The sequence below is a fragment of the Pongo abelii genome, chromosome 18, assembly GCF_028885655.2.
Source record: "Pongo abelii isolate AG06213 chromosome 18, NHGRI_mPonAbe1-v2.0_pri, whole genome shotgun sequence".
NCBI classification, from domain to species: domain Eukaryota; kingdom Metazoa; phylum Chordata; class Mammalia; order Primates; family Hominidae; genus Pongo; species Pongo abelii.
Genome location: NC_072003.2, coordinates 81439459 through 81553495, shown reverse-complemented (window position 1 = coordinate 81553495; position 114037 = coordinate 81439459). Strand labels below are relative to the sequence as shown.

General features: G+C 41.4%; 1 protein-coding gene across 1 annotated transcript; it reads right to left on the bottom strand.

Moving 5' to 3' along the window:
• Window positions 1–49879: 49879 nt before the first annotated feature.
• HSD17B2 (hydroxysteroid 17-beta dehydrogenase 2) lies at window positions 49880–113273 on the bottom strand. The gene is made up of 5 exons (XM_002826689.3): window positions 112794–113273; window positions 80453–80665; window positions 77717–77902; window positions 57881–58018; window positions 49880–50331 (listed from the first exon to the last, which is right to left on the bottom strand). The coding sequence occupies exons 1-5, from the start codon at window positions 113053–113055 to the stop codon at window positions 49970–49972; spliced, it is 1161 nt and encodes a 386-aa protein (XP_002826735.2). The 5' UTR covers window positions 113056–113273; the 3' UTR covers window positions 49880–49969.
• Between the last annotated feature and the right edge of the window lie 764 nt (window positions 113274–114037).

Below are 114037 nucleotides of genomic sequence, written 5' to 3'. Positions count from 1 at the left end.
TGGAATACAACTCCATCTGACAAATGTAACGTGTGCTTTGATTGAGTGACCACTCCATGGGACTGTTCTTGGTCAGAATGCACGGTCTGGAATCAAGCTGAAGTAGATGGAGTGGTCCCACTCATGGGTGATTTGTTTCCTGCTTCTCTTGATGAGTTCCCAAGGGAGGAGTGCTCCCACTAGGGGATACAACAGTGGCTCCATTGAGACAGGAATTGAGACTATCCAGTCATTTCAGCACTGAACCAACAGGCTGGAGTTTACTGTTTTGGCTGGTGCAAGTGATGCTGGCAACAAAGGGGCATTTATGTCATTCCTACACAATGGATGGTGAGAAAGGCATCAGGAACCCAAGGATTCTCTAGGGCATTTTTAGCACCTCCCATGTATGCCACTAACTTCTAAGGCACAGCTATAACAGTCTCAAAGAGGGGAATGATTGAGGTCCTTTAGGCAATGAAGTTTTGGTACACCTCACCCCATATAAACTCTGAGAAGCTGAGCTACTGGCTGAGGGAAGAGGAACCATGGGATGTGTAAGGAAAGAAGGAAATTTATTATTTCAGCCTTATGACTAGCCAGTTACAGAAACAAGTTACTGCAGCTGTTACATGTAGGGTTGGCACTCCATATCAGTGGGTTCCAAATATGGACTTGACTAACCACAGAAAGTACTCAAAAAATAAAAATACAAGAAAAAATAATATAAAGTACAATACAGTATGACAACTATATAGCATTGACATTGTATTAGGCATCATAGATCATCTAGAGGTAGTCTAAGGGATGCAGGAGGATGCACGTAAGTTATATGCAAACATGCTGTCTTAGGTAAGGGATTTGAGCATCTGTGGATTTTGGTATCTGCAGGAGGTCCTGGAACCAGTCCTTGGATACCCAGGGATGACTGTTTTCTTCTGCGTACGTGTGTGTGTGTGTGTACTAATTTCTTCTCCTCCTTATTTTCTTAGGGCGTTAATTTCGCTATTTAGTCGTAGGGTAAGAATATTAGGTGGGTTTGTGATTAATTTTAGGTGTAATTAACTGATAGAATGTCTGCTGGGACTTTGTGTCTCCTCATTTTGGAGAAAGGGTGAGGCTATCTTGTACAAAGGACGTTTGCAATGTATTCGGTAGAAACAGTTGTTTTCCTTGTTGCAGGAAGTTTAGGTTAGAAGTGTGTGGATGCTAAATGGCCGAAAGGGCAGGTTGTGGCAGATTCAAAGCTGTTGCTTCACAGAATCAAACTCACCCTCTGTATTCAGCTTTTAGTGCCAGGCTGGGACTGAGCAAACCCCATGTCTCCTATGCAGCTGACTTAATTAGAATCGGCCAGTGGAGGCCCAGCTGGAGATGGTGAGGCTAGAGGAAGAAGACAGGATGTGTCCCTTCTCTCTGCTTTCTCTTCTTTTCCTATTTCTTCGTCACCCTCAAAACACCTGCACCCCAGCAGAGGCTAGTATTCCAGGAAGAGTTGTTAATATGAGTTTAGTCTTCCCAACACTTGCTGCAACAGCCTCATAGCAACTCCTCAGAGACATCACCAGCACCAACCACCCTGTACTCATTCAGACATCTGTCCAGCGCCTTGGCCACAGGGCTCCCCCACCCAACCCAGAGACACTGATATCAACAGAATAACAACTTATTGTCAGAGGTCTGAGTTTTGGCTCTTTGGGGCCCCTCCAAAGTTTCAAAAGTTGAACAATTTCCCTCTCTTCCCTAGGAGTGGCAGCTTCCTGCATGATACCTCAGTGTTTTCCTTTTGCCTCGTTTAGTTCTTTAATACCCAATTAACAATTCTTAATATTTAATTTCCTATGTTAAAATAAGGGTGGCTTTTAATCTCCTGACTAGATTTTAACTGTTACCGACATCCTAAAGTAATAATATCTGAAATCATGGGTTTGCTGAGCTTAAAATGCTTATTTTTCTAATCTGCATTCAAGCGTATAATGATTACAGTTGAAATGTTTATCTATCTACAACTTCCTGGAAGTTGTCTCATGAATCCAGGAATTAGTATGCACTTTTTAAAAAACACTGCCTCTGTATTTTAATACCCTTTTACTTGGTTGCCAAGTCATCCCGTTCATCCCCTTAGTTGCCAAGTTACTGTCCTCTAGGGTAGGGCCCGTATCTTATTTCATTTGCCCCTGTGCCTAGCAAGGAATATGGCCTATATTGAAGCTTTTAGTAAATATTTCTTCAGTAAGTGAATGAATGGCAGTTAGAATGATTTAGAAACCAACTGGCTCACAAAGCCTATTTAAACCATAGTACTGAACAAAGACCAAAGGAGAAAAGCAAAGGCTATCGATTCTGAGCTTCCTATAGCAAAGGAGTCAGCCACCATCACTAGCGTTTGCGCAGAGACTCAAAGGCAGGCAGAGGAATGCAAAAGCTTTAAGACCCGCGGAAGAGAAGGCTCAGGTGTGCTCTGATTGGATTGTTGGCGTGAAGAAGCTGGAGGTAAGCTAACTACGTGCAGGGCCCCCTGTGTGATAGGTAAGAGGTACATGTTTGACTTTCTGTAGTTGGTCCTAAGTTGAAAGCAAGGGCAAAATTAGGGAAGCTGTCATTTATTAAGTCCTGGCCATCTGGGGCCGATTGTTAAGGAAATTATTTACCTTCCAAGATAGCAATCTGGCTTCCTGCAAGTGTGATTTATATAGCAGGCTGGATTCCTGGGTTGCTTACTGTAAATAGGAGTTGGTTTCTTGGGCAGGTTGCTGCAGGTGACGGGTCAACATTCTATTTTCATATATGGTCTGGTCATTGTATATTCGGTTTCTCAGTCCTCAGGTTTATTTCTAATCATAACATGCAATGTTTGATCGTGTCTCTATGGAAATGTGCACCCAACTTAATAGGAAAACGCCACCAATGGGATCAGGAATGTTTGTGGCTCTAGCCATGAGCAGAGGTGCCTATTCTGGAGCCAAGTACTTCAGCAGTTAGCACCACAAAGACAAAGCTCACAAATCAAGGGAACTTTCACTATCCCAGATCTTGGGGAAAAAAACTGAATACCACATGGATATAAAATTCAGTTTAACAGATAACCATTGTTTCACGCCGACATACAACCATCCAATCACTGACATTCCCATTGGTTGATGAGCTTAATCCAAGTGGGCTTTCTGAGGAAAGAGAGATGATGTAGCTTTAGTGGTAGTTTCAAGAAAATCGCTAGAGAACTCTCACTTTTTAATATGTCTTTTATAAAGGTATCAGTTTTCCCCCCTTGCCTGCTGAGACACATTTTCCCAGTCTTGGCCTCAGAGAATACACAGATGCCTTATCATCTGAGTCCAGGGTGTCTTGGCAGCCTCTTAAAGAGAGACTGGAGTCTGACTTCCCATAGAAATATCCTTGCATAAGGAGTTTATTAAAATTATTTGATGGTTCTGTAAGTTCCTGCAGGGCTGTAAGCTCTACTACAGAAGGTTTACATTTTAATTTTAATCGTTATGGAAGCCATTAACCCAGAATCTTACCTTGTTCAGCTCTGTTTGGGAAAAAAAAATCATTTGCACAGAGAGGTCACTGCTTTTCAAACCAGCAGCTCAATGTTATATACCAGAGTTTCCTTCCAATATATTTTGCTTGTTTTTTTGGGGTGGCTTTGTGTTTTCATTTTCCCCAGGGAAAAGATGCACTGGGTTTCAGGATACTTATGAAGTAAGAGTCCTGGACTCATTCGTGCAAGTTGCACTGATCTCTGTAAGATATATTTGATGTGGATGGTATCTCTTGCTAATATCTCTTTCATCAGCATTGTCTGGATGGGGAGAGCAGGGATGACCCTACATAATTGCACAATTGCGGCAGGAACTAACAAGACCATTGAGGTCATGAAGATGACAATCTGCCAAATATTAGCAGACTGCATGTTACTGTGACATCCCTCCCTCCTCTCTCGATCATGGCAGGTTCTCACCTCCACCACTCTTCTCTGACTTGTGCTCTGATTCCTGTCCCTGATGGATAGGATAGTTCATCATGTGTAACACCTGTATCAAACAAACACTCTCCCTGAACCGAATCCTTCCTGCTTTCACCTCAGAGCTTCATTTAACCTCACTAGGATGGCCACAAGTCAAACACAGAGAATGACGCACGAACAGGTCTGCAGTTCAAACCCTAGAGCAGGTTCTGGGGTCCATAGGAACAGAAAACGAGCTATGTCAGAAGGGTGAGGCACAAAGCCACACTTGGCTATCTGAGCTCCTATCAGTCATTCAGTCAAGAAGTTAGCAGATAATGATGGGAACAGGACATTACCTGCAGGAAAATAAAGCAAGGTAGAAGCAGCTGCTCCGATGGGTGCTTCCCAAAAGAGTAACCATTGTGACAGCCATGCGGTGGAGACCTGTCTGTAAATGCCAGGAACATTTGGGACATCATTCATCTTAAAGATAATAATAATAACAACTCAATAATAAATATTGCGTTCTGACACTGGGCCGGGCACCGAATTATGGGCGGGGGATGTAAAGTATTACCATCATTTTACCCATGAAGAAACAGAGGCACAGAGACATTTGGTACACCCAATGTCACACAGCTTTTAAGTGATAGAATCAGGATTTGAACGCAGATCAACTGACTACAAAGCCGGTGCTCTCTCTCTCTTTTTATTATTATTATTATTATTATTATTATTATTATTATTATTATACTTTAGGTTTTATGGTACATGTGCGCAACGTGCAGGTAAGTTACATATGTATACATGTGCCATGCTGGTGCGCTGCACCCACCAACTCGTCATCTAGCATTAGGTATATCTCCCAATGCTATCCCTCCCCCCTCCCCCCACCCCACAACAGTCCCCGAAGTGTGATGTTCCCCTTCCTGTGTCCACGTGTTCTCATTGTTCAATTCCCACCTATGAGTGAGAATATGCGGTGTTTGGTTTTTTGTTCTTGGGATAGTTTACTGAGAATGATGATTTCCAATTTCATCCATGTCCCTACAAAGGACATGAACTCATCATTTTTTATGGCTGCATAGTATTCCATGGTGTATATGTGCCACATTTTCTTAATCCAGTCTATCATTGTTGGACATTTGGGTTGGTTCCAAGTCTTTGTTATTGTGAATAATGCCGCAATAAACATACGTGTGCATGTGTCTTTATAGCAGCATGATTTATAGTCCTTTGGGTATATACCCAGCAATGGGATGGCTGGGTCGAATGGAATTTCTAGTTCTAGATCCCTGAGGAATCGCCACACTGACTTCCACAAGGGTTGAACTAGTTTACAGTCCCACCAACAGTGTAAAAGTGTTCCTATTTCTCCACATCCTCTCCAGCACCTGTTGTTTCCTGACTTTTTAATGATTGCCATTCTAACTGGTATGAGATGGTATCTCATTGTGGTTTTGATTTGCATTTCTCTGATGGCCAGTGATGGTGAGCATTTTTTCATGTGTTTTTTGGCTGCATAAATGTCTTCTTTTGAGAAGTGTCTGTTCATGTCCTTTGCCCACTTTTTGATGGGGTTGTTTGTTTTTTTCTTGTAAATTTGTTTGAGTTCATTGTAGATTCTGGATATTAGCCCTTTGTCAGATGAGTAGGTTGCGAAAATTTTCTCCCATTTTGTAGGTTGCCTGTTCACTCTGATGGTAGTTTCTTTTGCTGTGCAGAAGCTCTTTAGTTTAATTAGATCCCATTTGTCAATTTTGGCTTTTGTTGCCATTGCTTTTGGTGTTTGCATGCTGTTCCCGACCAAACTGTGGGTCGGGCTACTTATTCTCGCAGCCCAATAACGAGATGCAGATGAACTGGGAGAGAGTTGAGTTTTCATTTCTGTAACCAGTTACAGGGAGAAGGCCTTGAAATTATCCCCAGACCAATTCAAAACTACAAAGTTTTCCAGAGCTTATATACCTTCTAAGCTATATGTCTACATGTAAGTATGCATTCCTCTAAAGACGTAAGTGATTAACTTCTTTTAATCTATAACTAAGGTCTGAGTCCTGAAGCTCTTCCTCTGGAACCTCAGTAAATTTACTTAATCTAAATGGGTCCAGGTGCTGGGGTCAATACCCTTGTCTTGTCTCCTGCTAAATCATGGAGGTTTGGGGAGTTTCTTTAGTCCCCAGTAAAGCTTGTTTGTGGAGGCCTGGAGAGTTTCTTTGGACCCCCCAATAAAACTTATTTACTCCTAAACGGGTCCCGTTAAGAATTCCTTCATTATCCTGTCATGATTCAAGGCCCAGGAAAGGCCCAGGCAAAGGTGAAAAAAGCAAAAGAAAATAGCGGAAACAGGTATAAAACCTAGCCCCATAAAACTGTTTTTTTGTTTGTTTGTTTGTTTTTTCCAAACAGAATCTTTCAGAATCCTATTGTTCTGGCAGGTATTTTTTAATATTTCCTTCTTACAAATTTCCTTTTTATAGATGATATGCATTAAATTGACATTAACAATCAATCTTAGACGCAAGTGATTGTTTTTATAAATAGGATCTCCTCAATATTAGTGATCCCATATTAAGAAAGATAGTACATGTGAACCAATGGTAACCAAAAAGAATTTGAAAAGCAATAATTTAGTGAGACCTCCCTTGGAATATAACTGTATGTCATCATGTATTTATTTAAGTCATATTCTATGAAATATCCTATTTGAAGGCATGGACACCCTTGAGTTCCAACCCCAAGTTACTCATGCAGTACTTTGTAAAAAGGAGGTGTTGGCTGGGCATGGCGCCTGTAATCCCAACACTTTGGGAGGCCGAGGCAGGCAGATCACTTGAGATCAGGAGTTCGAGATCAGACTGGCCAACATGGCGAAACCCTGTCTCTACTAAAAATGCGAAAATTAGCCAGAGCAAGATTCCGTCGCAAAAAAAAAAAAAAAAAAAAGAAGTATGTGTTTAATAGATAATAGTGAATTGAATGAAAATACCATTCTATTTACCCAACCTCACATAAATGTTTCCAGTGAGTCTCTTCTGTAAATTCATTTAACAAATATTGGACTCCTCAGAGGTTTTGCATGTTTCACTGTTTTCCAAGGTAATCCTGTCTGACAGCATATATTCACAAATTCAACCTCTTCAGTTCAAGGCTCAAGAGTAATGGGGTAGAATTTCAGTATTTTCCCCGGAGACCAGCGTTAAGAAATTTATGGTTTGGGATGTACTGCTCCCTTCTCGTTGAATCCTGGCACCAGACTCCATTCCCTTCTGTCACACAGAAGGTGCGAGGAAGTTGAGGTGGTTTCTTCCCAGAAATTAACTCTACCGTTCATTTGATCTGGTAAGATCTAGCTAGGGAAATTTCCAGGCAGAATGTTAAACATGACAGATAGCTTTCTCTGGCTTCCTATGGTAAAATACAAGATAGAAAGGAATTGTTTCATTTTTTAGCAGAATTTCAAGAAACATTGAGGCCCCACGGTGGTCTTTCTATACTAGCAATCAGAAAGTTCTCAAAGTCAGAAAATTCAAACATCAAATCCAGCATGTTGTCAGCAAAATTTTGTCTAAGGATATATATCGAGGTAAATCCTCAAATGAAGATGCAGCTGTTAAACCATTTTTTGAGATGTCAGAAAGATTTAAGAATGTGTCTCCTAGACGCTCCTTGCTATGTAAAAGAGATTTCATGAATCTTAAAGGCATTGTCATTAATTTGGGGGATAGTTTGTTATGCAGCAATACATAACTAAAACACCAACTTTTAAACGTTTGCCAATCTTATGTGCACAAGGTGTAGCATCTCAGTGTTACTTCATTTGCATTTATCTGACAGTAATAAGCTTGAGAAGCTTTACATGAATCCCTGTGAATTCCCCCCACCGCCAGAATTGAATGACAAAGTTTGGAGGGGAAAAAAGTTTCTCTGAATTAGCTAAGATAATTCAGAGAAATAACAATAAATCAACAACAGGGGATAAACTATAGTGCAGTTACTGCTGGAGAGAAATTTCAAGGGAAGAAAATAATTCCAGAATGTTAGGTTGCCCTCTGGCACTGGTGCACTTTATCCAAGATAGTGGTAACATTGTACCTGCTTTCAAGAGAACACTTGTTCAACGGATTATGGCTTCTATCCCCTTGATTCTAGGAAAATTGGTCTCTGGATTGTTTGAAAGTACAGCTCAAAATGGCCAAATGCACAAGTCTGAGGTTGCTTCTGTCACCACCAGCAAAAGTGGCAGCAGTACCTGAGAGTACCCAGCAGGAATCTAACAGGAAACCACAGGATCTTAAATTTCGCTGGTGAAAGGAAGTGAGGTTGAAATCTAGCCTCATGATGAGGGAGTGAAACCTGGGGTGGTAAGGCTGGGGATGGCAGAGGGCTTAAAAACACCTTTCTCCAGCCTGGGCAACATGGTGAAACCCCATCTCTACAAAAAATACCAAAAAGTTAGCTAGGCGTGGTGGTGCGCACCTGTAGTCCCAGCTACCCAGGAGGCTGAGGTGAGCCTGGGAAGGTCGAGGCTGCAGTGAGCTGTGATTGAGCCACTGCACTCCAACCTGGACAAGAGTGAGACCCTGTGTCAAAACAAAAAACCAAACAAAACAACATAACAAACAAACAAATAAAAAACATCCTCCAGCACTCATGGATTAGCAGCTAATCATTTTTAAATCTGAAATTCAGTATTTCCAATATTTATTCCTTGGAGCAGTAGAGCTAAACTAAGAAATGCCTGTGCTGGGGCCAGGCGCGGTGGCTCCTGCCTGTAATCCCAGCACTTTGGGAGGCCGAGGCGGGTGGATCACGAGCTCAGGAGGTCGAGACCATCCTGGCTAACACGGGGAAACCCTGTCTCTACTAAAAATACAAAAAAAAATTAGCCGGGCGTGGTGGTGGGCCCCTGTAGTCCCAGCTACCGGGGAGGCTGAAGCAGCAGAATGGCGTGAACCCGGGAGGCGGAGCTTGCAGTGAGCCCAGATTGTGCCACTGCACTCCAGCCTGGGCGACAGAGCGAGACTCTGTCTCAAAAAAAAAAGAAAGAAAGAAATGCTTGTGCTTACTTCACTTCCCAGATAAAGAGATTACAAAAAAAAAAAAACGAGAAAGCCACTACATATATACCGATAATTTCAAATGTGGGAGGAAGTAATAATTATGAAACCAGTAAGAGCTCTCTCTCAAATATGAATTATGCATATTGGAAACTCATTGATTTTAATACATAAAGAGCCAGAATTAGTAGTCTTATTCCAAAAATGTTAATTCATATTAAATTAATTCTTAGAATAAAAATTCAAATACAAACTAACTCATTTTCCATTTCCTTGATGAAGTGTATTTCTATTCTTAAAAAGAAAAAGGAGAAGAAGAGAAAGAAAAGGAAAAGAGGAGGAAGTATGAAAAGATTTTACTTCATTGAAAAGGAGCCAAGGAAGAAATGGGCTTCAAGTTGAAGATTTTAACAGTACCCCTTTTAAAAATATCAGAAGCCGGGGGCGGTGGCTCACGCCTGTAATCCCAGAGCTTTGGGAGGCCGAGGCGGGTGGATCGCCTGAGCTTGGGAGTTTGAGACCAGCCTGACCAACATGGAGAAACCCCATCTCTACTAAAAATACAAAATTAGCCAGGCATGGTGGCACATGCCTGTAATCCCAGCTACTCGAGAGGCTGAGGCAGGAGAATCGCTTGAACCTGGGAGGCGGAGGTTGTGGTGAGCCGAGATCACGCCATTGCACTACAGCCTGGGCAACAAGAGCAAAACTCCGTCTCAAAAAAAAAAAAATAAATAAATAAAATAAAAATATCGGGACCAAATCTTTACCTTATAGGTCTCTTTTATCTTAAAGCTCTGTCAACTGGCAAAACTAATTAATGTTTTTAGTCAGCGTTGAAGTATTTATTTGCATGCAATAAGATGCACCCATTTTAAGTCCCAGGTTTTATGAGTTTTGACAAATGCATTCACCTGTGTAGCTATTCCCATAATCAAGACATAGAATGTTTCCACAATCCCTGGATTTCCCTCTTGCCCCTCTGTTGCCAATCCTAGGCACTCACTGATCTGCTTCTATCATATTATGTTAGCTTTGCCTATTCTAAAATTTCATATAAATGAAATCTTACAGTATGTAGTTTTTCTACCTGGCTTCTTTAACTCAGCGTGATGTTTTCCTATTTATCCATGTTGTTGCATGTTTCTGGAATTTTACTCTTTTTATTGCTGATTAGTATTCTATACCACCACTGTACAAAATGTATTTTGTCCCTTTATCAGTTGATAGTCATTTGGTTGTTCCCAGTTTCCTTCTGTTATAAGTAAAATGGTATAGACATCTGTATATAAGTGCTTGTGAAAATATATTTTCATTTATCTTAGATTGGGATCTAGAAGTGCAATTGTTGGATCTTACGATGTGTACTTATTTGTATAAGAAACAAACTTTTCCAAAGCAAGTATGCCCTTCTAGACTCCCATCCTCAATATATGAGAGTTCTGCTTGCTCCTCATCCTCATCAGCATTTGGTTTTGTCAGTTATATTTGATATTAGCTATTCCAGTTGTACTTCATAGTGGTTTAATTTGCATTTCCCTGGTGAACAATACTGTTGAATGATCATCTTATCCTACACTCATTGACTATTCTGTATCTTCTGTTGTAAAGTGTCTGTTCAAATATTTGCCAATTTTAAAAAATCCAATTGTCTGCCTTCTTGTTAATTTTCAAGTATTATTTAAATATTTTGGATAGTTAAGTCTTGTCAGACACGTATTTCTAAAATTTTTTTCCCTAGATCATAGCTTGCATTTTCATAATTGCAATGCTATCTCTCCAAAGGCAGAAAGTTTTAATTTGATGAAGGCTGATTTGTCAGAATTTTTTATGATGTATATTTTGTTTCTTATCTTTGCCCACCTCAAGGTTAGGACAATTTTCTTCTAAAAAGTGTATAGGTTTAACTTTTACATTTATGTCCATACTTTATTTAGAGTTTATTTATGTTTATGATATAAGTAAAGGGCTGAGATTCCTGGTTTTGTTTTGTTTTGTTTTCACACAAATGTTCAGTTGCTCTAGTGCTACTGGTTAAAACACCATACTTTTCCCTACTGATTATCCTTTGTACTGATTATACTGCATGGATTTATTTCTGGACACTCTGTTCTGCTCCATTTATCCATATGTCCATTCTTACACTAATATTTACCTATCTTGATGACTGCAGCTTTATATTGTCTTGAACTACAGTAGTGTATTTATCCAACTTTGTCCTTTCTTTTCAAAATTGTTTTGAGTGCTCTAGGTAATTTACAATTTCATATATGCGTGTGTGTATGTGTATATACACACACATATATACACACATACATACACACATATATTCACACGTATGTATATATACGCACATATATACACGCGTGTGTATATATAGCACATATATACACGCGTGTGTATATATAGCACATATATACACGCGTGTGTATATATAGCACATATATACACGCGTGTGTATATACACGCACATATATACATGCGTGTGTATATACACGCACATATATACACGCGTGTGTATACGCACCTATATACACGCGTGTGTATATATACGCACCTATATACACGCGTGTGTATATATACGCACCTATATACACGCGTGTGTATATATACGCACATGTATTTGTATAAATAAAGTATAGAAGATATACTCTAAATATATACTCTATACTCTAAATAAAGTATAGAAGATTGCAATTGCACTTCTAGATCCCAATCTAAGATAAAGTATATATGTGTGTATACACATATATACACAGGGTGATAACTTCTCGTTATCACAAGGACAGCACCAAGCTGTTCGTGAGAGAATCCACCTCCATGACCCAAACACCCCCCACTAGGCCCAATCTCAAACACTGGAAATTACACATCAACATGAGATTTGGAGGGGACAAATATCCAAACTATATCAGTGGCTGGGATCCACAAAAGTGTTAATCAATGGAGTATGGTTTTTTTCCCTTGATTCAGGGAAATTGACACCTAGATTTTTAGAAATTAACAAATTTACAAGATTACTTCTATCTAATGTGACACTGGCCCCTGAGAATCTTTGGCACTGAAATCAGAAGTATTGTTGGTTAGAAGTGAGGTTGAATTCTTCTGCTGTGGTGGTAGAGGCCACAGGGATCAATAACAAGAATGATACCAGTCTGGGATTAGATACGCAATTGCTGAGCAGATGTCCTCACAGAAGTATTTTTGTGTAAGGTTTGATGGTCTTTGTGCAAAATCGTGGTTTTTGCAGAGTGTTTCTGATAGTTTTTTTTTTTTTTTAAACAGGCAAGAGTATTTGTGATAGTCTTATCAGGCCCTTAGTCATTGAAAACCCTCCCTTCATGACCTTTCCCAGTTCTGTCAGGATTTTCTTTTTTTTATTTTTGAGACAGAGTCTCGTTCTGTTGCCCAGACTGGAGTGTAGTGGCATGATCTTGGCTCACTGCAACCTCCGCCTCCTGGGTTCAAGCAATTCTCCTGGCTCAGCCTCCAGAGTAGCTGGGATTACAGGTGTGTGCCCCCAGGCCTGGCTAATTTTTGTATTTTTAGTAGAGATGGGGTTTCACCATGTTGGTCAGGCTGGTCTCGAACTCCTGACCTCATGATCTGCCTGTCTCAGCCTCCCAAAGTGCTGGTAATACAGCGTGAACCACTGCGCCCGGCAGGATTTTCTTCACACAAGTGACTCCAATGATTCTGACAACTTTCACACTCTCCCCTTTTTATTAAGATATTTCTTTAAGAGCATCACTGATCAATCATCCTGTGGTTAGATTTTGATTGTCTCTTGGTGTTGGGATGGACCTCTCCTGGGTTGTTGGTATGGTCCCACATTGGAGGGAGTGATTGGCAGTTAGGGGTCAGTGTCAAAACCCTTTAACCACATTTGAGCAACAAGAAAGGTTTGAAGGAAGTGGTTCTCAGGCTAAGTCTATCTGGAGCCCACTATTAAGTTTATTTTTCTCTGTTCCATAGTCTTTTGCAATCACCTCAAAGTGCTGGGCCAGCAGTATTTTTTTAAGGAGGTGTACTTACACAAAAGTTTAACATGTAACAAATGCAAAGTTTAAAAAGAGAAAATACAAAATTAATAGTAATATGTACATGTTGGAGTGCAGTGGCACAATCACAGCTCACTGCAGCCTCCACCTTTCTGGGCTCACCTCAGCCTTCCAGGTGGTTGGGACTACAGGTGAACACCACCAGGCCCAGCTAACTTTTTTGTATTTTTTGTAGAGACAGGGTTTCACCATGTTATCCAGGCTGGAGAAGGGTGTTTTTAAGCCCTCTGCCATCCCCAGCCTTAATACCCCAGCTTTCTCTGCCTCATGATGAGGCTAGAAGATTTCAACCTCACCTTCTTTACCAGCAAGACTTAAGATCCAGTGGTTTCCTGTTAGATTCCTGCTGGGTACTCTCAGGTGCTGCTGCCACTTTTGCTGGTGGTGACAGAAGCAACCTCAGACTTGTGCATTTGGCCATTTTGAGCTGTACTTTCAAAAAATCCAGAGGCCAAGTTTTCTAGAATCAAGGAGATAGAGGCCATAATCTGTTGAACAAGTCTTCTCTTGAAAGCAGGTACAATGTTGCCACTATTTTGTGTAAGGTGCACCAGTGCCAGCAGGCAACCTAACATTGTGGGATTATTTTCTTCCCTTGAAATTTCTTTCCAGCAGTATCTGCACTGTAGTTTATCCCCTGTTGCTGATTTCCTATTATTTCCCTGAATTATCCTGGCTAATTCAGAGAAACATTTTTCCCCTCTAAACTTTGTCATTCAGTTATAGGAGGTGAGGGGAATTCACAGGGATTCATGGAAAGCTTCTTAAATTCATTAGCAGTCAGATAAAAGCAGATGAAGAAACATTGAGATCCCACACCTTGTACACATAAAATTGCAAACATTTAAAAGTTGGTATTTTGGTTATATATTGCTGCATAACAAACTACCCCCAAATTAATGACAACATCAGGTATTCACCTAAGTAAATACCTTAAAATTAAATATATGGGTATTTTATCAATAACTCAGAAGATTTATTCAACCAACAATATTAAATTAGCCATATGTATGAGTTACACAAACAAATACCCTTCTATCTTTCAGAGGGGCTTATAGTTTTATTTTATTTTATTTTTTGAGATGGGGTCTCTCTCTGTCACCCAGGCTGGAATGCAGTGGCATGACCTTGGCTCACTGCAGCCTCCACTTCCTGGGTTTAAGTGATTCTCCTGCCTCAGCCTCCTGAATACCTGGGATTACAGGTATACACTACCACACCCGGCTAATTTTTGTATTTTTAGTAGAGACAGGGTTTCACCATGTTGGCCAGGCTGGTTTCAAACTCCTGACCTGAGGTGATCTGCCCACCTTGGCCTCCCAAAGTGCTGGGATTACAGGCGTGAGCCACTGCATCCCGCCAGGGGCTTATAGTTTTATAACCTTAAGACAGCTAGCAGAGACAAATATAAAACTATCTGACCAGTAAATCCAGGCAAAAATGTATGTGGACAATTTTAAAGACATTTCTGTTTTTTTAATCAATAATTTTAAAACTGGCTTATTCGTTAAAGATGTACTTCAGCCACATGAACTGAAAGCTATTTGGGTTAATTACTATATATTTTTAAAATTTTTAGGAACACTCATTTATTTGAACCTATCTGAATAGAATTCCTTAAGGGATTTCTGGCCAACTACACCAGATTTTACCATGTAAACACACATACAGCATAATAAATGTATATATGCATAAACACACCTAAGTGTATGTAGGTACACACACACACACAAGGATCTTAGAGCTCTTTAATTTTATAATTTTAGTCATGAAATAGTAATATAAATGCACTAGTTTGTAAAAGATAATTGAATCAAAATTATATTTCTGACAAAATGGGACAAGTTTATATGGCCAAATTTTCATTGCCCTGGATACGTAATCTAATGAAGGCTGTGGACCAAATTTCTGAGTAAAGCAGCTTCCATAGCAGTTTGACTTCTTAAAAAGACATTTTTTTTACCCTTGTATTCCTTCTTCTCAGTTTCAAATGAGTTTATCGTTAAATTATTAATGTTTATATTAATATTTTAAGTAGGACTGCCTGAATTCTATAAAAAATAAAATTTCCCTGTGGCCTTGAATTTTTAGTCACAAATCTATCTTGTTTGCTCCTCTGGTTTTTTTTGACTAGTCATTGCAGGTGAGGATGCAATTAAGCAGGATGTTTTGCTTTTTCTGGCTCCTGTACAGCACACAAAGCAACTTTTATATCAAACAGCAATACCATGTATTATTACTCCAAGCTCAAGATTTTGACCAGTCTGATATGAGAGCCTTTTATGAACATTTATCCGGTTCTTTTTCTCTTAGATTATCAATCCTTCAATTAACAGTTCCATCACCCTAAGCAATGGTTAGTAAGGCAAACCCAAATTTACATTTCCAAAAGGTATCTAGGTTGTTGGTTGCCATGGAGCTGTTAGAATTTGCAAAGGCATTAATATGGAATCCCTTTAAGACTTTTTAACAAAAATCGTGGCTGAAGTGCCATAAGCAGCGAGTTTTATCTCAACACCAGCAGAAAAGTCAACAGTTTCAAAGTAGGAGGGGGGGAAAAAAAAGAAAGAACTTGGAAGGCTGAGGCAAGTGGATGGTTTGAGCTCAGGAGTTCAAGACAAGGCAGGGAATATGGTGAAATCCCATCTCCACAAAAAGTACAAAAATTAGCCAGGCATGGCTGCACACACCTGTAGTCCTCTCTACTGGGGAGACTGAGGTGGGAGGATTGCTTGAGCCTGGGAGGTCAAGGCTGCAGTGATGTATGTTCATCACACCACTGTACTCCAACCTGGGTGACAAAGTGAGACCTTGTCTCAAAAAAACAAAAACAAACAAAAAAACAAAAACTTAGAACATTCTACATGTTAAATGTATAGTCAGTTTCTTTTTCCTCAGAGTTTATGATTTGTGTGTGATGGGGGTTACATAATAGGCATATATATGTATAGGCTACATAAGATATTTTGATACAGACATACAATGCATGGTAATCACAGCAGGGTAAATAGAGTATCCTACACCTCAAATATTTATCCTTTCTTTGTGTTACAAACAATCTGATTATACTCTTTTAGTTATTTTTAAATGTACAATAAATTATTCTTGACTATAGATATCCTGTTGTACCATCAAATACTAGATCTCATTCATTCAAACTATATTCTTGCTGGCATTGACTATCCCCCTCCCACCACCACGTTACACTTACCAGACTCTGATAACCATCATTGTACTCTCTATCTCCATGAGTTCAATTGTTTTGTTTAGCAGCCACAAATAAGTGAGAACATGTAAAGTCTGCCTTTCTGTGCCTGGCTTATTTCACCTAACATAATGACCTTCCAATTCCATCCATGTTGTTGCAAATGACAGAATCTGATTCTTTTCTATTTTGATTCTTTTCTATGGCTGAATAGTACTCCACTGTGTACATGTATCATATTTTCTTTACCCATTTGTCTGTTGATGGACACTTAGGTTGCTTCCAAATCTTAGCTATTCTGACTCGTGCTTCAATAGATATGGGATTGCAGATATCTCTTTGATATACTGATTTCATTTCTTTTGCATATATACCTAGTAGCTCTATTTTTAGTTTTTTTGAGGAATCTCCAAACTGTTCTCCATAGCGGTTGTACTAATTTACATTTCCAGCAACAGTGTACAATGGTTCCCTTTTCTCCAAACCCTCACCAACATTTGTTATTGCCTGTCTTTTGGATAAAAATAATTTTAACTGGGATGAAATGATATCTCAATGTAGTTTTGATTTGCGCTTCTCTGATGATCAATGAGGTTGAGTGCCTCTTTATATGCCTGTTTGCCATTTCTATAACTTCTTTTGAGAAATTTCTATTCAGATCTTTTCCCCATTTTTAATCAAATTATCAGATTTTCTTCTATTCAGTTGTTTCAGCTCCTTATAAATTCTGGTTATTAATTCCTTGTCAAATGCATAGTTTGCAAATATTTTTTTCATTCTGTGGGTTGTCTTTTCACTTGTTCATTGTATTCTTTGCTGTGCAGAAACTTTTTCACTTGATGTGATTTGTCCATTTTTCTTTGATTTCCTGTGCTTATGGGGTATTGCTCAAGAAATCGTTGCCCAGTCCAATGTCTTGAAAAGTTTTTGCAAAGTTTTCTTGTAGTAGTTTTATAGTTTGAGGTCATGGTTTTAAGTCTTTAATCCATTTTATTTGATTTTTGTATATGTGGGAGACAGGAGCCTAGTTTCATTCTTCTGCATATAGATATCCAGTTTTCCTGGCACTGTTTATTGAAGAGATTGTTTTTTCTCCAATGTATGTTATTGGCATCTTTGTCAAAAATGAGCTCACTATAGATGTACAGATTTATTTCTGGGTTCTCTAACCTGTTCCACTGGTCTATGTGTCTGTTTTGATGCCAGTACCATGTTGTTTTGGTTACTGTAGCTCTATAGTATAATTTGAAGAGAGATAGTACGATTACTCCAGTATGGTTCTTTTTACTCAGAATAGCTTTGGCTATACTGAGTCTTGTGGTTCCATATACATTTTAGGATTTTTTTCTGTTTCTGTGAAGAATGTCTTTGGTATTTAGATAGAGATTGCATTGAATCTGTAGATTGCTCTGAGTAGTATGAACTTTTTGACAACATTTATTCTTGCAATCCATGAACATGGAATAACTTTCTTTTTTTATCCTCTTTAATTTCTTTAATTGATGTTTTATAATTTGAATTGTAGATATCTTTCACTTCTTTGATTAAATTTATTCCTAGGTATTTAATTTTATTTGTGGCTATTATAAATGAGATTACTTTCTTGATTTCCTTTTCAGATCATTTGTTCTTCACATATAGAAATACTACTAATTTTTTATGCAGATTTTTCATCCTGTACTTCTACTGAATTTATCACTTCCAATAGTTTTTGCGTGGAATCTTTAGGGTTTTTCCAAACATAAGATTATATCATCTGTAAACAAGAATAATATTTTTTCCAATTTGGATCCCCTTTATTTCTTTCTCCTATCTGATTGCTCCAGCTGAAACCTCCAGTATTACGTTGAACAACGGTGATCCTTGCCTTGTTCCAGATCTTAAAGGAAAGGCTTTCAGTTTTTCCCCATTCGGTATGATACTAGCGGTGGATCTGTGGTATATGGTTTTTATTGAGTTGAGGTATGTTTCTTCTGTATCCAGTTTTTTTGAGGGTTTTTATCAGAAAAGATGTTGAATTTTATCAAGTACTTTTTCAGCATCAATTGTAATAGTCATATGATTTTTGTCCTTCATTCTGTTGATATAATGTATCATATTGATTGATTTGCATATGTTAAACAATCCTTGCCTCCCTGGGATAAATCCGACTTGGTCATGATGAATGAACTTTTTAATGTGTTGTCGAATTTGGTTTGCTAGTAGTTAGTCTAGAACTTTTGTATCAATGTTCATCAGGGATATATTAGCTTGTAGTCTCTTTCTTTTTTTTTTGATATGTCTTTGTCTGGTTTTGGTATTACGGTAATACTGGCCCCACAGAAGGAGTTTGGAAGCATTCCCTGCTACTCTATTTTTCACAATAATTTGAGTAGGATTGGTAATAGTTCTTCTTTAAATATTTGGTAAAATTCTGGAGTGAAACCATCAGTTTCTGGGCTTTTTTTTTTTTTTTTTTTTTGCTGAAGACTTTTTATTACATCTTCAGTCTCATTAGTTGTTAGGTTTGTTCAGGTTAAGGATTTCTTCATGGTTCAATCTCAGTAGGTTGTATGTGTCTAGGAATTTATCCATTTCTTCTATGTTTTCTAATTTATTGACATACAGTTGCTCATAGTAGCCTTTAATGTTGCTTAGAGTCTCTGTGGTATCAGTTGTAACATCTCCATTTTCATCTCCGATTTTATTTATTTGGATCTACTCTCTTTTTCCTTAGGTAATCAGGATAAAGTTTTGTCTATTTTGTTTATCTTTTCCAAAAACCAACTTTTTATTTCATTGATCTTTTGTAGTTTTTTTTCCTGCTTCAATTTTGTTTATTTCTACTCTGATCTTTATTATTTCTTTTTTTCTACTAATTTTGGGTTTAATTTGCTCTTGCTTTTCTAATTCTTTAAAAGGTTGTTTATTTGAAGTTTTTCTAGTTTTTTGATGTAGCCACTTATCAAAAGAAGCTATCACCTTCCCACTTAGTACTGCTTTCACTGTATCCGATAGGTTTTGGCATGTTGTTTCCATTTTAATTTGTTTCACCTTGGGCCTCTTACTAGCAATGGAACTCAACCTTAAAACCAATAACCTTAAACTAAAATACTCACTACAGACATTCAACTTCTCCAGTATACTAGGTTTTTGTTTGTTTGCTTGTTTGTTTGTTCGTTTGTTTTTTTTGAGACGGAATCTCGCTCTGTCCCCCAGGCTGGAGTGCAGTGGCTCGATCTCGACTCACTGCAAGCTCCGCCTCCCAGGTTCACACCATTCTCCTGCCTCAGCCTCCCGATTAGCTGGAACTACAGGCGCCGCCACCACACCTGGGTAATTTTTTGTATTTTTAGTAGAGGCGGGGTTTCACCGTGTTAGCTAGGATGGTCTCGATCTCCTGACCTCATGATCCACCCGCCTTGGCCTCCCAAAGTGCTGGGATTACAGGCGTGAGCCACCACGCCCGGCCCAATATACTAGGTTTTTATTCAATCACAATTCACAGTACAATTCACCCACTCAAGCCTATTCACAAGCCAAAATATGGGCTTACTTCTTCTAGACCTAATTTGACTAGAAAAGTCTCTACCAAAGATCATTTCACAAACCGAAGTTTCAGCCTCCATTACCTTATCTACTCAAAAAGTCCTAATTAAACTCTTTCTCTCTTTTTTTATCCCATCCCTTCTAACCTACTCTTAATTAATCTATTACCCTAAGTAATTTCAACTGCAACATAAATACTAACAAATAATGATCAACCAGCAACTACCACCAATCAATACCCATAACTGTACAAGGCAGCCACACCCACAGAATCCTCATGCAACAACCCCACTCCCTCACCCTCAAAAATCATTCAACTCTCTATGCTATTAAAATCAGTCATAATTACCACCCCATCATACTCAACTATTCACCAAACCAACACCAACTCTATTAATAACCCTAATAATAAAGCCCCTCAAATGTCAATATTTGACTCTCATGTTTCAGGGTATTCCCCAATAGCCATCACCGCAGTATAACCAAAAACAACCATCATACTGCCCAAATAAATAAATACATAAAAACTATTAACCCCATGAAACCTCCGCCAAAATTCAACACAATATCACAACCCACAGCACCACTAATAATTAACCCTAGACCTCCATAAATACGAGAAGGTTTTGAAGAAAAATCTACTAACCCTGTAACCAAAAGAACACTCAATAAAAATAATGCATATGCCATTATTCCGACATGGACTATAACCGTTACTAATGACATGAAAAATCATCATTGTACTTCAACTGTAAGAACACTAATGACCAATACCAGCAAAACACACCGCTAACAAAAATTATTAATTACTCATTTATTGATCTTCCCACACCATCTAACATTTCTACATGATGAAACTTTGGCTTGCTTCTTGGTACCTGCCTAATTCTCCAGATCATTATGGGATTACTTTTGGCCATGCACTATACATCAGACACATTAACTTCCTTCGCTTCAGTTGCCCATATCAGTCGAGATGTAAACTACAGCTGAATTGTCCGCTATTTTCATGCTAACGGTGCTTCAATATTTTTCATCTGCCTCTTCTTACACATTGGCCGAGGCTTATACTATGGATCATTTATATTCCTAGAAACCTGAAATATTGGCATTATCCTCCTATCCACAACTATAGCAACAGCATTTATAGGCTATGTTCTCACATGAGGCCAAATATTATTCTGAGGCGCTGCAGTAATTACAAATCTACCATCAGCCATCCCATATATTGGAACTGACCTTATACAATGAATCTGAGGCAGATTCTCAGTTGACCAAGCCACCCTTACACGATTTTTGCCTTCCATTTCATCTTACCCTTCATCATTACAGCTCTAGCAACTATTCGCCTTTTATTTTTACATAAAACAGGATCTAATAATCTTTCAGGAGTTTCATCAGACCCTGACAAAATCAGTTTCCATCCCTACTATACAACCAAAGATAATCTAGTTTTCATTTTTCTCTTCCTCCTTCTAATAACTCTAGCACTATTTTTGCCTGACCTTCTGAGCGACCCGGATAATTACACTTTATCCAACCCCCTCAACACCCCACCACACATTAAGCCAGAGTGATAATTTGTGTTTGTATGCGCAGTCTTATGATCCATCCCTAACAAACTAGGAGGTGTACTGGCCCTTGTATTCTCCATTCTCATTCTAGCAGTTATTCCCGTACTTCACATGTCTAAACAACAAAGCATAGTATTCAGCCATTCAGTCAATGCCAATTCTTAATGTTAGTCGCTGACCTGTTTGCACTCACATGAATCAGAGGGCAGCCAGTCGAATGCCCTTTTATTGCCATCAGAAACACAGCATCTATTATGTACTTCTCTACCATCCTCACCCTCATACCACTTGCTACCCTAATTGAAAATAAATTACTTAAATGAAAATGTCCTTGTAGTATAAGTCAATACTCTGGTCTTGTAAACCAGAAATGGAGAATTCCCTCCCCAGGACAACTCAGGGAAAAAGCATTCCCGCTTCACTGTCCACATCCAAAGCTGAAATTCTGATTAAACTATTCCCTGAACTTTTCTCAGCACACACTTCAACTACCATGCCAGTCCTAATCAACTAGCACTAATACATTAGTGCTTTTATGTACTTCATGCATTACTGTTAGTCCCCATGGATAATATATAGTACTATAATGGCTTATTTGTACACAGTACATTCATATATGAGAGTACATTATAAATCTAGTCCACATACATATAAGCACATGTTAACAATCCCTTAGCCAATTATTGCACATCTACTATTTTGAACCGTACAACAAAACCTAATCCATACGAATATTGACCCGTACTAAAAATCCTTAATATTACATAGTACATACATTCGTTTATCGGACATAGCACAATTCAGTCAAGAAATCCCTCACCAACATGGATATCCCTTACCAAATTTTGGTCTCTTAATCTACCAACCTCCAAGAAATCATCATCCCACTCAGGAGTACTACTCCTTGCTCCAGGCCTATAACACTTGTGAGGTGACTGTTCTGAAACTATACCTGGCATCTGGTTCTTATTTCAGAGCCATAACATTAAGATCGCCCATATGTTCCCCTTAAATAAGACATCTTGATGGATTGGTGACTACCACTCTGTTAACCAATCACAGGAGCACCGTCATGCATTTGGTATTTTTAACTTTGGGAGATGCTGTCACTCAGCATCACGGAAAGCCTGTTCCCCTCCGAATCCGCTGTAGACGAACTCAGATTTGATTCCTGCCGAATCAATTGTAGAAGCTCTTCCCCTAGTCCTGGGTAGGTCCAGAAATTCTGTTCAAGAGCCAGGGCCTGGAGTCAAGAACCTTAGGAATCTACCTGATGCTCTATTCTAGTGTAGCTGAGCTGTCACCCAAGCCTCTAGACAAAGCGCTTCCCACTCTTCCCTCCCCTTTCTTTAAGCAGAGAGAGTGCCTCCCCATTGCCAGCACTACCCCAGGCCTGCAGCAAGTACTTACTGGCTACAGCTGATGTCCACTCAAGGCCCAAGCACCCTTTAGGAACATAAAAATAACCAAAAGTAAATTTACCACAGAAGACATGCCTTGCAGACAAATTCTACAGAAACCAGAGTACTCAAACCAGAAGGGCACTTAATCTTTATTCCAGAAAAGACAAAAAATCTTTTATCATCCCAGGAGTGTTTTAAGGTCCTTTATTAAGGCAGCCTTATCACCAAAGCAAATCCAAAATGAAGCCAAACACCTCTACCAAAAAGAGGGAGGCTTGGTATGAAAGAAGACTCACCAGGGCAGAAAAGGCCAGCCATGAAAGCCAAACCATGGAAGTGGAGCTCCAAGGACTCACGTGACTACTGAACACTAACTCCACAAATCGCCAATTCCTCCTGATAGTGATATTTCTTCAGGTTCCCCTTCCAACACCATTTATGTCAACCTAAATCACTAACAGAGAGAGCCTCTCTAAAATAAAATTATATTTATTTGGAAACAGGGCATTACAATGGGAATGTATATGCCATAGTAAACTATTAAATTGGTACAAAACTAATGAAAAGCAGTGGCAAAAACTACAATTACTTTTGCACCAACCTAATATGTGCATATTCAGGGAGGAAAAGGAAGATAGACGTTTTTAAAGGAAAAATCAAGAGGATTACATAATTCTTTTGAGATAATAATCCTTGGCTAAAAGGATCAATAACAAGGGTAGTGCCAGTTCAGGACTGGACAGGCAGTTGCTGGGCAGATGTCCTCACAGCAGGTTTTGGTTTTTTTGTTGTTGTTGTTGTTTTGGTTTTGTTGTTGTTGTAAGGTTGCAATGGCCTTTGTGAAAGATTGTGGCTTTTGCAAAGTGTTTTGTGATTGTTTTTATCAGGCATTTATCCATGAGAACCTCCCTTCATGGCCTTTTAAGGCTCCATTTGTCAGTTTTTTTGTTTTTTAACACAAGTGACTTTATGTTTATTAATTTATTTTGTTTTGTTTATTTTTTGAGACAGGGTCTTGCTCTGTCACTCAGGCTTGAGTTCAGTGGCCCAATCTTGGCTCACTGCAACCCTCCGCTCCCCCGGTTCAAGTGATTCTCCCACTTTAGCCTCCAGAGTAGCTAGAATTACAGGCGCACACTACCACGCCCAGATAAGTTTTGTATTTTTAGTAGAGATAGGTTTTCACCATATTGACCAGGCTGGCCTGGAACTCCTGAGTTTGAACAATCCTGCTGCCTCACCCTCCCAAAGTGCTAGGATTACAGGCGTGAGCGGCAGCACCTGGCCACATGACTTTATTTTTATACTGACAACTTCAACAGTACTATCTTTCTTGTGAAATTCTAATTTATCTATCTTCAATTACTCTTGAAGAATCCAATGTTGCCTAGTTTACTCTTTATTTTCTTACTGAAGACCAAACAGAAAAATAAAGAAACGAATGGAAAAGGAAGAAGACAGGAAGAAAGAAACGAAGAAAGGGAGGGAGAGAGAGGTAATAACAGAAAGAAAGAAAGGAGGAAAGAGCCATCAGAAGGAACAAAGAGGTTCTCATCCCTATTGTACACTCTCTGAATATCTGATCCACCAACTCATAGGTGGCCAGAGACTTAACTTTTTCTGGGAATAGCCTTTAAGCAATTACCAACCTAACTGATATCAAAACACCCCATCAGGTGGAGAAATTTGGAGATGTGTGTTTAACACCATTTCGTAGGATTTTCCTAGCAATTAAGCTGCAGTTGCCCTCAGTGCTGGCCTGCTTGATAAGACAACTTGTAAGACTGCTTTCTCTTCTCTTTACTCCCTTCCAAATTTTTCTTACACCTCCAAATGAACTGCTGGCACATGAATCCTCATCTCAAGGTCTACTTCTGGGGGATCTCAAATCAAGACAGCAACTCTGAACCAGACATTTGAATAATAGTTATTGATAATGTAAGAATGGATAAACAGGCAGATTAATAGATAGATAATAGCATGGACATACGGATGAAATAAATGGATAGATAGATGGGGATAGATGATTAATACATAAATCAAGAAGAGAATCATTGGAAAGGAGAAATATTACAGACATTTTTATCTGGAAGTTCATATTAATTAAATTCATATTTTCTTACTGAATGCTTCAAAATTGCTTTCATTTTTTTAAATTATTTTTGAAAATTTTAACTCTATACAATAGTAGAAAAACTACTAGTATCATAAATTTCCATATATCCATCATCTAGGCTTCAAAAATTATCTATTCATAATCATCTTGTTACATTTCTGCCTCCACCCACATATCCCACTCTATATTATTTTAAATAAAATCCCAGATGTCATACGGTTTTATCTGAAAATATTTCACCATATACGTATAAAAGATAAGGACTCTTAAATAATAATCACGATATTATTATCACATCTCAAGTAATTAACAATTTCTTAATATCATAAAATATCCAATAAGTATTCAATTTTCAAATTGTCCAATTTATTTATCTTTTTTTTTTTTACAGTTTTTAAAAATCATGATCCAAACAAGTTCTCTACATTGCGGCTGGTTGATGTTTCTTTTAATTCTCTTTTAATCTGTGTATCTCTGCTCCATCTCTCTTTTTTTTTCTTGTAATACATTTCTTGAATAATTACTTGATACATTTTAATTTAACAAAAACTTGGCCAAATCGAATGCAAATTACATTTTTGCTTCCTATGAGTCATGCAATTTATAACCCAGGTTGAAGCCAGTGCTTTGACTTTATTTCTTACTGTCTGAAGACTAATAGTGGAAGCTGTTATTTATATTGTGGAAAGCATTCTTGAAATGTAAAGGCTTGGAGGCTGTGGAAACAGACATATGTATATGAAAGTAAAATTAGGAATTCTCAGAAGCCGGATAATTAAAGAGAATGAGAAAGCCAGCAGTAAATGCCAAATTACTGTGCTTTATAAATCTGCAAATTGATCATGCCATTTCCCTGCTTAAAATATTTCTATGGGTTTCCATTACATTGAAAAGACGCTCCAAACTCCTTATCCCGACCCTGTGTGATCCTGGCCTGTCTCCCCATCTACAAGCTCTCCCTCTCCCTCACTACACTACAGTCACATGGCCTTCTCTCTAAACCTTTGATCACATTATGCACTTGTATTATAGGCCTGGATAGCGTTGTTTCTATTTTTTTATTTTTATTTTTTTGTTTTTCCTCATTTTTTTTAATTATTATTACTATTATTATTATTATTATACTTTAGGCTCTATGGTACATGTGCGCAATGTGCAGGTAAGTTACATATGTATACATGTGCCATGCTGGTGCGCTGCACCCACCAACTCGTCATCTAGCATTAGGTATATCTCCCAATGCTATCCCTCCCCCCTCCCCCCACTCCACAACAGTCCCCGAAGTGTGATGTTCCCCTTCCTGTGTCCACGTGTTCTCATTGTTCAATTCCCACCTATGAGTGAGAATATGCGGTGTTTGGTTTTTTGTTCTTGGGATAGTTTACTGAGAATGATGATTTCCAATTTCATCCATGTCCCTACAAAGGACGTGAGCTCATCATTTTTTATGGCTGCATAGTATTCCATGGTGTATATGTGCCACATTTTCTTAATCCAGTCTATCATTGTTGGACATTTGGGTTGGTTCCAAGTCTTTGCTATTGTGAATAATGCCGCAATAAACATACGTGTGCATGTGTCTTTATAGCAGCATGATTTATAGTCCTTTGGGTATATACCCAGTAATGGGATGGTTGGGTCAAATGGAATTTCTAGTTCTAGATCCCTGAGGAATCGCCACACTGACTTCCACAAGGGTTGAACTAGTTTACAGTCCCACCAACAGTGTAAAAGTGTTCGTATTTCTCCACATCCTCTCCAGCACCTGTTGTTTCCTGACTTTTTAATGATCGCCATTCTAACTGGTGTGAGATGGTATCTCATTGTGGTTTTGATTTGCATTTCTCTGATGGCCAGTGATGGTGAGCATTTTTTCATGTGTTTTTTGGCTGCATAAATGTCTTCTTTTGAGAAGTGTCTGTTCATGTCCTTTGCCCACTTTTTGATGGGGTTGTTTGTTTTTTTCTTGTAAATTTGTTGGAGTTCATTGTAGATTCTGGATATTAGCCCTTTGTCAGATGAGCAGATTGCAAAAATTTTCTCCCATTTTGTAGGTTGCCTGTTCACTCTGATGGTAGTTTCCTTTGCTGTGCAGAAGCTCTTTAGTTTAATTAGATCCCATTTGTCAATTTTGGCTTTTGTTGCCATTGCTTTTGGTGTTTTAGACATGAAGTCCTTGCCCATGCCTATGTCCTGAATGGTAACGCCTAGGTTTTCTTCTAGGGTTTTTATGGTTTTAGGTCTAACATTTAAGTCTTTAATCCATCTCGAATTGATTTTTGTATAAGGTGTAAGGAAGGGATCCAGTTTCAGCTTTCTACATATGGCTAGCCAGTTTTCCCAGCACCATTTATTAAATAGGGAATCCTTTCCCCATTTCTTGTTTTTGTCAGGTTTGTCAAAGATCAGATAGTTGTAGATATGTGGCATTATTTCTGACGGCTCTGTTCTGTTCCATTGATCTATATCTCTGTTTTGGTACCAGTACCATGCTGTTTTGGTTACTGTAGCCTTGTAGTATAGGTTGAAGTCAGGTAGCGTGATGCCTCCAGCTTTGTTCTTTTGGCTTAGGATTGACTTGGCGATGCGGGCTCTTTTTTGGTTCCATATGAACTTTAAAGTAGTTTTTTCCAATTCTGTGAAGAAAGTCATTGGTAACTTGATGGGGATGGCATTGAATCTGTAAATTACCTTGGGAAGGATGGCCATTTTCATGATATTGATTCTTCCTACCCATGAGCATGGAATGTTCTTCCATTTGTTTGTATCCTCTCTTATTTCCTTCAGCAGTGGTTTGTAGTTCTCCTTGAAGAGGTCCTTCACATCCCTTGTAAGTTGGATTCCTAGGTATTTGATTCTCTTTGAAGCAATTGTGAATGGGAGTTCACTCATGATTTGGCTCTCTGTTTGTCTGTTATTGATGTATAAGAATGTTTGTGATTTTTGTACATTGATTTTGTATCCTGAGACTTTGCTGAAGTTGCTTATCAGCTTAAGGAGATTTTGGGCTGAGACAATGGGGTTTTCTAGATATACTATCATGTCATCTGCAAACAGGGACAATTTGACTTCCTCTTTTCCTAATTGAATACCCTTGATTTCCTTCTCTTGCCTAATTGCCCTGGCCAGAACTTCCAACACTATGTTGAATAGAAGTGGTGAGAGAGGGCATCCCTGTCTTGTGCCACTTTTCAAAGGGAATGCTTCCAGTTTTTGCCCATTCAGTATGATATTGGCTGTGGGTTTGTCATAAATAGCTCTTATTATTTTGAGATATGATGCATCAATACCTAATTTATTGAGAGTTTTTAGCATGAAGGGTTGTTGAATTTTGTCAAAGGCCTTTTCTGCATCTATTGAGATAATCATGTGGTTTTTGACTTTGGTTCTGTTTATATGCTGGATTACATTTATTGATTTGCGTATATTGAACCAGCCTTGCATCCCAGGGATGAAGCCCACTTGATCATGGTGGATAAGCTTTTTGATGTGCTGCTGGATTCTGTTTGCCAGTATTTTATTGAGGATTTTTGCATCAATGTTCATCAAGGATATTGGTCTAAAATTCTCTTTTTTTGTTGTGTCTCTGCCAGGCTTTGGTATCAGGATGATGCTGGCCTCATAAAATGAGTTAGGGAGGATTCCCTCTTTTTCTATTGATTGGAATAGTTTCAGAAGGAATGGTACCAGCTCCTCCTTGTACCTCTGGTAGAATTCGGCTGTGAACCCATCTGGTCCTGGACTTTTTTTGGTTGGTAAGCTATTGATTATTGCCACAATTTCAGCTCCTGTTATTGGTCTATTCAGAGATTCAACTTCTTCCTGGTTTAGTCTTGGGAGGGTGTATGTGTTCAGGAATTTATCCATTTCTTCTAGATTTTCTAGTTTATTTGCGTAGAGGTGTTTGTAATATTCTCTGATGGTAGTTTGTATTTCTGTGGGATCGGTGGTGATATCCCCTTTATCGTTTTTTATTGCATCTATTTGATTCTTCTCTCTTTTTTTCTTTATTAATCTTGCTAGCGGTCTATCAATTTTGTTGATCCTTTCAAAAAACCAGCTCCTGGATTTATTGATTTTTTGAAGGGTTTTTTGTGTCTCTATTTCCTTCAGTTCTGCTCTGATTTTAGTTATTTCTTGCCTTCTGCTAGCTTTTGAATGTGTTTGCTCTTGCTTTTCTAGTTCTTTTAATTGTGATGTTAGGGTGTCAATTTTGGATCTTTCCTGCTTTCTCTTGTGGGCATTTAGTGCTATAAATTTCCCTCTACACACTGCTTTGAATGCATCCCAGAGATTCTGGTATGTTGTGTCTTGGTTCTCGTTGGTTTCAAAGAACATCTTTATTTCCGCCTTCATTTCGTTATGTACCCAGTAGTCATTCAGGAGCAGGTTGTTCAGTTTCCATGTAGTTGAGCGGTTTTGAGTGAGATTCTTAATCCTGAGTTCTAGCTTGATTGCACTGTGATCTGAGAGATAGTTTGTTATAATTTCTGTTCTTTTACATTTATTGAGGACAGCTTTACTTCCAAGTATATGGTCAATTTTGGAATAGGTGTGGTGTGGTGCTGAAAAAAATGTATATTCTGTTGATTTGGGGTGGAGAGTTCTGTAGATGTCTATTAGGTCTGCTTGGTGCAGAGCTGAGTTCAATTCCTGGGTATCCTTGTTGATTTTCTGTTTCGTTGATCTGTCTAATGTTGACAGTGGGGTGTTAAAGTCTCCCATTATTAATGTGTGGGAGTCTAAGTCTCTTTGTAGGTCACTCAGGACTTGCTTTATGAATCTGGGTGCTCCTGTAATGGGTGCATATATATTTAGGATAGTTAGCTCTTCTTGTTGAATTAATCCCTTTACCATTATGTAATGGCCTTCTTTGTCTCTTTTGATCTTTGTTGGTTTAAAGTCTGTTTTATCAGAGACTAGGATTGCAACCCCTGCCTTTTTTTGTTTTCCATTTGCTTGGTAGATCTTCCTCCATCCTTTTATTTTGAGCCTATGTGTGTCTCTGCACGTGAGATGGGTTTCCTGAATACAGCACACTGATGGGTCTTGAGTCTTTATCCAATTTGCCAGTCTGTGTCTTTTAATTGGAGCATTTAGTCCATTTACATTTAAGGTTAATATTGTTATGTGTGAATCTGATCCTGTCATTATGATGTTAGCTGGTTATTTTGCTCGTTAGTTGATGCAGTCTCTTCCTAGTCTCGATGGTCTTTACATTTCGGTATGATTTTGCAGTGGCTGGTACCGGTTGTGCCTTTCCATGTTTAGCGCTTCCTTCAGGAGCTCTTTTAGGGCAGGCCTGGTGGTGACAAAATCTCTCAGCATTTGCTTGTCTGTAAAGTATTTTATTTCTCCTTCACTTATGAAGCTTAGTTTGGCAGGATATGAAATTCTGGGTTGAAAATTCTTTTCTTTAAGAATGTTGAATATTGGCCCCCACTCTCTTCTGGCTTGTAGGGTTTCTGCCGAGAGATCCGCTGTTAGTCTGATGGGCTTCCCTTTGATGGTAACCCGACCTTTCTCTCTGGCCGCCCTTAACATTTTTTCCTTCATTTCAACTTTGGTGAATCTGACAATTATGTGTCTTGGAGTTGCTCTTCTCGAGGAGTATCTTTGTGGCGTTCTCTGTATTTCCTGAATCTGAATGTTGGCCTGCCTTGCTAGATTGGGGAAGTTCTCCTGGATAATATCCTGCAGAGTGTTTTCCAACTTGTTTCCATTCTCCCCGTCACTTTCAGGTACACCAATCAGACGTAGATTTGGTCTTTTCACATAGTCCCACATTTCTTGGAGGCTTTGCTCGTTTCTTTTTATTCTTTTTTCTCTAAACTTCCCTTCTCGCTTCATTTCATTCATTTCATCTTCCAGGGCTGATACCCTTTCTTCCATTTGATCGCATCGGCTCCTGAGGCTTCTGCATTCTTCACGTAGTTCTCGAGCCTTGGTTTTCAGCTCCATCAACTCCTTTAAGCACTTCTCTGTATTGGTTATTCTAGTTATACATTCTTCTAAAATTTTTTCAAAGTTTTCAACTTCTTTGCCTTTGGTTTGAATATCCTCCCATAGCTCGGAGTAATTTGATCGTCTGAAGCCTTCTTCTCTCAGCTCGTCAAAGTCATTCTCCGTCCAGCTTTGTTCCGTTGCTGGTGAGGAACTGCATTCCTTTGGAGGAGGAGAGGTACTCTGCTTTTCAGAGTTTCCAGTTTTTCTGCTCTGTTTTTTCCCCATCTTTGTGGTTTTATCTACTTTTGGTCTTTGATGATGGTGAGGTACAGATGGGTTTTTGGTGTGGATGTCCTTTCTGTTAGTTTTCCTTCTAACAGACAGGACCCTCAGCTGCAGGTCTGTTGGAGTACCTGGCCAGCCGCGTGAGGTGTCAGTCTGCCCCTGCTGGGGGGTGCCTCCCAGTTAGGCTGCTCGGGGGTCAGGGGTCAGGGACCCACTTGAGGAGGCAGTCAGCCCGTTCTCAGATCTCTAGTTGCGTGCTGGGAGAACCACTGCTCTCCTCAAAGCTGTCAGACAGGGACATTTAAGTCTGCAGAGGTTACTGCTGTCTTTTTGTTTGTCTGTGCCCTGCCCCCAGAGGTGGAGCCTACAGAGGCAGGCAGGCCTCCTTGAGCTGTGGTGGGCTCCACCCAGTTCAAGCTTCCAGGCTGCTTTGTTTACCTAAGCGAGCCTGGGCAATGGCGGGCGCCCCTCCCCCAGCCTCGCTGCCGACTTGCTGTTTGATCTCAGACTGCTGTGCTAGCAATCAGCGAGACTCCGTGGGCGTAGGACCCTCTGAGCCAGGTGCGGGCTATACTCTCCTGGGGCACCGTTTCCTAAGCCCGTCGGAAAAGCACAGTATTCGGGTGTGAGTGGCCCGATTTTCCAGGTGCCGTCTGTCACCCCTGGAAAGGGAACTCCCTGACCCCTTGGCACTTCCCGAGTGAGGCAATGCCTCGCCCCTGCTTCGGCTGGCGCACGGTGCACTCACCCACTGACCTGCGCCCACTGTCTGGCACTCCCTAGTGAGATGAACACGGTACCTCAGATGGAAATGCAGAAATCACCCGTCTTCTGCGTCGCTCACGCTGAGAGCTGTAGACCGGAGCTGTTCCTATTCGGCCATCTTGGCTCCTCCCCGCGTTGTTTCTAATTCTAAAAATGCCTGCTCACAATGGAGAACTAAAAAAGTGCAGAGTACTTCTCAAATTTAAAAACATATAACCAAATGTGATATATATATGTATATATATGTAAATGCATATATACACCTATGTATATATATATCACATTTTCTTTATCCACTCGATCGATGGGCATTTGGGCTGGTTCTATATTTTTGTAATTGTGAATTGTGCTGCTATAAACATGTGTGTGCAAGTGTCTTTTTCATACAATGACTTATTTGATTTGAAATTTTAAAGAACCTACTATGTGCTAGTCACTATGCTGGGAAGGTGGGGGGGATGGTCACAGCAATTAACTAGATGCATATATACACGTATATATGTGTATATATACACACATATGTACATGTGTATATGTGTATATATACACATATGTACGTGCGTATATATACGCATATGTACGTGTATATATACGCATATGTGTATATATGTATATATGTGTATATATGTATATACATATGTGTGTGTATGTGTGTATATACATATGTGTGTATGTGTATATATACATATGTGTGTATATATGTATATATACATATATGTGTGTGTATGTGTATATATGCATATGTGTGTATATATGTATATGTATAGTGTGTACATATAGTGTGTATATATGTATATATATAGTGCATGTATATATCACGTAATATGTGTATATTTACATATATACATATATATACACACACACTATGGAATACTACTCAGCCATAAAAAGAAACAAAATAATGGCATTTGCAGCAACCTGGATGGAGCTGGAGGCCATTATTCTAGGTGAAGTAACTCAGGAATGGAAAACCAAACATTGTATGTTCTCACTTATAAGTGCGAGCTAAGCTATGAGGACACAAAGGCATAAGAATGATACACCCATTACCCAATGTGTAATATTTTATTCCTCACCCTCCTCTCACCTTTCCCCTGGACTTTAGGGACTCAGGGGAAAAGGTGGGAGGGGGGAGACGAATAAAATATTACACGTTGGATAATGGGTGTGCCAAAATCTCAGAAATCACCACTGGAGAACTTATCCATATAACCAAACACCACCTGTTCCCCAAAAACTATCCAAATAAAAAATATAATAAAATAAAATTCCAAATCAACTTATTGGTCATGTGGGCCTCCTCATTGGCAGATGCTTGGACTACTAACTAATCTCCACACCTTCAACTCTACAATACCATCAAGTCTTCACTTTCCTTTATTTCATTCTCATTCAAGCCAAGTAAACTTAGCCTGGGGCCACATGTAGTATGACCTCCCAAACTAGCTGGGTCTTGGGAAACATGGAAGGGCTTACAGAAATAGTCTTGATTCCCTAAACTTAGGTACCATCTCCAAGGAGGTTACTGTCATAACGTTGGGAAGCTATGGGAAGATGTGGTCACTCACTCGGCAAAGTGCCCATTCAGAGATTTCATCCTCTCAGCCATAGGAATGTCAACCCACTAAAGAATCTGCAGGCATGGTAGACTGATTGCATTAGTGGCCCCAGTTATATATCTTTCACTGCATACATGCCCTTTGCCATGTGACTTTGCAGCTCCTGTCACTGAAGAGGCAGAGTGTCTCTTGATTTGCTTTGGACAATAGAATATGTTGATCATAGCGGGGTGCCAGCTCTGAGCCCAGACCCCACGGGGCCTTGCATGCATCCACTGGTTGTCCCTCATGCTTCTGTCATTGCCATGACCTAATGCCCAGGCTGCACCTCTGGAGAATAAGAGCTATTAGAAGCAGAACTGAGTCATCCCAGTTGTTCCTGCTGAGGCCAACCTGCCTCAGTCAACAACCAGTCTACCCCATATATGCGAGTGAACCCAGTCAAGATCAACAGAGCAACTTAGCCACATAACCCCACAGACCTGTGAGCAGACGAGGCTTCTTGTTGTGTGTTCGTTAGGAAGTAATAGTGTCAGTTGACAACCTAGTCAGCAGGAGAAGAAAATTACATTGATTAAGTGTAACAACATTGATTACATTGATTAAGTGCCTGTTATGTACTAGGCACTGTGAATGGGTGCTTTCAATATATTTTCTTACTCAATCCTTTATCTATTGTAGATGAAAAGGTTTTGCAAGCATTATTTGCCTATAACCCACAGTTAATACATAGCTCAGCCAGATCTGGACCTAAATCTATCACCAAAGCCCAGACTTTTTTCTCTATTTAGGAAGATCTGCTGAGTACTGATCAGAAGTGCTCTCTTAAGATAAAGTTGTTTGGTGTTTGAGGAAAGTGTCCCCACACAAATGCATATGGACCCAGACCCTATGGGTGTGACCTTATTTGGAAATAGGGTCTTTGCAGATATAATTAAGTTAAAACGAAGGCATATTGGAGTAGGGTGGGTGTTAATCCAGTGACTGGACACAGAAAGGGGAAATCTGGACATGAAGACGCACAGACACAGAGGGAAGGATATGAAGTGAAAGCAGAGGTGAAGGCCTGGTGCAGAGGCTCACACCTGTGATCCCAGGTCTTTGGGAGGCTAAGACCAGCTGATCACCTGAGGCCAAGAGTTCAAGACAAGCCTGGCAAACATGACAAAACCCCATCTCCACTAAAAGTACAAAAATTAGCCAGGCATCATCACACATGACTGTAACCCCAGCTACTCAGGAGTCTGAGGCAGAGAATCACTTGAACCCAGGAGGCGGAGATTGCGCTCCTGCACTGCAGCCTATGAGACAGAGTGAGACTCCATCAGAAAGAAAGAAGAGAGAGAGAAAGAAAAAAAGAAAGAAGAGAGAGAGAAAGAAAAAAAGAAAGAAAGAGAGAGAAAGAGGAAGGAAGGGAGGGAGGGAGAGAAGGAAGGAAGGAAGGGAAGGAGGGAGGAAGGAAGGAAGGAAGGAAGGAAGGAAGGAAGGAAGGAAGGAAGGAAGGAAGGAAGGAAGAAAGGAAGGAAGGAAGGGGAGGTGGAGATTGGAGTGATGCTACCACAAGTCCGGGAACATCAAGGATGGCCAGCGTCCACTGCAGCTGTGTGGCAAGCAAGGATCCCGCCCTAGAGACTTTAGATGGCATGGCCCTGCAGACACCTTGATTTCAGACTTCTAACCTTCAAAAATAAATTTCTGTTGTTTTAAACCAGCAAGTCTGTGGTGCTTTATTACAGCAGCCCTGAGACATTAACAGAGTGTCTTCAAAACCAGTAGCTTTAACATTTCTTTTGCTTTTGTTTTTGTGTTTGTTTTTTGTTTGTTTGTTTTGTTTTGTTTTGTTTTTGACAGTTACCAGTGGTAAGAAATAGAAACCGTTGCAAAGAGGCAGGATAACAGAGTTGCTAAGAGCACGGTTCCGGCTCCGGAGATCTCTTAGTCTCAAATTTCAACTTCCCCACTTGCTAATTATGTGATCTAAGGCAAGATACACAATCTCTTTGTGCCTCAATTTTCCTCTCCATAAAATGGGACTGATGCAACAAATTGGATGAATCTCGAAGGCATCATGCTGAGTGAAAAATGCCAGTCCCATAAGCTCACATGCTCAATCGATTCCATTAATATAATGTTCCAGAATTGACACAATTTGAAAACTGAAGGACAGATTAGTGGTTGCCAGGGTTAGGGACACAGAAATGTGGTTGATGTGACTATAAAAGGGCACCATGAGGGATGCTTGTAGTGATGGAAAGGTTCTGCATCTTGACGTTATCAGTGGCAATTTCCTGGATGTGAGACTGTGCTGGAGTTTTGCAAGATATTACCATCAGGGGAAACTGCGTCATGGGCACAAGGGATCTCTCTGTACTACATTTCATAACTGCATGCGATCTGCACTGATTTCAAAATAAATACTTTAACTTTTAGAAATGGAGCTAATAAGAGTATCCACTTTATAATTTGTGTTAGTTTATATCCTGATGAGTGAAAGAGTTAATACATGAAAAACAGGTTGGACAGGGCCCAGCAGAAGTGCTCAAGAGTCTTTATCATTATCAGTTATTGTTCAGTACCACATCCTGTTTGAGAACTGTTTTCAGTCTTGAATCTTGAAATGTACCTGTTCATGTGACACCTGGGCTCATTCTCTACTTTCTCATTGCCATGAGGCAATCTGAGTAGATGGCCATTCATACAGGTGAGTCACACATTATGACAATTGTCTACAGGGCCCAGAGCCTTTTGAGTATCATTTCATCCATGCAACTTTGGAAAGAAGGTGCTTTCCACACAGTGAGGAATCCAGCAGCTGTGTGTGGATGCTTGCAGCAACCAGTCAAGGGCATGTCAGCGTGGATCTGAGCACACTTGGTTCTCTTGGTGTGAGATGCAGTCCTTTACTCTCAGGGATTACAGTATTGTAATCAGGGATTGTAGAATACTCTCAGGGATTATAAAGTAACCATCAGCTGCATGTAGCCGTGAGACATTTCAGATGTGGCTGGTGCTGAATGACATATGCTGTAAAGTGTAAAATATACCCTAGATTTGGTTGACTTACTACAAAAATAAAGAAGAATGTAAAATGCTCAATAATTTTTTGGAGGACACTTCCTACTTCCCAGAGCAGCCCATGGAATTACTGATCACAGAGCTTTGCAGGCAGCACATGGCAAGTGCCCTGTAAATGGTATTAGGAGTACTTAAGACAGACTTCCAAAGATGGAAACACAGTTGTAGTTTGAGACATTCCTTTCCTGTCCACCCTTCTCTCTTCCCCTCCCCATTTCCAACCCCAGTGTCTGAGAAGTCTTTATAATTTAGGAGTACCCATGTTACTGGGTGGCCAAACCTGAGGGGGCTGGCGTTATCTGAACTCAGCACTTGTTTATATTAGAGAACTAAGTCAAAATCTCCATTGGAGACACAGACCTTATACTATTGCTATCATGTCAGCACAGAGACCTGGAAGTTTTAAATTCCATGAAATTCTATGCTCAGTGATTCCCTCGTTTATAAACTTTTTATTGAAGTACAAATCATAGCGTAAGCCTCAATGAATTTTCACAAAGCAAGCGTGCTTGTGTAACCAACGTCTGTACTTAAAACAAAAACAGAACATGGCCAGCCTTCCTGAGGCCCCCTCAAGTCCACGTCTAGTGAAGATTCCCCTCCACCCAAAGTAACTACCATCCTGACATTTATTTATTTATTTATTTATTTATTTATTTATTTGTTTGTTTGTTTGTTTATTTGAGATGGAGTCTCGCTCTGTCACCCAGGCTGGAGTTCAGTGGCTCAAGCTCGGCTCACTGCAACCTCCACCTCCTGAGTTCAAGCAATTGTCCTGCCTCAGCCTCCCATGTAGCTGGGATTACAGGCGCCTACCACCACGCCTGGCTAATTTTAGTATTTTTAGTAGAGACAGGGTTTCACCATGTTCGTCAGGCTGGCTTCAAACTCCTGACCTCAGGTGAGCCACCCACCTTGGCCTCCCGAAGTGCTGGGATTACAGGTGTGAACATGAATTCGGTTTTTCTTTTTTAAAAATGTGTATGAATGCTTGGGGTGGAAGCAGAACTCCCTTCTTTTATAACAGTGTGGGCCAGGTGGGTAGAGGGGACCATTAGGACTTGGCTTGGCCTTTGGCTGAGCAGCCAGCAGTCGCAGGGCAGAAATACTGGAGCTCCCACTGGGGTAGGTGGGATGTATCACATACGAAATAGTGAAGTTATGAAAAGCTTCATCCCTTAGCGTCTATTTTTGCTGGTATGAGTCTAGCTACACCAACTTTTTAAAAAATTAGTTTTAGCACAGTATATCTTTTTAAAAATCTTATTACCTTCAATCTTGGGATGTTTCTCTTGTGGACACTCACTTGTTTTCACTGTCATGGTGGACATTGACCCTCAGGAGTTTGAGGAAAGTGCATTCCTGTTCACTACAAAGTGAGTTCTGGGAAGGGGGGTGGTGTTGTCTCTGTTCTGACCTTCTCCAGCTTCTCACCCAGTGCTGCTGCTTTATGATTTACCAAAGTGGGGCTGTCTCCCATCTTTCACCGAGCCAGGAATCTCACTCTCAATTACAATGAAGCAGAAGTCACAGGACACAATGATATAGAGATGGGTCAGGATGTTGCACTCTCCTTTTACTGCACAGCAATTATGATGCCAGGTGTTACTAGCTCTGCCTCCTTGCGCTTTTCTTGTGCTTTTCTTCAACCACCCATTCACAGCTGTCCTGAGAGGGAGAATGTTCTGTTCCTTTTATCATTTCACTCAGGATAGAAAGAAAAGATTCATGATGACACTGAATTGGTGTACTTTTACCTCATTTGAAACACTGATGAGGCATCTTTTCTCCAATTTTTCAAAACATATAAATGCCGACAGTAATTTTCAAACAGGAAAATTTGACAATTTCAACAATGCATTATTATGAGAAATAACATCTCAACAAAAGGTATTTACACACCACTTACATCTTCTCCTTCCTGCAGATGAACATGCCTTTATTGGAAGTGGCACACAGACTTTGGAAATTTAGGAAATTTCCTTACTTTGGAAATTTAGGAAATTTCCTTACTTAGGAAATTTGTTACAGGTAGTACCAGGAGGTTTCATGATCCTTCTCAGGAGGAAAGACTTTCTGACACCTCCCAGTAGATTTCAGTAAACCTTGGCACATAGTAGGTGCCAATGGATGCCGTGGAATGAATGGAGGATGATTTCTTCTCCTCCTGAGTCCTAATCTTCCCATTTTTCTTGAATAACAGTCCCATTTACTGGGTGAATAGACCATACAAATCTACAAGGTCACTAGCAGCACCCAATGTAACTAAGAATAAATCGTGCATCTCCTGATATGGTTTGGCTGTGTCTCCACCCAAATCTCATCTTGAATTGTAGTTCCCATAATTCCCATGTGTTGCGGGAAAGACCCAGTGGGGCATAATTTAATCATAGTGGTAGTTTCCCTCATACTGTTCTCATGGTAGTGAATAAGTTTCACGAGATCTGATGGTTTTATCAGGGGTTTCCCCTTTTGCTTGGATTTCATTCTCTCTTCTTGCCTGTCGCCATGTAAGACGTCCCTTTGCTCTTCCTTCATCTTCTGCCGTGATTGTGAGCCCTCCCCAGCCATGTGGAACTGTGAGTTCATTAACCCTTTTTACTTTATAAATTACTCAGTCTCGGGTATGTTTTTATTAGCAGCATGACTAATACACCTTCCAAGCTCCTCACCCGTTTAACATCAACCCTCTACACCTTAATTAACCCATTAGCATGTGAGATAAAGGGCTCTGAAACCATGCAGTTTATATATGAAATCCTGACTTAGAAAGAGGAAGTGAACTTCCATCTAGGATAGAAAAGAGAGAGCTTCCTTTGACCGTTCACCACTCTTCAATGAGAACTGATGCTTCTCTTGGTCTTTCCTGATGGCTAAGTTGGAGCTCTGACCAAGTCATCAGAAATAGCCTCGGCCAGCCATGAAAGAAGCTGTCTGGAACATCTAAACCCTGTTGTCATCAAGAGCTGGATGGCAAATCAGTTTCCTTTCTCACATGAATTGTCATCAACTGGTGGTGGCTGGGTGGTGCACAGTGCTGAAAGAGTCGGAGGCCATATCTAGGCTTGATGGAAAAGAGTTTCCTGGTCGCTTAGCAATCTCTACCCTGGTAATTGTTATGAAAAAATTAACCAAAATTTGGAACCAAGACAAAAAATACATGTGTAGTGTTTTTAGTATCATGTAAACAATGCCAGAACATTGTCTAAAAACCCACGTAAGGACAACCTGACTCTCTGAGAAAATGTGACTTTGCTTGCTGTACAACTTATATATTGGCCCAGTTCTGTAAAGGTAGATATTAACTTGGAGAAAACTAATAGAGTGCCAATTACTTTTCAATTTTTTTTTTAATTTTTATTTTTAAGTTCCAGGGTACATGTGCAGGATGTGCAGGTTTGTTACGTAGGTAAACGTGTGCCATGGTGGTTTGCTGCACCTATCAACCCATCACCTAGGTATTAAGCCCAGCATGCATTAACTATTTTTCCTAATCCTCTCTCTCCCACAACCCTGCCTCCCAGCAGGCCCCAGTGTGTGTCATTACCTCCCTGTGTCCATGTGTTCTCATTGTTCAGCTCCCACTCATAAGTGAGAACATGTGGTGTTTGGTTATCTGTTCCTTTGTTAGTTTGCTGAGGGTAATGGAGTGCCTGTTACTTTTATCCCATAGAGATGCAAATAATTTCTGACCAGGATAGAGCCTAAACTCAGATGATAAGCACATTGCTCCATAGAACCTTAATCTGTTCTTTAGTTTTATATCTGATTTAGCAATCTAATTCTACCATCATTTTTTAAAGGACACTCTATTTTATATAACAGCTTCTCGTCTCCTCTCTGAGACCAGCTTTGCCATCCTGCTGGTTATCTCATTAATGAGTTAAATAAAACTTTGATGTCTGCTTATTGTATGTTTGTATGAGATTTTAACATTTTCTGAAAATTATTTCTTGACCCTGTGGAAAGAGGAGGGAGGTAGCATGAAAGTCATGAGTTTTCCCTTCCTGGCCTGGGATCCAGTGGAGGAGAGGGGCCTGAGGATGTGGCCTACACAGGCTTGCACTGTGCACCTCTTCCCAGGCCCTCCATGCTAGGGAGCCAACCCCGTAGAAAGAAATGCACGTGTGTGATGAGTGCCTGCTTGGACCACCCAGTTATCTACTGATCAGAAAGATCATGTTGCCTTTCAAAATAATTTAGTGACCTGCTGAAACTTTACCACCATTGTATAAGGAAATGATGTATTGCTTCAAGCCCAGCTCAAAGAAGTAAGCTTAAATAAAACTTTACATAGTCCAAAGCCTTCTCCGCATCACAACATCTTTCCTAATGCTTTCTGCTCATGTTTTAGTTTTTCTCCCATCATTACTATAGCACCCTATAATTAGCCATATGAATAACAACTTATTGTGTGCCTTCTAGAGCCAAGTAAGCTCTAAGTACTTAATATAGATTAACTTATTTAATATTGTAACCGCTCCATGAGACAGCTGCTATTAATCATCATCCTCTCGGCCGGGTGTGGTGGCTTATACCTGTAATCCCAGCACTTTGGGGGGCTGAGACAGGCAGATCCCTTGAGGTCAGGAGTTCGAGACCACCCTGGCCAAAATGGTGAAACTCCGTCTCTATTAAAAATACAAAAATTAGCTGGGAGTGGTGGCAGGCACCTGTAATCCCAGCTACTCGGGAAGCTGAGGTGGGAGAATCGCTTGAACCTGACAGCAGAAGACTGCAGTGAGCCGAGATCGTGCCACTGCACTCCAGCCTGGGTGACAGAGCAAGACTCCATCTCAAAAAAAAAAAAAAAAAAAAAAAAAAATCATCATTATCCTCTCCACTTTACAATGACGGTTCTAAGGCACTAGGAAAAAAATCAAGTAAAATCCCCAAGATCTCATAGCTCTTCAGTGCCAGAACTGTAACTTGAACCCAGAAAGCTGACTTCAAAAAGAAATTAACCACTGCGTAATTGCTAATTTTTAAAAACTGAAGTTGAACAAGTTCGGATTAAAAATTTTGCTCAACTCCACTATGTCCTAGGTGTGTGACTTTGGACAAGTTAACTTTTTAAGTCTGTTATGTCATCTAAAAATTGCAATGAGAATAGCACCTACTTCATGGAATCGTTATAAGGATTGGATTGGTATATCCAAGTACAGTTGTCCCCATTATTCACAGTTTCACTTTCAGTGGTTTCAGGCACCTGAGGTCTACCATGGTCTGAAAATATTAAATGGAACATTCCAGAAACAAACAATGTATAAGTTTTAAATTGCACTCTGTTCTGAGGAGCATAATAAAATCTCATTCCATCCTGCTCCCTTCTACCCTGCCCTGCATAGGGGGGATTCATTCCTCTGTCTAGTGTTTTCACCCTGCCGGCGCTCCCCACCCATTAGTCACTTAGGAGGTATCTCAGTGATCAGATCAACACTTGCTGTATTGCAGAGCTTGTGTTCAAACAACCCTTATTTTATTAATAATGGCCCCAACATGCAAGAGTAGTGTTGCTGGCAATTTGGACATGCCACAGAGAAGCTGTAAAGTGCTTCCTTTGCGTAAAAAAAAATGAAAGTTCTCAACTTCATAAGGAAAGAAAAAAATTGGACACCGAGGTGGCTAAAAGCTACAGTAAGAACAACTCTTCTGTTTGTGAAATGGTGAAGAAGGCAAAAGCAACTCATTTTAGTTTTGCTGTTGCACCTTAAACTTGAAAAAGTATATATAGGTCTGTACTTACCCCCTGTTTCAGGCATTCACTGGGGGTCTTGGAACATACCCCCTACAGATAAGGGGGGATGACTGCGAAATTGCTCAACAGAGTCCCTGGCATGTAGAAAGTCATCAATGATTGTTATCTTAAAAAAAAAGAAAAAAAAAACAGGCAGTAGGGATTTTTATCAGGAGGAATAGGAGGTATAATCCTCATTGTTCATATTAGGTTGGTGAAAAAGTAATTGTGGTTTTGCCATTTAAAAAAAAAAAATGTAATGGCCAAAACCACAATTACTTTTGCACCAACCTAATAAAAGATTCTCCTGTGACCTAGTGGGAGGGAGAAGCATTAGCCAACCAACAGTGAAATGCCCCATTTGGATTAGGCTGTTCCTGAAGTCCTGGGTACAGATTCAGAGCCATGTTGACCTTCTCACTATCTGGCCTCAAGCTAGACAGGACACACCGAAGTGACCTCTTGATCTCGTCTTCATTCAGATACAAGAGAAGAAAAGTATGAATCTTACTACCACATTCATGGAGCCCTTATTAAATGCCAGGCACCAGCTGAACCCTTTGCATTATCATCATAGTTAATCCTTACAAGCACTTTATGAGATTATCATTACCACTGCCCCTGTTTTTAGAGTAAAAAGCAAAAAAGAAACCTTAAGATGCAGAGAGGTTGAGCAGCTTGCTTAAGGTTACCCAGCTGTTGAACAGTGAGCCTGAGATTTGAACCCAAGTCTTTGTGTCTTATTCAGTTGGCACTTCTGTAATAAATTATCATAGACCAAGTGGCTTGAATGAAAAACATTTGTTTCTTACAGTTCTGGAGCCTGGAAGTCTGAGATCAAGGTGCTGGCAGACCCGGTATGTGTTGAGCACCTACTTCTTGGTTTGCAGACAGCCATCCTCTTGTCGTGTCCTCACACGGTGAAGGGAGAAAAGCAAGCTCTCCCTTGTCTCCCTTGTCTCCTCTTGTGACAGCACTAACCTCATCACAAGGACTGCATCCTCACAACCTAATCACCCCCCAAAGATCCCACCTCCAAATATCATCCCATTGAGGGTGAGGATTTTGACACATGGATTTAGGGGGCATGCATTCAGCTCATAACACCAGGTGACTCCAAAATGCCCATGACATACTGCCTTGTTGATCTGCCACCAAGAATGTGACATTTGGAGCAATATTAACCAGGATTGAAACCACAAAAACAAATACAAAATGCATCTGGCATGCTGGGGTTTTGGGGAAAGGTGAGCAGTTCTTTGACCTGAAAATAAGGAGAGACACATTGGGTTCTCACAAGTTCTGTTTGCACATTGCCCCATCCTGCTTCATCCCAGCAGGTGAGGCAGAGTCCTAGCCAGAGAGAGAGGAGGGATGGGAACCTGGAATGGTGCACAAGGGGAAACTCACATCCCATCATTTTCACATGTAGGGCCTTTTAGAGAGGGAGTTCTTCTTGGAGCCATTCATCCGGAGGACCCATGAAGATGTGGGCCTGAGTGTTAGCCATAAGCCTTTGAAAACACTGTGGCAGTGATATTGATGATAATGATGATGATGGTATAAATTAGAATGCTGTGCTTGCAAGTATCGTAAACTGAATTCTGACTGTCTTTTACCAAAAAGAGAGTATTTTTGAATGTATATATTATTCACATAATCAAGGCAAGTTTGGAGGACTGGGCTTAAAATGTTGGATTTGGGGGAGCCAAATGTTTATAAAGGACCAAGAAATGGGAGACACACCTTCTATTTGTTGGAGATTGTCAGCCTCACCCTTCATGTTGACATTCCATTCCCTAAGAGGGTCATATGTTTCTTCATATGTCCAAGTCCTGGAGCTAAAATGCTGGCAGAGGCAGGATGTAGACCTTATATGTCTTCTATGGTTGGAGAAAATAGCTGCTTCCCATCAAGATCTCACATCTGGGCAATGACCCCCAAGTAGGAAAGTAAGTGGATGCTGCACAGCCACACCCCCTCCAAAATATCCAGCATTATTATGGCAATGGCGTGTACTGGCCTAGCTCTCATATAATTTTCAGACCTATTTTGCAACTCATCTTAGATATTCAACATGGAAGTGTGTGCTTTTTGTTCATCAATGAAAATTTCTTGCCTGAACATTTAAGCCTTACCAAAAAACCCTACGCAGACCAAAGAACAGCATGTTTCTATTTAGAACCTTCTCTATGTGGAATTAGTTCACCTCTAACAGTCAGGAGAGAGAGCACAGGGCAATGCTAAAGAGAGGGGTGATGTGTCCAGCAATGAATCATCACCTGTAATCAAAACAGGAGAAAGAACAGAAAATGGAGCTAAACAAAAATCTCTCCATAATAAAATTCTCTGGGCAATTACCTGGTGGTGAGAACATCTTCACACAGATGGAATTACCTGAGAGGAACAAATAATTTGCAACAAATGCCTGGAGTTTTCTCGTTGATCTTCCTGATTCCCATGGTATTTTGGGAGTCTCACTTTAGTCATCTCTATATTTTGCAATATGGTAGATAAGTTTTACTGTCTTACTGTGCTAGACACAATGTACATTATGCTGTTATCCTAGCTGAGCATGAGTCCAATAATCTAGGATTGCCAGTGGTCAGCTAAAATCTTTGATTTCCACCTTGAGGCTCGGTAAGGATTTTAATTCATCTTGTTCCAGAGGGACTGTGTTCATAGACTTTGGGGATGAGATCCCAAAATAAATTTTAACAGAAAAGTTGCTTTTCTATGGGAGAGGGTCACTAAATGGTAATATCACCCACCCTAACCACTTTCTCTCTTTTCATGTTTAGTCTCATCGCTTTCTTTCTCCCCTAGGACATTGAAACATTGCCCATTTTCTCTGTTAAGCATATTTTATTCCTCATTCTTTACTAAATCTATTTCAAGAGTGTATATTTGTCAGAAATTAACTTTGTTGCAAAAAAATAGAAGTTCAGCTAGAAATAGTTCAAAGAAAAGGTATTCATTCACACAATTTGGAAATCAATCCAAAGGGTAGGTCTGCAGGTATGGCTACATCAAGGGGCTCAAACTATGTCATTAGACCTCGGTTTTTCTTCATTGTTCTGCTCCATTTTCCTTTCTCCTGGCTTCATTCTCTAACAGATTCTCTCTCCTTGGTGGGCTCTAGAAGCTTCAGTTGTTACCACGGAAAGTACAGTTCAGCAGCTGCTCATTTCTCCCAGTTCCCATTAATAATCTTCCTACCAAAAATCTTTGATTGGCCCTTCCTGGGCCACATGCCCACCATGAACTAATCACTGGAGCCAAGGATATAGGTTGGTTGGTCAGCCTGGGTTACAGTCTGTGGTCGTGGGGGTGGGGATCCCTTGAATGACAGTCTCACCAAAATCCCAAAAGGAAGGCAGGCAGGACAGGCAAGAGAGTAAGCAACTTTACCCTACAAATATACTGAGGTCTCCCTATCTTGAGCCTTCACATCTGTCCCCAATTTCTCTCTTTCTTTTGCTTCTATTTCTTGATGTGGAATTCTGAGCTGGGTATTGTACTGGGACTCAGAAACACCCATCCAGTTCTGCCATGTCCACCAATGATCTTGGAGATCTCAGAGGGAGATATTGGCCTACAAGACAAATCAGTAGAGAAACATTTTGTTTTGAGCCCCTCCAGAGCAGGTGTGTTCAGGAGTCCTAAACCCCTGCATGGAGCATTATATGTAGGCTGGACTAGACACTTTTACTGGGCAGGAGTTACAACCACACCATCAGAGGTGTTTGCATGGAATTTCTCTTTCTCCGAATTATACCATCCAGACATCCAGAATGGCATTCCAGAACATGGTCTTTATCACTAGTATAATGAAACTGATGAAATTTAATGTTGTATTCCAATACTATAATAGGATTTATTTGTAGGCCTTTTATCGGCTCCCTGTGTAATAAAAGAAATCGGATTTTCACTGGATGCTTTTCCTAACTTATCCTGGCTCTGCTGTGAGGATGGTCCATTTTCCTGCTGGCAGCACTGGGAAAACAGAGAAAGGGAAGAGAAAAAGAGGGTAGGTGGGTTTTGCCTGTGATGCTGTATAGCCAGGTATTAAAGGCACCTTGCATCCTACCCTTGAGCAAGACAGCAGGACTGGGGAAAGGGAAATTCTTTTAGCCAGGAGTCCTGTTGTTGAACCATCGTTTCATCATGCCTTCCCCCAGGAATACAATGAATTGTGGATGTACAGAGGGCTCCACTCTGCCCTTGGCTCTTACTGGTTTCTTACAGTAAATCAGGGATATCAATTACTGTGTAGACATGGTCAAGGCATGAAGGTATTTTGTATGTAACACCTTGTCTCTTTTGTTTTCTGTGAAATTGTATGTATTGCTCTAAAGTGAAGTATATTTGAAACTTTATTAATGCATTCAGGCAACCTTGTCTCTTCTGCTTTAAAACAGATACATTTGAAGCTAAATTCAAGATTCTCTTCCCTCCTCCTTCTCTTCTTCTTGCTGTTTTCCTCAGGGTCTAGATTTGTCAGGGCTGGTGTATTCTCCTGGCATTTGGGAAAAGAGCATTTGTTTTATCTTCCAGTTGAGATTTCTCATCCTCGCTTTGGCCCAGGTTCAAGGCTGCCCACCCAGCAGCCTCTGCTATAGTGTTCCCCAACCCACATGCTGGCACCCTGATTCTTCCAAGCTCTGTTCCATCCTCTCCTAAGGAGCTCCAGTTGACTTTTCCCAGATCTCCTCACTCCCACCCAAAGCCAAAGGAGTCATGATGGTGGCTAAGGTCTGAATGTTTGTGTCCCAACAAAATTAATATGTTAAAGCCTAATCCCCTTAAGAGGTGGGCCCTTTGGGAGGTTCTGCCTTCATGAAAGAGATTAGGGCCCTTATCAAAGAGATCCCAGAGATATCCTTCACCTGTTCCACCATCTGAGGACACAAGGAGAATATGAAAGTCTATGAATCAGGAAGCAGGCCCTTACCGGACACCAAATCTGCCAGCATCTTGATCTTGGACTCCCTGAGAATGGTGAGAAATAAATCTCTGTTGTTTAGAAGCTATCCTGTCTATGGTGTTTTTTTACAGCAGCCCAAAGGGACTCTGACAATGCGGGTGGCATGAGAGGTTGTCAATCTTTCTCTGGCTAAATAGACCACCGTATGGTTTATTTTGCTCCCAGGTAACCCCAAAATCATGTGGAAGCCCTTCTTCAGGGAACCCAATATGAGCTTCTCTGATCTGGGGTTCTCAGACCCATGGGGGTGTCTATTCAGCACCTTCTCCTGATGGCTTACAGAGTTTTCAACTCTCGGGAAGCTGCAGAAGAGAATAGATCCCACGCTGTCATGTCAGCTCTCTTGATGTCTCTCACAAGCGTCTTCCTCACTTCTTCTGTAGCCTGAGCACATACCCAACAGCCTGCTCACTCCATGGCTTGGAGGAGTGGTTCTCAAATGTGGGTGTGCATCACCTGGAGATCTCCTTACAACACAGGTTGCTGGCTCCAACCCTGTTTCTAATTCAGTAGCTGTGGTCAGTAGGACAATGGTCTTCGATATGATTGGGGCCTATGTCCCCACTCAAATTTTATGTCAAATTGTAATCTCCAATGTTGGAGGTGGGGGCTAGTGGAAGGTGATTTGATTATGGGGATGGATGTCCCCTTTGGTGCTGTTCTAGTGATAGTGAGTGAGTTATTGTGAGGTCTGGTTGTTTAAAAGTGTGTAGTACCTCCCCACCACTCTCTCTTCCTCCTGCTCTGGCCATGTGAAGATGTGCCTGCTTCCCCTTCACCTTCTGCCATAATTGTAAGTTTCCTGAGGCCTCCCTATCCCTGCTTCCTGTGCAGCCTGTGGAACTGTGAGCCAATGAAACCTCTTTTCTTTATAAGTTACCCGGTCTCAGGTATTTCTTTATAGCAGTGAACAAATGGACTAATACAGTCCTTAACAATGATAATAGTGCACGAATCCTCAAAGCCTGTGAATCTGTTATCTTACGTGGCAAAAAGGACTTTGCAGTTGTGATTAAACTGAGGATCTTGACATTGGGAGATTCCACTGGACTATCTGGGGAGGCCCAATATAATCAGGAGGGCCTTATGAGCGGGAGGCAGGAGGGTCTATCAGAAAAGATGTGACAATGGAAGAGGAGATTGGAGTGGTGCTGCCATAAGCAAAGGAATGCAGGACTTTGGATGCTGGAAAAGGTAACAGATGGAGTCTTCCCTGGAGTCTCCAGAATGAACACAGGTCTGCTGACCACTTGATTTTAGCATTGCAAGACCCATTTCAGAATTCTGACCTCCAGAACTGTAAGGACATGCCTTTATGCTGCTTTAAACTACTACACACATGGTAATTTGTTACAGCAGCCATAGGAATATAATACAGAATTGGGGTGGCTCCTGAGAATCTGCATTTCTAATAGAGTCTCAGGCGATGCTAATGCTTCAGGTCCAGGGATCACTCTTTGAGGACTGTTGGCTTTTAGGGAAGCACACCATCCTCAGTGCTCTTCCAAACTTTGGACTATAAGCTAAACGAATCGCTTGTTCTCTCAACAACACTGGAATCATGCAAATAGAAGTGTTGGCTTCAACAACACTTATCCCCAGAAAGTGCCTACTAGGGAAATCAACACTTAGACTGATTTTTTTTTCTTTCCACTCTGCTCTGAAACAATGGTGGAGAGCCACTGGGCTGTCAGTTTGACTAGCCATTAAAAATATATCGTGTTAGTATTTTATAAGTATTTATCTTGCTATATGGTTATTTATTATTTTCTCTGGGAGAAAATTGCAGAGCACTGTCATAGTATATACTCTCATGAAATCACCAAGGAAAATAGAAAAAGAGCCTCCACGTTCTAGAAAGGAAATTGAACAGAGAGGTTTGCAATGAGCAAGGTATTCTGGTTCCCTTTGTGTACCTTCTGCTCACCAGCTCCTCCCCTTTTACCATACCCAACTGCCCTTGGCCATACCTCTACAATTATCTGACATTGCTCCCTTCCACTAAGCTCTTCTGGGTAATGATACTGGCTTTTCCATCCCAGTATGCTCAGATGGGAGTAACATAGTAACAGTGCTGGTTACTATGGGCACTAAACCAGTCAGCCACATTCCCTAGATCTTCCAAGAGGTCTCCAGGGTTCTGCTTGAGATAGGACACCTTATCCTATTGTCTCCAGAGCTCCTGGTAGAGAAAAAAAAAGAGGAAGGAAGAGAACGAAGCCCTGATGATTTACCATGAATCCAATACCTTGGGTGTAGTAGTTACAGAATATCAGTGCACAGTGAGGAAGACTTGCAGGATCCATTGGACTGTTGCCCTTGCCATTTCTGCCTCCTCCTTTCCTTCCCTCTCTCTTTCTCCTTGTCTCTCTCTTTTTCTTCCTCTTCTCTTGGCAGGCGGTGGAGTCCAACCCAGGATTTGAATTCTGGCCCTGCCTTTTGCTAGCGTGTGACAAGAAATCTCTCTGATTATATTAAGTAGGGGCAAAGATACCCACCTCAATTCTCTGATGAGAACTAGATGAAAGAATATCTGTAATGTACCTGCTGCATAGTAGGAACTCAATTAACATTCTCCATGAGGCTGTTGCTACTCTCCAGCCTTCTCACTACAAAGTACTATTCAATCAATGAGTTTCACAGAGAATACAGAGTGGGAAACAACTTTAATGAGAAACCCAGTTTCCCTTTCATTTCAAGACTATGACATTCCTACTTCTTTGAGGTCTTCCATTGCCTAGGTGGCCTTTTTCTTATAGTTAGGCATGCTTAGAGCTCTGGGCATGGGCTTGTCTTGGCGAAAATTTCTTTTAGCAAAGTAATCATATATGCCAATAGGCAAATAGTGAGCAAGGCAGAGCCACAAGTAAGCGGCTTTCCCTGGCGTGTAATAGGCAAAAGGGCTCTTCGCCGAGATAGCATGCTGGATGTCCCGCAGCACCGGAGAGAAGTCCGTGCTGGCTGCCGAGTTGATCAATAGGAGGAAATTCCGCTGCGCTAAGATGTAGTCCTGGCCGTAGTCTTCCTGCACCTCAGCAGGGAGGTGGTCCAGAATGTCCTTCTCCAGCTTTTCCCACTTGTCACTCGTGCCTGCGATATCTGGGGCGAAAGGAAAGGGAAGAGTCAGATCCTGGGAAGGCCAAGGAAGTCAGGGAGCAGGCGCTTGTCTCCGTTGGGAAGGATGGGCCTTTGCAAATGCCTTTTATTTATTTATTCATTTATTTATTTATTTATTTATTTATTTATTTATTTATTTATTTTTGTGAGACAGAGTCTTTCTCTGTCTCTCAGGCTGAAGTGCAGTGGTGTGATCTCAGCTCACTGCAACCTCTGCCTCCAGAGTTGAAGTGATTCTCTTGCCTCAGCCTCCCGAGTAGCTGGGATTACAGGCATCACCAACATGCCTGGCTAATTTTTGTATTTTTAGTAGACATGGGGTTTTGCCATGTTGGCCAGGCTGGTCTTGAACTCCTGACCTCAAGTGATCCACCCACCTCGGCCTCCCAAAGTTCTGGGATTTCAGGTGTGAGCCACCACGCCCGGCCTGCAAATGCCTTTTAAAATGTGTGCTTTATAATGGCATTTATTATCATTTCTAAACCTACATACAGAAAAGTGCAGACGTAATTGGATTTTTCCAAACTGATAGCCCATGTGACCAGCAAACAGATCAAGAGCAAAACAGGGCTGGGCAAAGTGGCTCATACCTGTAATCTCAGCACTTTGGGAGGCCCAGGAAGGGGAATCGCTTGAGCCTAGGAGTTCAAGATCAGCCTGGGCAACACAGCGAGATCCCATCTCTAAAATATATATATGTGTGTGTGTGTGTGTGTATATATATGTGTATATATATACATATATATGTGTGTGTGTATATATATACACATATATATTTTAGATATATATATACACATATATATTTTAGATATATATATACACATATATATTTTAGATATATATATACCTATATATATTTTAGATATATATATACCTATATATATTTTAGATATATATATACCTATATATATTTTAGATATATATATACCTATATATATTTTAGATATATATATACCTATATATATTTTAGATACATATATACCTATATATATTTTAGAGATATATATACCTATATATATTTTAGAGATATATATACCTATATATATTTTAGAGATATATATACCTATATATATTTTAGAGATATATATACCTATATATATTTTAGAGATATATATATGTGTGTGTGTATATATATATATATTTTAGAGACGGGCTCTCGCTATGTTGCCCAGGCTGATCTTGAACTCCTAGGCTCAAGCGATTCCCCTTCCTGGGCCTCCCAAAGTGCTGAGATTACAGGTATGAGCCACTGTGCCCAGCCCTGTTTTGTTCTTGATCTGTTTGCTGGTCACATGGGCTATCAGTTTGGAAAAATCCAGTTACGTCTGCACTTTTCTGTATGTAGGTTTAGAAATGATAATAAATGCCATTATAAAGCACACATTTTAAAAGGCATTTGCAGGCTGGGCGTGGTGGCTCACACCTGAAATATATGTATATATTTATATATATACACACACACACACACATATACATAGACATAGACATAGACATATACACAGAAATTTAGCTGGGCACAATGGTGCTTATCTCTAGTCCCAGCTATTCGGGAGACTGAAGCGGGAGGACCCCTCGAGCCTACGAGTTGGAGGATGCCGTGAGCTATTATATGACTGCACCACTGCACTCTAGCCTGGGCAACAGAGCAACACTCCAATTTTAAGAAAAGAAAAAGGGAGGAAAAAAAAAAAAAGAAAAACAAAACAGAACAAGACCAGCCTTGAAAGTCTCTCCTTTCAGCCCACTTCTCAGTAACCATTTTCCTGATTAATAGGACAGATTCATCTTGGCTGGTTTTGAACATTTATATAAATGGAATCATATGAATAGCACTCATTGTTTAGCATCAGCTTCTTTATTCAACAGTATATTTGTGACATTCATCCATGCACTGTGTGTTGATTCTCCTTTCAGCATAGTATTACGTTGCATAAAAATGCTATGAATTATTTATCCACTATACTGTGATGGGCACTGTGCTTATTTTCAACTGGGCCTTTACAAATGCTGCTGCCACAGACACTCGTCTTTTGGTGACTATTACATATATAATATATCATGTAAAGTCTACAATATAATATATACTGTATATAATATAGTATATATACACTCATATAAGCATACACACGTATAATTTTTCAAGATATAGAAGTAATGCCTACCAATTAAATGTAGGATTTTAGGCTGGGCACAGTGGCTCATGCCTGCAATCCCAGCACTTTGGGAGGCCCAGGTAGGTGGATCACCTGAGCTCAGGAGTTCAAGACCAGCCTAGCCAACATTGTGAAACCCTGTCTCTACTAAAAAATACAAAAATTAGCTGGACATTATGGTGGGTGCCTGGAATCCCAGCTACTTGGGAGGCTGAAGCAGGGAGAATTGCTTGAACCCAGGAGGCAGAGGTTACAGTGAGCTGAGATCGCACCACTGCGCTCCAGCCTTGGATGAGAGAGTGAGACTCCATCTCAAAAAATAAATAAATAAATAAATACAGGATTTTAAATATTTAATCTATTTAATAGATATACTTTTCATTTATGTTTTTAAAAATATATGAAGTGTAATTTTAATATAATTCACACATAAATTTTAATATACAAATTACATACAATTAAGTATAAATATATTTTAAAAGTAAAGACAATACCTGCTTATTATATAAAATTAAATAATTTATTTACTTTAAAATGTAGCAGCTCTGCCTCCTCATTATATAAAGTGAATAATAAGGAGATGTGCATATTTTTTAAATTACTCTCCTCTAAGGTAACTAACAGTTTTGTGTGCCCTTCTACATTCCTTCCTTGTTCATACAAGCATGCATACACAGAAGAATTTGGTTTAATTTTTTTTACCAGGAAATAACAAAAACAAAAAGGATCATACTATGGTATTTATATTTTCCATGAATTTGTTTTGGCTTAGTAATAAATCACAGACCTCCCTTCTTGTCACCGTCTATGGATTAAACCAGAGCAACAGAATTTCCCATTGAACAGCTTTTAGCCAACCACTTCCCTATCCAGTGACCTTCCAGTTTTTCCTATAGGTTTCAGCATTGCAGGCACTGCCGCAGTAAATCGACTTTCACAACCTATTCGTTTTTACTTTGGCTTTATTTCTGTAGGCAAGAGTCCTCAAAGTACAGCCTGGTCAAAGGCACATTAATTTTGAATTTTAATAGCTACTGCCAGATTACTTTCCAAAAAGCTTGCAGTCTCCCACGCTCCCTCCTGCAAAGTGCTTGGTTGTTCAGATAGCTGTGGGGATGAGCCCTTGCTAGCTTGGGTGACTCCTGGATATCAGGACTGCAGAGAAGGAGGGGTGCTCACTTGGAAATGTAGGCCAGTGAAATCCAATTATACTTATGGAAATGCAAACGGAGTTTCAATTGCTCCTTTCTTTTCAGGAAGGCACACACCATGCTTAAAGAAATGATTATCATGACAATTACTCTGGAGGTTTCTAGGTCCTGAAAAACATGTTTTCGTGAGCTACTATTCTTCCTCCTATCTCTCCCCTGTCCCTCTCTTCGTAGGCTGGGGGTTCCTTTTCCTTTCCACCTCCTTCTTCTTTAAACACCTCATGGAATTTCTGGCCACTCTTGTGGGTATCCTGTCCAGAGTCCCCAAAGCTGTCTTTGTGAGTGACAAAGCCATCAGCCTTTTGCCATCAGTTCATCATCATCTCCCACTTTTGACAAACTCTCCCTACCCATCCATCCCATGCCACTTTGGTGCTGCACACAGTGAAGTTATTGATATGACCTGTATCAAAATCCCATCTCTGCCTCCTATCAGCTCTATGGCTTTGGAACTTCCTTAACTTCTCTGAGCCTCCATTTTCCCACTGCAAGATGGGGCTATTATGATGCCTACTTCACAGGTGAAGATTAAGGGAGATAATGCACATAAAGCACTTAAAATCTGCTAATCTAGCATGCAGTATGATTTAGCTATCTTTATTTCAGGGCACCAGAAAAATCTGGAATGTCTCTTAGAATGTCTTCAGAAGCTCCTTGTCTGTGTCCCTAAAGATTCCTTTTCTTGCCCCACCTTCAAATAAATATAAGTACAAAATGTCATTCTCCAAACATGAGTTCTCGGCCTTCTGCTCTTGGGCTTCTTGCCTTCAGAGATCTCATCAAATAGCTTTAAACTGGGGGCAGCCTGATATAAAAGGAAGAACCCAGGCACTGCATCTCAGGATCTGATCTCAAATTTTCCACCATCACGGTGTACGTGGGGTACGAGATCCCCACCCAAGGGCATGTTATCCACCCCAGCTCAGCATCATCACCTGGAGAATAATGTCAATGAAACCTGCTCCTCAGAGTTGTGGTGATTGGAGTATACATAGAAAGGGTAGAGGTATAAATTTGAGCAATATTTTAGAAAACAGGTTGGTGTGATTCAGTAAAGCTGAAGACAAGAAAACTCTATGATCTAGTCATTCTTTCAGAGGCATTTGAACCAGAGTAACTCCATCTTGAATAGGGGCTGGGTAAAATGAGAATGAGACCTGCTGGGCTGCATTCCCTGGAGGTTAAGCATTCTTAATCACAGGATTAGATAGGAGGTTGGCAGGATTGGTATCACAAGATACAAGTCATAATAACTGCTGATAAAACAGGATGTGGTAAAGCAGCCAGCCAAAACCCACCAAAATCAAGATGCCAACAACGGTGACCTCTGGTCATCCTCACTGCTCATTATATGCTACTTACAATGCATTAGCATGCTAAAAGACACTCCCACCAGCACCATGACAGTTTATAAATGCCATGGCAATGTCCAGAAGTTACTCCATATGGTCTAAAAGGGGAAGGAACCCACAGTTCCGGGCCATCCCTCCCACTTTCCCAGAAAACTCATGAATAATCCACCTCTTGTCTAGAATATAATCAAGAAGTAACTCTAAGTATACTCAGTCAAGCAGTCCATGCTGCTGCTCTGCCTAAGAAGTAGGCATTCTTTTATTCCTTTACTTTCTTAATAAACTTGCTTTCACTTTACTCTACGGACTCACCCCAAATTCTTTCTCACACAAAATCCAAAAACCCTCTCTTGGGATCTGGATCAGGAGCACTTTTTGATAACAGTTTCACTCTGTAGCATATGTCATAGGAAAATTCAAGCACACAAAAAACGGAAGTACGTGTACCAGAAAGTTCATAGCTGCATTGTTCATACTTGTTCAAACTAGAAGGAACTCAAACATCCCATCAACAATAGAAAATCGTGGCATATTCATAGAATACTGCACAGCAATGAAATGAGTGGACTACAGCTACACACAGTGCAGATAAATTGTCAAATCAGAATATTGAGTGAAAGAAGCCAGACACAAAGGATACATACATATTGATTCCATTCAAAGTGCAAAAGCAGTTAAAGTCAAATGCTATTATTTGGGCTGGATGTAACTCTACAAAGAAAAGCAAATAAATGATCATTACAAAAAGTAAGAGGTGATTACCTATTGGGAGATTGGAAAGGGCTGTGATGGTAGAGGATCATACAGGGGCTTCTGGGTGTTGGTAATGTTTTATTTTTTGATCTGGGTGTTAAGTACAAGAGTGTTTATAATAATTTGTTGAACCATGTGCGTATAATGCTTTTTTCTGTTTATATATTTCTCGATTTTAAAAAATAAGATCAACATCAGTAAAGAATGTATGGTACGTGGGTGAGAACAGCTCTCCAGAACTATTATGCATAGCAATTATACTGAATCTCCAAAATCATAACCTAACTGCAGGATTGCTCTCTTGTCTAAATGGAATTTTACATCTGTGTGTTGGAATTCTCTTTGGGCTGTGTCACCAAACCCTCAATCCTCCTGCCCAGGGAGTCCTCAAGTTGGAAACCCCTCTCGAGACTTCATCTTCTCTGCATTTCTATCGCCCTAGTCCTGCCTGTCATCATGGTGACCCATACCCCTTTCTCTGGGTCTCTGTCCCTTTCTCTGAGTCTTGCTCCCCCTCCACAACCTTAGGAGGTTCTCAGCTATGAAGTGTTCCAAGCCAAAATTTCAATGTTTCTGTATAGATTTTATCTTTTGCATTTGGGATAACATTCAAACCTTTAGGGTTTGTTCTTTAGTGCGTTTAGCAATACCTCCCAGTCTGTGGTCTTTTATTAGACATACTTTTTACATCTTCACTTGAATCATCGATTAAATGTTTGATGGCCCAGAACTGAAGACTGAGACTTGGGATAGGCTGCCTCTTCCCAGAGCTCAGATATGCAGGGAGGGGAGTGGAGAGAATGGCCATCTCCTCTTGGGGTGGAGGGGAGGTGGGTCATATTCTTCAGAGGGAAGGAGAAAAATATTGTTTCTGAAATATAAAGAAGCTGGGGAAGGAAACCTTCTCGGTCAATGGCAACAAAAGACTAATAAATGTTACTCTGAGTATCTGCTCAAACTTTTAGATGAAAATAAGCTCTCAAGCTAAATAAAGAAATCTGGTATGAAACTAATGGATTATATATTGCTAAACAGGTTTGGGCGGGGCAATGAAAATAATCAAAATTGGTGAGAGTCAGTTAGGGACCGTTTTTATGCTGCATTCCCACAGACCAAATACAACTCTACCATCGAGGGAGGGAGTGTGTGTCCTAGAAAGGTCCTGCTCAGAGCAGGCACCAGGGGACCAGGGTTCTAACCCAGTGTGGCCTCTGCTTGCTGATGATTTATGAGCCAACGCAATTCCTTTGTGAAAGGAAGCAGGGGTGAAGCCATACATGGAGAGCATGGCACTTAGAAGAGGCCCATGCAACCCAAGCCCTGCTAGGTGGACTCTGGAGAGCTGGAGAACTCTGGATGCATGACAACCCCTTCCCAACCCCCCGCACTAAGAGACTTAACCAAACTCCAGCGCAGTTTCTAGCAGCATAAGGCCCTGTCCCTTGGATGACACCAGCCCCTCCCTAAAATGCCTGCCTAAGAAGTCTCAACCTTGCCAGAAAATTTTACTATTTATTCTAGCCAACATATCCCTGAGAGGTCCCTGACTTCCCTTTCCTGAAATACTTACTAAAAAAGAACTTTAAATTGTAAATATATAGCTCTTGCAATGCAGAAGCATTTCTCTCCAGGATCTGAGAGCCATTCCTTTGGAATTCAATCATCAAGAAGGATCAGACCTCTGTTTCTCTGTCTCTGTGGGAAGACAGAATCTGAACTTCTTTAATTGCCAGCTGGCAGACACAGCTGGCCCCTCTGCATGGACACTGATGGACCCTTGTACTTTTTCACTAATCTGACTTACTGAGCCATGCTTTCCCCTCTCCCTCATTCTCCTTTTAAAATGTTTAAAACACCTTTGCACAAATCAGAATGGAGCTTAGCTCTTTCCCCTACTGTTAGCAGTTACTGCATCAAACCTGTTTTCACCACTTTAACTGATCTCTGGCTGTGCTCATCTTTGACAACACTGAGGGGTTCAACGTGTGCTCTGTCAGACCAAGAGGACCTTCGGGGTTCCTTCCAGGATGAACATCACAGGTTCTTGGGCTCAGAAACCTACTTGTTCGGAAGCCTCCAGGTTGGATGGAAACAACTTTAATTCCCCACTTGGAAAGCTCCATTCTCATAACTGATGAGAACATGGTCACAGCTGCCTTTGATGAGCCATAAGATGCCATCCTTGCCATTGGGGCCCCTCCTATGGGAATAATAGGAGAGAAAGAAGTAAAGTTAGAAATGTTCATTTTTTCATCCAATAAATATTTAATCAGTGTCTACTGTATGCAGGAACTGGTATCAGTGACTTGGGCAGACAAAGGCAGGCAAGGCCCCCTGAGCCCGGGTGAGCAATGTTCTTGCTCATTCCCACAGTGTGGCTTCATTTGCTTCTGCCTTCCTTGGCTCCCCTATTGCAGCTGGTATGATGACAAACCAAGTTGAAGGCTCAATCTTGTCCAACTCCTAAGCAAAATGTAATTTAGAGCTGGCCGCGGTGGCTCACGCCTGTAATCCCAACACTGTGGGAAGCCAAGGTGGGCGGATCACCTGAGGTCAGGAGTTTCAGACCAACCCGGCCAACATGGTGAAGCTCCGTCTCTACTAAAAACACAAAAATTAGCCAGGCATGGTGGCTCATGCCTGTAATCCCAGCTACTCATGAGGCTGAGACATAAGAATCGCTTGGACCCCAGGGGGCAGAGGTTGCAGTGAGCTGGGATCACGCCACTGCACTCCAGTCTTGCGAAAGAGTGAAACTCCGTCTCAAAAAAAAAAAATGTGATTTAGGTAAGATGAAGAGCATCTACCAACCAGGCCCTGATCTTCTAGCCTGAGCAACATACCTTCTGAGGTTCCTGGTAAACATATCTTTTTGTGGGGAGGGGGGTCCACTATTCAACCCACTACAGCACCTATAATCGAACAGATTGGGCTCAATACTTGTTGCAAGGAGGAATAACATACATCCTGGGGAATGGTGGGGCATCTCTGTAAGAGGGTGTGAGAAAGGACTTATTCTAGGGCTAGAGCAGATGCTCTGTATCCCACCTAAATCATATTATCTTAGAAGCTGGTGAGATTGAGTCTTAAACTGAGTTTGTCACTGGACCAGCTGTAAGGAAGTAATGGAAGGCAAGATCGAAGGAAGCCAAGAAAGGGAGTGATCTACTTGGAATAAGAGTCTCTGCAGATGTCACTGAGGCAAGGATCTCTAGGAAAGACCATCCTGGATTAGGATGGGCCCTAAATCTAATTAATGATGGGTGTGCTTATCAGAGACAGAAAAAGAGAAGGCACAAGGGAGAAGGCCACATGAAGATGGAAGCAGAGATTGGGGTTATGTCTCCCAAGCCAAGGCACACCTAGGGCCACCAGTAGCTGAAAGAGGCAAGGACAGATTCTTTCCCAGAGCCTCGAGAAGGAGCACAGCCCTGCTAACACTTGGTTTAGACATCTGGCCTCCAGAACTACGAAAGAAAAAATTTCTGATGTTTTAAGCCACTCCGTTTGTGGTGATTTGTGACAGCAGTCATAGAATATTAATTGAGGTGCATTCCTGGTGGTCTTCAGCAGGAAGACACTGACGTTACGAAGGAGCAAAGACAGTAGGGCTCACAGTGCCTCATGAAGTCTCATAGGAAGACTAGACCCGTAACAACAGGGCTCCCAGTCTTGGCAAAGATTTCCCAAGTCAAAGAAGCATCCACTGGGTGAATGGATAAGCAAACTGTGGTCCAGCCACATGATGGAACACAACTCAGCCATAAAAGGGAAAGAACTTGATACATGTAACAACATGGATGTCTCAAAACAATTATGGGCAGTGAGAGAGCCAAATAGAAAAGGGTATGTACTCTTTGGTATAATTCCCTTCATGTAAAGTTCAACAAATGCAAATTAATCTCTAGTGAAACAGATCAGTGTTTACCTGAAGGGTGGGGGTGCTATGAACATTGTGCCCACCCCCGTCAAAATTCATATTTTGAAGCCCTAACCCCTAGTGTGATGGTATTTGGAGATGGGGCCTTTGGAAGGTAATTAAGTCCTGAGGGTGGAGCCCTCATGATGAGAGGGATTAGTGCCCTTTTAAGAAGAGACACCAGTGAGCTTATTTACTCTTTCTCTCAGACAGCTGGTGAGCTAGTAATTTATTATCTCTCAGACAATTGAAGAGCTAGTAAATTCCTCTTCCATTTTTGGTTTAAGCTAACTTGGGGTTTGGCCCTGTCACTTAAAACAAAAGGTCCCAAGGCTTAACTGATATAATTTTAACACAATGTCTGGCATCAAGCAGGCTCTCATTAAACTGGTTAATCTTGCCACAGATGGCTAGTGGATTTTTATGTAAGTGATTTAATAGTTTCATGAAATCTTAGTGTTTGAAATCCAACTCCTTTCTATTACTAATAAGGGAGGCCAAAGACGTTACAGCAACTTGTTCAAAATCACAGTGTGAGCTGTGTGGCAATCCCAGTTCGTGGGGTTAGCCAGAGTTCTCACTTCTCCATGACCTTTATAGATGTTGAAGGTTGGTCAGATAGAAGACAAACAGGTTAGCAGAGGAGCCAACACTGACTGCATTCAAATCCTAGCTCTACCATTGATTAGCCACCTGTTATCAGGATAGTCACTTTATATTTGGTCTTTGCCTTTTTATCTGTAAATTAATAATGATAGTACATGCATCATAGGATCGTTGTGAAAGTTAAATTAATAATATATTAGAATAGTGCCTGGCACAAAGTAGCTCCATATAAGGGCTTCCTACTCTTAGTGCTACTCAGGCTTTTCAAAATAATATCTCGATAGCCCAAACGCCTCCATATGTTCACGGTTTCTTAGAGTAATAAGTGCACCTGCTTCAGAATCTCCAGCAGCCGTTGTTTATTATGAAGATTACTAAGAGCCACCCTGGACCCACTGAATCAGAATCTGCACTTAATACCTATTCAAGTAATCTTTTGAATATTAAATCTTGAACATTAGGGTTTTGTCACATATTTGTGCACATGAGCTTTCGTGATAATGCACTGCCTTATGGGTAAGTGCTATGGTTTGAATGTGTCCCTCCAAAAGCGTATGTTGAAACTTAATCCCCGATGCAACAGTGTTAGGAGGTGGGGTGTACCAAGAGGTGATTAGACCTGGAGGATGGGATGAATGGATTAATGCCATTATCTTGAGAGTGGGTTCATCATAAAAAGGGGAGTTTGGCCCCCTTTCACTCTCTTTCTCACTCTCTCTTGCCCTTCCACCTTCTGCTGTGGAACAACACAGCAAGAAGACCCTCACAAGATGCCACGCCTTTGATCTTGGACTTTCCAGCCTCTAGAACCAAGAGCCAATCAATTTCTGTTCATTATAAATTACCCAGTCTGCAGTATTCTGTTATAGCAACACAAAACAGACTAAGACATGACATATGAAGTTTATTGAGAGTAGATCATATACCACATTGACAATCTAAACAAAAAGCATGTTTTGAATCAAACATTTAAGACTCGTTTGTTTTTTACATTAATTTGAACCCTGCAAGAACTGCCAATATTAGACCATGTCTTACCTATGAAATGGCAGTATTGTATGGTTCAACCTCATAGATCCAATCCTGCCGTTAACGTTTAAGATGACGTAAGATGAGATAAATATAGGTGTCCAAAGTTGCTGATTAAGAGCCACTGTATCTTAAGGCTTTTTGACCTTATGTACCCCTTCATTGTCTGTCCAGTTAGAGCCTCTAATTTTTTAACTTTTAATTTTATCAAGGTAAAAAGACTTAATATGAATTATACTTTACTTTTTTAACAGATTTTTTAAGTGTGCTATACAGCATTGTTAACTGTTGGCACAATGTTGTATAGCAGATCTATGTAACTTATTCCTCTTGCATTACTCAGACACTTTGAATAACCTAATATTAGGTAACTTAAGAGAACACCCCTTGTTATGGACTTAATGTTTCTGTTTTCCAAAAATTCCTATCTCAAAGCCCTAATCCTCAGGATAGCTGTATTTGGAAATGAGGACTCTAAAAAAGTAAAGTTAAATGAGATCAGAAAGATGAGGCCCCTGATCCAACAGAATTAGTGTCCTTATAAGAAGAGACACCAGACACCTCACACTCTCTCCTTGAACATGCACCAAGGAAGGGCTATGTGAGGACACAGCAAGAAGGTAGTTGACTGTAAACCAGGAAGAGAGCCCTCACCAGAATACCAACCATGCTGGCATGTTGATCTGGGACTTCTAAACTGCATAACTGTGAGAAAATAAATTTGTGTTGTTTAGGGCACACGATATGTGATATTTTATTGTGGCAGTCTGAGCAGACTAACATACTTAGTCAACAACAAGACCTGCCTTAACCAATAATATACAGAACTATGGACTCTTTCCACTCTTCCTAGACCTAGACTGCACACTTTCTATCCTTACTTAGCGTAGGCACGAAAAATCATCCCCTCTCTTCTAAGTCTTATTCCCCTGAATGCCTCTGTGAACTATTCAGTCAATTTGTTCCCTGGGCTGTGTTCCCTTACCTGGCAGGGGAATAAATTCAGCATTCACTTTGTTGATTATTCTGGTGGTCATTTTCTTTCCTTTACATTGTGATGTACTGTTGACAGTGGGCTAAAAATAAGGGACTTGAAGTTACCATTCTGAAGCTTACAAAAGAATTGTGGAGACCCTTTCTCTCCCTGCCTTATGTATACTTAGCATCATGTTTCCAAGGTTCATTCATGTTGTAGCATGTATCAGTACTTCACTCTTTGTAAAGCTGAAAAATATTCCTTTATACGGATATGCCACATTTTATTTATCCAGTGATCCCTTTATGTATTCTTGAGTTGTTTCTACCTTTGGCTATTGTGAATAATGTTGCTATGCCCGTCTATGTACGAGTGAGTTTTTGTTTGAACACCTGTTTTCTATCTCTTACATATACACCTAGGAGTAGAATTGCTAGGTCACACAGTAATTCTAAGTTTAACTTACTGAGGAACTGCCAAATGTTTTCCACATCTGCTGAACCATTTTATATTTCTACCAGTAGTATAAGAGGGTTCCCATTTCTCCACATTCTCACCAACATGTGTTTTCTCTGTGTGTGTTTCTTTTATTATAGCCATCTTAGAGTGTATATTATATTATGGTGGTTTTTCATTACGGCCATTTTAGGGGGTATGTTATCTTATTGAGGTTTTGATTTCTAGCAATCGTGTATTTAGAAGCTCTCCGGTGATTCTGATGCAGCTAAAGCTTGAAAATGTGGTCCGGGGATTAGTACCACCAACATCACTCGGGAACTAGTTATAGACATGCAGAATCTTAGGCTGCACCCAGACCAACCCAGTCAAATTCTGCCTTTTAGCAAGATCTCCAAGTGATGCCCACATATGTCAGTGTTGAGAAGCAATGGAGTAAGAGATAGCCCTAAATTGCCAACACTTTCTAATTACCATTTAAAGAGACCAGAGTTAGGGTTGTTTTTTTTTTTAATGCCCCTGCTTGTCTGACATGTTCTCGCTTAACAGCCTGGAAAAGTAGAAAGCACATAGTACTTGGAGTAAAACAGACCCTGGTTCATATCCTGACTTTATCACTTACCAGTTATACAAATTTGGGTTACAGAGTGCTTGATCTAGAAACTTAATTAATATCTGCATTTTGTGGATGTTAGAATGAATTGACTATAGGCATGTAAATCTCTCACACAACCCAGCATGAGGAGGTTCATTCAGTCTTGCTCTACCCACCTTCCCCCTTGTCCCACAATCGCCCTGCAGAGTGTCAGGGAAGAAAATCTCAGCCTAGGCTTCCCGTCTTGCAACTGAGCAGCTGAGGGACTGGCTGAATGACTTGCCAAATGATTCTTTAAAGGCAGCTGGCTCAGCAAGGAAAAGTCCAGGAATGATCCCACAGTCTGGACTGAGACAGAACTCAAGGCTGAAACTGTGAACTCTACTAGATCCTTTAATTTGTAGACTTGTAAGAATCTCTAAGATTGCTTGCTTTGGTATAAAGTAATTCTGAAGTATTTTAAACAGCTTGGGACGGGCTCAGTAGCTCATGCCTATGATCCCAATACATTGGGAGGCCAAGACAAGAGGATTGTTTGAGGCCAGGAGTTCAAGACCATCCTAGGCAACAAAGTGAGACCCCATGGCAAAAATAAATTAGCAGATGTGATGGCATGTGCCTGTATTCCCAGCTACTCAGGAGACTGAAGTGGGAGGATCGCTTGAGCCCAAGAGTTCAAGGTTATAGAGAGCTACAGTCGTGCCACTGCACTCCAACCTGGGCGACAGAGGGAGACCTGTTTTGGAGGGGTTTATTTTCAATTCTTCTTATTCAAGCATAGCATGCAATTATACACAGGTGTTTACTCTGAGATTTCGGGGGGAAAATTGGCCCGAAAAAGGTTTTGGGCCTCAAACAGAACAATTTTCCAACGGCCCTTTGTACAATTAGAGTTGTTTCCCACTTCTCTAATTCTAGGTAAAAATATAAAAAATAATAATACTAAAAAGAGCAGTTTGATGTGGCAGACAACTGTGATTACTATCTCTCAGCTGAGAGGTCCCTTTTACTCAGGTACTTCCTATATACCAGTAACTGTGCTAAGCACTCAAAACCCATGGTGCATTTAAATCTGCAGCCAAGATCAGAGGTTTTCAACTGGGGGTGATTTTGCACCCCAAAGATCATGGGAAATATCTGAAGATGTGTCACAATTAGGGGTGGGTGCTACTATTATCTAGTGGGTCAAGGACACATATGCTGTTAAACACCCCATAATGCACAGGACAGTGCCCTTACAGAAAGAATCCTCCCCACCAAATTGTCAATACTGTCAAGGTTGAGAAATATTGCCCTGGACTCAGGTGCTACATGACCCTCATTTGAAGACAGAGACAGACAAGTAAGGTGACCTGACCCAGGTCACCCAGCTAGTAACCAAAGAGCAAGATTTAAGCCACAATGACACAAAATCTCTGAGGCCTGGGTCATTTTAGAAGGGCTTGTTTTCAAGCATAGCATGCAATCGCACACAAGTGTTTATGCGAACATTTCTGAAGAGGAAAACTGGCGATTTTAGGCCTCAAACAGAAAGATTTTCCAACTGCTCTTTGTACCATCAGAGTTGCCTCCCATGCCTCTGATCCTTGGTTAAATATTTATCCAACTGCCTTGCTGGGATTTGGGTTAAAGAGCTATGCTATTTATGTGGGAGGGATAATCAACAAGTTATTACAATGGGGAAAAGTCTCCTGTAGTAGACATGGTTGAATCTGGAAGGAGTTACCTGTTGGGGTCATCTCCTCAGGAGCCAGTAAGTGACAGGGCAGAAGATGAAGGGTAATTCAGTGTCACAGTCAGAGGCAGTGATACCAGCAGCTGGCAGATTAAGAAGCTACAAGTGCACAGACTGTCAGCTGCTGCCCCAGATCCTCATGATGGGATGGTTTTTGGGTCGCTAATGCTACTGGACCATTCACTGCATGCCAAGCACAAGGCTGATGCTTAAACATGTGTTATCTCATCTCATCTCTCCATGGACCCCAGAAGAAGCAATTACTATTATCCTCATCTTAAAATGAGGAGACTGCAACTCAGAGGTTCTGAACTGTTCCCAAGGTCACACAGTTGTCATTGGTAGAGACAGGATTAAAACCTGGGCAGTCTGTCTTCATTCTGCTTGCCTGGCATCCTAGAAGATTCTTACCTGTATTCCTACATGATGTCTCTTACTCTTTCCCTTTCATGTTCCTTTCTTTAGGGATGGAAGATGTAGGAGGGAAGGACACAGGAGGGAAGGACATGGTTGACTCTAGATTGCATTTCTTAGAGAAGAACTTAAAGAAGTAATGTTTCTCCCCATCCCACTCCTGGAACTTCCCACCCGTAGGAGTGTATTTAGAAGACATGGGTTATGTTGACTTTATTTCCACACAAGAATGGGAGTTAGGCTGGAACAAGCATCTAACAGTGGAGCTAGTAGAAAGCAAAAAATGGTCAATAAGGTACCACTGGGGAGAGCATCTGAGACCCTTTGACTTTGTGTTTGATGTGGTGGTAACATATGGTTATGCTGAGTCACCAGGGAAGGAGGTGGCTTGGTGAGTCAGAACATGAAACTGAAGTTCAAGTTCAAGTTCTAGCTTACAGGTCAGTCACTGAACCCTTCTGACCTTGGTTTTTATAACTGCAAAATGAGGATAGCAACATTACATAGGTTTTTGGGGTCATATACCTGAGAGCATTCAACAAATGCCTGAAATGTAATGGATCCTTCATAATAACTCTTAATGTTTATTAGGTGTCTACTATATGCCAAGCACTGTTCTGAGTGTTTTAACATCAGCTCTAAATGTATTTAATGGTCACAACTGTCATAGGAGGTAGATTGTAGTATTATCCTCAGGAACCTCATTTTAAAAAATGAAAACACTAAAGTGTAGAGAGTTTAAGTGACTTTCCCAAGGACACAGAAAGTGATAGAAACAATAGCTAACCCTTACATAAAATTTACAGTGTCCGCACAAAAACTTGTACAAAAAAAATATTCAGAGAAGCATTATTCATAATAGCCAGAAGTTGGAAAGAACCTGAATGTCCATCAACTGATGAATGGATTTTTAAAATGTGGTTATATTCATATGCATATTCAAAAAACTGCAAAGAAACCTATTGAGGAGGACATTTTGGGAGTTTGAACTTTCAGACAAACATCCTTTTAAGCAATGTGTACGTTCCAACTCTGGCTGGCTCTGCCCAAATGAGAGGCATATGGAACTTCTCACTGAGGCTGGACAAGCAGATAGAAGGTCAGGAGAGGGTGTGGAAATTGTGCCTGATAGAGACAGCAAGGAGGATAAGAAGTGGCCAATGGGCACAGGGAACTGAGCAGTCTTTAACGGAAAACAAAGGAGCCAAACTTTAATGGGTTAATGAGGTTGCCAAGAAGTAGAGGCTGCAAGTCACCTAGCTTTTGAAGGAGTTCAGGGAAAAAGGGGAAAAGAAGCTCTCATTGTTCAGCTCCCACTTACAAGTGAGGACATGTGGTATTTGGTTTTCTGTTCCTGCATTAGGTTGCTGAGGATAATGGCTTCCAGCTCCATCCGTGTCCCTGCAAAGGATATGATCTCATTCCTTTTTATGCCTGTGTAGTATTCCATGCTGCATATGTACCACATTTTCTTTATCTAATCTATCATCGATGGGCAATTGGGTTGATTCCATGTCTTTGCTCTTGTGAATAGTGCTGCAATGGAACACACATGTACCCCAGAACTTAAAATAAAAACTAGAATTAATTTAAAAAATAATGAAGTGCAGGGCAGTGTCCATTAATAGAAATAGTAATAACTCATAACCTTCAGGGAAGACATACTACACATAAGCAGCTATGCTAAGAACTTTATGAGAATTATTTTATTTAAGCCTCAGAACGCTCCTATGTGGTCATATTTCCTCTGCTTATTTGTCCACTCTTATTGCCTCCACTTTATGGGGACAAAAGTGGAGCTTAGAGAGGCCATAGGACCTCGGATTTTCCAGGAGTGTCACCCAACCAGGAAGTGAAGAGGAGAGCCCCACCCTCCTGGCTGCCAGCCCAGTTCAAAGAGAAAAGTATTGATAGTCTGGGGAGGAGTCATCCTTGGAGCATAGCCTGGGGTAGAATGAAAGGCCCAGGGAGAGAGAAGGAGTTAGTGCGGAGGAGGAAGGAGGAAAGGTTGAAGAGGAGAATGAGTGACAACAGAAGGAGAGAGGAGAAGTTACGAAAGCTCATGCGGGACAGCTTCAGTTTGCTTGTGAGAGTTTCAGAGAGGGAGGGAATAGAGCAGACAAATAAACAGCAAATACAATTTGCAATAATTTTTTCTTCTATTCTGCACACCTCTTGCCTTCCAAGGAGGGCAGATCCAATGGAAGTGTTTAGTTCATTGAGCAGCTAAGAGTAGGTGAATGTGATATGAACGTGCTGGTTATGGGGGAAGGAAGGAGAGGGAAAGATGAGGAAAGAAACCAGGGAGATTTGGGAGCCAGGAAGGACGGGGGAGGGAAGGAACCAGAGGTGAGGTGGCTGGCAACTGAAGACCTTCTGAAGGAAGAAAAACAAAACAAAACAAAAACAACAACAACAACAAAAATCTGAAGGGAATTTGCATTAAATAATGCTTTGTGATATATGGAATCTCTAGTAAAATCTGTTTGATTGGCTCTGCCTTTTTGGAACGCGATAACGTGCTAAGTGTTCCTTCAACATGGTGTAAAGAATGAGGAGAAAGTGTTCATGGAGACCTGAATTACATAAGATTAGGAGGAATGAAGTTTAAATTTGAGGAGAAAAAAGAAAAATGTTTGGAATCTGTAATTAGGTGCATGTGATTTGTTATAAATCGGAGCTCGTTTAAGGTCAAACCAGACACATTATTTTCCCACAGCTGCTGTAACAAATTACTACAAACCCAGTGGCTTAAACATTACAAATTTATTATCTTATGATAAAATCAAGGAGTCAGCAGGGTCGTGCTCCTTCTGGAGGCTCTAGGGGAGAACTAGTTCCCTTGACTTTTCCAGCTTCTAGAAGCCACCTGCATTCCTTAGTTCCTGGCCCCTTCCTCTATCTTCAAAGCCAGCTAGGTACCATCTTCCAGTTTCTCTCTGACTCTGACCCTCATGCCTCTTTCTTATAAGGACCCTTGTGATTGCATCAGATTCATCCAGAATATCCAGGATAACCTCCTCATCTCAAGATCCTTCACTCAATCACATGTGCACAGTACCATTTGCCACGTGAGGCAACAGGCTGACAGGTTGCAGACAATGGGACATGTATGTCTCTGGGGACCCATTATTCTGCCTCCCAAACCAGCTGCCTACTCACAGCAGCCTGAGATGGTTTCTTCAGGGTTATTTACTCTGCAGCAATGAATAACTGGAACAGAGTCATCAATTCCAGCTCAGTTTTTCCTGGCTGGTGCAAAGTTCCATGATAAATCTATGCCACCAAAATTCTTGTCACTCAGAAGGTGACAGAGGTGCCAGACTCAAGACAATCTGGTGGGTCAGGGCAACCACGTGCTTCTTCTGGAGCCCTTATTAGTGATTGACTGCCTCTCTCCCTCCATGCACCTTGCTTCAAAATGAAAATAACAGCAATGAACTCCCAGATAAGCATGTTTCCAAAGTTACTATTACATTAATTTTGCCAAAGATATATCAACAAGTCAGCATCACATTGGATGTTAATTTCTGTGGATTGGTTAGTTATATATTGCCTTTTACACATACTCTGACTTTTCTAATCCTTGTGTTACATTCTAGCTTTTTCTTTTCCAGCTCAAAATCTTTTCTATTGTTTCACAAAACTCTCCAGTAAGTGCTAGAGAGCCCCTTACTGTGTTCTCTGCTGAATTCCCCTGTTCCTTATCAATTACAGTGTTATGGACTGAATTGCTCCCCCCACCACCCAGAAAAGTTTATATGTGGCAGTACTAACCTCCAGTATCTTGGAACGTGACTGCATTTGAAGATAGAACCTTTAAAAAGGTGATTATGGTTAAACGGGATCATAAGAGTGGTGCCCTAATTCAGTATGACTGCCATTCTTATAAGAAGAGGAAGAGTTACCAGGGGTGCAACAGACAGAGAGATGACCACGTGAGGACACAGCAAAAAGGTGGTCATCTGAAAGCTGAGGAGAGAGAGCTCAGGAGAAACCAACCGTGCCGACACCTTGGTCTTGGACTTCCAGCCTCCAGAACTGTGAGAAAAGAAATTTCTGTTTTCTGAAGACACCTCATCTGTGGTATTTTCTTATGGTAGCCCTAGCAAACTAACACAGAGGAAAATCGATCATTTTAGAGCTTTGTTTCTTTTTTTTAATTTTTAATATTTTATGGATACATAGTAGGTGTATATATTTATGTGCTACATGAGATGTTTTGATGCAAGCATGCAATACATAATAATCACATCAGGGCAAATGGAGTCTCCATCACCTTAAGCATTTATCCTTTGTGTTGCACACAATCCAGTTATACTCTTTTAGTTATTTTTAAATGTACAATTAAATTATTATTGACTATTGTCACTCTTGTGCTATCAAATACTACATCTTATTCATTCGTTCTAACTATTTTTTGTACCCATTAACCGTTCCTACTGCCCCCTGCTTAGTCCTCTCCACTACTCTTCCCAGCCTCTGGTAACCATCCTTCTACTCTATCTCCATGAGTTCAATTGTTTTAATTTTTAGCTCCCACAAATAAGTGAGAACATGTGAAGTTTGTCTTTATGCTCATTATGTTATTTCACTTAACATAATGACTTCCAGTTCCATCCATGTTATTGCAAATGACAATATCTCATTCTTTTATACGGCTGAATAGTACTCCATTGTGTGTATATGTACCACATTTTCTTTATCCACTCATCTGTTGATGGACACTTAGGTTACTTCCAAATCTTGGCTATAGTGAACAGTGCTGCAACACACATAGGAGTGCAGGTATCTCTTTGATATACTGATTTCCCTTCTTTTGGGTACATATCTAGCAGTGGAATTGCTGGATAATATGGTGACTCTATTTTTAGAGCTATTCTCCATAGCAATTGTGCTAATTTACATCCCCACCAACAGTGTACAAGGGTTTTCTTTCTCCACATCCTTACCAGGATTTGTTATTGCCTGACTTTTGGATGAAAGCCATTTTACCTGGGGTGAGATCATATCTCATTGTAGTTTTGATTTGCATTTCTCTGATGATCAATGATATTGAGCACCTTTTCATATGCTTGCTATTTGTATGTCTTGTCTTCTTTTGAGAAATGCCTATTCAGATCTTTTGTACATTTTAAATGAGATTTTTTCCTGTAGAGTTGTTTGAGCTCCTTATATTTTCTGGTTATTAAGTCCTTGTCAAATGGCTAGTTTGCAGATATTTTCTCCCATTCTGTGGGTTGTCTCTTCACTTTGTTGATTGTATCCTTTGCTGTGCAGAAGCTTTTTAACTTGATGTGATCTCATTTGCCTGTGCTTGTTGGGTGTTACTCAAGAAATCTTTGCCAATTCCTATGTCCTGGAGAGTTTCCCTAATGTTTTCTTATAGTACAATAGTTTCACAGTTTGAGGTCTTAGATTTAAGTATCGAATCCATTTTGATTTGATTTTTTTATATGGTAGGAGACAGGGATCTAGTTTCATTCTTCTGCATATGGATATCCAGTTTGCTTTTTCTTTCTTTTCTTTTCTTTTCTTTCTTTCTTCCTTTCTTTCTTTCCTTCTTTCTTCTTTCTGTCTTTCTTTCTTTTTTTTGAAACAGGGTCTCACTCTGTCACCCAGGCTGGAGTGCAATGGTGTGATCACAGTTCGCTGCAGCCTCTATCTCCCTGAGCTCAACTGATCCACCCACCTCAGCCTCCCGAGTAGCTAGGACTACAGGCACGTGCCACCATGCCTGGCTAATTTTTTGTATTTTTTGTAGAAACATGGTTTTGCCATGTTGCCCAGGCTGATTTTGAACTCCTGGACTCAAGCAATCCACCTGACCTGCCTGTGTGCTGGGATTACAGGCATGAGCCACAGCACCTGGCTGAGTTTTCTCAGCACCATTTATTGAATAGACTGTCCTTTCCCTGGTGTATGTTATTGCATTTGTTGAAAATGAGTTCACCATAGATGTCTAGATTTATTTCTGGGTTCTCTACCCTGTTCTGTTGGTCTATATGTCTGTTTTCATGCCAGTACCATGCTGTTTTGGTTACTACAGCTCTGTAGTATAATCTGAAGTCAGGTAATGTGATTCCTCCAGTTTTGTTCTTTCCGCTCAGGATATCTTTGGCTCTCCTGAGTCTTTTGTGGTTCCATATAAATTTCAGGATTTATTTTTCTATTTCTGTGAAGAATGTCATTGGGATTTGGATATGGATTGCATTGAATCTATAGATTTCTATAGATTCTATAGAATAGTATGGACGTTTTAACAATATTGATTTTTCCAACCTATGGACATGGAATATCTTTCAATTTTTTGTGTCCTCTTCAATTTCTTTCATCAATATTATATAATTTTCATTGTAGAGATCTTTCACTTCTCTGGTTAGGTTAATTCCCAGGTATTTCATTTTATTCATAGCTATTGTAAATGAGATTACTTTCTTGACTTCTCTTTCTGATTGTTTGCTATTGGCGTACTCACGCCTGTAATCCCAGCCCTTTGGGAGGCTGAGGCAGGCGGATCACAAAGTCAAGAGATCAAGACCATCCTGGCCAACATTATGAAACCCTGTCTCTGCTAAAAACACACACACAAAAAATAGCTGGGCATGGTGGTGCACACCTGTAGTCCCAGCTACGCGGGAGGCTGAGGCAGAAGAATCACCTGATTCCAGGAGGTGGAGGCTGCAGTGAGCCGAGATCACGCCACTGCACTCCAGCCTGGCAACAGAGCGAGACTCTGTCTAAAATAAAAAGAAATGCATGCTACTGATTTTTGTATGTTGATTTTCTATCCTGCAACTTGACTGAATTTGTTTATCAGTTTTAATTGGTTTTGGTGGAGTCTTTAGTTTTTTCCAAATATAAGATCATATATCATCTGCAAACAAGAACAATTTAACTTCTTCCTTTCCAACTTGAATGCTCTTTATTTCTTTCTTTTGTCTGCTTGCACTAGCCAAGATTTCCAGTATTATGTGGAATAACAGTGGTGAAAGTGGGCATCCTTGTAGTGTTCTAGATCTAGAGGAAAGGATTTCAGTTTGTTCCCATTCAGCATGACACTAGCTATAGGTCCGTTGTATATGGCTTTTGTTACACTGAGATGTGTTCCTTCTATACACAGTTTTTTTTAATTGAGGGTTTTTATCATAAATGGATGTTGAATTTTATCAGATGCTTTTCTTAGCATCAGTTGAAATGATCATATGGTTTTGTCCTTCATTCTTTTGAGATTACGTATCACACTGATTGATTTGTGTAAATGTTGAACAATCCCTGCATCCGTAGGATAAATCCCAGTTAGTCATGATAAATGATCTTTTTAATGCACTGTTGAATTCAGTTTGCTAGTATTTTGTTAAGGATTTTTACATCAACGTTCAAGAGGTATATTGGCCTGTAGTTTTCTTTTTTTTTTTTTTTTTTAAATGTATTTTCTGGTTTTGCTATCAGAATGATATAGGTCTCATAGGATGAGTTTGGAAGTATTCCCTCCACTACTATTTTTCAGAATACTCGAGTAGAATCAGTATTAGTTCTTCTTTAAAAGTTTGGTAAAATTCAGCAGTGAAGCCGTGAGGTCCCAGCCTTTTCTTTGCTTGCAGACTTTTTACTACAGCTTCGAACTCGTTACTTGTTATTGATCCGTTCAGGTTTTGGATTCCTTCATGGTTCAATCTTGGTAGGCTCTCTGTAAGAATTTATCCATCTCTTTTAGGTTCTCCAATTTATTGGCATATAGTTAGTTACTCATAGTAGCCTCTAATGATCCTTTGAGTTTCTGTAGTATTGGTTGTAATGTCTCCTTTGTCATCTCTGATTTTTATTGGGTCTTCTCTCTTTTGTTCTTAGTCTCGTTAAAAGTTTGTCAGTTTTGTTTATCTTTTCCAGAAACCAACTTTTCATTTTGTTGATCTTTTGTATTGTTTTCTTCTTTTCAATTTTATTTATTCCTGCTCTAATATTTATGATTTCTTTTCTTCTACTAATTTTGAGGTTGGTTTGCTCTTGCTTTTCTAGCTTTTTGAGATGCATCACTAGGTTTTGTACTGGAAGTGTTTCTACTTTTTTAATGTAGGCACTTATAGCTGGTAGCCAGCTTCCCTCTTAGTACTACTTTCACCACATCCCGTGGGTTTTGGTATGTTTGATTTCCTTTATCATTTGCGAAATTTTTAAATTTTCTTCTTAATGTTTTTCATTGACCTACTGGTCACTCAGGAACATATTGTTTAATTTCCATGTGCTTGTATAGTTTCCAAAATTCCTCTTACTTTTTATTTCTAGTTTTGGTCCCTTGTGGTCAGAGAAGATACTTGATATTATTTCATTTTTTAAAATGTTTTAAGACTTGTTTTGTGGCCTAACATATGGTCTATCCTTGAGAACGATCCATGTGCTCAGGAGAAGAATGCGTATTCTGCAGCCTTTGGATGAAATGTTCTGTAAATAACAATTAGGTCCATTCGGTCTATAATGCAGATAAAGTTTGATGTTTCTTTATTGATTTTCTGCCTGGATGATGTATCCAAAGCTGAAAGTGGAGTATTGAAGTCTCCAGCTACTAATGCATTGAGGTCTATCTCTCTGTTTAGTTCTAATAATATTTCCTTTATACATCTGGGTGTTCTGGTGTTGGGTGCATGTATATTTACAATGGTTATATCCTCATGCTGAATGAACACCTTTATGACTATATAATGACCTTATTTGTCTCTTTTTATGGTTTTGGTCTCGAAATCTATTTTGCCTGATATAAGTATAGCTACTCCTGATCTTTTTGGTTCTCATTTGCATGAAATATCTTTTTCCTATCTTGACAGTGCTTTGTTTCTGTCTTTACACAAACTCCCGGCCCTGTTGAGTACATATGCCTCCCTGCTCTTCTGATCTCTTGTTACTGTTTTAGTAGCTTTATAAAGTACCTTGGGTGGTTTCTGAGTCCTACAAATAAACTCATTTCTAGAGTTTCTCTGGGACATGAAGATTCAAAACTGGATGTGATGGAGGAAAACTTCATACATCTTGGTGAGTGGGTGGGAGAAAGAAGAGAGAGGTATGGGGAAAAACAAATCCAAGATGACTCAAAGCTCTGAAACTCAAAAGACTAGGACAGAAAGAAGTCAGGGTCCAGTTACAATGTTCTGCCTATGGCTAGCCAGTTACCTTAGCATCATTCATTGAATAGGGAATCCTTACCCCCATTGCTTGTTTTTGTCAGGTTTGTCGAAGATCAGGTAGTTGTAGGTGTATTCTTTTATTTCTGGGTTCTCTATTGTGTTCCATTGATCTTTGTATCTGCTTTTGTACAGGACCATGCTGTTTTGCTTACAGGTAGCCGTGTAGTATAGTTTGAATTCAGGTAGTGTGATGCCTCCAGCTTTGTTCTTTTTGATTAGTAGTGCCTTGGCTATTCGTGCTCTTTTTTGGTTCCATATTAATTTTTAAATTTTTTTCCTAGTTCTGTGAAGAACCTCAATGGTAGTTTAATAGGAATAGCATTGAATCTATAAATTGCTTTGGGCAGAGCAGCCATTTTAACTATATTGATTCTTCTTATCCATGAACATGAGATGTTTTTCCATTTGTTTGTGTCATCTCCAATTTTTTTGCGCAGTGTTTTGTAGTCTTCCTTGTAGAGATCTTTCACCTCCCTAGTTAGCTGTATTTCTAGGCATTCTGGAGGGCTGACAGCAAGTTTTGTTTCAGATAGGTTAACTTGGTGATGATCTTAAGAAAATAGATGGACATAGCTGGGTGTAATGAATTTGCACAACCAGAGGGTGAGAATAAGAGTGAGATATGCTCAGAACTTTGGGAGGCTGAGGTGGGCAGATCACGAGGTCGGGAGATCGAGACCATCCTGGCTAACACGGTGAAACCGCGTCTCTACTAAAAATACAAAAAAATTAGCCGGGCGTGGTGGGGTCGTCTGTAGTCCCAGCTACTTCAGAGGCTGAGGCAGGAGAATGGAGTGAACCCGGGAGGCGGAGCTTGCAGTGAGCCGAGATCGCACCACTGCACTCCAGCCTGGGCGATAGAGTGAGACTCCCTCTCAAAAAAAAAATAATAATAATAATAATAATAATAATAAAACAGTGAGATATGTTATTTATTTTAACATTCAGAGTTCCCCTTCAATGAAAATACATGACAACAGAGTAAGAAGTTCTGGCTTGGAAAGAGCTTTAGAGGCCAAGTTGAAGATATGTGGAAGGATATGCTCTGTATTGTGAGTTATTTTTTGAGAGAGGGTCTCACTCTCTCACCCAGGCTAGAGTACCGTGGCATGAACACAGCTTACTGCAGTCTTAACCTCCCAGGCTCAACTGATTCACCTCAGCCTCCTGAGTAGCTGAGACTACAGGCACATGCCACCATGCCTGGTTTGTTTGTTTGTTTTTTTAATTTTTTTGTACAGACGAGGTCTCACTATGTTGCCCAGACTGGTATCAAACTCCTGGGCCCAAGTAATCCTCCCGCCTTGGCCTTCCAAAGTGCTGGAATTACATCCTTGAGCCACCGCACCTGGCCTTGTATTGTAAGCTCTTCACTTACCCATTCATTAATCCATTTTCCATTTTTCACTCGTTCATACACTTGCATTTCTTCATTGATTAACTGAGCTGCTGGTGCATGCCAGACACTGGGCCTACAGCACATACTCCACATTTTGGCAATAACTAAAGTGAACTCATATGCGTGAAGGTGTTGCTCAAAGTTGAGAACAGAGAAAAAAAAGAGAAACCTCCTTGTCAGTGTGCCAAGGAGGAGGCAGTACTCTGTTATTTCAGTAAATATTTATTATATAAGTGAGGCAAAGAGTCTGTGAGACTTTCCCAGAAGTACCAGACTATTCCAGGGAAATGAGAAAGGTGAGGCTTCCACACAGGCCAAAATTGTAAAGGCTAAGTTCAGAACAAAGATTAGGAAAATATTGCTGTGTGTTTTCTCAGGATTCATTTGCTTTGGCAAGGTAGCAGGAAATTGGAACTACTTTAGGGTTCTCACACAGCTAAAATATAATACTCATTGCTCCTAACCATCCTAGAGGACACTTCGTCTCCCTCAACTCTCTCTCCCTCTCTCTCTCCCTACCTTCTTCTTTGTTTATACCTCAGGCCAACCAAGACTCTAGTCAAAGACACATAGCAGTTAGTTTTAAGAAAGTTACTGAGTTAAAGCCAGGAAAGGGAATGTGGTGGACAACAATATTTGTCTAGGAAATACGAAGAACCCCCTCCCTGACCAAATCATTCTAGAACTGATATTCACGTTACCAAAAAAAAAGCACAAAACACAAAAATCAAGCAAACAAACAAAAACAGCCTAGTCATACCTTTTATTTTAAGAAATTTTACTTAGAATTAATTGATCCAACAGTGAAGAGTAGTACTCCTCTATGTGAAGGCAGGATCCTAGAATTCAGAGCCCATCCCTTTGGCTTCCCTCTCACCTCTGCAGTGACCCAGTGACCCAAAAGTCAGGTCGATGGATCTTCCCCAAACTGAATAAGAGCCCAAGGAACCCCAGTTTGAAAATGTCTGTCCCAGAAAAGAGGGCGTGCTATGACACACATGGGCATTGTTTATGAAAAGGCAAGACTGTTCAGCCCTTGACACAAGTTGTGTACTATTTGTTCTTGGAAACAGAGAGAGACAAACCATCCAGTGTCATCACATCCTGACCCAGTTGGGTTGAGGCTGCTCAACACTGGGGATAATCTTCGGTCAACAATAGCAGGCAGCTTTTGTTTGACGGCACGAACAGAGGGAAGGTATTGCCTACTCAGCTTACAGGGAACTGAACACAGTGTGTTAAATTGACGAAGTGTTGAAAACAGGTTGCCTGAAATGCTGACATTATTTGTAATGTGAGATTTCCTGTACAAATCTAGCAACTTTGTGTGTTGGCAGTCACATTATAAAGACATATAAGAACCCTAAATCCCCAGTAACAAATGGATGAGTTAGAAGGTGGATAAGAGTTTCTACATGAAAGAATTTGAAAGAAGAGAAAGGTTTTATTGTATTAAGGGATGTACAATTTACTAATCCTGACCCAGCCCTGCCTTTGCATGCCCTGCATTTTTGTTCAGCCCACAAAGAATGCCATGAGCCATGTCTTGTGATGGGCACCCCATGATCACGTGTGAAAATGCTGACTCACCTCCTATGCTGCTGACATTCACCAGCCTCCCTTTGGATTTTCTAAGAAGAGGCAAAAATGTCTTTGTGACCTCCACAGTTCCAAAGAAGTTCACGGCCATGCATTGTTTGTAGTCAGTCATAGGAAGAAGCTCCCCATCAGTTGGAAAGCCAAGCACCCCAGCATTGTTGATCACAGCCCACAGTCCTGGAGACAGAAAACCATAATGAGTGAGTGTCTGGAAGAGGAAGTGAATAACACAACCTGCAATACCTGGAAGACCATGCAAGAGGTGTTACATGTGAGCCAGGTCTCCTGGGGGATTAGAGTCTGCCACTGGACAAAGTCAAGAGTCTTAGGGAAAGGGAGTGGGAGTAGGAGTGGGAGGGGAATTCCTGTAACAAGAAGCTAGATGTGCAGAGATGTAAAGTAGAACATTCTGTTCCAGAAACTCTTCAGAATTTACTAAGTGAGCCAGCAGGTATTGCAAATTAAGGGTTTGGCAGGAGCCATTATCCTGAAAGGATCTCTAATCCTTGTTAAGGTGTTTAGATAGGGAACCAACAAACCACTGATAAAACAAATTCCCCATCACAGGCATGCCACATGGGAGGACCCCAACACATGGAGGCTCTGTATGTCTAAAAGTTTTTAGGAGATGGATGGCACTGTAAAATGCGAATGCTGTGAAGATTAGTCTCTGGAAGGTAATAGGGAAGGAAAGATGGGTTGCAAGGAGGGCATTGGGATAGCCGAGGTGGAAGAAGGTGAGGGTCTATGCTAAGTCATAGCGCTATGCAATGGTAGGAAGGGGCTGGAAGGTAACTATCCAGGAGGTGGAATTGACAGGACTTGGGTCAGTAGGCATTGAGGAGAAGCTGAGGGTCTCAGTGACCCGCAGGTTGCTGGCTTGAATGACTGGTTAGGTGGTAGTGCCAGTGTCTGAGCTGCGGGATGCAGGAGAGCAAACCAATTTGCAGAATGGCAGCAGGGGAAAAAAAAAAAAAAAAACAACGTTTGACATGTTGAAGTTGAAGCCTCTGGAGTATAAGGGAAGATGTCTGATAGATAACTTTGTATATGTGGAGAAGAAGGATTAGGTTGGTAATATATTAATAGATGTGGGAGTTATTGGCATAAACCAGTGTTTCTTGGCCCTGCGCTAACATTAGCATCACATTGGGAGCTTTAAAAACTAATGATACCTGGGATCCCATCCTAGGGACTGATTTAATTGGGTTTGGGGGATCTGTTCAGTCACACAGGGCCTGGTGCTTCAGAAGGGTCCTGCACGTGGTTTCAGTCTCTGCTGTCACCATCTAACATTCCTAACAATTTTCCAAAATCAAACTAGGGGCCCCATGTTTTCATTTTGCATTGGGTCTGCCAAGTTACATAGCCCATCCTGGACCCCAGCATGGGTAATTTTCAAATGATTCTAAAGTGCAGTTGGATTGAGAACTCTCAGTATAAGGAGAAAACAATATGGCCCAGGACACATGGAGTGGGAAGTCTGCAGATGCAACCCTCAGAAGCATTTGTATTTGTGGGGAGACAGAGGCAAAGTTTCATCCAGGAGAAGTGGAAAGAAAGATTGGAGAGCTAGGAGAGCAATGGGGGCTGGGGACCCCAAAGCCAAGGAGGAAAGTATAAATGACATACTTAAATACTGCAGGGAGGTTAAAAATTGGGTCTTCCAGCAATCCCATTACTGGGTATACATCCAAAGGAACATAAACCATTCTATTATAAAGATACATTCACACATAGATTCGTTGCAGCCCTAGTCACAATAGCAAAGAAATGGAATCAACCCAAATGCCCATCAATGATAGACTGGATAAAGAAAATGTGGTACATATACACCATGGAATACTATGCAGCCGTTAAAAAGAATGAGATCATATCTTTGCAGGGACATGGATGGAGCTGGAAGCCATTATCCTCGGCAAACTAAAGCAGGAACAGAAAAACAAACACCACACGTTCTTACTTATAAGTGGGGGCTGAACAGTGAGAACACATGGACGCATGGTGGGGAACAACCCACACTCGGGCCTGTAGGAGGGAGGGGAGGTAGAGCATCAGGAATAATAGCTAATGAATCCTGGGCTCAGTACCTACAGGATGGCTGGATCTGTGCAGCAAGCCACCATGGCACATGCTTACCTATGTAACAAACCAGCCCATCCTGCACATGTAACCCAGAATTTAAAATAAAAGTTGAAAACAAAAAAAAACTGGGTCTTCAGGCTAATACTCATTAGCTTTGCCAGATCAGTTAGGGAGGCAGAGTGAGAGCCAACATCAAACTGAAGTGGAGGAAGAGAATCAGAGAGCTACAGGGTTCCATGGAGCTTAGCCATAAAAGAAAGAGAAGAGGAAGGGTAATGGGTAAAGAAGGACAGTGACCATGAAGGTATTTTTTTCTAAGCTGGGAACTCTAATGCATGTTGCTATTGCAGACAGAAAAGCAATGAGCTGGGGCTAGGGAAATTATTCATGGGAGAGTGACTGAGAAGTTGGAGAGAATGAGATTGAGGTTTCTGTAAGTTCTGTGTGGATGGGCCCATGTCTGAGTTACTCCGAAGGTCTTCGTGTTGACAGAGGCCCCCACACATGGTAGGGGTTCAGCACAGGTGTGCTCCAGGGCAAGCAGTGGCCAGAGTGGAGTGGGGGGTATGATCAGCCTAAGCCGGAACAAGAGCTCGGCATTCGGGAGGAGGGTAAAGGCACCGAGGGTGCTGGCAGCAGTACCTCTGTCCTGCAGCATTGCTGCAACCTTGCTGTAAGCATCTTTTATCTGCACTGGCTTCGTGATGTCCATTTGGAGCACCGAGAGACGCGGAGAGCAGGTTCTTCGCAATTCCTCAGCTCCTGGGCCATTTTCATTCAAAACTCCGGCAAATACCGTGAAGCCCAGCTCATCCAGATACTTGCACAAAGCGTGGCCAAGCCCGCAATCACCACCTGCATAGGGTCAGGGGAGTAGGGAGTGGGGTCAAACCAGAGTGACAGGAGAAAATATTTAACAAGGAAAACATATTACGTTGTTTACGATTCTCCATGCTCTCTGAAGAGAGGGGTTCCTGAGGAAGTTTCTTTATGTGCTAAGTGGGGAGGTGGGAGGAGAAGCCAAGCCAGACAGATACATTTCCCCATATAAAGAAAGGGACATAATATAGAATTAGGGGTTGTGAGTGGGCATAGGTGGAAAGAGAAAGGCTTGGGGGAAGGGTAGTCCAGGAGTGGCTGGTGGCCAAAGTAATTGGGAAGGAAAACCAAGACATCCAATGGAAGTAGTTTTAGTAATCTATAATGTGTAGTGTTTGATGTAACTTCACTCACTCTGTAAAACCTTCAGTCAAACATTCATTACAAACTCATACTTTGGACTCGGTTTTGCCTTATGGAGACACAGGGCAATAACAGAGGCTACCCATGGGGGCCAGTTCATGCTGGATTATAAAAAGTTCGTGGCCGCCTGTGCTTCTCACCCTCCTGGGCCTTTTTCCCTATCCATGGTCTGCCCTGAGCCATGGAATAGATGTCAAGGCTAAAAAGAAAGTTACAACAGAAACCAGATAGAAAGCCCTAATTGCATTGCTCTGTAAAAACAGAGACTAATGTAATACACAAAGTATGACTTAAGCTTCTCAGAATTTGAGATGGGAGTGTACCCAACCCAGCCAAGAGGGTATTAGGGACCCAGGAAGAAGTGTTTTATACCCACAAGTGCAAAACGTTGATGTCTGAAATTCACAAGTTGAAGATAACATGAACATTAAATCACCCTTTGAGCTACATATACCATAATAAACATATAACAGTTAACGTCTCTCTCGTTTTAATAAGAAAGGATTTCACATTGCCTGTGTCATGTGATCTTCCTTGGACTCCTGCAGGGATCTATTGTTGGTAGTCAGACATCCCCGCCAAGAAGTGGGAAATAAGGAAAATCAGAGTACTTGCAGAGAATCAACTCAAAGATCAGTATGAGAGTGGGCAGAAAAGAGATCTCGCTTCCAAGCTAACAACAGGGGCCTGAAATCTACTGTCTGCAAAGAGAAGGCAGGTGTTCACATACACTATTGATAAACATGTGCGGGACTAAAATCCACCAGTGTGAATTCGCTTATCTTTTGACCCCAAAAGTCTCAGTCTTTATCCTAGAGAAATACTTGCAGGCACATAAATGATGTTCTTTACAACACTGTATAAGAGCAAAAGAAGGAATTAACTTAAATGTCCACGAATAGGAGAATGGGTACCTAAATTATGGTACATAAAATGGAATACGACAAAGCAGTTTTAAAGATGGAATAGAACTATTGAAAATGACATGCGTATTGCTCCAAGATGCTTTGTTAAGTGAAATAAAATAATTTGTAGTATAATAATAATTAATAAAATCCAATTTAATGCAAAAAAGAAGGAGAGTTGATGCTATACATACCGAGGTGTGGAAATGTAAAAAAATAAAATAAAATAAAAAAGAATTTGGAAGGAGAGATCCCTAAGTTTTCCTTAGGAGGACAGGCAGAATGGAGGGTGGACCTTATCTTGTAATGTTCACCATTTTTGCTACAAGAAAGTACTTATTTTTCTTCCATAATTTCTTTTTTTAAAGGCTATGCTGATTAGAATGGAGACTGGCCAGTCCTCTAATTGTAGAAAAGGGTGGAAGAGAGAGACAGTCTAGCATGGTTGGCATCTGCAAACACTGCCAGAGAGAGAATGATAGTCATGGCAAAAGGTGTGCGTGCTCCTGTCCTTCTGACACCACCATTATGGGATGAACGCCTCTGGTTGCCATCACTGATTGCATTTAACGTGTGCTCCATCTCCTTCCTTCTTATGTCTCTATGTATGTCGGTGCCCAGCAGATAGCCCTTGAGTGTAAGTGGTTTCCTCCCTGGGGCTGGCCAGAGGAGGAGATGGTACGAACTGAAACACATGCAAGTGTCTGGACCATGTGATAGACACCTGCCTTAGTGTAAATTAATGCATCAGAATTCTGGTACTAATATATAATATGTGTGTATAACCATTTTGTGAGCCCAGTTCCAGAAGAAATGGACCTGTTGCTGGACAAATCCAGCTTCTGCATCCACAGTGCTGAGGCCAGATTCTGGACACTGGCAAGTTCACCAGACTGCAGACCAATGCTGTGTGGGCTCTCCCTGGAATCCCCTAAATACCAGTGGTGGTCAAGTCTGTCTTATAAAATTATTCCCCAAATGTCTACAGTAGAAATTATCCTTCCTATCTTACAGATGAGGAAACTGAAAACAAGAGATGCCAAGATCACACAGATGGTAGGGATCAACCTGGACTCTATTGGATCCTAAATCCAAGTTCATGAGTCACTGTCATACTGGACCAGCCACCTTCTCCTTCATCTGTGTCAGCAGAGAAGGGAGGTTTGGGCAAGCTAACCCCAGGATGATCCTCTTGTGGTCTGTAAGAAAGGATATGAATTAACCTGAAAATAACTAACTTTGAACCAGGTTGGAGTTAAAAGTATCTAGAGCCTGGTTATACACACCCTGCTGGGTGAGGCCAAGTGTTTCGTGGACAGCCTCTCCCATTTTGTGATGTACCATACCTTATGCTTCTGCCTTATTATTGGCACAGCTAGATATATGGGGGCCGTGGATTTTAAAGCCCCCAGTTCCCCCTAGAGGCTTGTGTGATATCAGGATGCCCAGCATGTTCCTTCTGCACAGACAAGAAAACTGTTCTGCAGTGCAGAGACAAACACCATGACCTTGACTCTACGGAGCACATAAACAGTCAACCAGGGTATCTGCTGCTCTCTAGAGAGCTAAGAGAGGGGGGGAAAGGGTCATCACCCACTTAGAGCTGCTGACCATGAAGGCATGCAAACTGTCACCTGTATCCAAACCCGAAGTCCATCATCTGCTCCCCAAATCCACATGAGAATCACGAACTTTGCACTTTCCAATCCTTCCTTTGGCTTTGCATCCCACAAACACTTTGATGTGTTCAACACTGTGTGCCTCCACACAAGATGCTGAGAGCTTCCCCTTCCCCACAGGGGTCCATAAGGTTATAATTGTCCTGTGTAATTCCACCCCTTGTCTGGGGCTGACTGGACCAGAGTCAACCAGCTTTTCTCTTTCAGAAATGTGGAATTGTGGCTGCAAGATCCAAAGCAGTGTCCAATACTGTCTGACCCAAGAGGACATTAAACTCAATAGCAAGTGGGGGACTGGGTGGCTGTCTTCCTTCATGCACATGGAGATATGGGCTAAGTCCTCTTGAAGAGTAACAAGAGGCAAAGCTACAAATAAGAGCAGAGTCTGAGTTCAGATGTTGTCCACAGACATAGACGAGCATCTTCTTGGCTTATGATAGCTTTCCAGTCTCTGGTAAACCTCAAGTGATCTCTTTCCCATCTGTGCCTTAAGAAATTCCACATCCTCATAATAATCCCTCTTCTTTCTCAAGTTAGTTCTAGTGTCTTTCCTAAACTCCATCTTTTTCACTTACTGCAGACACTAAAACTAGTTATCTCTGCTTTGGAAAACAGTCCTCAAAAGGTTAAACATAATGTCGCCAGACGACCTAGCAATTCTGCTCCTAGGTGTGTACCCAACAGAAATGAAAATATATGTTTACACAAAAACCTGTATACAAATGTTCATAGCAGCATTATTCATAACAACAAAAAAAGGAAACTAACCAAACATCCATCAACTAATGAATGGATAAAAAATATGGTATATCCAACAGTGGGATATTATTAAGCCATAGAAAGGAAAGAAGTTTCTATGCTTGCTACAGCATGAACATTGAAAACATTATACTGAATGAAAGAAGCCAGTGTGGTAGGTAAAGGGATGAGAGCAAGAAGGAGACATTGTGATCTTGACTCCTTTTCCTCTGAGTAGAGGATAATTTGTCACATTTTGGAAGGTAGTGCCTTTGAGCAGCTTCATGAGCCTAGGATCTGACTCTCTTAGGAAAATTCCTTGGAAGAGCCTACAGGTGACAACAGTGTTGAACTTTAGGCAAGCCCAGTGATCCTGGAAAATTGCAAAGGTTAAGAAATGTCCCCACCCTTTTGTGTTCTGAGAAACAGCTCACTGCAAAGAACTCCCTTCCCCATATGACTTAGATGAGACTCACAGGTGTCCCCACTTGTTTACCTATGACAAGGCCAGACCCAGAGCCTCCAAACTCCCTTTCTTTGTTTTTGTGGTTAGTTGAACTGCCTGTTTCCACTGGTCAGTCGGAGCAAAGTGTTCGTTAACCTAACTTTGGTGTAGATTCTCTCCTTTCCCCAGGTCCTGGCCCATCCTCAGCCTGAGCCAGCAGACAAGTCCTCTTTATAGAATTTCCTGATCAGCCGTTAACCACTGTCTGATTGTGTCACTCTGATCATCCCAGCCCCCAACACCCACTTCTTTCTAGCCTTGTTTATGCCTCTTTAGCAAAGCAAAACATTTACTGCCTCTTCTTGAGACACTTGCGGATTACGTGATCAGAACATTCCCTCTACTGCAATAATCCTTTTGAATAAAGTCTCTCCTAACTAAATCTGAGTTTGTTTTTATTTGGCAGTGAATTAATGAAGCCAAAGATCATGGGAGACCATCTGCTTGTGTTTACCTATGAGGCAGTGTGGCATAGGCGCATGGGTGCAAGTGTAGCCCTGCTATTCCTGCCTGTGTTACCCTACAGAGCCTTTCTAATTGCTCTCTGCCTCTGCTTCCTTATCTGTAAAATGGGCTTAATAATTGTACCTGTGTCAGTTAATATTTGTGAAGTGCCTAATAGAGCCTATTCCAAACAATTACTACATGGGTCTTTTTAAAAAATAAAACTGTGTCTTTATTTTAATTTTCAGACGTTTCCACTCGCAATATTAGTAAATGTAGAGTTTGCCTCTACTGACTGTCAGTTGAGCATCTTGGTTAAGACTCATACTGCCTGATTCTCCTCTTCCACTCACGAGCCTTGGGAAAGTCACATATAACCATGTCGAACCTCCACTTCCTCACATGGAACGTAGGGTTATCATAACACCTCCTCCTAGGCTAGCATGGGAAGTCAGCAAGACAGGATTTTGCACTGGCCCAGCGTGTTCTGAATGGCTGTCACCAGTATCATGGCTGTAACCCTGACGTCATTTCTGACTTATGATGTTAGAGATCAGGCTGTGCTAGCCCCTGGTGTCTATGAAGTCTTGAGGCAGTTCAGGGGTCAGAGGGACTTGAAAAAGTCTGTGGCTGAGGAATCACTCCTTGAGGAGAGGGGAAAATAATTGCGTACTCCGGAAACCCGGCGACAAAGCCAGGGCTTTCATGAGAAGCTGGAAGTGTTTCATAAGAGTTACCCAACAGTGGTGTTTGAAAATAAGCACACCAAGTATGGATTGCATGTTTACAAAGTTCCAGCTAGTTCACATGCATTTACTCATTGAATCCTCTCAATCACCCTGGGAGGTAAGTAATGTTACCATCACCCATTTACAGAGGAGGAAACTGAGGCACAGAAGGATTAAGTCATTCAGCTAAGACACAGCACAGGTAGTTTGGAGCCAGGCACAGATTAGGATATAAACAACTTGGGTATAAAATATTCAAATCCTCCAAAGCACAAGGCTTAGCCCATAGTGGATACTCAATAAAAAGCACATGTTGGATGAATAAGCATTGAAGAGAGCACTAGAATATTTGTGCCTTACAAACTGAGAGAGGGTCCTTTGTCACTAGTGCTGAGGGCACCTGACTCATATTAAGTGCTCAACAGGGCAGAGAAAATGCTGAAGTTGGTGTTAAACTATGTCATTTGGGATCATTCTATCTCTAGCAGCCTGGAAACCCATCAACTTGGAACAAGCAATGAGTACTAGAGACCCATTTGTACAAGATTGGAGTGAATTTGAAATAGCAGTTAATTCTAAAAATGTTAACAAAGACTCAGTTTATGTGCAAATTGGAAATAATGTGAATCACCTTGAATTTGAGAGCGTTAGGAATTGTATGATGTAGTTGCAAAGTGTATTTATGCTACTGCCACATGGGGGCACCATATTAGCTGGTGAACGGAAACACCCCATCATTTGTTGGTTCAAGTCTTAAACTGGGCACATTGTGAATAACGCGTGTTTGGGAGTTCTTCAGGCCAGGCCTCTTGAATAAAATGCATCCACCCTGTAAATACAGGACTGAGTGATGGGATGCATGTGCTCTGGAACACAAGCACTGTCCTTTGGAAGCTACATTCAGAGAGAAGGAAGAGGGGGGATGAATTTACAAACCTGTAAATGTTTTTTAGTCATTAATAAAACATCATACAAGAAATAAAACCTCACAGTCAATACTGAGATCAATAAATGAAGGTATTCTCCAACATCTCACCATATTGCATAACTCTCATAATGTTCATGTTCTTTTTCTTCTAGTCTTCTTTCCTACATATCGTTCTTTAACAGTTATAGCCCACATACAATTCGACAGGTGATTTTTAAATTACTATTATATAGACCAGTTTTACATATTTCTACATAGTCTTCAAAGCCATAATTTTTCATTACTATAGATAAAATCATCCCTATTAAAATGCAGCCAAGAGAAATGATGATAACCTGGATTCTGGAGCTGGGAGACCTGGGTTCAAATCCCAGCTCTGTCACTTAACAGCTGTGGGACTTTGGCTGTCACTTAACCTCTCTGTGCCCCAGTTTCCCCATCTTTAAAATGGAGTGACAGTAGGACCTGGGTCATAGAGTTGTTAGAAGGATTAAATAATTTGATATATTAAAGTAATTGGAACAAGGTCTTGCACAAAGCCACTGCTCTCCAGATGTTTATTAAATAAATGGTAACTTTTTTTTTTTTTGACAGAGTCTCACTCTGTCACCCAGGCTTGAGTGCAGTGGCACAACCTTGGCTTACTGCAACCTCTGCCTCCTGGGTTCAAGCAATTCTCTGCCTCAGCCTCCCAAGTAGCTGAGATTACATGCACCTGCCACCATGCCCAGCTCGTTTTTGTATTTTTAGTAGAGATGGAGTTTCACCATCTTGGCCAGGCTGGTCTTGAACTCCTGATCTCGTGATCTACCTGCCTCAGTCTCCCAAAGTGCTGGGATTACAGGTGTGAGTCACCATGCCTGGCCCATAAATGGAAACTTTTTTTTAAAAACCGACACTACACTACTCCTTTCATTGGCTCCCTCTGGTTTCTGGAACCAAGAAGGTTTTCAGTTCAGTTCTCTCAGAAGGTCATCACCGCTATTCTAGCCACAGTGATGAATCAGCCAAAGACCACAGCTCTGCTTTATGGGTCCTTGCCCCTAAAGCTCCTCCGAGTGCTCCCTTTGCCAATGATGTCTTCAACCACCAGCAGCTAAAGGTGGAAGTGCTTATGGGGTTGGTATCTTCAGAGGCACCAAGACCCTTTCTCATAGTGGAATCTCACTTCTTATGGTAGAATGGACAAGCACAAATTGAAGATCTACTATGTATCAGTAAAAGGATGTGATCAGATAGGCATTTCATTTGTCCCACACAATGAATTTTGCAAAAATTTGAACAAAGACTCAGAATTGGGAGATTGTACCTGAAAACCCAGATCAATGGTTTCTCTTGATTAACCAGGAGATGAGTCAGCATTCCCACAAGGGACCCATCAGCTGAGGCTGAGGACCTCTGGGGCTTCCCCTCTGATGGGGTATGCACACAAAGGAACAAGGTTCACTGATCAAGAGCTCTCACACACACACACATTCCCATCACCAGCTTCCCTCAGTAATGCAGCCTGCCCTGACCCCATAGCCTTTTGAGTTGGAGACCCCTGACATACAGTTTCCCACTTACAAAGGTCATCTGAATCAAAGCTGTTTATCTGGTTGAAAGCCTGTGGGAAACTAGTGGGAAGTGGACTTTCCCCACCCTTTTGTTTAAGACTTAGGCAATCCATCAGATTGCCACCCTCATGTTGACATTGCCTGTTCCCCATAAAATAGATTAAGGTATAATAAAATGTTAGATAAATACAACAAAACTCTAGCATACTTAGGACTGCCCTGAGGTCAAAATAAAAGCTCAACTCTTAATCCAGGAAGAGCAAATACTTGACCTCCCTCCTCCTTTGCCCTTAGCATTCTTAAAGGATAACAGTTGTTGGGTGAGGAGGTCTTGGGAAATAGCTAGATTTTTATGTCAATTTTTTTAATGGAAACAAATGCATTTTTCTTGGAACATAACCTTTATGAAGAATTCTCCCATATTCTTGTGATTCCTGTGTTAAGATGAGCAACTGAAATGCCCGGGAAATTAAATACTTGCCCAAAGATACACAACGGGAATGTGGTAGAGTCAGCCATGAAACCTAGGTTTGCTCTCTGCAAAACACATTCCTGTACTGTCCCGGTGCCACTTTTAACTTCTGACACATCTTCCTACCTGTCTTCACCTTCATTCTTTTGTTCACTCATTCATTCAGATATCATTGTGTTAGGTCCTAGAAACACCCACCCACGAAAGACAAATACTCCCTGGCTTCATGACACATACTGCTTAGGAAAGAGGTTCTCACTCCTCAGTCCCACTACAATCTAAAAAAAAGTCAATGCCCGGGTCCCATCCCCAGAGAGTCCCATTTAATTGGCCTGGATGGGGTCGGTATCCACTGGCAACAGTTTCTGAGATCTCTCCAGGAGATCCCAAAGTTCAGCCAGGATTGAGAGCCACCAATGCAGGAGAGTGATTCTCAACCACAGACAATTTTGTCCCCTGGGGAATATCTGGCAATGTCTGGACACATTTTTGGTTGTCACAACACAGAGTACTATTGAGGCCAGGGACGCTTCTCAACATCTGCCAGCCAACATCCAACTTCAAATATCAACAGTGCCAAGGCTGAGAAACCCTGGTCTACAGAGAAGATGCACATTGGATAAATAATTACAATATTGGTGAATGTTATTAATAGGAAAGTTCTAGGAATATAAGTCATAGTGTACTTTTATAGAGAACTCCAGTTTCCTCCTTAAGGGAACACTCATTGGAAAATAATACAGGCAGGAAAGAGAAGAAACTAGGTGATCTCCATCAGGGTACGGACTCTCTTGGGCTGTCTGGTTCACTCTTCCAGACCCCACACCCACTGAGCGACTGTAGTAAATATTTACCGAATGACAGAATGAGCAGTTGAGTAAATGAAGAAGTATCACAGCCCAGGCACAACCCATCACCTTCTCACAGTTTTATGTTCTTGCCCGGTACTCCCTCCCTGGACCCATTCATCACCCTCCCTGAGCCCCGCCATCTGTCCACAGTGCCTACAAATCAGATTTTTTCTTTTAAGTGACCTTCATTTTTTAATAGGAACATAACTTAGGAAAGGTTTCTCGATTCTATATTCACAAAGGAAATTGAACTATACAGATGACTCTAATTCAGCATTCAACTAAGACCTGGTCACGATGAAAATTCGCATTACCCTTAGGGCACATGTGAACCAACACAAAGCTGATGTGGGAATGGGTGGGGTAGGTGAGCCCTAATGACTTTTGCCCATGTAAGGGGACTAAGTCCAAAAAGTTTGAGAGCCTTATGTTTACATATGTTATCTCACTTTATGCTTGCAACCTAAGGTAAGGTGCACATTTTTTAAAAAAACAGATTTTATTTTTTAGAGCAAATTTAGATTTACAAAAAAATCAGAAAGCTAGTACTGAGAGTTCCCAAATACTTTGCATACAGTTTCCCTATTATTAACATCTTATGGCTGGGTGTGGTAGCTCACACCTGTAGTTCCAGAACTTTGGGAGGCTGAGGCAGGAGAATCGCTTGAGCCCAGGAGTTTGAGACTGGGTAACAAAGGGAGACTCTGCCTCTACAAATAATTTAAAAATTAGCCAGGTGTGCTGGCACACGCCCCTGGCCCCAGCTACTCAGGAGGCTGAGGTGGGAGAATCACCTGGGCCCAGGAGGTTGAGGCTGCAGTGAGCATGCTCACACTGCTGCACTCCAGCCTGGGCGACAGAGCAAGACCCTGTCCCCCCCAAAAAAAATTAACATTAACAACAACAATCTTACGTTAGTATGATGTAGTTACATCTTCTACAATTAATGACCCAATATTGATACATTATTATTAACTGAATTCTATGCTTTATTCAGATTGCGTTATTTTTACCTAATGTCCTTTTTCTGCTGTAGGATCCTGTTCAGGACATTGTGTTACATTTAGTGATCCTGTCTGCTTAGACTCCTGTGGGCTATGACAGGTTCTCAGACCTGACATAGTTGACGTAGTTGATAGTTTGAAGGCGTGCTCATCACGGATTTTGTAGAATGCCTCTCTATTTGAATTTGTCTGATGCTTTTCTCCTGATTAGACTGGGATTATAGGTTTAGGGGAAGAAGATCACAGAGGTAAAATGCCATTTCATCACATCACATCACATTAAGGGTACATAGCACCCATGTGACTTAAGACTGCTGCTGATGTTGACCTGGAAGATGTTGACCTGGATGAAGTAGTGTTCATCAGTTTTCTCCACTACACAGTTGCTTTTTCCCCTTCCCAAGCTGTACGCTTTGAAAGGAGGCCATTGTGCACAGGCCACATTTAAAAACTGGGGAGTTAGGCTGGGCGCGGTGGCTCACGCCTGTAATCCCAGCCCTTTGGGAGGCCGAAGCGGGTGGATCACGAGGTCAGGAGATCGAGACCATCCTGGCCAACATGGTGAAACCCCGTCTCTACTAAAAACACAAAAAGTAGCCAGGCATGTTGATGCGCGCCTGTAGTCCCAGCTATTCAGGAGGCTAAAGCAGGAGAATCGCTTGAACCTGGGAGGCGGAGCTTGCAGTGAGATCGTGCCGCTGCACTCCAGCCTGGTGACAGAGGGGGACTCTCTCTCAAAAAAAAAAAAAAGAAAAGAGAAAGTGGGGAGTTATGCTCTTCCTTCTTTAGGGTGGAATAGCTCTATAAATTATCTGGAATTCTGCACTGGAGATTTATCTCTTCTCCCTCGCTTATTAGTTTGTTCAATCACTTATTTGTATCAGTTTGGACTCATGAATATTGATTTTATACTTTGGGTTATGGCTTACTACTTTATTTATTGTGTTGCTCTAACTCTTCCAGCTTTGGCTATTTAGAGCTTCCAGTTGGCTCCCATAAAAGTGTACATTTTTTCCCATCTTACAGGTGAGGAAACCAAGCTTCAGAAAGAATATAAAAAGTTTCCAGCCTCACCCAAGTAAAAAAGCAGAGGTGCAATTTGAACCCTACGTCCATAAGATTCTAAGGCACCTGTTTGTTTGGTTGGTTGGTTGTTTTTGTTTGTTTGTATTTCCTGTCTAACACATTCTCTCTGAATATAGTCAACTTCTGTGAATCAATGACTAGTGTATATTTCATCTATCATTGTGAATAGGCAATAGCATTTTTGAGGTTACCAATCTGCTAGGTATTATACAATATAGAGAAACTTAATCAGCACCCAGGTTAAGAAATGGAACATCACCAGCTCACCAGAGATCTCTCTTGTATCTCCTTTCAGTTGTCCCCACCCCTCATAGGTTACCACGATCCTGACTTATAACAGCATAGATCCGTTTTACCTGATTTTTGTTTTAAATAAATGGAATTAGGTATCGGTCCTCTTTGTGGCTGGCTTCTTTTGTTCATTCTCCTATGTTTTCCTGTGGTTTGGTTAATAGAAATTTTTTGTAAATGTTCCAACCATGTATTTCACAAGAATTGCTACAAGTAAAGTAACACTTGTAAAAACACGTTAAGCAACTACATAAAAAGTAAATTTACTTAAGATTAGCATAACACAAAAAAGAGAAAACTAACCAGAGATACAACTAATTTACCCCACTATCCCAAGGTCCCTTTTATCATTATCTAAGGCTTTATCTAAGTAGGGCAGCCTTACTAATGTCCCTTTTTTCATGGGAAAGATGCTTCCTGGCTGACAGGACGTCATTCTTGCCAACACATGACCAAAAACTCACTCAGCCGCTTCCAAAATATAATGGTACAAGATGCAACTTGCCAAACTTGAATAAAATCCAAGATGGCTGTGATTTACAGTTTTCTATTTTCTGTTTCATTGCTAATTACCACCATTGACCTAGTTCTTTACAAAAGAGATGACAAACCGGGCCAGCTGACCCTTCTCATGCCACTATGGACACTGTTCAATCAAATCACCTCTCCTTAGAATCTACTCTCCCCAGTACTCCTCACCAACCATAGAGGAAACCAATTTGCCACCCTCACTCACACCAGAGCATTGTGTTATTTTCTAGTTGGATCCACGCTTCTATTGCATGGTTTTCCAGTTGAATGCAGGCGTCTCATTTCTGCTCCATTCTTACCACATCTCTCCCCAACTCATGAACCTGCTCTGACACCCACTTGTCTGATGGGTAATGGATACAGTACGCTGTCTGGATGTCAATAACTCCTATCATTTGCCCACTCCAGGGAAGTTTCCTACATTTCCCAAACTTGGGACATACCTTCTATTCTACTTGGGCTGATTTCTTAATCATCTCACATATGTGCTGCTTACTCCATCCTGTGTGTTCCTGCCTATTCATTACCTCATTCTTTCAATAGCTCTTTGTTAAGCATGTGCCATGTACTCTTCTACATCATGGGGACACGGCAACATGTAAAACCATCCAAGTCCCCATCCCATGGAGCTTAGCTTGTAGGGGGTGATGGGAGACATTCGATAAGGAAATGTATTGGCGTCAGGTGGGAATGGGTGTTTGCAACAGAATAGTGACTGGGTGCCAGGATGCCATGTTCAGGGACAGCAACTCTGAGTGGGTAGCAGCCGAACAGCTATCCCAGGGAAGGGTGCACCAGGCACAGGGCAGAGCAGGTGCAAAGACTCTCAGACGGGAAAATAATTCTCAGTCAAAGAGCAGAGAGGCCATTTTAACCAAAGCAGAACAAGCAAAGAGAATAAAAGGAGCTAAACTACAGCAGTAGTTCAAGGCCAGTCCATGTGGCCTTTAAGTCAGTGATTTTCGTTCCCCCCCCCCCCCCCAGGGAATATTTGACATGTCTGGAGACATTTTTGGTTGTAAAAACAGGGATGGGCTACTGACATCTGGTGAGGCCAGGGAGCTGCTAAACATTCCAAAATGCATAGAACAGACCCCACCACAAAGAACCATCTGGCCTCAAATGTTAAGAGAGCCGAGGTTAAGAAATTCTGCTTTCAGCCATGGGGAAGACTGTGAGTTTTATTGTAAAATGTGACGAGAGATATCATCAGAAAGTTTTGAACCAAGGTGTGACTTGAGTTGACTTAGGTTTAAAAAAAAAAATAGAAATATTTCTATTGGACAGCACCCTTCCCTTTCTGCTAAAGACACTAGTGGGGAAAGAGAAAAAAAATGACATCCCAAAGAGATGAAGTGGGAGTGGGGACAGAAAGCAACATTTCTGGAGGCTAGGAAATCAAGTTGGTGGAAATGGCTAAGTGGTATGTTAAGAATAGGGCAGGGCTGAGCTTGGTGGCTCACGCCTGTAATCCCATCACTTTGGGAGGCTGAGGCAGGTGGATAACTTGAGGTCAGGAGTTTGAGGCCAGCCTGGGCAACATGGTGAAACCCTATCTCTACTGAAAATGCAAAAATTAGCCAGCTGTGGTGGCACACACCTGTAGTCCCAGCTACTTGGGAGGCTGAAGCAGGAGAATCACTTGAACCTGGGAGGCGGAAGTTGCAGTGAGCCAAGATCATACCACTACTCCAGCTGGGTGACAGAGCGAGACTCTGTCTCAAAAAAAAAAGTTAGATTTGAAAAAGAATGTGGCAGTCTAATATTTACAATGTCTGTGATGACAGAGGAGCCGTGAATTTTCTGGAAATTCATATTACTTTCATCTGATCTATATGCGTGGCTTTTCTTTCTTTCTTTCTTTTTTTTTTTTTTTCAATATGTGGGTTAAGGTTACGTGATTAAGGAGAAAGCGTTCTTACATGTTTGGGCTGATAGCAGAGTAAAGAATGAGAGATGAGAGTTCATCTTCACTAGAAATCACAGCCAGAAGTGACTTGGAGAAAGACAAGCTTGGGAATTTGTAAACATGCTGTGGAAGGCATGGATAGACCTGCCTTAGGTCATCATGTAAGGACTCCAGCACATGATCTCTTGACTTAATGAGCATGATGACCTTAACTGATATCTGAATCACTTTATCAGGAACAACTGCTTATTAAATAAAACTGATAATGAACTTCTATCTATGGTTATGCATTCTATGTTAGAACTTCTTTACATAATACAAGAGGGAGATGCTCTACCAGTCCAGTACCATCCATGTCCAGTGTTGTTTGAGCTCCCCAGCAGCAACACAAGATAAAGCTTTCTTTCCACGGACAGCAGCACACAAAGTCTTCTCTATGCACAGTCTCAGAGTTGATAGAACATCTTTAGAGGTCAACCACAACCAAAGAGTTTAATCAATTCACTGAGCTTCTCTCTGCCCCCCATGCTGGGCTGGGTGCTACAGGTACAATGGTGACCAAGATGGACACAGTTCTTGGCCTCAAGGTCTTATAGTCTAGTGGAGAACTCAGAGTCCATGGCTAGCGCTATGAACTTTCCCCAATCCTGCTAAACTTATCATTGGTTATGTCGGTATTTTTTATCTTAGTTTTCAATCTCTGCTACTTTAAAAATAAATAAATTAATTAATAATAAAAAATAAATAAAAATTAAAACTCGGGAGAATGAAAAATGATGATATTTCAGTCTTCTCTTTTCATTTCTGTAGACTCTGCAGGGGTGTATCAATTGTAGTTTGCTTGGGATGTGCGCCTCTTCCAAATCTTCTCTACCTGTAAGACTTTTGGTTTGGCTTTTTCCCCTGCAGTCTAGGTGACTCTGATCACCAATTCCCTGATGTACGTGGGCTGCTTCTGTTGACTTCTGCATTTTCCATGCAGCCAAAGCCTGTGCTACCAGAAAAAAAGTTCTTAGCAACTTTTAGCTAATAAGTGCTATAGTTGGAATGTGTTCCCCAAATTTCATGTGTAGTAAACTTAATCGACAAATTCATATGTTGATAGCATTGAGAGGTGGAGCCTTTGGGAGATAATTAGGACTAGATAAGGTCATAATGGAGCCCCCAAGAGGGGGCTGGTGGCTTTATAAGAAGAGGAAGAGAGACCTAAGCTGGCATGCTCTTGCCCTCTTACCATATGATGCCCTCCACCATGTTATGATGCAGAAAGAAAGAGCAATGCCAGTACCATGCTCTTCGGTTTTTCAGCCTCCAGAAATGTGAGTGAATAAATTTCTGTTGTTTTAAGGCACCCAGTTTGTTCTACTTTGTTACAGCAGTTCCAGGAGACCAATAAAGTGAACTACCCCTCTCCTACTACATGTGATCTTCAGTAGACTGCCCAACACTGCCCAAGCTAAGAGAAAGGATGCTTTTTCCCTGGATTGTGAGTTTTGAGCATAAAAAAACAGAGAGATGGGCAAGACCTAGATTCAGGGCCTAGCTTTGTCATTTACTCTCCTAGTGGGACTAGGAAAAGCTAGTTCAAGGGAAATGCATGCCCAGGGTCTAGCCTTCTCTAGAGAGTTTCTGAGCGGGTAGAAAACCTCAAGGAATGCTCCCTGAGGGAGACTCATGCTATGAGCAAACTAGAACTCACTGACAATTCCATTCACAGCACCCTCTCACTAGAAACATTTGGATACATGACAGTTCGCTTGCTCTGACCAAGGAGGAACAGCTGCCCACACTCAGTTCCCTGGGTCTAAGAGACAGTCAGACAATATCTTTGTTAAATTCATTATTTGCAAAGGCCTGGGCAGAAGACCAAAACAGAAAAAGAGGTAAGAGGATCCAGGCGTAGCTTCTCAATTTTTGGCAACCCAGAATGCCCATCCGAACAACAGAGAGGGGCACAGCCTCCCCAGTCCCACAGCCCACCAAGGAAGGACCTGGGATTGCTCATTTTTCCAGGGACCAACCCCTATAAGAATAGTCTCAGCAAACTACCTACAAGACTGTCATCAAATCTCGGATGCAACTTGATCCCTGGTCATACACCACACAGACGTTATTTCCTGAGCACCTGTGATGTGGTGGGCACTGTATAAGGCACTGAGGGCACAGTGTGATCCTATCCTTGGTGATGGCGAGCCCTTGATAGAGACCTGCACCAGGTGCCAAGGGCACATGAAGAAGCATCCAAAGCCCATGGGGTCTGGGAGAGAGCAGGGAAGATTACTCAGTTAAGCAAACTCTCAAAAGTAGTATCCCCATTTTACAGATTGGTAATCTGAGGCTCTGATATGTTAATTATTGGACCTAGGTCACACACCAAGCAGCTGGCAGGGCTGAGAAGCTGCAACTAACTGATTCCAAAGTCCATGCTCTTTTTTTCTTTTTTTATTTTACTTTAAGTTCCGGATACATGGGCAGAACGTACAGGTTTGTTACATAGCTGTATGTGTGGCATGGTGGTTTGCTTCACCTATCAACTCGTCACCCTAGTGTTAAGCCCTGCATGCATTAGCTATTTGTCCTGATACTTTCCCTCCCCTCACCCTCACCCCCACCCCGATAGGCCCCGATGTGTGCTGTTCCTCTCTCTGTGTCCATATGTTCTCATAGTTCAGTTCCCACTTAAGAGTGAGAACATGCGGTATTTGGTTTTCTGTTCCTGTGTTAGTTTGCCGAGGATGATGGCTTCCAGCTTCATCCATGTCTCTGCAAGCGGCATTATCTCATTCCTTTTTAGTCCATGCTCTTTTTGCGCTGCTAGATAATCTCACCAACCCTGGCGGGAAGGCATTTGCCTGCCTAGCAGTCTTCGTTTGCTCATGCATTCATTCATGCATGCACGCATTTCCTCAACACAAGTTTATTAAGCATCTACTGCATACCAGGAGCCGTACGCAATGCTGTTATTACAGAATTGAATGAAATAGTCAAGATAGTCTAGTGGGACTATGACACAGATATTTACTAGATAAATATTCAATTTCAAGGTGAGAAAAGTTCTATGAAAGTAACAAATAGGATATGAAGATTGAGAAATACACCTGGAGACTTAAAGCCTGGAGAACAGAGAATACCTGTTCAAGAAGTTAATATTTAAGCTAGTAGTTATCAATTGGCAGGGATTTTGTCCTCATGAGGCATTTGGCATTGTCTAGAGACATTTTTTCTTATCACGACTGGGGAGCAGATTATTGTGTTATCCAGTGAGTAGAGACTAAACATCCTATAATGTACGGAAAAGCCCCAACGACAAAGAAATTTTCCAGCCCCATATGTCAATAGTGCCAACATTTAAAAAAAAAAAAACCATGACTACAAGCAGTTAATTGTCATCTCTTAGACTAAGACACGAAGGTGAAGAAGAAGCCAGCCTGTAAAGGGTGGAGGAAAAAGCATTCCAGGTGAAAAGAACAGTACATGGAAAGACTTTAGAGCTTGGTGCTTCAAGCTAACCAGCAGGGGAGAGAGGTGCGGGATCTGGGGGCTCAGATTCCACAGGGCCTTCTGGTCTTGGGCAAAAGTTTGGGTTTGAATTCTCTACAGCAGAAAGCCTTTGATGGGTCGTAAGCCAGAAAAGGACACTCAACCTACTCTGCAGAGAACAAGTTAAAGAGACAAAAGTGGAATCCCAGAGGCCAGGGAGTAGCCCTAGAACAAATGACGGTAGCTTTGACTACATCAGAAGCAGGGGAGGTGACGAGCCGTGCACATATCTAGGTGCACTTGGAAAGTAATAGCCTCAGCACTGAGAACGAATTGTATATGGGTGGGCAGGGGAGGAGATGGGCAGAGAAATGAGAATGAAGGGGAGCTCTTGGGATTCTGGTCTGTACAGAGTGCTGGGTAGTGCAGCTCACAAAGGTGGGGAACCCTGAGCAAGGGCCAGATAGGGAAGGGTCCCAAATCAAGAACTCAGTTTCAAGCATATAAAGCCTGAGACATCCAGTGGAACTGGGTACATAAGGTGTTGGAGACAGAAATCGTTTATACAAGATTTTGAGCTGTGGTTCATTCGTAAAGTAGGGCTGGCTATCCATTAGCTTCACCTGAGATGGAGGCTCTCTAAAGAAACACCAATGCCCAGGCACATGCCTTAGATCAGGTAAACTTGAGCTTTGGGAGTGGGTGCCCAAGCATCATTATTTTTTAAAAGCCCCAAGGTGATTCTGACACACAGTGACAGTTGATATCGACAAGATTCGTGAAGCTGTCCCAAGGTGGAGACCTTCTCTGTATGCATGCAGCCCCACTATGGGGCTGAGAAGCCTCACCTTTGTGCCTTACCAAAGGAACTGTCTCTAGTTTGTGTCTATTTAAAAATTCCATCTCTGCTGCTTCAGTGGTTGGCTGAAGTCTACCTGTCAAAACAATGAACTGCTTGTAGTCTTGGGTTCTTGTGTTACCTGCAGTTCCAGACCTTTTGTTCCAAGCCTCTCTTGTTTACGGCAATGTCAATCTCCTGATAAAGCCCCAGGGCTGTTTCCTCTCTTTCATTCTTTGGGGGACAGAATGTTTGCAATCTCTTTTGTGAACTTTCTTTCCAAAATGCTCACAGCATCTTCTGATACCTTGTACTCAAAGCAGGAGATACATTCAGACCTGGCCTATTCTTCAAGGTGCAGTTCAATCTCCATTCCCTTTATTATTATGGGGCACCCATGATGTGACTTGCTTTGTACCTGGCACTTGGGGAAACCATGATCCACATGAATGACATGACCCCTCACCTAGGACAAAGTGTCTCAACCTCAGAGCTATTGACATTTGAGGTCAGGTAATTTTTTTGTGGTAGGGGCTGTCCTTTGCATTATAGAATGTTCAGTGGCATCCTGGCCTCAACACTCAATACCTGTAGCACCTTGTTACTTCCCCCTACCCTATAGGTTTTGACAACCAAAAATATCTCCAGAATTGCCAAATATTCCCCTAGGTAGCCAAATTGCTCCCAGTAAAGAACAACTGCTTGAGAGGGAAGAGTATATTAAATAAATAGTCACAGAGAATGCTGATAAAGAATATGAAAGGGTCATAAAACAGGAGAGATGTAATTGAACAGAGACATATAAGCTCAACATGGGACTACCTGTTCCAGCCCAGAAAGTAGCCAGGATTATTTTCGTCATAATGAGTTCTCTGGTTACTTTATTGTCCTTTGTCTTCTTTGATTTCCTACAGCAGCATTCACTGTTTGTGTACTATGCAGCCAGGCACAACACAAAGCATTTGGCATGCTCATTTCATTTTATTCTCATAACTATTCCACTGACTACAAGCAGTGCATTGTCACATCTTATACAACTACCCTATAACCAACACTGGCACCACAAACAATTGAAGATTTCCTATATAAGTAAATTGCCTTTCTAACCAATTGCATGTCATATTAGTCTTGCAAACTAGAACAAAGCTGAGACATCTATATGTCCACTTTTTCTTTATCTCTTAAGCAACAGCCTCCTAGTTCATCAGTTATCACAATCCTTTTTGTACTATTAATGTCTCTTCTTCAAGTCCTTCCTTCTGGATCTCCAAATCACTCTGCAAATTTCTCTCTTCCACCAAATTTTTTCTTTTGATCTTCTTGTTCCCTGGAGCTAATTCCCCATCTTCTCCTTCTGTTTTCCACCAAAATTCTCAAATTTTCAGACTTGCTCACTAACATCATCTCCTTGCTGCCTTTGCACTGGGACTCCTTCCTGTACCCTTTCCTGAAAGAATTCTCTCTAATCAGTATCCCCAAGGCAGTGAATGCAGAGCTATCGGCTCATCTCATTCACTCTCTCCTCCATACTGGATGTTGTTTGTAACTATTTTCCTTGGAACCCTACACCACCCAGTTCTCCCTTCCACCTCCTATCCTATAGGTATGAGTGGACCCCACCGCCCGGTGCCCTGTCCTAATCTCTGTCTACACTCGTCTCTCGGGTATCTTTTTAGGTTTCAGAGCTTCATTTGTCCTACCTATGTGGAAGATTAACCTAATTTTATCTTCCATCTTGGGCTGTTTCTTGGATTTTAGCCTCATTTCTCCAATTTAATTTGGACACCACCACCTGAATACAATCTTGGCATGTCAAATTCAACATGTCTCAAACAAAAGGTATTATATTTTTCGCAAAGTCAGCTCCTCTTCCTCAGTCTCGCAAGACCTATGGTTTCTCTTCATTGTAAAAATCACCCTCAGACCCTCAGAATCATTCTCTACGTTCCCTTGTCTATGCATTCATTCCTTGAGATTGTTGTGGGCACCATGTTTTTCACTGGGGCCATAGTGCCTCCATGCATGGAGCTCATGGTCCATCTGGAAACCCAGGAAGTCAAAAGAGGAATCAGAAAGGGCATTGATGAGAGCCATGATAGGGAGAGTCCAATGTGCAGTGGGTCTCTCCTTTTCTTCTCTGCCTAGGTCCAATGAGACAGCAAGTCCTACAGGGCTTCCTTCATAAAGTCCCTCCAGTTGGCTGCTTGCTCTTCCAACTCATGGCCTCTACCCCAGTCTCCTACATGCTCTTGCCTCTTCTCACTTCTGCCCACTTCTCTGAACTCTCACACATTATACTGTCCTGCAATATCCTGGCTTCTTGCCTACCTGCTCCTCTATACTGCAAGTTGATTCAATGTCATGAACGCATGCTATTTGCCACTGTATTCCCAGTACCAGGCAGAGTTGCTCAATAAGTGTTGGTGAAATAATGAATGAATGGATTCTGATCCCCTTTCCACACTGCTAATCAGAGTTCTTTTTTAAAACCCTCCTATGTCATTGTCTTCTTCTCTAGCTCTTCCCTAAAATTCATTCTTTAACAACATACCAGGTAGGTTCTGAAGTAGTAATCTAGAGGTAGTCAGGTAACAACCCCCGGGCATGACTGGGAATATCTGGAAAACAGTGACAAGCTTCATGAGCACAGGGCACTTATGATTGCTCACTGGAGAAGTGCCACCCCTGCTAATGGAGGGAGATCAGGAAGTTCCTGGCTGTTCAGTCTTTAATGTTCTCTGGTGCTATGGGGTAAGGAGTTCTCTTTCTTAAGGAATGAAAGTCAGCTTTGCCATAAGATTCTGTGTCTGAATTCAGAAGGTGCTTGGGTCAGCTTAGCAGGTCTGAAAAAGATGGCAGCCAATGCCCTTTTCCCTCAAGGGGAGCACACTTACCATCTACCTGTCTGCACTGCTTATATTATCTCCTTGAGCTAAAAGACCTGCATTTGAATTCCAGCACTGCCAATTACTTATTTGTCACTTGGCCTTAGTTATGTAAACTCTTGAAAAACCTCAATTTCTTCATCGTTGAGTGGGGTTAATAATAAAAGCCATTTCATCAATATCTGGACCATGATCACTCTAGAATATGGGTATTGAGTATACTGTGTACATTGGCTCCTCTTGTGTACACTTAAAGCTTTTCATAATTTCTTTTTCCATATCAGCTCACTGCAACATCTGACTCCCAGGTTCAAGCGATCCTCCTGCCTCAGCCTCCCGAGTAGCTGGGATTACAGGTGCCCAACACCATGCCCAGCTAATTTTTGTATTTTTGGTAGATATGGGGTTTCACCATGTTGCTCAGTCTAGTGTTGAACTCCTGGGCTCAAGTGATCTGCCTGCCTCAGCCTCCCAAAGTGCTGGGATTACAGGCGTGAGCCACCGTGCCTGGCCCATAATATTTTTTTAAATTATCTTATAAGGTGTTTGTAAGAATTAAATGAAATTAGGCATGGAAAGTGCTCCTTACAGTGTCTGACACATAGGAAGCCTCTGATACAAGGTGGTTCTCCATAGCACAGTCACACCACTATCCTGGCCATGAGGGTTTTGGGGCACTGAGATCATCTTATCCATTCATTGGTTTGTTGCGTTATGTCTTCCTCCACTAGAACTAAGTTTCATGAGGCAGGGCCTTATTCTGTTTTTGCTCCACACTGTATCTCAAGTGTGTATAGTAGGCAATTGGTACTGAAAACATGAGCTGTGAAAACAACCAGCTTCGGCCCCAGCCACGGCTCACATCAATCACACATCCTGCTCCCAGTCAGCACCCTTCGCTCCCCACCTAAGAGGTAATGCCCTGCCTCATAGAGAGATGGGGACTCAGGAGGAAACGCAACGGGCGAACAGTTTGCCTAGAGCAAAGGTCTTCACAATCCAGCACCTCCCAAAGACTCTCTGTAACAGAAGAACCAAAAAGACAGCTCAGGGTAAATTATCAGGACTGAGAAGAATCAGGAGAGAAAACTCAAGAGGCTAGAGTGGTCCCAGCAGAAGCTCTCAATGAGGTCAGAGCTTAAAAGGGCATGAACCAAAGGTAGACAGCACAGAGCCAAGAGTCTCAACATTGGAGAAGCATCTGTCAGTGAAAACTGGGATTAAGCTGAGACCTGCAAAGCAAGTCTGCTACAAAAAGAGGGCTTGCTAGCCAAGAAACAGTAAGAATGCAAAAGAACAAAGGAGCAGGGCACCATTGTATGAGGCTGATGAGGCACATTGATGAATGGCCCAGAAGGCAGAACTCTCATCGCCTATATTCCTTTTGTCTCCTTTGCCAAGGGGATTACTGAACTGGAAAAGATAGAAAATAGGTAAAAATCATTATATTTTATGAAGCAGCTACTATGTATCAGGCAGCAATATATATTCACAATCTTGCTTAATCCTTAGAAGAGATATCAATCATGATTCCACTTTATATGTGAGAAAAATTAACCTCATAGAGGTGAAGCAGCTTTCTCATGAGTGCAGAGCTAGTGAGTAGTCTAATATCTTCATTTAGATACTGTATATCTTAAGATGGAAGCTTACGATGGATGGGGGGCTCACGGGGGGTAAACAGCCCAGCGCTGACCCCATTTAAGTTCACAGTCAAACCTCCCTGGACCATTTTCATACCAGCTGCAGTTTAGACACAGCATCCGCTATTCAGAGAGTCGATTTTCTTTTCTTTTTTCTCTTTTCTTTTTTTTTTTTTTTTTTTTTGGACAGAGTTTTACTCTGTCACCCAAGCTGGAGTGCAGTGGTGTGATCTCGGCTCACTGCAACCTCTGCCTCTCATGTTCAAGCGATTTTCCTGTCTCAGCCTCCTGAGTAGAGTAGCCGGGATTACAGGTGCACACCACCACGCCCCACTAATTTTTGTATTTTTAGTAGAGATTTGGTTTCGCCCTGTTGGCCGGGCTGGTCTCGAACTCCTGACCTCAGGTGATCTGCCCACCTTGGCCTCCCAAGGTGCTGAGATTACAAGCGTGAGCCACCATGCCCAGCCAGAAGTGTTGGTTTTCTGAACCTAGTGTGGCAGGGGAACATTTCTTCCCCACTTCCTATGCCGTCTGCAATATGGAGGGATACCTTTCAGTGTGACGTTCCTGGCCCCTCTGGTTCCTCTACCCTCCTCCCACCAGGGAGGTAGAGCAAAGTATCTGATTGGTGAGTTTGGCAGAAAGAATTGGACATGAACATTTTGCCTGGTGCAAAGGTCTTTTCTCTCTCTAGCAGGAGAACCAAATGACAACTCGGAGGAAATGATCAGGACTGAGAAGGAGAGGAGAAAATCCAAGAGGCCAGACCCTCACGTGGACCCTGTCCTCTCTTCCTTACAACCTCCCAGCCTATAAACACCTGTGCTAAGCCCAGCTGCCCAGTCCAGGCCCCATCTGTGGGTGAGGCCTGAGACTTTTCGACCTTGCCTTGGCTGAGCAACGTTATTACCACATGCCTAAGACCCGTGCTCCAATGCATCTATCAGGAATAAAGCTGATGTCTTAAGCCCCTGTCTCATTTCTCCATTGGTTCAGAATTCAGGGGAAATTCTGTTTAGGGACTGACCCCACCAAACAAAGCAACAGCATCTGGTGAAGAACCCTGCATTTGTTCTGATTTAATTTCACCTCATTTAGTTCCAGTTGGGTTTGTATTGCTCATACCAAGATGGTATGTTATATTAACTCTGAGTCAACAGCTCAGAGGAATGTCAAGAAAGAAACTGGAAATGGTTCAGAGGAGGCTAAATAGAATGATGAATGTTCTGGAAACTAGGCCATGGGAGGAACGGTAAAAGGAATGAGAAGATTTAGTTCAAAGAAGATTTGACTCTGATATGATGCAGTCCACATGTTTCAAGGGAAATCATGCAAAATAATACTTTAATTAGATTATGTGACTTCCAAGAGCAGAGTTAACTTCAAGGGAAGAATATTTCGTTCATTATAAGGAAGATATTTACAACCATTAGCATTGTATAAAAATGAAGTAACTTCCACCAATAGGGGGTCAACTCCCTGTCACTGGGATTATTCAAAACCCCAGTGGATGAAATGGGATGATCCTGAAAAGGGGGTTCAGGTGTTGGGAAATGGTTGAGTCTGAAATAAAGTTTATCTATATGATTTTTATAAACCCTAAAGTGGCTGAGTGAGCTGTTCTTGGCTCCTCACCCCTTTCCCCCCAATATCACAAGTGACCTGAAACAAGGAGGGCAGGCCAGGGGAGACCCCTTGCATGTGGCCAGATCCTGCCTGGGGAGCCCCAGTCCCCACATCGCACTGGCTAATGAGAGGGAACATGGAAGGCTCAAAACTCTATGTGCTCCACTAGGGAAAAGCTTGGCCCAAGAGGAACGTCTTTTTCCCCTCATCCTTCCTTGAAGGAGTCTGTGATAGCCTGACTAAGAAGACAGAGGCCCTGATAGCAAAGTAACCCACAGAAATGATGTCAAGAGATGCAACTGCATAAGCAAGAGAAAAATTTCTTCTCTGCCTGCTCCTCTCTGCAGGAACCAGAGCAGAAGTTGAAAGCTAACATTTGGCCACAAGAATGTGTTCTGTTTGATCTATGGGATTGTTTAAAATATAAGAAAGAGACCAGATGCAGTGGCTTACATCTGTAATCCCAGCAATTTAGGAGGCCGAGGCAGGTGGATTAGCTGAGGTCAGGAGTTCGAGACCAGCCTGACCAACATGGTGACATCCCATCTCTACTAAAAATACAAAATTAGCTGGGCATGGTGGTAAGTGCCTATAATCCCAGCTACTTGGGAGGCTGAGGCAGGAGAATTGCTTGAACCCAGGAGGAGGAGGTTGCAGTGAGCCGAGATTGTGCCATTGCACTCCAGCTTCGGTAACAAGACCAAAACTCCTTCTCAAAAAGTAATAAACAAATAAAATAAAATGTAAGAAAGAAATCATTGCCTACTTGTTTTAAATGGGAGATTTCACACACAAAGATCCACAATTTTCTGTTTCCCCTTGAATACCACAAAAATGGCAAAGTGGTAATAATTGACTGGAAGTAGGAAGCAGCTGCCTTCTCTAGTCATGGGGTATGTGCTCCAGTTTGCATGGAACTTACCACCCTCCACCAAGTTCTAGACACTGAGGCCAAATGCAATAGTTCCGGCTCACGCCTGTCATCCCAGCATTGTGCGAAGCCAGGCGCGGTGGCTCGTGCCTGTCATCCCAGCACTGTGGGAGCCTGGGCGTGGTGGTTCACGCCTGTAATCCCAGCACTTTGGGAGGCCGAGGCGGGAAGATCACTTGAGGTCAGGGGTTCAAGCCCAGCCTGGTCAACATGGTGAAACCCCCTCTCTACTAAAAAATACAAAAATTAGCTAGGCATGGTGGCGGGCCCCTGTAATCCCAGCTACTCAGGAGGCTGAGGCAAAAAGAATTGCTTGAACCTGGAAGGCAGAGATTGCAGTGAACCAAGATCGCACCACTGCACTCCAGCCTGGGCGACAGAGAGAGACTCTGTGCATAAAAAATTTAAAAAAAAAAAAAAGAAAAGAAAAGAAAGGGGAAAGGATCAGGAGAGGAGATGATAAATTTGTTTTAAAACATGCCAAATTTAAAGTTTCAGGCTAAAATTCTGGAAATACGAGTCATAAGAGTCATAATAAGGAGGTCATAAGAATGTCAGGTATGCAAAACCACGATTTGCCAGTCCTCTCACAGAGGAGATAATTGATACCACAGGAGCAGGTATGACTTTGCTGCTGGGTAGGGAATACAGCCATATAAGAAGGTGGAGTAAAGACAGAGTCAGAGATTACCTTGGAGGAAGTGTAGGAAGAAGAACCCGGAAGAGTCAAAGGACAAAGAAGCATGGAAATGCAGCTCCTGCAAGGCTAACGAGGCCATGAAAAGAAAGAAAATATGGTCGGCAGTGCTGGAGCAGAAGTCAAGCTCTGGTGATTAGAAGGACACCAGTGACCCTTAGAGAGCAGTTTCAGCAGCCTGGTGGAAGCCAGTGGATGTTCTATTTGTGCCACATCTTGGGTAAGCAGGAGCACGCTTAGAGCCAAGTCAGCACAAAGCCTTGTCCAGGGCAAGCCAACAATTAAGTCACTACAGAACAATGGAGCTTCCAACAGCTCAGCCATGTCACTCTGCCCTTTTTATGCAAATCACCCCAGCAAAAAGAACAGCAAAGATAAGTACCTAAGTGAGTGGGCAGATTGGGACAATCCTATTGTGTCCAACTAATGACCATGAAAAGGAGAGGACGTTTCACCAACATAGTTGGTTCACTCACTACGCATTCACTCATTAACATTGTGTTAGGCCTAACGTGCTGAGAGACTGAGAAGAGGCACATGGTCATAAAAAGAGATCTGGTTCCTGCCTTCAAGCTGCTTGCAGTATAGTTGGCATGGATTTCCATGCCGTCAGAATACTCCCCAATCAAAACACTCCATTATAATGCCTGATACAATCATTGTTCAAACTTTCACAAAATTACCTGGGTTAACAATACCTTTTTTATGCTTCCCTGTGGTAGGTAAAGGTAAAACTTAAACCACATGATAAGTGGGGACATTTGTTCATGTAAAAATCATCTGGTAGACTGGATTATAGACTCACTAAGGGCCATCCTTTAAACATCCACCATCACTTTGTTGCTCATGTTTCTCCAGCATCTATCTACAAATCTAACCAAGTTCTATTTCATTATTTCCAACTTCCAGTGACACTTCACTTGAACTGCCCTTCACTGCTCTCAGACTCAGTTCTGAAGTCACGCTTAGCACATGGCATCTCTCAAATCATCACCCTCTGCAAACATCCCTAGCCCTGTCTATGGTACCCTTATTTCATCGTCCCTCATAAGCATCTTCTACACCCAATAAATTGCCAAGCTCTGTATTAAGCAGAGTCATGGGCACATAATAGACGTTCAATATTTACTGGTTGATTGAGTGGACACGTTTTATATCCTGGGTAACGTTTGTGGGCTAATACCAACTATGGATCTAACACTTCTAATCACAGTGGTTAAGAGGATGGCTTTTGGTGAGAGATGCATCTGATCTGGGTTTAGTCCAATCTCGGCTATGTAGTAGCTCAGCGACTTTGGACACATTTCCTTGTTTACAAATGTTAATTATTAGGGTTGTGAGAATCAAATATAAAATGCATGTAAAGGTCAGAGCACAGAGATGTTATTTCTCTTAGTCTCTTAGTCCACTGTCAATGTTTATCCATGTAAATAATCTAACGTGAAATCCAAAGGAGTCCAAACCCCAAGATGATACCCACGGTATTCAACTTGAGAACCTTATTTGGACTATTCAATAATTGCAAGAAGGGATCATCACTCACCTGAGACCCTTTCTTGTGAGCATAAAATATTTTCACTGAAAACAGATCTTACTTCTCCTCCTGGATCCATTCTCCAATATATCCAGTTTTGAAAATTTCGATTAAAAATTATCTAATGCAGCACGCTTTATTGAGTGCTAGCTGTATTCATTGTAGCTACTTAACCAATTAGGCTGGAATACCTTCCCACTTTCCCCCTAGAAAACTAATTTTAGATTCTTAACAAGGTCCCTCTTTTTTTGTCAAGCTTTCCCCAGCCCCACACACAAGACCTGTGTCTGCCTGGGATCCACTTTGGGAATGAACCTGGAGGTTTCTTATGTGCCCCATCACACAGCCACAGTTGGGTGTGGCCATGTCTTCCCCAGTGGTACATGAAGCCCTGAGGTGTCTGCTCTGTACACAGTAGATGCTGAATCAGTACTCAATATTTGAGATGGTTGAGAAAGACTGGAGGGGGCAAGATGAAAGGCTAGAGGATAGAAGATTAAAGTTACCTGTGCATCTCCTGCCAAGCTTAGAGGGTAGGCTGAGAAGGACAATGCGCAACCTCAGAAGAGGGGGAAGGAACTCCAGTGAATGTGTGTCCAAGATGAAGGAAAAGCAGGAATTTTGATCCCATCACTTGACAGTAATTGCATGGTCTTAAAATTTTCTTCCCCCTTTGCTTCTGGAAAATGCATGGCACATACTGGGCCCTCAATGAATATTTATTGAGTGAATACATGAATGCTTCTTCTCTCTGTTTGTCAACGTTTTCTTTTGTTCTTTTTCTTCCTTCATGTTCTTCCTAACTACTCAACCTTTCCCCTCACCACTCCAATACAGTCATTCTCTCTCTCTCTCTCTCATCTGCTAACTCCATCTATAGTAGTATAACATATGTAGGGGTGTGTGTGTGTTTGTGCGTGTGCATGTGTGTGTGTGTATTATTTTCCATTTACAGAGGAGAAAACAGAGTCCCAAAATCCAAAACCAAGCACCAAAGTTTACACAGCTGTCCACACAGCTAGTAATAAAAATGCAGCAAATAAGATCCTATTCCTCCAGAACCCTCCCACTGTTGTGTGCATCAATCCATGGTGCACTTTGACTCCCAGCAGCCAGCACCTGCAATTCTTTCCCCAAAGGGCCAGAACCCATTTTGCCAGCCAGTGTCCACATGGTGCCAGAAGTGCATGGAATTAAGTCTCTCCTCCTGCCCACAACCAAGGAGGAAGAGGGGTGACTGCCCTTAACTAATGATTGACTGGTGTGAAGGCATAAAGACTACAGCTCTCCAGTCCCCAATCAGCACAGCTCTGATGAGTGATCCACACCACCCCACGTCCACCGAGGGTGATCAAGCCCAAGTGATCCTCAGAGGACTTCTCAATGTCGCACCCTTACCTGGCTTCTTCCTTTTCCCTGCCCATCTTCTCTGGAAACCCTCCTAATAAATCTTTCCCACAAATCCTCACAGAAAGCACTGCCTCTGGGGACCTAGCCTAAGTCAAGGTAGATGCAGGATTCAAACCCAAGCCTGTCTGTCTTCAAAGTCTTTTCCCACTATGTTGTGGTTGAGATTTTATTACAATCGTGTTGGTCTGCTCTTTGTTCATTTTACAGTTATACATTTAAAATGCATCATACAACCCTGTCTCTACTAAAAATACAAAAATTAGCCAGGCGTGGTAGTACGTGCCTGTAATCCCAGCTACTTGAGAAGCTGAGGCAGGAGAATCACTTGAACCCGGGAGGCAGAGGTTGCAGTGAGCTGAGATCATGCCACTGCACTCCAGCCTGGGCAACAGAGTGAGACCCCATCTCAAAAAATAAAATAAAATAAAATAAAATGCATCACACATACATTTTAAAAATTTGAATGGCCACTGTGGTTTCAGGTATCTTGAAGACAAATATGTATTCAAACACTCTATGCTTGCTTACTTTTTCTTACTATAATTATATTGTCTCTGAGGCAACAGACTTTCGAACATCTTAGCAAAATGAAATAAAGGGCTCAAAGGGGAGAAAAAGGTTATTTTTTTAACTTGTCTCTGTAATTGCCTCTCGCCTGGGTCCATAATTAAATACAAACCAAAAGGAGCTTTAGCTGTTTTGTGTTCTCTTTTAAGTATTTTTATTGTATGAGTAATGTAATCACACTAGAGAAATTTGAAATCCAGGGGAGAAAAAAACACGCAAATACTCTAATCCAACCATTAACCAACTATTTCCTTTATAAACTATTTCCTTTCATTTACATACTATTTCCAGTACACTAATACAACCATATACAAACTATTTTCTTCCAGCTGTTATCACAGCTTTTTGCCCAGCCCAGAGATCTATGCATTTGACGTGGCTGTAGACTTGTTCCAACCCTGGGGTTTCCTGTGTGTTTTCCTTTGTCCCAAGCAGTTTTCCATGTAACACAGTTCTTGTGGCTGTCATTTTTAATGGTTGCACATTGTTATCCCCAGAGGATGTACCATATATTATCACCCTTTTTGTTGCTTTTGATATTTAATATTAATCTTAATTAAATAATAAGATTGTGTTGAATGTGCCATTTTGGTTTTGCTTCTACTCTTTTTTTCATATTTCAGATTATGTCTTTAAAATAAATTTCCAAGACTTTAATTATCAGATAAAGGAACCACATGTATGGTTTTGATGTACACTGACACATTTTTCTCCGGTCCTGCCCCACCAAAATGCATGCTAATCTATGTTATCACAAGCCAATGTGGAACAAAGGTTATTCCAAACTCAGCGTGGCTTCTTCATTCTTTAAAGAGTTCTGGTCTAACAAAATGAATTCATTTTAAATTTCTCGATTTCATACAAAGGTCTTGAAACCTTGTCTAGAATGGTATGAGCACATAGCATTCCTCATAAAAATGACAGAGAACTTGAAAATAACAACGTGAAAGTGACATTTCAGTCATCCTTAAATATATGTAGTGCTCATCTTAATTCTAAGCTTTCTTCATTGCCATAAGCATTTCATGCAGGGATTAGTCCTTGAGCTTGAGTTGCCTAATTGATTCAATCATCCTCACTCAACATTAAAGGCACGGCACCTTTCAGTGGCTGATGTGGGCTCACTGAGTTGGGCACATATTTTGTGAGCATTAATTAACACCTGCATCTTGAAATGCAGAGGATAAAGAATGTTGACAAAATAAACAAGCAAGAAGGGATTCGCATTTTCTCAGCTACCCTGTGGTTTGCCTGAGCTCATCCTAAGTTTTCATAACAGAACAGGACACAGAATAGGAAAATTGAGACTCTCTTTCAAATTTCACCGATAAGCCATTTAAGAATCCTAGTAAAAAAGTGGAAAATCCAGCCAGACTCCCAGATACATGATTCCAGGTGACATGCTTGCAGATAAACATCCCATTGACTGAATTTTCTCCCTTTAAACTTTCAAAAATTAATTTAAAGAAGCTTGTTTTCTGTGGCTTGTCAAACCCCCAACAAGCACCAATTTGCATTTTGTTTCAAGAAAGCATTTTACTTTAACCCAATAACAAAGTCTGTTTCTCTGCAAATTGTCAAGCCCCAGATTTTCTCCCAACCACATCCCCATCCCATTCTTGCCTTCACCCTGAGGATCATGATCAGAGGGGTGATGATCTCCCACAAATGATTCCACAGCTGCTTTTTTTTTTATTTGGCAGGGCTTTTTGGGTTAGGATAACGATGGATAATCCTAATTACAGCCCTATCCAAGCTTAAACTCCATAACCAAACAAAAATTTTACAACTCAGAGAAATTTAATTTGGCCTCACACTTGCAATGGGGAAACACACACACATACACACACACACATACACACACACACACAAAGAAGGGAAAAACTGGCAGCTCAGCTAACAGGCAACTGAATGTTGGACACGATGCCAAGTTGGTCCAATTAAGAAACATTAGAGGTCTAATGAGGAACAGTTCAGACAGGACACAAGGTTCTTGACAGCAGCCAAGCAAACTGCAAAGTCTCCAGCTCAGGTAAGTGAATCCCTTCAACATTTCAAAACAGCAAGGGACAAGTAGAACTTGGCTTGTAAGCGTTCTTGCATACCTACAGAAGAAGAGTCCAGGTGGAGAAGCTGGCCAAACATTGATGTCAGAACAAAAGTCCATTTAAGCCTAAAAAACAATCTATGGGACATTCCTGGATACAATAGAACACATGAAATATTGCCATTTTGCCTATTAATATTTATTCCTGGGAAATTAACAAAATCATTCTCTGGGTGCACTTCATCCTCTCCTTCCCTCCCACTACCAGCCCCTTCAAATGCACCTCCTGGAAAAAACGGAACCAAAACAATGTCATGAAAAATACTTGGGTGAGAGCTTTCATTTACTCCATGCCAAGTATTTGATTTTTAAGCCAGATTTGACAAAGTCCTGCTAAGGCAAAGCAAGTTTCAGATCATACCCTCAGTGAGAATTGTAGCACCGTCTGCTTACCTGTCACCAGGACTGCCTTCTGATCCACAGGTAACAACTCTTGGCCAGATAAGTAAGTATACATGAGGAAACATGACACCGAGAAGAGGATCAAGCCCCAAAAAGGGGACAGGATGAGCAGGCAGACTGCACAGAGGCCTGCCAGGCAGACCATCCAGCTCCACGGCTGCCCCGAGCTCTTGTATTTGCAAAATACTGTCCCACATAGTACAGTGGGGACAGCCAGGCAGATCCATGCTGTGTCCGAGAAGAAAGTGCTCATTCTCAGTGACTCGCTGCACCTTCAAGTGCTCAGGGCCAGTGAGTCTAGCGGGCAAAGGCTGGCTGGAGGCAGCCTGAGTTATGTGAACAGAGAGTCAAGAAGGGAGGGGAGAAAGCAGCCCCAGCCCCTTTCGACTGAGCATAGATTAAGCATAATCATATTCCCAGTGGGTAATTTAAACCAGTGTGCACTTCAACATAAATACCAAGGCACTTCCTATTTGACCGCTCTCCCCCCTCCCCACCCCCTGCATACACAACATATGCACATACTCACCCACAAACACACACCTTCTATTTTTTTTTAATGACAGTCTACCTCTGGAGCGATGACTAATTGGATAATAATTGACAGAATTTGAACTGCATGGAGAATAACAGGAAGATCCTCTAGCTCACAGGAAAATACTGTCTTCTTCAAGAGCCTGCAGCGTGTCTGGGTGCTGAGTCCTTTTTCTGACTCAGGAGTGAATGAGTGTGTGTGTGTGTGTGTGTGTGTGTGTGTGTGTGTGTGTGTGCATGCATGCATATAAATATAGGCAATCGATGAAGTTTGGAAAATAGATTCTGGAAGGGAAGGCACCTCTGATCTGGTCCATAGCTTCAGGACTCCAACAAATCCCAACTGAGGCAGGCTGAAGGGTTGGATGGAGAGGGATATGAGAGTAAAGGAAGACGTTCCTTGGCAGAGGAAAGTGCTTTGGTCTTGCCTGAGTGGAAACATGCCAGGGAGAGATAATAATGACAATTAACTAATAGTGGCTAATATCTATTGGTAGTTTTTTGTGGCAGAGGCTGTGTATAGCTGCTTATTTGTTCATTCTCTTTATTGCAAGCATATTCTATACCGGCCTCTGTTCACTGGGGCTCCTCTCATTCTCCTTGAATACTATATCCTCATGAAGTTAGTTCTAGTATTATAGTAATTTTACAGGTGAGGAAACCAGGGCACAGAGAGGATAAGAGACTTAGTCAAGATCACA

What these genes read in the sequence shown, in the direction of transcription:
- HSD17B2 (XM_002826689.3), bottom strand. Translation starts at nt 113,055, where the DNA reads ATGAGCACTTTCTTCTCGGACACAGCATGGATCTGCCTGGCTGTCCCC. An exon ending in GAAGGCAGTCCTGGTGACAG is followed by an intron (nt 80,666 to 112,793) that starts GTAAGCAGACGG and finishes GACCCTATGCAG; the next exon opens with GTGGTGATTGCGGGCTTGGC. An exon ending in ACCTGGAGGCTTCCGAACAA is followed by an intron (nt 50,332 to 57,880) that starts GTAGGTTTCTGA and finishes CTTTCGCCCCAG; the next exon opens with ATATCGCAGGCACGAGTGAC.